Raw genomic sequence first — 122,472 nt, forward strand, 5'->3', positions numbered from 1 at the left:
CAAACGACACCAGGGGACAAACACTTGAAGATTTTATCCTAGCGAATGACATATGCCTTTTAAACACTGGTGCTACAACCTACTGCTCTCCAAGCACAGGAGCTATGAGCTGTCTGGATCTAGCACTGTGCTCTCCGTCTCTCTATAGTGATTTCCAATGGAATATTATAGATAATCCTTATGGTAGTGACCATATGCCTGCAATCATAAAACCAACCTCCAAGCTACCTACCCTACCTTCTAGACCACCCCGTTGGAAACTTCACCTTGCAAATTGGCCTCTCTTCCCCGAAAAAGCTAGTCTAGATAAACTGACCTTAGATGACCTAAGCATAGACGAAGCGAATGAGAGGATTACTACCTGCATAGTTGCTGCGGCGGAGGAGGCTATTCCCCAATCTTCTGGATTCTTAAGGAAAAAACTAAAACCCTGGTGGACGAACGAATGCACAGAAGCCAAAAAATTTCAAAACAAAGCGTGGGGCATCTTCCGAAGGTACCCAACCCAAGATAATCTGTTATCATTCAAAAAAGCGAAAGCAAAGGCGAGGCATATCCGTAGGCAAGCAGAACGAAATTCATGGAAAAATTATATCTCATCGATTAACAGTTCAATAACATCCAAGAGAATGTGGGACCAGGTTCACAAGTTCAGGGGCGACTATGCTCCCTACACGATCCCCGTACTCTCAACTCCAGGCACGCAAACAAGTCTCCAGGAACAAGCAGACATATTAGGCCAGCACTTCTACACCATATCTAGCTCGGCAAACTATTCCATAACATTTCTCAAACACAAACAGTCCGCAGAAAAACAAAAGCTTCCGACAACCGGAAGTTCAGATAGACCGTTCAATGCCCCTTTAACACTGCATGAAATAGAGTAATCTCTTCGGGTAAGAAAACAGCACCGGGTCCTGACAAAATACATTACGCTATGCTGGCCCATTTGTCCCAGAAAGCGGTGGAGGCCTTGTTGCGTTTTTTAACACGATTTGGGAAACAGGTAAAATGCCTTCAGAGTGGAAAAAGGCTGTTATTGTTCCCTTCCTGAAGGCGGGAAAGTCACCAAACACACCTCACAGCTACAGACCTATAGCACTAACAAGTTGCCTCGCTAAATCATACGAAAGCATAATAAATATAAGACTAACATACTTTCTCGAAACAGATAACTTGCTAGATACTCACCAGTGTGGCTACAAGAAAGGGTGCTCAACAACTGACCATCTTGTTCGCCTTGAACATACCATACGTGAGGCATTCCTTTACAAACAGCACTGTCTAGCGGTGTTTTTCGACTTAGAAAAGGCATACGACACCACATGGAGGTATGGCATTTTACAAGATCTAGCAACACTAGGAATACGCGGCAGAATGCTCAACTGTCTGGCTGATTTTCGGACAAACCGAACATTTCAAGTCCGTCTGGGGGCAACACTGTCCCGCGTCTTCGTCCAAGAAAATGGCGTCCCACAGGGTTGCGTATTAAGCACCACTCTTTTCGTGGTGAAGATGAATTCGATAAATGCAGTTATTCCGTCCAACATTATGTACTCTTTATACGTAGACGACCTTCAAATTGCATGCCGTGCCTCGGGTATGTCTACATGCGAAAGACAAACCCAGATAACAATAAACAAGTTGACGCAATGGGCCGATAAAAATGGATTTCGTTTTTCTACACAAAAAACTGTGGCAGTCGTGTTTTCACAAAAAAGGGGGTTACACCCGGACCCAGTTCTCAAGTTAAATCAAAGCCCATTACCGGTCAAACACGAACAAAAGTTCTTAGGAATAATTTTCGACAGTAAACTAAACTTCATTGCCCACATTAACAGCATCAAAACTAAGGCAAACAAAGCGCTTAACATCCTGAAGGTCCTATCACGTAAACATTGGGGCGCCGACCGAACGTGCCTGTTACGTATTTACCGCTCTGTCGTGCGCAGCATTCTTGACTACGGTTGCATAGTTTACGGGTCAGCAAGGCAGTCGTACATCAAACGTCTTGATCCCACACACAACCACGGACTGCGCTTAGCAACTGGCGCGTACAGGACCTCCCCAATAGAAAGCCTGTATGCCGAGAGTAACGAACCCTGTTTGGAGCACCGAAGAGCTTTGCTCACAATTTCATACGTGCTTAGAATCACAGCTCTACCTAATCATATATGCCACACTCTTGTTACCTACACCACAAACAGAATACACTATGCCAATAAACCCCACAGTGTGAGACCACTTATCCTTCGATTTGAAGATATGTGCCAAAACTACAATGTTCCGAGCGAAGCTCTCAAGGTCGCCGAAACACCGAATAGACTGCCCCCGTGGTATGATTTCGCACATTTTTGTGATTTTACTCTGACATGCCACAAGAAAAAAGAAACACCGCTTGAACACATAAGGCAAGATTTTTCACAATTACAAGAAAAATACAATGACTATACCGAGTTCTACACTGACGGTTCCAAGACAAAGCAACATGTTGGAAGCGCAGTCGTATCGGAACACTGGGAACACTGTCTTAGGTTACCACAGTTTGCTTCGGTTTTCACAGCCGAAGTATATGCCCTGCTCATGGCCTTAGAAAAAATAGTTACAGTAGAGTATAAAAAAGCAGTTGTCTACACAGATTCCCTCAGTTTACTTAATTCCCTCCATAGAAAATCAGAGTGCGAACCCTTTCTCGGCTACATCTTGAAAACGCTCGGCAAAAGTGAAAAACATGGTCAAGTAATTCGTCTCTGCTGGATTCCAAGCCACATGGGAATCCCGGGAAATGAAAAGGCGGACAAATGCGCAGCAATGGCTGGCCGTGAAAAAATTACAGAGATAAATCTTCCATTCAAGGACTGTGTCCGGGTGGTCCGTGCTGCGATCACCTCAAAGTGGCAACAGGATTGGGGCTGTCAAGAAAATAACAAGCTACAAATAGTAAAGCCCATACTGCAGGAGTGGAAGACATCATACCACCAGGAACGGTTCATGGAAGTCATTCTATGTCGCGTTCGCATCGGACACACACATCTCACGCATAACTTTTTATTGAAAAATGAAGAACAAGCGGTCTGTGACCAATGCCAAGAATTGCTAACTGTGAATCACATTTTAATAACATGTCCGGCGTTGGAGGAAAAAAGACAGAAATATTTTTATGAACTTTACAAAACACTAACACCACTTCATCCCTCCCTGATCCTAGCTGAAAATGCACTTGTATCTCTAGACAATGTTTTTAAGTTTTTAGATGAAACAGGTTTCTTAAACAAATTTTAACTAATGATCTTTGTTGCTTGAAGCACTTTCATCAAATTATATATTTTCATCCTGTGCATGGCGCATCATAGCCTTAGTTGCTTTTTCGCCATAAAACCTTACCTAACTAACTAACTAACTAACTTTTGCGAAGATAGCAAACTTCGCACAGTGCCAAAAACGCTGCCGGGCATATAAGCGTACACATCCAGTGCGGAGAAACCTCGTGAAAGTGAAACTATATCCGAAAGTGATCGCGCCAGCACCGCTGTCAAGGCATTCACGCCGGAGAGCGGGCATTTCTCGCTCGCGCTCGCGCGCTGATGACGATTGTACACACAGATATCGTTGTTTGCTTACCTAAAATACGATCACTGCAGGTTTCGTCGTACATCTGAAGCTTGCAGCGCGCAGAAATCGAACGCAAGCACAGCACTTCACAGTGCAACGAAGCGAGTGCACGTTATCGGAGCCGCCCGCGAAACTTCAGTCCTGGCCGTGACGTCATCCAAACTTCCTGCCAGGCGGCGCCACTCCTAATTCTCGGGAGTGACTCCTAACTCTCGTACACATAAACGAAGGAAAGAATTACTCAAACAACCACCAATATAATATGAAAATAAAGGGGAAGCGGAATGCAGCAATAATGAAACACAGAGCACTGTGGGGCTACAATAAGTATGAGGTGGTGCGTAGAATCTGGAAAGGAGTAATGGTGCCAGCGCTAACATTTGCAAATGCCATTATATGCTTAAAATCGTATATATTGGCGGGTTTGGAAGTTAACCAAAGATCAGTAGGCCGGTTGGCTTTGGGAGCCCACGGTAATACCACAAATGAGGCAGTGCAGAGTGACATGGGTTGGGCCTCTTTTGAAGTCAGAGAAGCACAGAGCAAAATTAGTTTTGAAGAAAGGCTCAGGAACATGGATGAAAATAAATGGACGGCTAAAGTGCACAAGTATCTCTACATGAAAAGCGTGGACACAGAATGGAGGAAGAGGTCAAGGAAGTTGGCAACCAAGTACAGGATAATCGAAACTGCAAATAGACAACCAGGAGTCATCAGAAAGAAAGTGAGAGAAATAGAGACCGTGAATTGATTGCAAAGAATGGAAACAAAAAGGACAATAGAGATTTACAAGAATGAGAAGAAAGAAATTATAAGGGAAAATTTGTACGATAACACTAAGGGCAGTGCCTTGCTATTTGAGGCTCGAGCCGGTTGCCTAAGGACGAAAACATATCGGAACAAATATTCGGAACTAGATGAGACATGTGCATGCTGCAGTAAAGATCCAGAAACCACTCAGCACATCCTGATGGAATGCGACGGGATCCACCCAGCGAGAACCGTAGGTAACGTGCAACTCCCAGAAGCGCTTGGTTTCAAAGTGGAAGGAAACATAAACAGATCAGCCGTAGAGATCAGCAAGAGACGATTGGAGTACTGGTGGAAAAAAAGCAGGGAAAAGATGGATACGACCTGATCTCTTAAAATCATAGGCAGCGGCACAAGGTAAATTTTTGAAAAAGAAAAATAATAATGAGAGGTATACAAAAATGCTAGATAAAGAACATGTATAGTATACCTGATTAAATCAAGCAGGCTAGGTGACTATTTGTCGCCGCCCCGTTTCAAAGGGGATGCCAATAAATCATCATCGGGGCCAATGCAGACAAAATGAACAAACTCGTCGCCCTCGCTTATACGCTTTGCACCGAAGTGCTGAGAGGCTTCGGGCGCGTAGAGTTCAACGCGCCTGCTGCGAGCCAGGCGTCCGCAGCTGATCACGCTGCGGGTATTGCTACAGCAACGGAGGGAAGCGACGTCACATCTGCTGGCCCAGCTGGAAAGCGGCCGAAGACGTATCAATCACTGGGCGATGTTTTGTGGAAGATACACAAGGATAGAGAGGAGCCTAGGGTGCAAAGGCACCAGGTAAAGTCGGCCCCTAGAGAATTCATGCAAAATATATTCTGAAAATCTAGGAACATAAAATAGTTTGCTGTTTTCTTGCACTTTTGAACGCATGTGGCAACTACACGAACAGGCCCTTCGCCATAAACACTTCTTTTTAAAACATCACTAGCTTCCCGTCATTGCATCGCATACACCTTCAATGGAAAGAGCGTGCCAAGGCGTGTACCGTTTCGCCTCGCCTAGCTGCCTCAGAAGTCGGGAGGTTCCGGTCTCATCGCGTCGTGTTTTGGCTGTGAAGCGCGTTGTCGCTTGCCGGCTCCTGACCATCATGGAAATCGGACTCCCCGTTTATGATGCACACATTATGAAGCACACATTTTGCAATTATGAATTTCGTAGCCCTTTCCGTGGTGTGAAATTCAAGCTACACTAACTACCTTTGAAAGCTACATTCCAAAATTCCGAAAGCATTCTCTACATGCAGACGATTGCGGTTCAACTTTAGCATAAATCTTCTTTCTTCAGTGCTCATGTGTCCGTGGTCGAGGAAAGGCGTCAAGAGGAACTCGAGAAGTGGGCACGCGGCGTCCCTAACCAAATAAAATCGCCGCGCTTCGCAAACCGCGGGCAAGTTGTCGCTTAAGAAAGAGGTATCAAACATGTTTGCGTCATGACACTTTCCAGTTTAACCGCGGAATATATCCATGAACATTCTACTAGCGTTACATGTGCACTGGAGAGTGTATGCCGCCTGGCCACAGGTGACGAAGAAAGACGATTTACCCTTATTTGCAGGACACCTTGTCCTGATGTGGTTTCCGTCAATTGCTCCCAGATCGTTAGGGAATCCCGCTATCTGAAAGAAAAAGATACGCATAAACACTGTATGATAGGATAACTTGCTGAGTTAATGGAGGGATTAGCGCTAGTCGCAGCCGATTCTCCTTTTGATATATTTCAGTCGGTTATTGTTAAAAAGCTTTCGCGAACAGAGTATGTCAACAGCTCCGCACATGCTGACTGCATGCAATTTATAGCATGCCGTCGCGACCGCCATGCTCTTGAATTATCTCCGAGAGATATTCAGTATAGAAAAAATGTGCTGGTTGATGCTCTTCTAATGCGCTGTGTACAAGACTATATTAACCACGAGAGAACACGCCAGACATACAAAGACGACGTAGCGCTATTGTCATTTGTTCGCACGCTCTGCCGTCCTTGTCATGATGTGTACGTCCTGTAGTGGTTATTAGTTTTACTCAGTTGTATTCACCGCATTAGAAGATACGCCAGGCAGTGCAGATTCTACTAATATCAGTGTGAACCACCGTGCCTCACTCCAAGCGTGCACGTACGCATACCCACTCAAATTGTAGAACCTATGTGAAGGCAACCTGCACGTCCAAATTCGGCGCAGGTGAGCAACTTTGTGCTCGATCCGCTGACTGAACCAGTGATTTACGAATGCACCTTTAAAGCGTGAGTCGTCGGAAAATATGATGACTTATTCGAGAGGAACGCTGTCCATCGAAGGGTCCGTGTATCGGTGCGGCATGCATTCCAACATAACGTGGATATTTGGAAGTGTTTCCTGAGACCACGCTATTCGCTTCCTGCATGATCTGGGTGTTATCATTGCGACATCGCTTACGGTCCCCCATTACGCTAAAGCTAGGTGGAAATAGCCGTCGTTTTATCTGAACGACCCGTCATTATCTTTCGCACGTTTTTTTACAAGGCCTCAATTATCGTTTGTTTGTGCAGGCGAGGAGTGCGCAGTGTGCAATCTGCAGGACTACTTCAAGCACTGCTCTCACTGAACACGTCGTTTTAACGTCGTGATGAGAGCGAGCGCCAAGACGAACAACTGACCGGCCTTCCATTCCGAGGAGCGACAGCAAGACAGCTGTTTATACGGCGGAGGTTCGACCCAGTGACGGAATGTTTTCCAAGTACGAGTTTAACCGCTAAGGTGCCTGCTTGACGATTCGTATGTCCTCGTAATCGGTTGGGGACACAACGGCCAGTTTGGCCGATGTGAGGAGGACCTTTAATAGGAATGGTGAAATTGTACAGCTGCTGTAAAGTGTGAAGCAAGAGAACAGAAGCGTCGAGCTGTAGGACAAGGTCGTTGTTGCCTTTATCGTCGGTAACTTAATGTGAGAAAATGCACGAGCACAGTGTGGCCTGAAACGATTTTCACGTCACAATTTTTGTTGTTCGGGTCTGATTCTGTGCAGTTGACCTGATCATCTGAAGAAAGTCGACGGCCGGATCAACGAACCATGACTGACGCTAAGAAGCCGGCGACGGACAAGTAAGATCTCGCTGAAAAGCTGAGCCGTGTGCTTGTTAAAAAGAGACGTACAGCTTTCATACACGTGAAGCACGGAAGAAGTTTCTTACTGTGTTCAGTAAATGGTTAACGTGAACCGGTTTCTACCGTTATGCCAGTGACGCCCTCAGGCGATCTGCTGTGAAGAAAAAAAAGCAATATAAGAAGAATACAAAAAGAAATAGCTCGATTTAAAGAGCCGATATAGATAATATTGTTAGCACTTGTTCGTTGCGAGTTCTATCTTCTGTCTATGTGAGTTCGCCCATTGCGTTTAAAACAATGTGAAATGGAAATATGTAGCCTTGTGTGTTTGTCATGATTGTGTGAATTATTATGGAATTAAATCGTGTGTGGTAAAAAAAGGGATGTAATGCAGTACAGCAGAATCATGTCAGTCCTAACGAAAAGGAAATATTGAAGTGCAGTCAGTAAGTAGTCCTAGCTGTCTGCAAGTTCAGCACTTCCCTCGCCCGCGCACTAAGAGAGCTTTGTGAGAAACTAATGAAAAAATAACGTGATAAATAGCTGTCAAGAAGCATCGGCTCAGCATTTATCCCTTATTAATCACTATACTACGGCGGTGATAATTTTTAAGTAAGTCGTATATATTTTTAAAATCGCCTGTGACAGATAGCATAATTGTTTTCCTTGAGCTAGATTATTCGAAGAAGCGGACATCACTAGCACCAGAAATCGAAACACGCATTCAACTAATTTAAAAAGTTCACTAATTAACTTTGCGCCGTTCTGAAGCCATGCAGCCTAACCAACTCGCCCAATTGTCAGTGCTACTTAACTTCATAGTGTTTTACTATACAGCACACATTGCAATTTACGAATTGTAGCCGGCGAGTTGGAAGACGTATCCACTTGAATCTCCAGGATGACACCAGTTTCGAGATACTATTTCCCAAATTGTGGGACGAAACATCCGGGCGTTCCGAGTTACTTTTGTGCTTCAATGCATAAAAAAAGCGTTTAGCAAGTAAGTAGAACAGCGCATTTTTACGGCGAGTTTGATGGCACATATCTCCAAACTGGTGTTAAAGATATGGCTGTGCAGGCGGTATGTCATATGAGTTTGATGGCACATTCTCCAAACTGGTGTCATTCGGAAAATTCCTTCCAAGTGGATATGGCCTTGCAAATTCACAGGGCACAATTCGTAAATACATGTGCCATAAAGTAATTAATTAAGAAGGTAATCAGTGGATATTTGCTAATTAGTTGCATATATGTTTCAATTTCTCGTGCAAGTAGTATCCGCCTCGCTAAATAATCCAGTTCAACGACTAGAATTATGTTAACTGCAACAGGCGATGCTTAAGAACTCCGCAAAGCTTAAAAAATTATCACTCCGTGGCTCACGCTTAGTTTTCAAAGGAAACCCGCAATCACATCATAAACAAGGAAAATCCGGCAGTGTGGTGTTGGTTAAACATACCAGAGTTTGCGCTAGAATAACTAATGGACAGCCTGAAGCGAGTACAAACTCACAGGACACCGAGCGCGAACTATTAACTTTTTTTCTGTTTCAGAAAACGAGTATGTAGTGTACCTCGCATACGCAAGGATGCCTTCCTAAGCCTACCGAAACCACCGATTGCCACCAATTACTCGAATATTTAGAGCTTTGGACGGTGCGCTGACACATGTGCCTTGAGGGGCCACCTAAATGTTATAATCTTGGATAACTTCTATTTTTGTTTGGCTGCTTGACTTGTGTATCATGGTCGTCCTATCAAAAATTGGATCACAGCGCACCTGGTGCAGTGCGAACCAATTTTTGATAGGATGGCGATAACACAGGTGCGGTACTATGTGCAAGTGCTGGGACATCTTGCCGCGCCCGGCGCTTGCCACAGTTGTATCGGTGTTCGCGCAGTCTCTCATTTATGAACGTTCCCGTTTGGCCCACGTAAGCAGCACCACATGTCAACGGGTTCTCGTAAACCACGTTAATTGCAAATTTAACCACATATTTTGTGGCGTGTTTTCTACTGCATGTGTCAACATTCTTCTTGCTATTGCCACGTTTGCTTTTTTTTCTTTAAATTTTGCGGTGCCGAGAAGACTACTCGGACGCTATATATCCCGGCAACCTTTTCAGCCGGTGTGACACCGTACACATGCAAGACATGGTTACAAAAAAAGGCTTGCCTCTTCTGTCTTCGACCTGTCCGTGTGTACTTGCTCCGGTCTGTCCATTCGTTATTCTTGCGCATAAACTGTAGTACATCATAAGCAATGATAGAAATGGAGGTACCTTCAGCTCTTTTTTAGCTTCTTGCACTAACAAGAAAACAAACTTTTCATTGGTGCCCTGTATGCGACTAGCCTCCACTATGTGTGATTTTGAACAATGTCTTGCTCAGTGGACGGTGTTCAGTGGACCTCCATTTGCCTATTGGGTATGTCTGTTTCTACTTCTAGCTGCTTTCGTGGGTCGATGAAGGACATAGTGCAATTTAAAAATATAAAAAAAATGTTGGGAGATGCTTTAACGTCTATTTCAACGTCAAGTTATTCGTGGAGCCGCGCTGTAGCGACAGAGTTCGATCGACATGAAATAACAGTTGAATCGTCATTCCAAACATTTGAAGCCAATGCCTTTCATGGCGAGTTACCCCCACTTTTCACTCTGTTTCGAGCCTGAAGCCTCCTTCGTGGGCCGCCCCGAACATAGTGTAGTCTAAGTATGTGACAACGCTGATGATGATGGTAATGACGAACCATATAATTTATTCCCAAAGCAGCAGTAATTATGATTATGGCTATGATGATCACGGTAATCGTGACAACTGTGAGATTATGATCAGGATGATGATGATAACTGGTGACAAACGCTCAGAAGGACAGTCTTTCATCGACTTCAACTAGACGCTGAATCGCCTTTCAACTTTTTTTCCCCACTATATATTCAGAAGACACAGGAACATGAAAGGCTTGAGAACTGTGCACCGAACGCCGCTTCACATTGCTGTGGTACACTCGATCAGCAACAGCGCTATATATATTTACAGACAAGTTTGTCGTACAAGGACTTCTTACATTACCGAGCAGAATACTCAGTCCCACCATTAAGCGCCACACGCCGCTACGTTCCAGTTGATAGTTATGTGTTGCTCGTTCATGTTCTGGCCACGCCACTCAGTCAACATTCACTTCTTTTACTCTCGCAGTCATGGGAAGTCAACGAACAAGTTCAATTTTTCCACGGACAGGGAATCAATCGTGATTCTTAGGAGAAACAGCGCGTTGCTCCGCAGTTTATGAAAGTTCACTATTGGCATCTTCGGCTGGCTGTTTCGGAGCGCTCTAGACCGCTCTCGCGAGCGGCTTTGTCTTCGGCTGGTTGAAAGAGGGTGCGCGCCTTGCGTTCAGCTGGTTTTTTTCGATCGCTCTCCTCCATCTTGTAGCGCTATGAGGCGCTCCGCGCCCTGTCGTCGGAGCAGTCGTCGAGATGAGAGCGTTTCCAGCAACGTCATCACAGCACAGCGTCGCCGCTCTTGGCGACGGTCACAGCATGCTGGCGTCTCAACGAACGGTCGTCCCACCGGCGCGTCCGCCGGTTTAGCTTTGGATAGGCGAAACATCGGACGTTAGCAGTAGTCTCGGGGTTTCGCATCTGCCATTTCTTCCTCCGCGAGCGAGTCACACGTTCGGCTTGCGCGCTTGTCCTGTACCTGTGAGTTCGGGGAACGCCGGATCTGTACGACTCTGCTTCGGGGGATGGATGCGACCAGTCGAAAATACCGTATGGCTATGTGTTTCGAACGATGCACGAGAGTAACTTGTCGTGTTTGTGCATGGAATAAACGTTCTTAAATAAGCCGCATGCCTTAGTATCTTCGTGCCCCCCCCCCAGTCCAGCTCCCGTAGACTCGTAAAAATGTGCACCGTTAGGGGCGTATCTTTATCTCACAACAATAATCTCCATGTGCCTTGCTTGCGTTTCCTTTCTTGAAAACGGTGCGCTCGCTGTCTTCCTGTCGAGAATGCAATGTCACGCTGATAACGCGCATGCTGTTCGTTACCTTGGGGTACCCGGCTCGCAGCGGTAAAGAAGGGAAATGCGGGCAACGTAGATGACAATTATTATTGTTGTGGGACAAGACAAGCCCGAAAGGCTGCAACCTTTATTAAGAGTTCACTATAAAAGACGTTTACACCCTTTCGGGCGTATATTGTCTCCAAAAGAATCATCGTCATCGGTCTTGCTTGCGTTTCCTTTCGTTAAAACTAGGCGCTCGCTACTTTCCGGCCAAGAATGCTATGTCACGCTGGTAACGGGCATACCGTTCGTGGCCTGGAAATACGGGGGACGCGAAGCATTAAAGACAGGAAACTCACGCAAAATAAATTACGATGATTGTTTGGTGACGAATTAAGCACGAAAGAGTAAGAAGTTTTTTTACAGTGCAGTACATTTATGTGTAGCGCGGGGCCGTGCCGGTCATGCGCTTTCACTAATGTCCACATAGGTTCGAAATAAGCTGTTGAGAGCACGCGCCGCCACGGACAAGAAACGATCCATTAGAAATGTAGGCGGCCTATTACAAGTTCATTTAGCGCAATTGAATATCAGTAATTTAATAGCGATGGGTGTATGATTGTATGGAGAGAAAGCGGGTGTAGGCATTTTTTCCGAGGCGCTATCTTGGTCTTATTCATTTCGACCGCCTCATTTTACACCAATTGAATGCACTAGAATCATTAATCCCTACAACTTTACCACGACTGGAGCAGGTGATATGGGTACCAGGTCACCGTCGTTTGTTTTTAACTGAAATGGCCCGCACACTTCCGGGTACATAGACTGACCAGTCTTGTCTATTCTGCCGACTTCTGCATCATCAAAACTGCGCAAAACTGAAACCAAGTGGTATTTCTGTTGGCAATGACTATTCAAACGAAACACGGAATAAGCGCAGGCTGCTCTGGAAAGTCTGTGTTGAAAGAAAAAGAGAAAGGCTCGCGCGTACGCCTGAACCACGACAGCCTTACTGTAGATAACAATGTCTACGTATGGGGTTATTCCAAGAATAGCCGTGTCCGGATACGGCAATTCCCGATAACCAAATCGACGCAATCAAAGACCATTGAACCGATAACGTCTTCCAGGAAACAGAAAGATTTATTTTTAATATATTTATTTACGAATACCTTACACGGCCTTTAAGAAGGCAATGAGTAAGGGCGCAACTATAGTCTTCTTCTTCTTTCTGGGGTTTTACGTGCCAAAACCAGTTCTGATTATGAGGCACGCCGTAGTGGAGGGCTCCGGATTAATTTTGACCACCTGGGGTTCTTTAGCGTGCACTACAACGCAAGCACACGGGCGTTTTCGCATTTCGCCTCCATCGAAATGCGGCCGCCGGGGCCGGGATTCGATCCCGCGACCTCGTGCTCAGCAGCGCAACGCCTTAGCTGACTGAGCCACCCCGGCGGGTGCGCAACTATAGTTACAATAATCTAAAGCAACTATTATTCAACAAAAAAAAAAGCCGCAATGTAATAAAAGTATTTTTCGCATAACGCAATAACACGCAACATCAATGAAGTCAATAGAAAAAGTACAACTGGAATGAAAATTAAATCAAATAAGGCAGAATTCATCCACGATGACTAGCAAAGTATGCGGATAGCGACACGCTTTCACAGCCGCTTAGCTGTGAAAATCTTCCGCAGCACGTGAAACGAGGGGCAATGCGCACGTTGAGATCTCGCGTGGTCTACTTTCTACGGCCGCCTCCACAGGCGGTAAAGCCCTCGGCTATAGCAGCGACATCTCTGGGCACTCGGACGCGCGCCGGATTACTTTTCTTTAGGAGGGCCGAAGCAAGAGCTGCCAGCGCGCGAATCTCCGAGGCCATGAGTTCACATACTTAACGCGATAAAAAAAATTAAATCCAGGGGTTTTAAGACGTCATTATGAGTTGGAACACAGTAAAGGCTTGGGCTAGTCGGTACATACTCGGCAGGGGAACAGCGCTAAAAGACGAAACACAAGAAGGGGAATAGAAAAGGGGAACAAGAAGGGGAGCGCCGGTGTTGGTTCCCCTTCTTGTCTTTCGTCTTTCAGCGCTGTTCCCCTGTCCAGTATGATTATGAGTTCCGCCGTTAATGGGGGACTCAGGATTAAGTTTTACCACCTGGGGTTCTTTGACGTGTGGACACACAATGCACGGCACAACGCGATAACACCGGTAGAATGCACCAATTGTGCTGTCTTCTTGTACTCTCTTTTTGAAAACGTCTTTATTTCTGTGTTTAATATGTTTCTTTTCTTTGAAAACGGTAAGCTGCCGTTTAGCGGCCTGCTGCGGCACCAATTCCTTTTGATTTCTCGCAAACCTACTTTTCAGCCAAGCTTTAGCTGCCAATTGATTCACCTCTCTTATACTATTCACGCCAAGCGCAGGCCCATACAGGGGCTCAGTGGCAGGAAAGCGTGCGCAGCGGGTACCGTGGCCGTGCTCGCGACGGGCGCAGTCTTCCTCCTGGTCGGACGCTACGTGGTGCCGTCGAACTGGCAAAGTGGCTACACAACGGCGAGCGCCGCCGCACCAGCTCTCAGCGGCTCCGCGGACGCGGGCAGCGAGCAGCGGACGTCGCCGCCTGCGACAAACGCTTCCGCCGCATGTGTGAACAGTTGCCGCGGAAGCGACGGCATTGTCGGACTTGAGAGCGCCCATCGAGAGGTCGACACCGATCTGCTTGTTGAGGCCATCGCGGACCAGGCGTTTGATGAACACGTGCTGTAAGCCAGCAGATTATATATTATATATCACTAGAATCATCTATCCTAGAAAGATTGCGCATCTTGTGTGTGTGTTTTTTTCGTTCTTGTTTTTTGAAAAAAAAATGTCAGTATTGTAAAGTGTACCGAAAATGCCGCTGACGTATGAAAATACAGTCCTCGCAAATTTTGCTAAGGAATTTTTTTTTTCAGATTAGTAGTCAAACAGTTCAATGTTCATGGCCCGTGAGATCGCAGCAAACATTTTCATGAAAAAAATGCATTATTTCTACTATTCACTTTCAGTACGTATCTTGTGAGAAAAGTTTCATTTTAATCGTAACTAACTTAAGGCGCATACCTTTATCATATTTATTAATACTGCACTCGCCTTAATCCAAGCAGCAAAGAGCATACACAAAATGTATTCAATATCGTGTAATGGAAAGAGCACGAACACTGACAGAGCAGGGCACCGTAGAGCAGGGGTAAACATCCTAACCTTTTCATAAACATATCCGCATTTCCATTGTTAACAACGTTCTTCGTTAATTCCTTGCGTTCATAGAATTTAGCAAAAAGAGCACATGTTGCGATTGCGGAATTTGGCGGGGAACTTGCACAGCGCGTGAACTTTAAATATGTTTATAAGCTAGCACCAGTTGTTATAAGCTAGCACCAATAGTGGTGGCGTGGAGTAGAGGTAGAACACCCGACCTCAAATCTGAAGGTCGTAAGTTCGAATCCTGCTCCATTCCACTACATTTTCAGGCTTGGAGTGGTGCCTGACACCGGCAAAAAAAATACATATTGCCGAGAGCTAGTGGGGCTATACTAGTTCAGGTGCAACCAAACTAGGCAGGCCCACTAAGCTTCATCAAAAGTCACTCCCTCACCAGAACAGGAATTGGCCTCCCTGGTGCAGTATTCGGCCACTACCTCCCTGATGACTCCGACAATTAACCCGTGGCCCTCAGTCCCCAGTGGCTGCGGAGCACCTGACCAAGGCGGCGGTCAGACCTGCGACGTGGCAGAGCGTGCTAAGAATCTCTGGGTCCGGACAGGCCGCCAATGAAAATTGAACCTGGCAACGTTCAACACGCGCACCCTCTCGCGTGAGGCTAGCTTAGCAGGACTATTTGAAGAATTATCAGGCATTGCCTTGGATATTATTGGCCTTAGTGAGGTTAGAAGAACTGGTGAAGCTTACACAGTGCTGACTAACGGCCACGTCCTCTGCTACAGAGGTCTTCCAGATAAGAGAGAATCCGGGGTAGGATTTCTAGTACATAACATAGCGGGCAACATTGATGAATTTTACAGCATTAGTGAGAGGGTAGCAGTCGTCATAATAAAGCTGAATAGGAGGTACAAAATGAAGGTAGTACAAGCCTACGCCCCAACTTCCACTCACGATGATGAAGAGATAGAACAGTTTTATGAAGATGGCGAATTAGCAATGAGAAAGGTGCAAACTCAGTATACTGTAGTCATGGGCGACTTCAATGCAAAAGTGGGCAGAAAGCAGGTTGGCGAGCAAGCAATTCGAAACTACGGCATCGATTCTAGGAATGCAAGAGGAGAGATGTTGGTCGAATTCGCGGAAAGGAATAGGCTCCGAGTAATGAATACATTCTTCAGGAAGCGCACCAACAGGAAGTGGACCTGGAAAAGCCCTAATGGAGAAACAAGGAATGAAATAGATTTCATACTCTGTGCTGATCCAAGCATAGTGCAGAATGTAGAAGTGTTGGGTACCTTGTAAAGTGCAGTGACCATAGGTTAGTGAGGTCTAGGATTTCTCTCAATTTGAAGAGAGAAAGAGTGAAATTAGTCAAGAGGAAACAGGCCAACCTAGACGCAGTAAGGGTGAAAGCAGACCAATTCAGGCTGGTGCTCGCAAACAATTATGCAGCTTTAGAACAGGAAGATGAAGATAACATAGAGCTAATGAATGAAACCTTAACTAGGCTGATCTCAGAAGCAGCAATTGAAGTGGGAGGTAAGGCACCAAAGCAACCTGTAGGGAAGCTCTCCCAAGAAACAAAGGACCTAATAAAGAAACGACAAAACATGAAAGTGTCCAACTCAAGAGATCAGATAGAATTCGCTGAACTGTCAAAACTGATCAACAAGAAGAAAGTAAGGGATATTCGAAATTATAACGTGGGAAAGATTGAGAAAGCCGTAAAATACGGACGCAGCATTAAATCAGTAAGAAGAAAGCTTGGCATAGGACAAGGCAAGATGTATGCACTGAACGATAAGCATGGTAATATCATCAGCAATTTCGATGACATAGTAAAAGCAGCGGAAGAATTCTATACTGACCTGTACAGTGCCCAAAACAGCCAAGCTACTTTCATTCGAAATAGGGATGAACCGGATACAGAGGCTCCTTCTATAACTAGCGATGAAGTTAGAAGGGCCTTGAAAGACATGACCAGGGGAAAAGCGCCTGGAGAAGATGGAATAACAGTAGATTTAATCAAAGATGGAGGAGATATCATGCTTGAAATGCTTGCGGCCCTTTATACGCAATGCCTCACAACTTCATGTGTACCAGAGAGCTGGAAGAACGCCAACATTATACTAATCCATAAGAAGGGAGACGTTAAAGAACTGAAGAATTATAGACCCATTAGCTTGCTTTCAGTATTGTATAAAATATTCACCAAGATAATTTCCAATAGAATCAGGACAACACTTGACTTCAGTCAACCAAGAGAACAGGCTGGCTTCAGGAAGGGATATTCTACGAGGGACCATATCCATGCCATCAATCAGGTAATCGAGAAATCTGCGGAGTACAATCAACCTCTCTATATGGCTTTCATAGATTATGAAAAGGCATTCGATTCAGTAGAGATACCAGCAGTCATAGAGGCATTGCGTAATCAAGGAGTAGAGGAGGCATACGTGAATATCTTAGCAAATATCTACAAGGATTCCACAGCTACCTTGGTTCTCCACAAGAAAAGTAGAAAGATACATATCAAGAAAGGGGTCAGGCAAGGAGACACAATCTCTCCAATGCAATTCACTGCATGCTTAGAAGAAGTATGCAAGCTCTTAGACTGGGAAGGATTAGGAGTGAGGATCGACGGCGAATATCTCAGCAACCTTCGGTTTGCAGATGACATTGTCCTATTGAGCAACAATGGAGAGGAATTACAACAAATGATTGAGGACCTCCATCGAGAAAGTGCAAGAATTGGGTTGAAGATCAATATGCAGAAGACAAACATAATGTTCAATAGCCTGGCAAGGGAACAAGAATTCAGGATCGCCAGTCAGCATCTAGAGTCTGTAAAGGAATACGTTTATCTAGGTCAATTACTCACAGGGGACCCTGATCATGAGAAAGAAATTTACAGAAGAATAAAATTGGGTTGGAGTGCATACGGCAGGCATTGCCAAATCCTGACTGGGAGCTTACCACTGACGTTGAAAAGAAGAGTGTACAATCATTGCATTCTACCGGTGCTAACATATGGGGCAGAAACTTGGAGGTTAACAAAGAAGCTCGAGAACAAGTTAAGGACCGCACAAAGAGCGATGGAACGAAAAATCTTAGGAGTAACGTTAACAGACAGGAAGAGAGCGGTGTGGATGAGAGAACAAACGGGGGTAGACGATATTCTAGTTGACATTAAGCGGAAGAAATGGAGCTGGGCAGGCCATGTAATGCGTAGGATGGATAACCGGTGGACCATTAGGGTTACAGAATGGATACCAAGAGAAGGGAAGCGCAGTCGAGGACGGCAGAAAGTCAGGTAGGATGATGAGGTTAGGAAATTCGCAGGCGCAAGTTGGAATACGCTAGCGCAAGACAGGGGCAATTGGAGATCGCAGGGAGAGGCCTTCGTCCTGCAGTGGACATAAATATAGGATGATGATGATGATGATGACCAGTTTTGAGACAAGCACGCTCAAACTTTCGGCACCTATGCCGCGAACGGTCAGTGGCTATGGCTTTCTGCTGCTGAGCGCGATGTTGCGGGTTCTATTCCCGCGGCCGCATTTCGATGGGGGCGAAATGCAAAAGCGCTCGTGTACTTCTTTTAAGGCCTACGTTAAAGAACCTTAGGTGGTCAAAATTGCTCCTGAGCCCTCCACAACGAAGTGTCCAGTAGCGAATGTGTGTTGCTCTGCGATGTTAAATCATATGAATAAATGAACTTGCGGCAGTAGGCACTGTTGTTTCATTTACACACTTCGTAATCCGCCTTTTAAATAGCGCAGATCCACTTTGACTGGAACATCATTGAATTTTGTCGCACATTTTGGGAACGGATACGTCGCGACGAATACTAGCCTTAGAAATGAATATGACTTGGGTATTCGTCGGCTCCAACTTGGTAAATGAAATCATGTGTCCCAAAGTGATTAACCTGAAAGTTGATAAGTGGAATTATATTTTTTAGTAAAATAGCCGTTGGGATTTCTCGTGGAAGCGCGTTCATTCGAGAAATCCTGCTCAATAAGTATAATTATGCTAAATAACACGGGATGGTTATAAACTTTCTGTTCAAGTAAAAAAGTTCCTTATATCCAAGGTCGTGGCACAGGAAGAAATGCGGATATATGTAGTCTGAGGGGACCTAAGGAAATTTTTGCATTTTTCTTTTCCATCAATTATGGATCTTTAATTGCGCATGCAGGTTTCTTGCCAAGGAGCCTCACGTGGCTGGCAGTCCACGAGAAGAGCAGGTACTGGCGCAATACGTTGCCGAACGGCTCACCGAATACGGATTCGACGAAGTTCAGCTCCAGCCTTACCACGTGCTGCTCTCCTACCCCAACGCCTCGGACCCAAACAGCGTGCGTGCATGATTTATTCAAATAAGATTGCGCGCAAGGGTTCGTTGCCTGCATTTCATTTTAAATGAAATACGTCTCGCCGCAATGATTGTGGGTTTCGTAGACGCAGTTGAGGGTGTTTTAGCAACGCGTTTTTTTTTTACTAGTACATTGCGACATTTTCCCTAAGAACGTCATCGAATTACGATGCAAGCACTGTACCACTGGCACAAATAATCATGAAAGTGTTTCCGTTTTCTGTAGTAAAGGATTCCATGCCACACTCCACCAGCGAAATAGTGAAACGACGTGGATTTATGCAAATTGAAAACTTGACTTATTGGCCTTTCGGAGAGGACGAAAAGCAGATGTGCTCGACGAATTCTGGTCCTGTGGGGACGAATGAAGCTTTACCTGTGAAAATCTGTCCATTTTGTTCATTTGTCAAAATGGGAACTTGCGCATATCATAATGAATCAGCAACGTAGTCACTGATTAACTTTAGGTTCCTATTCCATTGGTATTCATAACTGGCCGACGATGTTGGTAACTGCGTATCAGTGGTGACATTCTTGTTATGGAAGCACGAGGATGGAAGCACGTGCGCATGGACAATTACTGTTCTCAGCTGCGTCAACTTGTATTTGCCTGCCTACATGAAGTTCGTTAGCCCATGTGCTTGCGGATGGGTTTGCAAAAGCATGTGAATTTGTTCACATGCTTTTAGTTCTGCCTCTTTGTACCGTCAGTGCCGGCGAAGAATTGCCGAGAATCGCAGGCAACTTGTCGCATGCGCCTAATCCGGTTGCGATTTCTCTTCTGGGCAGTTAGATTTCATAGGGTCTATAACGCAGTTTATTCGACCTGGCTTATTCTGCTAGGTCGATAGTACTAGCTACCTTAGAGACAGTGTCGACTCGTTCTTAAAAGCAATAATCGTTTCAATCGACCGCGCAGTTGGGCAGCACAAGGACGAGCGCGTTCATTGCATATATTACGGAACCGGATAGAAAGACCTATATTCCCGCAGCTAACACGATCTACAGGCAGAACGCTTTTATAACTGGGTGCTTGGGACGTACAGCACATTTCGTTACAACTGAGAATTATTTGTAAAGATCGCGCACCATACCTGTCACAATAGAGCAGGCTAGACACGTTCATCAAGTGAAAACATTTATTTAGCATGCATTCAAGCGGGACGTTAGTGAAATAAGTCGCCATTTTATTATGCACACATCGTCTGTAGGTATACGTGCGAATCTAAACGCCCGGATTGCACCGAGCTTCACAGCATGCTTCGCGGCGCAACGCGGGAGCGACGCCAGGTAAAAATACAGATCCTGAAATGCAGCTATCGCCTTCCTTCCGGTCAAAATTCTTTGTTTGCACACAGGCTGTTTATGTTGAATCGTTGCTTCCGTTGCGTTCGTTGACATTTGCGTTCTTTTCGCCCTAGAAGGCTTTGAATACGTAGTCGGTCGTCGGTTACGATAACACCAGCACGTCGTGATAACTGCGACGTATTCGTGAGCCGCCGCGTCATCTACTGTTGTGTTACGCCCAGGCCACACGTACGCTTGCGGACGCGCGCGAGCTCGCGTCTACGCGCCTTGCGCCTGCCGCGCCTAGCGAGGAATGGCCGGTTTGCATCCACGAATACGCGCGACTACAGTGGCTAGAATGGAGAAGTGTGTTGAACGCGCCGGCTCGTGCGTGGCGCCTTGGGTGGAAACTGCCAGATGGCGCTCTCACACGCTTACACTTCGGCCACGACGGTGGCTAGCAGCCGCAGCACAAGGACGCTGCGTGGAATGCGATCATCCACGCGTGCAACCCAGCATACAATAAAAAAAAAACTTCGTAATATATTTTCTCGCTCGTGCATAGCGGCAAATGGCGATAGCGTAGCTAAGCTAGCTCTTTCGGAATTGAAAGGCGCCAAGGTAAGAATCCGATTGAGCGCGCGTCGATCGTAGAATGTAGCTTGCCTTAGCTGATTTACTCCCGCTGACACCTTATCGAACGCAAATCAAGAAAATTCCTAGTGGTAACTCGGAAGCAAACATTTTGATTTGACAAACTCTTCACGCAAAGAACTCATTTTTGAAGATTGGCTCAAAACCCGTTTAAAACAAACCATTCTTAGTCATCGATGATGCTTTGCTACGCGATGCACCTGAGCCGGTACTTTTTTTTTTCACGAGAAAAAAAATATTTGAATTATTCACAAACAATTCAAAGAGAACGTTGTCAGCCTTAGGTTATCCTCTGCTAAGTGACGCGCCTGAGCTTCAGGTGCTTCTTCGATCTGCACGAAGGCACTCAACAAAGAGTGAACTTCCCGTGAAAAGAAGTGCAAACGGGTGACCAAAAGATTATACTCCGCTGTGCTGAGTACGGTGAACGCCACTACCAACGCCACCTAGGTGGCGTTGGTAGTGCTTCTTGATGCCAGCGTCCCTTCGAATGCTGGCATCGAGGCGTCGTAGTGCTGAGACAACCGAAGCGTTCACTGTCGGTGCGCGTTAGTGTCATAATGCAGTACTTCTCTTTTCTGCTCGTAGGCGGCGGCACCGCCCCGAGCAAGAGCGCGGGTACACGGAGGAGTGTTAGATATATAAGGCGCGTCTGTGTAGCTCTCTGCAAATGCGTTTGTGGCGCAATGGGTTAAACGCTCGGCGATCTATGGTCGCGGACCGAGAGGTCGTGGGTTCGATTTCGAAATTTTGTATGTTTGTGGAACTTTTTCTTCTGGTTTCTTTCTTTGTATTATGTTCTATGACGTATTTCCGTGACGGAAATACGTCGGTGAAGTCTTGGTGGACCCCGGCATAAAACACTTTCGTGTTAAAAGAATTTTATAACCTGGTTGGCAAGGCTGGGGCCATGCGGTGCACAGCCAAGTATGACGTCGATTTTGTGCAGGCAGCACACAAGCTCTTCCAAGCTGCTACTGTGCAGCAGCTCGTTGTAACTGAACCACGTCGAAAAAAAGTCGTTTCAAGTACGTTTATACAAATGCGAAGAGCTTCTCCGAAGGGTAAATGAGGCCCCCATTGTCGCAGAACTTGGCGAACATCGCCACCTGTTCGTTTGCTTCGTCGGCAGAAAGAAGGAGCTCGTCAAAGCATTCCTCGCGCACAGACTTCAGGGTTGTTTTGCGTGCAACATATCCTGTCATGTAGAAGACTAGCCGCGAGTCGCTCATCTTTTCAGGGTCAACATGGTCGGAGAGCAATGCGGATTCAAAAAGACAGACTGGTGGGCTAGTTGGTATGGCATGGTTTACATAGCGCAGAAGAACGCGGACGGCGAAAGAAACAGACGGGACACAGCGCTGAGTGTTCGTCGCGTTAGCCGTATGTGTCAGTTGAACTTTCTGGTTTGATTTGTTTGTGTGTCTTCCGTGTCCCTTCCTTTTGTGCGGTGCTATATTGTTACAACGCTGGGAACAAGGTGGAAGGAGATGGGCACGAGCTGGTGTCGGAAGACAACAACGTTAGGGACTTGCCTGCGCTGCCTGTCTCTTGTAATATCAGCTGCAAATAGATTTCACTGTTACTTTCATCCTTGTGTCACATTTTGGTGGAGGTGCTGTCGTGCCATAAATACTCATATGTTAGTTAGCGCTTTGTTCCGTCGGTTTCTTTGGCCGTCTTTGTGCTTCTGCGCTTGTGTAAATAAAGCATTGTCGACTTCTTTATCCTGTGAGAAGCTTCTTCAACCTTCGCAATATCCAGTAGTGCGTCCACTTTATTGTTTCCGTCCTCACTGCTGAAGAGAAATGTCAGATCGCCCCCATCACAGTTGCCACTGCCCCAGCTTTGACCAAATCGTAGAAACTAAGGCATTTCAAGGTGAGCTAAAATTGGGACGCAGTACGATAGTAGCATGCAGGCAGGAAACAATGTTTTCGCGCCATGAGTACACGTATATATTTGCTGCAGAACAAAAAGAAACGAGCGTAACTTCCCACAGGTCAGGGCGGGCGGCGTCACTGAAGCAGCAGTCGGCGCGACTCGCATCGGGCGACGTTGATGATGATGATGATTTAATGGCATCCCCTTTGAAACGGGGCGGCGACAAATAGTCACCTAGCCTGCTTCATTTAATCAGGTATACTATGCATGTACTTTATCTAGAATTTTTGTATACCTCTAATTAATCTTTTTCTTTTTTCGATATTTACCTTGTACCGCTACTTATGATTTTAAGAGATCAGGTCGTATACATCTTTTCCCTGCTTTTTTCCCACCAGTACTCTAATCGTCTCTTGCCTATCTCTGCGGCTGATCTGTTGATGTTTCCTACCACTTTTAACGCTCTGGAAGTTGTACGTTATCTACGGTTCTCGCTGGGTGAATCCCGTCGCATTCCATTAGGATGTGCTGAGTGGTCTCTGGATCTTTACTGCAACACACACATGCCTCATCTAGTTCCGAATATTTGATCCGGTATGTTTTGGTCCTTAGGCAACCGGCTCCAGCCTCAAATAGCAAGGCACTGCCCTTTGTGTTATCGTACAGATTTTCCCTTCCAATTTCTTCTCATTCTTGTAAATCTCCATGGTCCTTTTTGTTTCCATTCTATGCATCCAATTCACTGTCTCTATTTCTCTCACTTTCTTTCTGGTTACTCCGGGCAGTCTATTTACAGTTTCGATTATCCAGTACTTGGTTGCCAACTTCCTTGACCTCTTCCTCCATTCTGTGTCCACGCTTTTCATGAACAGATACTTGTGCACTTTAGCCGCCCATTTATTTTCATCCATGTTCTTCAGCCTTTATTCAAAACTAATTTTGCTCTGTGCTTTTCTGACTTCAAAAAAGGCCCAATCCATGTCACCCTGCACTGCCTCATTTGTGGTTTTATCGTGGGCTCCCAAAGCCAGCCGGCCTACTGATCTTTGGTTGACTTCCAACCCCGACAAGATATCCGATTTTAAGCATAGAATGGCATTTGCGAACGTTAGCGCTGGCACCATTACCCCTTTGCGTGCAAATGACAGCGCGAGCCCCCTCCCGGCTCCCTGCCGGCGGCTTCAATGCCCGTAAGCGCTGCCTGCCGCTCGTCACAATTCCCCATTCTGGCCACTACTATAGGGCGACAGCGCCCGCTCACTGACCTCACTCGTTGACGCCTTGGCAGACGCCACTTCGTCCTTTGTTATTGACAGTGTTTCAAAATGCTTTGATATCTATAAACGTTAATTGTTATATTTTTAGAGCTGTTAGATCACCACAAAAAGTGAAGAAGCAGCACTTTCTTGTGAAGAAGCAGCACTTTCTTGCATGGTATAAATCTGTTTCACTTTAGACCACACCTGTCTACGCAGGACTCATTTTATTTACTGATAAAGAGTCATGACTGGTTCGATCAACTCAAGGCAGTCCAGAAGGCCCACGTTGCGGCGGTGAGGCTTGGCCTTCCCGTCCCGACTTGGGAGCGGCCCGCGGTCCTCCCTCCATGAAAACGAGGGGCGACTACTTCAGGACGTCAATAAAGTTTACTACCTACCTACCTACTGGGAGTTCAATGTACCGCGCCGTCGCTGCGTAGCCAGGCGCGTTCACACCGAAGGCGGGGCGGCCAAAGGGGTGCGCGGAAAGCGACGAAAACCTACTCGCCGAGCGGGCATAGCGGGCGGAAAACGAGGCGGCGAGCCCGATCGCTCTCGGACCGATTTTTTCCGCCCCGCCGGAACTTTCCACTTTCCCGCAGCCAATGAGGGCTCGAGGAGAAAAGCCGGCTCAAAATGGCGTCCACCGAGCCAGCTGGATTTTGCGCTGCACTTTTCATCGACACAATCAGATGTTACCCGATGCTGTATGACAAGACACACGACAGATACAAGGACATTGAATAAAAAATCAGAAATGGAAGAAAATAGCGGAAGATGTGGGCGTAAATGGTAAGTTCACAGGGCAGCTCGTCCTTCTTACATGCTTTTTTTCTGTGTCGTTGCATGAATACGTTTTATCTCTGTGGTTAAGAGATCGTTCAGTGCATGCGTAGCCGTCAGCGCAACCTTCGACTTTTGGCTTAAACCGGTACACGCAGGCTTCCATCCTTGTATGACGCAATACGGCGACGATCTGTATATAGATGGGTCGTTACATTCCTCGTTGGCGTAACCTATTCTCCGCGCGCGGGCGTGGTACGTCGGACAGACTTTCTCGCTCCTGCGGCACTCGGGCTGTATCAGCCATGCCAGATTATACCTTTCACGCGCCCATACGGCGCTCTACCTTCAAAATGACATCACTGATTTTCGCTGGGGAGCAGTAGGGGCCGTAGTAGAGACCGGCCTGCTCTTTTGGAGCTGTATCTTCGCTCGTGCCAGTCTTTTCGTTGCGTGTAACCGTGCGCCTCGAAAGCACGTTAAAACTTACGGAAATTTCAACCGTCGACACGGATGTAAACTGCGCGAGTATTTGTACGCGAGCACTTGTGGACATTTGTACACACACATTATCGGTGTTTACACGCTTGCGAAAATGAGCTGCAGCCCGGAAGCAGCGTCCTAAAATAAACAATCTAGCGGCACACATGCACAGGCGAGTGTGCAAACGCAGATGTGCAAAAACGAACACGTTGCTGCAGCATAAATACGGCGTAACTGTTTGTTATTCCTGAAAATTTGTTGGATTAGGTCAAGGACAGATTAGGCGAAGATTACACCCCGGTGCAGGAGCGTAGCCATGACTCCATTTCGGAAAGAGGCGGCGAGGGAGGGGGCGGGGTTTCAACGGCCCCCATATGTGTTTGCACGCAATACATACACCTATAATGTTTGTAAAAAATTTTGGAGGAGGCGTTCACCCCCCCCCCCCCCTGCCAATACTGCGATAGACGGGTAGAAATGCTGCTGGAAACGCAATAGGGAAGTATTTGTCTTCGTGAGCACAGACGCTATTCAGCTCTGCATTGTAGCAATTTCTTTATTCTACGCAGCTGCAACATGCCAGAAGAAATTCAAGAATCTCAAGGATCATTTTAGAAAAGTGAAACAAGATATCAAACAGAAGACCAGAAGTGGGGCTGGCACGAATGATATCCCCACAATTAGGTGGAAACACTTTGAAGCTATGGTTCCAATTATGGAGAAAGTGTACCAGGAGCCTATCCATGTAAGTGCTGTAATCTCTGATTCCTCAGTAACACCGACATTGTGTAGTCTGTGTTCTGCACTTTAAAGCATAGCATTACTTCCTGAAAGACTTAGTTTGTGTCAAACTCTACCTTTACAGCCTTTGGAGCAACCTGGAATTCCAGGTGTCTCAACGGCAAGTTCTATGCACTTGATTCCAGTAAGAAATAAACTCGTTTTTATAACTTCGGTATTAATTGTTATCACAATGATTTTATATATTGTCATGATTATTTGACTTTTGTGCTATTCTTAACAATCCTTGCAAAATGAGGCTACATGTGATCTCATTTATGTATGAAAGCATCACTGCTGATGCATACAGTAGTTTGTAGAAGCCAGCTGTTTTCTCCTGCAATATAAGCATTAAACCCACATAAATAATAAGTGAAGAAGCCCATAGAATTTAGAACATTTATTGAACGTAAGCATGGAAAATGGGTTTGTTTGCACTTGATGTAGAATGGAAGTGCCAGCAGACGGAGGCAACATTAGCCAAGATGAAGAACTGCAGCTCTTATCCGATGAAACGCTGGGGCAAGAGTGTCTGGAGGAAGGTGGCAGCAGCTCGACCGACAGAAGTGTTCATCCTGTGAAAAGTGGTCATCCGCCTGCAAGTGACACCTTCAAAACGTTAAGATTTTACAACTTACTTCAGCCTGCAATATTGAAACAAAAATAATCACATTTACAGATGTCTGTTAGATCCATAATGCACAAACTATGACATTTATTCACACAGTTTCGCAGAGGAAGATGTACAAGGTAGAGATGTGGAGGAGCAAAATGCAAGGCAAGGAAGTTGCAGCATATGCAGTGTGCAAATAGTGAGAGGTACAGTATGTTTATCATTTTCAAACCTTCAATTTCAGCTGTGCGCCAAGACCACGCAAGTCATGGCGAGCATCAAAGAACCAGAAGGCGTAAGTTCTGAAACATTTTGGTCTGGGGCACGTAAAGAAAAAAAATCCGCCAGATCCCACGCTGTGTGTGAGTCGATGTATATGCGAAGCAGTGTGCGGGGGGGGGGGGGGGGGCTTGCGAAGTTAACAAAACGACCATTAGAGCACAAAGACGTAGGCGAATGATGAATAGATAGGTACTCTCAAAGTGGCAAATGTTTGCCAAGAAATGCTTTGCATTTAACAACTCTGTATCATGTATCCACTTTCAGGCCATCTGAGGACACTGCTGCCAGCATGGTCATAGCATCTGAATGCCTCAGCCATCTGAAAGCATCACGCGAACAGAGAGAGAGCAGCAAAAAGACATGCTGTATCATTTCGAATTTACTATAGTTGGCATGATGCGCACTTTATCACTTGACGAGCAACTCGACACAATGCATGCTGTGCAGAATTAGTGCATAGCAAAATCAAAGAATCAAGAGGGAAAACAAATGAAACTCATTAGTATGTAGTTTATCCACACATCGTTTTCATTTCTCTATTTCATGCTATAATAATTTTCATGTCACATAGTGGTTCATCGAATAAAGCATGAACTTACTCGCACGGCTATTACCATATGCAGTCTTTCACATGGCTCTCCTGCCATGGCACCCTGCCATTTGTGGTTAATTATCTTGACAGTTTGTCGCGAATGGCATAAGCAACGCTATAAAAAAGGACTTTCATTAGAACACAACATTTAGGCAAACATAACGTCCTTAAATATATTTTGTTTCATCAACTTTTCTGAAATATAACATAATACAACAAGAAAAAAATATGCGTAGATTCAACACACGTAATCTTAGTCATACTATTTAAGTGCATCGCAAATCCTTCACTTTGTTCTACGTGAACTGCATAACCTTAGTCCGATGTGATCTGTAACCTCATGGAATGTTTATTCACCACACAGGTTCTTCAGACATAATTATTACATTATATGTATGAGCAGCGCCGTAACGTGCAGGGTTCGTGCACTCCTCAACCTAGGTCAAAATGCGAACAGGAGTTGAAGCGAATGTATAATGTGAGACATTCGACGAGATATCTTCAGGGAAGAGTTGTGAGGAGAGGAGTACGCGGGGAAATGTGTGGCATATGAAAACACATCAGGGTTTTTACCGTCTGTGTGACAGTAGCACATACCTATAGTGGCACAAGAATAGGGAGGCTACAACGTTATGTGTAGTGTTTATGCACTACACGTAACGTATGCCTACGATACCGCAGATACCTACGAGGCAGCACCGTATGTATTTTAAGTCGTGATATACTGTTTAATTACATGGAACAGAGGTGTGCTTCATTGCACTATACTGACGGTCAACATGCCAAGTAAACAAATACCAGAGCTAGTACATGTATATGTGTGTGTGTCAGTGCAAACATATATGCAACAATACTGACAGACAGACACACAGACCAACATGCCATTGTGGCAGCCTAGGCAATGGAAAGTTTGCTTTAAACATGTGTACTGCAACTTAGGTGTGTGTGTATAAACAGTAGTTTCATAGCTATGCCAACATTACCTGACCAGCACCGTGCAAGGTGACTAGAGCGCCACTGTCTGTACCATCAGCCCTCCAGCTCCCATCAGTCAGGTTGCCTTGCCAGTCCTCAGTATCGGTGGTACTCGGATGACAGTACATGGCCTTTGAGTCGGGTGATTCCTTCAAAAGGGAGTTGTGGAGCACTACGCATGCGGACACTATCCTCCTGATGTTATCTTCCTTTGCCTTGAAAGGCCGGCGAAGGATACGCCATCTCTGTGCCAGTATGCCGAAGGCATTTTCAACAACTCTGCAAGCCCTGCTTAACCTTAATTAAATATTCTTTTCTGCTGCAACTCCTCAAATTGTGTGGTTTCGCTGCTGTCTGCACTGCACGGTTGCACTGATGCTATAGACGAGCTTCCTGAGAGAAGAGGGTGAAGACCTGTAGAAACACAGGTGTTTTATAATAGAGCACTCATCGAGATGCAAGATTTCAGCGATACAATGACCTGACATATTTAGTGAAAGGGCCACTAAATGCCGATATATTGTGGGAGTTTCTTAGTGCTAGCAAGGTTATATATATCAACTAAATAAGTACATGCTAGCTACATGTCTAAAAGAAAACATTTGAGGATCTGCACTGCAAATTTGAATATTGCAAGGCAACAAACCGTTACAGTTACGCAAACTAATGCGAGTCATGGCTATACAATGTGGAAGCATTGTGTTGACGATATCACGACTCACTTTTTTGGGAATACGGCCTCATGTACGTCTTGATGATGATGTGTGGTGTTTTATGGCGCAAGGGCCAGTTATGGCCAAAGAGCGCCATGCCAGTGTTTGTGAATGTGCCGTCGAGCAATGAATTCTGAGAAGTAGATGAAACATGGCTGTAAAGGGGCCTAAAATTATCGCTGTAAAGTGCGTAAAATATATATGTACTAAAATCATGGCAATGACTAATGATGTGTACTATGAAATGAGGAATGCATTGAGAAAGAAGAATAATATATTTAAAATATTTAAGATACAGTAATTGGCAAGAAGCACTACTACCTAAACAGAGCCCTTGAACCACAAGGGCCTGGAGGCATGTGCTATCAAAAATTATCACAGCGACATCCTCTGGAGAGAGGATGTGCTACGAACTTATTGGGCTAATAACATGTAGCACAACATCATTCAAAAAATCGAGGACTGCTTTGGCATTAAAAAGCGGTTGTTCACCAATAAATAGCATGGGATGTAGAGGGATATTGTAGCGGTATGCTACCGGAAAATGTTTCCTTCTCTCGGCTTCGGCTTCCCGACACTCCACGAGGACATGGAGGACGGTCAGCCTCTCACAACATCTACCACAGGTTGGTGGTTCATCACCAATAAGCAAAAAATTGTGGGTGCCATATGTATGTCCTATTCTTAGACGACAGAACAGGACATCAGTTCGTCATGTTTTAGTTATGGGGGGCCAGTAACCTAGCTGTGGCTTAATCAAATGAAGCTTATTACTTGTTTGTGTGTCCCACAAGCGTTGCCAGTGGCTTCGCAGTTTCTTTCGCAAGAAAGGTTTCAAATCTGTTGCAGAAACAGCAGCTGTAGAGTTAATAGCGGTTGATGTCACTGATGTGGCCATTTGGTCTGCAAGAACATTGCCCTCGATGCCTCTATGCCCAGGCACCCAGCATATAGTGACATGCTGGTTAGTTGCGTAAGCTCTACAAAGAACAGAATAGAGCTCATTGAGTACAGGATTTCTTAGTTTGCAGAATGACATCAAGGCTTTCACGACACTTTGAGAGTCTGTATATATGATAGTCTTTTGAAGTTTTGATTTCTTTATATGCTTTACAGCTGATAAAAGTGCATAGGACTCAGCCGTAAAGATACTTGTTTCCGGGTGGAGTACACCGGATTCCGAGAAGGATGGGCCGACGGCTGCATAAGAAACCCCGGCGTGTGACTTAGAAGCGTCTGTGTAATACTCTGTGCACGAGTACTTGGACTGAAGTTCTAGGAAATGCATTTTAATGTGTGCCTCTGATGCGTGTTTCGTGACTTCTATAAATGATGTGTCACAATCTATGAGCTGCCACTGCCACGGAGGTAACAGTTTCACTGGGGCCATAGGACGATGATCAAGCAGCGGAACACCCATTTCCTCACTAAGATTCCTCACACGCAAAGAGAACGGCTTTCTCGCTGCAGGTCGATTGTGGAATAGTGTGGCAGCGGTCACATCGTTTATTGTTGAGTAAGACGGATGTTCAATATTTCCTTGCACTTTCAGAAAATATGTAAAACTGCTGTATGACCGCTGCAGATGAAGTGACCACTGATTCGACTCTACGTAGAGGCTTTGGATTGGACTTGTCCTGAAAGCACCAGTCGCGAGGCGGATACCTAAGTGGTGAACAGGGTCTAGTATTTTTAATGCACTTGGCGTTGCAGAATTATAAATTATTGACCCGTAATCAAGGCGTGAGAGGACAAGACTTTTATACAGGTTAAGCAGACACTTTCGGTCACTACCCCAAGTCGTACGTGACAGAAGCTTTAAAAGGTTCATTGTCTTCAGGCATTTGGCCTTAAGATACTTAATATGAGGAATAAATGTAAGCTTGGAATCCAAAATAATGCCTAGAAACTTATGCTCGCTGCTGACAGAGAGTGCATCTCCTTTGATTTGTATACTGGGGACAGGCATTATGCCTCTCTTGTTTGTAAAGAGTACGCAAGTGCTCTTCTGAGCGTTTACTTTAAAACCGTTCTCATCTGCCCATTTGGACAATTTGTTTATTACAAGCTGCACTTGTCGTTCGCAGATGGCAATATTGCATGACTGGAAGGCAATTTGCACATCGTCGACATAAACGGAGTAAAACATTGACCGTGGAATGACTGTGTGCAGGGAATTCATTTTTACAATAAATAGTGTGCAACTAAGCACGCCTCCCTGTGGCACACCGGTCTCTTGGGTGAATGACTTAGACAAAGCGTTGCCCACTCTTACGCGGAATGTGCGGTTAGACAGGTAACTTTCGATTGTGTTTAGCATGTTGCCACGGACACCCATCGCAGAGAGATCTCGGAGAATGCCGTAGCGCCATGTCGTGTCGTAAGCTTTTTCTAGGTCGAGGAACACTGAAAGACAGAACTGCTTATGTATAAAAGCGTCTCTAATATAAGACTCAATGCGAACAAGGTGGTCTGTTGTGGACACACCTTCCCTGAAACCACATTGGAAGGGGTCTAGTAATTTGTTATTTTCAAGGAAACAGATTAAGCGCCTGTTGATCATTTTTTCAAATAGTTTGCACAGACAGCTTGTGAGCGCTATTGGCCTGTAGCTGCTGGCTAGGGACGGGTCTTTGCCTTGTTTAAGCACGGGAATGACTATAGCTTCCTTCCACGAGGACGGGATATATCCATGCGCCCACATGACATTGAAAAGATACAGGAGTGTTTTCAGCGCTTCAGGATTCAGGTGCTTAATCATTTCATATATGACACGATCACCGCCTGGCGCAGAGTTATTGCAGCAAGCGAGGGATGCTTTCAGTTCAGTTAAAGTAAATGAATAATTGTAGACCTCACTCGATGAACCTTTACGTTTTAGGGGCTGTCGCTCTTCGCGTTCTTTGACTCTCAAAAATGCTTGTGTGTAGTGGGACGCACTGGAGATATATTCAAAGTGTTCGCCCAGACAACCAGCCTGATCTTCCAGGCTCTCTCCTTGAGTATTTACTAAGGGGAGTGGGTGTACCTCCCGGCCTTTTAATTTATTTACTCGATTCCACACTTTCGTCTCATCCGTGTAAGAATTTATACTGGAGATGTACTTCTCCCAACTCTTCCTTTTAGCACGTCGACGTGTTCTTCTAGCCTGGGACTTTATTTGTTTGAAATTAATCAAGTTTTCGGCGGTTGGAGAGTCGCGAAGTCGTCCCCAAGCTTTGTTTTGATTTTTCCGTGCTTCCTTGCATTCTTCGTTCCACCACGGGATACGACGTTTATTAGCCAGTCCGTTAGTTTGACGGATGCATGTTGTGGCAGTCTCAATTATAAAGCCCGTTATATATGCTACAGCATCATCTATATTTAAAAAGGCAATATCATCCCTGCTTAAATAAGTTTGTTCGTGGAAACGTTCCCAGTTAGCCGAGTCAACCTTCCATCGGGGAATGTGTGGGGAACATAGATCTTGTTTTGTCAGTTTTAACATGATTGGGAAGTGGTCGCTCCCAAAAGGGTTCTTCAGAACGGACCACTCCAGGTACGGAATCAGTGTACTCGACACGATACTTAAATCTATGGAGGAGTATGTGTTGTGCGCCATGCTGTAGTAAGTTGGCTCTTTCTTATTAAGTAAACATGCTCCTGAAGAAAAGAGAAAGTTTTCAATTAGGCGTCCTCTCGCATCGCAACGAGAGTCTCCCCACAATGTGTTATGTGCATTTAAATCTCCGACAACTATGTATGGTGCCGGAAGTTCATCTATGTAGTTCTGAAATTCAGTTTTATTAAGTTGATAATTGGGAGGGATGTATATAGAGCTAACTGTGACTAGCCTGTCAAACAATACCCCTCGGACAGCAACTGCCTCTAGGGGCGTACGAAGTTTCAGTTCTCGACAGGCAACACCTCTGTCAACTACGATAGCAACACCGCCGGATGACACGGAGGTGTCATCGCGGTCTTTGCGAAAGATGGCGTATTGCCAGAGAAAGTTGCATTGTGTAGGTTTAAGGTGTGTCTCCTGAACACACAGCACCTTCGGATTAAACTTGTGAAGGATTTCTTTGACGTCATCGAGGTTGTGTAGGAGTCCTCTGACGTTCCACTGTATAATTTGTGTATTCATGTTGAAAGTGTTTTTTGTGCTGTGTGTAAAGGAGACTAACTTAAGCTACAGAGCCCTTGTCGGGCCCTGTGATGCGGGCTTTTTCTTTTTTGGAGCGATCGCGAGATTCTCGCGGCTCCTTAGGCGCTGACGGCGCCGTCTGGCCAGTTGTTGTGTCCATCGCCTCTTGCGAGGCGCTGGACACGCGCTCTTGCGAGCGGTTGGTTTGACGGGAAGGCCTCGCCTCGAGGGACGAGGCCCTGGAGGCCACCAGCCCGGAGGTGGATGGCCCCTTCTTGAGAGTTGGCGGAGCAGCGCTAGCTGCTGCCGCCGAGGGGGCGGATGGCGTCACTGGCGGCTCACTGTGTGTGGGCCGGACAGCCGCCGGAAGCCGTTGCGACGCTGCCCCCTGACGCGTCACATCGGCAAAGGTTTTCTTGGGCAGGTAGGATACCCGCCTGCGTGCCTCCTTGAACGTTAGATTTTCCTTTACTTTAATTATTACAATTTCCTTTTCTTTTTTCCAGGTGGGGCACGACCGCGAGTATGCGGCGTGCTCCCCATCACAGTTCACACAATGTAGCGAGTTTTCACAAGAGTCAGATGAGTGTTCATGAGCACTGCATTTCGCACACGTTTGGCGGCCTCGACAGTTCTGAGAGCTGTGGCCGAATCGCTGGCATTTAAAGCATCTGAGAGGATTTGGAACGTATGCCCTGACACGAAGTTTGATGTATCCGGCCTCGATGGACTCGGGCAGGATACTTGAGCCGAAAGTGAGCACCAGGTGCTTAGTCTTGATTTCTTTGCCGTCGCGCCTCATCTTAATTCTTTTAACGTTTATCACATTCTGCTCACTGAAGCCCTCCAAGAGTTCAGCCTCGGTTAGCTCCATTAAATCGTCATCTGAAACAACGCCGCGAGTGGTGTTCATAGTACGGTGTGGGGTCAGTGTTATTGGGATGTCCCCAAATGACACTAATTTCGGTAGCTTTTCGTATTGTATCTGATCGCGGAGCTCCAGAAGCAGATCACCGCTTGCCATTTTCGATGCTTTGTAGCCTCGGCCAAGAACTTCAGTCAGAGACTTCGAGACAAGGAAGGGTGAGATCATTTTTACTGTCTTTTCAGGTTTATCGGAGTGGATGACGTGAAATCGTGGAAAGTTTTGTGTTTTGTTGCCAAAAAATTGAAATACATCTTCGGTGCGCCCTCGTTTCTGAGGGCGATCAGGGAGTTTAGGGAAGGCACTGTCCATGAGTATAGCTGGGATTTTCGGCAGCCATGCCAACCACCCACCAAGGAGCCCAACGCGGGGACGTGACAGGAGTTCATGTAATGGGAATCCTGCCAACGCCAGTTGTACATCACTGCTATAACCAAATACAGCATAGCCAAGACTGGCTAGCCACACAAGGTTAACCCTTGCCGCCCAGAAATTTGGAAGTGAGGAGAAGATAATAGAAGACAGGAAAGAAGAGACAGTGAAAGAGAAAGAAAAAGTGGTGAGAGGGGGACAGGAAAAGGCGACTGCCGATTTCCTCCAGGTGGGTCAGTCTGGAGGTGCCGTCTATGTGAAGCAGAGGCCAAAGAGGTGTGTTGCCTCAGCCGGGGGGCCTTAAAGGTCCGAACACCCGGCATCGGCTCAACCCCCAGGATCCCCCTTTCCCCAGACACGGCTAAGCCGCGCACGGCTACACGCGGGAGGGTCCAACCCCCATGTGCTCGGGTACGTGGTGTCGCAACTCACCAAACGCCTGCTCACGCAGACGCCCCTGCGGGGCATGTACGTCTTCAAAGGGAAGGCTTTATCAACTACGAAAAAATAAGGAATGTCGCCCATCCTTCCAAGACTTGCACACGCAGGAAGGCCAAGAGTGCTGTCAAAATTTTTCATTTGTAGATTGCTCCTGCTGAAGATTCCACCATCTGATTCGCTTCCATGGTGGCCGATTTCAACATACAGGAAGCTAGAATGGAAACAAGTATGCAGGAATATAGCATTGATATGTGTGATGGAAAACAACAACTCGCTGTTTCCGTTGGGCCCAGGATCCTTTATTGATGACACATCAGACGGGAGCTTTTTACACGAAACACAAACTTTATACCGACACGCTAATACGATAAAGACGAATAACATACAGACGATTTACACGTACGTGGACTGGAGTTCGGAAATCGTTTGTCCTTCTATATAAAGATGTGCCTAGCACTCTGCGTCCCCAGTCGGCCATGTGCGTCGTCGTTGCGGTGCTCGTGACGGTGGTCGTTGTGGATGATGATGATGATGATTTATTGGCATCCCCTTTGAAACGGGGCGGCGACAAATAGCCACCTAGCCTGCTTGATTTAATCAGGTATACTATACATGTTCGTTATCTAGCATTTTTGTATACCTCTCGTTATTATTTTTCTTTTTCAAAAATTTACCTTGTCGGCTACGTCGCTGCTGTCGCGCCACACCTTGTCGCGACGTGGAAGCAGGAGAAAAACAGCAGGCCGGTAGAACACCAGGCCACTGCTGTAGCTGGCCAGTAACGCCTGGCCTGTAACGCCTCGGCCGCTATAACGTTGGGCTCGGTCAGCAGACAGGCAGCTAAGGCGCCCCCGAGCAGGAAGCCGCGTTGAAAATCTGCTTGCTTTCTGCCGCTGTGCGCTTTCCCGCTTGGCAGGTGTGAATGCGCGAGAGGAGCTGTTCACCGAGATCGCGCCGCGTTTCGACGCGTACGAGTCGTGCCGCACCGTCTGCGCATGCGTGGGCGCGCGGACGCGAGCTTGCGCGCGTCCGCAAGCGTACGTGTGGTCTGGGCTTTAATACAAGCAGCGTATGAGTTGAGCGTTAAGCGACTCCTGAAGCAGTACAGCAAGTATGTAACACTTGCTGACATCGGCACGCTTGCCAAGAGCGTCAGTAGCGCCGCCGTGAGATCTAAAGTCCCTATATATGAAAATTACCGCCATCCTTTGATCAACGCCGCTTCGCGCTCTCCTGTATCTCCGATTGGACGATGATAGCTCGCGCTTTGACTTCTTTATATTTTTTTTCCGCCTCAGAGCCATGTTGAAAGTCACTCTGCGCAGCCGCAGTCTCTGGCGGCACGGGGCGCGCGCGGCCTGAAAGCTTCAACGAGGACTTTCTAGGGCCGCCACCATCGACTTGCTTTCGCAAGCAAAAAATCAAGAAGAAAGCAAGCGCTTTAGGAGAGGAGACGGTGGAGGAAAGAGTAGATGGCGGTACTTTTACTATATAGGGAGTTTAGTGAGATCTAGCGCAGAGCGCAGCCAAGTGGCGTCTGCGGAGCGAGAGAACGTGGCGTTCGTTGTAAAGCAACTAATGCACCATCGGGGCGCCTAAATGCCTTCGTTGTACAGGCATATTTGTTGTAGTGATTTTCGTTGTAGAGGCGTTCTCAGTACACATGAAAGATAGGAATTCGGCCAGGATGTAGTTCATCCTTCGCTCCACAGGCCATTTCATTGTAGAGGCTCTAGGTACTTAACGCGATCACATCAATCAGGGTATACAATATTAAACTTGAGGTCGATTTGGGAATGATAAAGGTTAAATGAATGATAAAGTAACGTACCTCTCCTAGTCCCGAAATGGGCATGGCCGCTGATAGGCAGTTGTGGTGTTTCTGCTTGATCTAATAGTTGCCTGAAAGGTTTCGTGTTTATGTATATGTGGGCATCCATACAAATACGCCTATCTGGCATCTATTTCTTGTTTAGGGACGGAAAAGGAAAGAAACGCAGCTATTTGACGACACTTTGTTTTATCGCGCAGGTGCAGCTCCTGAACGGCACAACAGGCGAAGTTCTTCTCGACGCCGCTGCCCAAGAAAAGTCAGTTGAGGGCGTCGACACAGATATCGGGCCTGCATTTCACGCGTACTCACCGCCAGGAGATGTTCTGGTACGCATTTCCCTCGTGCTAGAATACAGAAGAGTGGGGAAGTGCGCTGCCAGAGCAGTGGTTGCATATTTTACGACCGTTATCCTGGGCGAGTTGGGATTGTGCATCTACTGTTGACACTCGGCGTAATGCAAACACTGCAGCATCAGGAGAGAAGGGGCATCGAGACTAAACACCGTGCCTTAGTTCTTGGTGTAACGCCTCTCTGATGAACGTGTCTCTCTGATGAATCGCTGTACATAGCAAAGCGCACTTCAATCTTTAGCATCCGGAAAGTACAGATTAGCAATTGTAGGAGACATACTAAAAGATATTGCAGGGGAAATCTATAATGTTCTGCTGGGTTCAAAGCCATGTCGGCATAAGCGGAAATTAAAAAGCAGATAAGTGTGCAGCTATGGCAAGAAATAATCCCATCGAACACTTAGACATGCCGTCAACCGACTGCATGGCGGAATTTAGGCGAGCACTGAATAAACAAAGGTAATTAAGGTGGTACCAAAATATAAATACCAATCTCCATGTTATAAAACCAACGCTTGGCGAATTGAAATCTTGCAGACACCAAGAACGCTTCATTAAAGTAGTTCTGTGCCAACTTCGAATTGGACATACACGTGACCCACAACTTCCTTCTACATAAAGAACAACCAACTTGTGAGAACTGTGAACAAATTTTAACTGTAAATCAATTTCTGATCTCTTGTCCGAAACTAAAACGGGAACGGAAACAGATTTTTCATTCCTTGTACGAACTTATACGAGCTGCAGAAAATACTATAAACCTTTAAGACCCTTTTGCGTTAATACTCCCCGCGAATGATTTAAACATTTTTAACGACCTCTGAACCTGGTGGAAACCGACACCTTGTGTTTTGTGCAAGAGAGCCTTAGTAGCTTTTGTGCCAAAAAAGCCGACACACACACACACACACACACACACACACACACACACACACACACACACACACCACCACACCACACCACACACACACACAGAGGACGAGCAGATTCTTTGACGTTTTTTTTTTTTACGTTTTGCTTGAGAACCCTCAAGTTAAGCGAAGAGTAAACGTGCCACTGGCTGTCAATAAATTTAATATTCAACTAGCGGTCGTTCAACAGCTTTGCTGTAAATGTGCAAAAATATAGGTTTGACCACCGTTGTGTTGCAGGGCTGCCTCGTGTATGTTAATAGAGCTACGCACGAGGACTTGGACGAGGTGGAAGCACTCAACGTCAGCGTCACCGGATGCCTATGCCTCGCTAGGTAATGCGTGTTATGTTTGTGATTTCGCAAAACTCTTTAAGTGTGCAGCGGCTCTCAGTCACAGCAAGCGCGCGGTGCCTCCCATCATCATTTGCAGTGCAAGCAGCTCGCGTATCAGCTGTGCCTAGCGGTACTGATGCCCACACCTTGAAACGCGCTACGCATTAGATTCCGTGTAGTCTCATGTGTCCTTAGTGCGATCCGCTGACCTTCATATAATTTTTAATTCTTCGTGGTGGGAGTTTTAGAGGTCACAATGTCCTACGAACCCCCGCCCCCCCAAACGGAAAGGAATGAGTGTCACTGCTGAAAATGCCCCGCAAATAAGGCAGAGAACGAAGTTGAAGCCGACCTTGCATGTACGTTTTTCAAGGCCGGACAGGTAACATTTATTAACAGTAGTGACCTCGACTAGGGCAGCACTTATGGGCAGAGTCCGTGGAGCCATGTTTACCAGCTTACGGTATAGCATCCGTAGATATATGTGCAGGGCAGCGGTTCGGAAGGTGTGGTCCGCATGCGAACCTCAAAGGGTACTCATAGTTCGAAGGCGTCCGAGGGGACGCTTATATAGGGACAGGCTCATGACACATTTCATCAGTGACAGCAGCTAGTGCGAGGCCGCGGCAAGCGTTTTGCGCAGAACGATTTGTGCTCATAAACGTTATCCAACGAAAGCGTGAAGCAGTGCCTATGTCATCCAGACGCCAGCACCCTCGATTCCGACAGTCGATGTCACTCTCGTGCGTTGCATTTCGAGGATCTCGAACCGGGCAACTTGGAACTTCTAGACACTTATAGCAACGTGCGGAAGAAGAAGAAATAAACTTGGTTGAAAGAGCCGGCAGTTTGGTTTTGGTGGCGGCTCGAAGTCCTTGGACTCGGGTGGCATCTTCGGCTTGCCAGACGGCCCAGAGGTGGTCTTCAGGCTCCGAACTTTTCAGGGCCGCGACGCCGACTTAGAGGGTCCCCGGCGGCCCCCGCAGCCGGGGCGACAGCGGGAAGGAGCGAGCTTGAGGCTTCCTGTAATCTGGTATCGCCTGCCGTTATGGGCGTGTCGCAAACGGCGGCGGTTTCGGTACCGCTGTTGACAACACATAAAGAAAAGCACAGCCAGGCGCCTTCCCGTCCATCTCTTTCTGTGTTGTTTTGTGCGCGCTGCTACCATAAATAGTGCTTCTACTTACATGTACCTCGTAGTGATGAAGAGCGGTCGAAAAATGGATGTCGCTGTAGCCTATATTTCATCACGTGGTCTCTATCTGCCTATGAACGTTTGACCTGCTTTGCTTGGCTGTAATCGTTTTCAGGATGTTAAGTGACGGGAAACGCACAACTTTCAACTCGGAATAAAAACATCGTGCTTACGGGTGCCCAAAAACGACGAAATCAAATGGTGAAACATATGGCTTTTTTTTAATTTTCGGTGGTAGAAAAAGGTATCTAAATCGTTCGTTCGGAAATGAAGGAATCCAGAAGCGAGAAACTTTAGACAAGCAGTCTTGTAGCGCTAGTTGGACCTCAATGACAATGGCTTTAACGCGGAAGTCTAGAAAAAAATTAATGCTAGCTTCTCAGAACTTGCTTCAAAATTATGTATACTATATATTGATACGTGTACTTGTTTATCTTTCACCGGTTAACAAATGTTAAACGTTATCGCTGGGCGCAGGACGCGCCTGCATGTATCAGAAATTTCTCGAACGTTATCGATGCTTCTATCCGTTGTCTGTTGTCACCGACGCTTATGTAATCTGAATGCATGAGCAACGCTAATTGTCGATTACTTTCTGGAAGACCCGCAGACACCAGGGATTACTCTGGAACCTTCGATGACTCATGTAGAAAAGCCGACGCGTTTCGCCGCTGATCAGATTTCGAAGATCGTCGACTGTGTTCGCTGCTATCGTTGTGCTTCGTGTGCAGCTTGCTTTTGTGGCCACAGGTTCGCCCAATAAAAAGTCCGTTTCGTCATTCACAGTTTTGCGACTGTTTTCTTCGCCGTCACTACTACGTGACAATACATGCTTGGAAGAGCTGCGTGCAAGCATATTTAGTGCGCGTTTCTCGAAAGTAATTTTTGAACGCTTTCCTGAAATTTAAAGCTGTCATTACACGCGAAAGCTTTAGCGCAGCCCCACTAACGCAGTGAAAAACGAGAAATGACGGTTCTGTAGTATGCTTGCTTCACTCCTTGATGTTTTCTTGAAGGTGCACCTTACGAAGTATCGCCAAGGAACGTTCGATATATGGTTGAATCGCGGACCCTCTTGTAACTGTTTGTATGTTCTCTGCGGTGCTTTCCGCACACGGTCAGTGCTAATTCTTTGTTCTCGTACGTAATTACATATTGACAGTGTTCTTAAAGCATCGCTATGGACGAGGACGAGTACAAAAACGCACAAACGACTTTTCGTCTTGTTCCATAGCGCTGTTTTAAGAACGCTTTCAAGATGAAGCAACTCACCCAAATCAAGGTATTCGTGACATTTCATTTATGGATGCACGGGAGAATTCGCGTCTATATATTTAGAATGCGGGGTGATAAACGCTGTTACCATTCGTGCTTCTGTATAGAATGCACGAGCTCTGCGTTGCTGTACAAAGCAGCCCTATAGCGTTACAGCGTTTGTTCAGCTCCGAGGTACCGCGCTCAAGGTTGTGGTATCCATATCAACGCAGTTCCTCTCCGCCCAGCATTGTCTCGGAATTGCGTCAGCTAAGCTCGCATGTCACCTATTTCATTTTTAAAAAGCTTTCTTGCTTCCTCCACAACGCACAGGGAGACGTTTTACAGTGAATTGTGGACGTGGAAACCTATAGGTTGATCCGTGACGCCTGTGTCTTTTTTTCTAGACATGGAGCGACCACGCTGGCCTCTAAAGCGTACACGTGCGCTCGTAAAGGAGGTGTCGGCCTGCTCGTGTTCCCCGATTCCGGACCGTCCGATGCGACAGGCTCTACATCGACCCAACATCTGTTCCCATCCGGTCCTGAGATGCCTGAATCCGTGCTTCGCAGGGACACCATGATGAAAGTCGGCGACCCACTCACCCCTGGCGTTCCTGCGATACGTGAGCTGTGCCCCTTCAGTCCTTTTGCGCATTTTTGTGTGCATAAATGTTGTACGCGTACATGCGGGAAGCATGTCCCTTTGAGGGTTTGGCTGTTCTGAAGACATGTTAGCTTGTTTTTGAAAATTAATCTATTTGTATTTTTTAAAATAGATATTGGTTATCCGGCTGTCACAAGCACGCGGTTTCCTTGGGTCCTCTGTAAGGTTACAAAATAAATTATCGTAATAGTGAGCGACTTTAAGCAAATCTTCAGTACTCAATACTAAATAAACCGTAGTAAAACATTTTAATTAGAGAATAACAAAGCACAGATGTGCCCATTACCACGTTAAGTGAACAAGATGAAGGGCGGAGACCACTCCATGATATCCTTCATCAATACTTCTTTTTGGGCGAGTTGGTACATCTTGAAACTTTGGGCAACAGCGCAAACAGACGACCACAAGAAGGGACACACGTACACACAAGCGCTGTGTGTACGTGTACGCTGTGTGCGCTTGTGTGTACGTGTCTCCCTTCTTGTGGTCGTCTGTTTGCGCTGTTGCCCAAAGTTTCACTCCATGATATACCGGTAACTTTCGTTCACATTGGAAAAAACCAGATCTTAGAGGAATACTGTTTCTCTCGCAATTATTGTGCTGTTTTACAGCGTAAGCTGTTATGGGTTCATTCCGATAGCCGTTTCGGTTCGTCATGGTGTTCGCCGCCGCCGCCGTTGGGGACCGTAGCCGCTATCGCCTGAAATGCGAAAAAAGTACCCGCTTCCCGCCGGGATCGAACCCGCGAGCCAGATACTCTACCACTGAGCCACGCAAGCGCTTGCTATCGGGCAACGGAAAACTGCCCTATAAAACTAGTTGACTTTTGTACCATCTGCCTCATTTCAAGACATGTCTGGCACCCATCATGCAGCGTCAGCCGAGAGGATGGATCCTGCGTTCGCTGGCTTACCACCGATACCCAGCCAACCAATCAGCTATCGGGACGCCCAACTGCTTCTGAGGTTCGTCGCGCCGATATCTGCCAAGATAAGTTATCTTAGCAATGAGTGAAATACGGGCAGCGCGCAGCGATATTAAGATGGGGAAGCAGGGGTATTCTGTAAGTGTCCACCTAGTGGACATGCGCATTTCCTCTGCTGCTGAGGTTTTGACTGGCTGGGCTGGGGTACGCGTTAGGAGACAGGCGCCCCCAGCTAATCAGCACTTCAGCAGCAGACTAAATGGACATGTCCACTATAAGGTGGACACTTACAGAATAGCACCCTAGTACTTCACCGATCACTTGCCAGTCTGGCTCAAGAAAATGACATCGTACTAGAGAAGAGTCGCATCGCACAACGCGAATTACAATGCCATGGGAAGAAGAGGCTAAGCGCAATAGAAGTACTGTTAAATACAGAAGTTGGGCCAGCAAGAACGTCAACGCGCACAAATGTGTGCAAATAAGCGTGTAACTAGATATGCGTTGTAGCAGAGCGAGGTTCGTATTTGGTGCTCCACGTCGATGGAATATATAGTGCCATTATTTGTGGAAGTGCGTACCTTGCTGGCTGACAGATGGCTTGTTTCTTCATCCGGCCTATGGGGAAGTTCTGTAGACCGATATATCTAGCGGCCTAGCGAAAGAGCGCGTGCACGAGCAATCACGCTTTCGCTGTACTGTGTTTCACGTGATCAATAACATATGATTTATTTTCGAAAGCGTGGGTTTGGTTTGTGCAAGGCACATTAAAACGCAAGCCGCCATTTCGCTATAAAAGAAGCCAAAAACTTTCGTAGACCGTTAAGGTTCAGGATTGTTTTTACGCCTCACTGGACAGAGGTCTGTGCACACTGGCATAATCTGCTGATGGCAAATGTCAGTGCAGTGGTCCACTTAAATGTATGTATCTGAGATAGGCATCGCTCGCTAGATTGGTTTATGACTGCCAGGAGCGAGAACTGGGGTGCGATCTTGTACGCGTTCCAAAATGGAACGGAGGCGGTCCGTTCATTCGAGCCGCACACGATTGGTCAATTTGAACCGTGAGCCGCACACGATTGGTCAATTTGAACCGTGACGATCAAATTGACCAATCGTGTGCGGCTCGATGGAACGGACCGCCTGCGTTCCATTTTGGAACGCGTACAAGATCGCACCCCTGGATTACCAATTTTATGACGAAGAAGTGATGAGGCGCCTGTTATATCTTTTAAAGAAAATTGCCCATAACAGAACACGCGCTTAAAGTATAGAGCCAAGAATAGCCGATGTACAACACTTCAGCCTGACTCACTCTTCGACAAAGGCTGGGCGAAATGTCAGGAACTTAACGACTCTCTTAAGCATCAGCGTGTTAGCAAGGGTGCGTTAAGGCTGGAAAATAACATTACTTATTTTTGTCTACGCCTCGTCGCTTACGATACCTTTAATAAAACAGTGTTCGTCAACTGGGCAGCAGATAACTAACGCCAGAGACACAGGTGAATGTGTGCAGGGTACTGTCAACCTGAGGGGGAAAAGTTTTGCCAAGGGAGAGTCGTCGAGCACGAGTGTTGTATGCCCTATGCCCAGCCAGTAGACAAGTCGTCGCAAACAGGACAATTTTTCACAAATACAGCGTATGTTCCAAACAGTGCTCTTTCTTGAAAGGTTGTGGTCTCCTCGGGCCATAAATATCAAGTAACGAAGCATTACTTACGCGCGGAGTAATTTTATTTCTGCACAGCGTTTCATCTCAGCGTGTCGATCATGACTTCCTCGCCGGCAAGGGGAAGTCATCCATGAGGTGAAATCGCCCCTTTCGATTCTTAGTGACAGCATGACAACGTGATCTCCTTAGGGCACGTACGAAAGGGATAAAAAAAATCAGGGCCCTTGTTTTAACTTCATTCCTCGTCCCGTTATCTCTCCCGATTTGGTTTCAAGCGATCATTTTTTCGCACCACTTAATCGCTCTTAGCAGACTGTTCTTCAACGATGATTGGTGGACTGAAAGGAGCAATGCATTTCTGCGTTCAGTACCAGCGGCAGAACGTTTCTTATGTTGTATGCGAACAACAGCAACGTTTTTTTTTTAACGCGGGAAGGAGTATTGTTGAACGTACAATATTTAAATGCGTTTCTACTTCAGTCTCTATAATATGAAATACAGATAAAATTCTGCGCCAGGCGCTGCTTTAATGTCACATAACTGGATTGGAAATGCTGCTGCGCAGAAACTCGCAGTCGACGCATAGAGTCGCTTCTGCACGTAAAGCGAGCTCTTCGCATTAAGCGACGTTGGCGAAATTGAAATTCGGAGCAGCAGAAGTGCGACAATGCGTTACAGGGGAGCAGAATCCCGGCAAAAGCGACACCAGCCACCACATTTCTATTGCCGAATGAAATAAAGAGGTGTGCAGTACGTATATACACTTATATGTAGCTCTGCATGCAGTGACAAGTTTAGAGTGGGTTGTGAATTGAGATGCGCATCCCTTCAGAGAAGTGCAACACTATCGTGCACAACACGAACAAAGGTGAGGTAGAACGATACGGCAGAGTGCGAAGACTGCCCGAGTTAGATTGTTCGCCAAATAACTATTGATTGAGTCTTCTTGTGGCTTCCCCTTGGTCATGTGGGTCGAGCGAGTCAGCCTGACCCCACCTTACCATCGCAGTCCTATTGGGCTGGCTAGATCTGTCGTAACCCCGTCTGGGTCGCTTCGTTCCAAATGACGGCACTATATCAACAGAAACTGTTAAGCAATGCTTAGCTGTACTTATGTGCTCTCGTACCTAGCCCTACCATCTTGTTTCTATGCTTGCGTACTAACTCTGCCTTCACTGTTCTGTTGTGTAGATCACTCGAAGGTCCCGAAGCTCCAAAGCACTTCCGTTTAACGGAAAATGTCACCTACAGGCTGGGAGACGCATCTCCTGACAGGTGCGAGGAAACTCTCCGAATTAGCTATAACATTCACTGAGGTTATTATCATGCTTTCTTGTGGTGCGCAGGCTGGTGCGGCTGCGAGTGAACAATATGTTCACACTCGCGCGGATAAATAACGTCATCGCAACACTGCGTGGCTCAATCGAACCAGGTGAGACAACAGCATAAATGAAATGTGTGCAATTGTTAATAAAGCACACTTTCCTTTAGATTTATGAAATTATACGTATGACATTTGTGACTGTTCATCTTTATCATTTTAGTTCTGCACCTTGAAACGATTAAAAAGAATTCGCTACCATCAGATTAGTTCGTTCGTTTAGTTCGCGTTGTAGCGAGAGCCAGCGCCAATGTTGTGGAGATGAGTTTGCACAAGGCTCACCCTATAGGAGCGACGGTCAGGAAAGAGCACGATGCTCCTCTACTCCGCAATGCACATAGGCGCTACGGCAGGGTTCGTCGACTCTCCGACACAGCGCAGAGAAGGCTCCAGAGTCAGTTCGCCAACAGACAACGGTTTATTCACCCAAGATACAGCACAGTGCGACAGTCACGGCACTTAGCGGCAAAGGATCACCGGAAGACCGATCGAGTACGCGCGCCCGCTGCGCTAGGGCTAACCAGTGTTGTGCCATGCTACGTGCCTATGATCGAGGCGACGGGAGCTCTCACGTCTGCGCGACCAATCAAGAATTCAACGCGCGGGGAGACTTCAAAAAGCACCCATCTTTGCCGCGGCGGAGCAATAGACGCGTGTCATTTCAAGCGGCACCAAGTCTTCCCCCCCCGTGGAAAGAAGAATACGGCGCGGGCGACGTCAGCAACCGCCCGTCTGGGTCCTGTCGACGAGGAGTTGCCAGGGGGACCGCGACGACTGACCACTCGCCCCTCAGGGTCATGTCGACGAGTCGCCGCCAATGGGATTTAAGGAGGAACCGGCCCATTGTTAAGCCAGAGAGTCGCCACCGGCCGCCCCGTCGGTCTGGTGCGCTCTTACCAGCTCTTACTGCTTTTACTAGCTATCACCCGCTAAGGGCAGCTATTACCAGCTATTACCTGCTATTCCTGCTATATCCGCAAATATTTGTACATATTGTATAAAGCTTTCGTCTCCTCTTCGCCTGCTTCAAGACTCCGTCTCTCGTCCCCCGACCCCGAGTCGCAACACCGGGTAGCGGTCCACCAAGCGCCAGAACGAGGAGTCGCGAGAGCGAAGGTCCCACGTAACCAACTTGTTGCGAGCCTGTGAGCATCTGCCACGGCGACGAAGCGCTCAGCGGAAGAGAGCTCGCGTGGAGAGGGGGGAGAGGGCGTCCGGGGGCCGCCACTCGGGTGGCCAATCAGGGGGCGTCCCGGCGCGGCGGCGTCCCGGCGACGCGTTATCGCGCGGCAAATCAAACCCGGGAGGGAGAAACACGGTTTGTGCGGGAAAATAGGTCCGGCGCGTTAGCCGTGTCTGCCATGTTGCCGTTACGGCGACGGTTCCTGGAGATCGAGCTAAGCACACCGCGCGAGCTGGGGTCAATTTGCTCGCTGCCGCTGGTGCGCTTTCTCACTGCAGCGTTTTGGCGAGTTTCCGCTGTCATCGAGCGAGATGTGCTCATGTTTACCCGCACGCGCGTGACACCGTGCTTGTTTTAGTTAGGAAACGATATTTACAACTTTACACGGCCGATAAAACTACTATCCCTACTTCGTATTTCATAATTCGTCTACCAATTTGTTATCGCAATCGATGCATAGCCTTTCAGGCGAAACTCCGACTTTTTTTCTTAATGCATTAGCATTAGGAGTGTCAAAATATGAAAGAGAGTATGTGTGTGCAATGTAGGCATCCGGTCAAATGGTAAAGGTAGAGAGAGGATGGGAAAGCTTAAAAAAGCGTAGTGCGTGCTACGGTGTGCTACAGACCACCGCCAGTTGCACGTCGCTCTTCGAAGAGGCAGGGCGTGCGTCCAGTGAGCTCCCCCTGAGCAACATTTTGCAATGTCCCGAACGCGGTTTAAATAATGGATCCGGTACCTGAAAGAGGTGCGACGCTGTGCTAACGCATTTCTCTCGCATTCATCGCCAAATCTCCACTGAATTATTATGGTCGTTTTTCTTTTCTCATTACAGACCGGTATGTGGTAGTGGGCGCCCAGCGGGATTCATTTGGCTTCGGCGCGCTGCAACCGGCGCCCAACACGGCGTCGCTGCTCGCCCTGGGACATGCGCTGGGTAGCCTCAAAAAACGGAATGTGAGGCCCCGGCGTAGCGTGCTGCTGTGCAGCTGGGCGGCGGGCGAGTACGGACAAGTGGGCTCCACCGAGTGGGTCGAGGCAAGTGCGCACCTGCCCCATGTATAGACCATTTAAGCGTGAGTGTTGTGATCGTGCAGTCCGCTTGCCTAGACGCACACACATCTCTTTAGTTGCCATTAAACACATTTCTCGCTCCAAGCATATGCACTAGTCAGAAAAATGCACTGGTAACACAGTACTGTAGCCTACATGCCTGCAGTAATGCGCTGTCATGCTTTTCCTGACTGGCAGTCCGAAAAGAATTTCACCTCACTGATTGAGGCAGTCATTCACAAATGTGTGAATAATTAGCAAGATAACGGACTGGTTGCAACCTTACGATGAATGGAACACTTACTTCTCGATTAAACTGCGGTTTCCTTAAGCGGCTTTTCCCGGTAGCAAGACGTATGCTGCACTTACAAGTGCGTGTGGCCACATAATATTGCTGCCGTAGGAATTTTAGAGCGCAGCTCTTAGGCGCCCGTTCTTGCGGCGACCGTCAGCGTAACCGAGCGAACGAGCACAACAGCGAAGGATGAAGCAGTAACGAGGAACGCAGCGGGGAATGAAAGGCGGCGATAGCGAAGAGCACGCGAGGAGGAGGGTGTGGCGAAAGCGTGAGAAGCGTAGTGCCGCTCGAGAGTGTTCTCCGACGATCGCAGCGAGATGGCGCCAGTGTACCTCGCGTCGTCTGTTCACTTCATCTTTCTTCGGTCACTGCTTTTCGCTAACAAATGTTAAACGTCATCCCTCGATGCACGACGCGCCTGCATGTATGAGACGTTTCACGAATGTTATCGATATTTTTATCCGTTGGCTGCTGTCACCAAAGCCTTTTTGTAATCTGACTGTATGTGCGAGGCGAATTGTGTAGTAGTTTCTGAAAGCCCGGCGTTCACCAGCGATTTCACTGGGACATTCGACGAGTCATGTATAAAATCCGACGCGCTTGACCTGCAGGTTAGATCTCCGACGATCGCCGACTCTCCTCGCCGCTATCGTTGCGCTTGAGTGTTAATTGTATTGCTGGGCACAAGTTCGCCCAATAAAGAGTTAAATTTGTAAATAACTGTTTCGACACTATGTCGTTCTTCACTGACACTACCACGTGACCATATAATCATAATACAAAATAGTGTCAGCCAGTTCTTTCTGAACAATGAGCGACGAAACCGATGGAAGTGCGTCTGCCGCAGCTGCTAATCGACCTACCGGAGCAGAGGCTGAGCGCCGCCGCCGAGAGGACCCTATCGTTCAGAATGAAATTCTTTGCCACAATATATCGCCAAATCAAAACACCTAAACAGTTGTGCTCAGCATTCGCATTAGGGAGTCTCGTAATTGTCGGTGATTTTTTTCTTCGCGGTTTCCCGCGTTTCAGGAGACGTTGCTGTCTCTACATGTCCGGCAAGCGCTTTTACTATAATCTGAATCCGTATTCGATAGTTTTTCAAAGGGACACTAAAGGCAAATATTATTTCAACGTGGAATGGTAAAATACGATCACAGAAACCTCGAAACGGTGTATTCGTGCCAAGAAAATACTTATTTTATGAGAAAATTGCGTATGAAGCGTCCGCGTACCTCTAGCGCCATTCGAATCGCCCGCCCTCCCGAACGAGGAGTGGTGCCGTCATGGTCTCATAGTGACGTTGTCCCGCCGGTGAGTAAAACGCCCCCCGCAGACGGCGCTTCGGCTTTTTTGCGGAAAACGCAGACGGGCGGTCAGAAACAGAGCCAAGACAGAGCCAACGGCAGTGCGAAAGCGGAAGGAAAAGCTTGCGCCGAATTGTAAACATGATGATCGTCGACGCTCGTCGCAATGGACCTTGGTGACAACACTGACAACAACACATTGGCTCGCGATGCTAGGCTCGATTTCAGCGATTTAAGCTCCGTTGAGCATGACATGCTGTTGGGGGCTCACGCTGCCGTCGTCGTTGCGTACTACGACGGCGGCCTCGACACCGGCTTTTCCGAGCGCGAGAGCAGCGAGGCCAATGCGACGTCGGGCGACGAAGCTGGTCACCGTCTGGACGTGCCGTCGCGCGGACCGTTGGGGCATCCCGCGGCATCACGTGGACCGTGGCATTCTCTGCTGCTTCCAATTTCAAGTGCGAGTTTAGCGAGCGAGTAATACCAGCGCAGCACTACGCGATAACGGACGGAACTACTGAAACTCGAAAGCGCGCGGCGCAGAGTCGAGCGAAAACGAAACCTTTACACCACCCATGTCGTTATCAAGGATAACGCCACGAAGTAATTTTATTGCGATAGCAATTATATGGACACTTCAGCCGGATTTCTGCCGTCGGCGTCGCCGTCGCCGTGAGGTTCCGTATAGATAAAATTTTCGCCGCGCGCCGTATGCCCGAGCGGAAGCGTGCGGGGACGCGCGCTATCACGGAGAGCGAATGCACTCAATCTCCCACGCGCAAGCAAGGAAGCGGGAAGCCAGCACCGGAGGGAGCGGTGGGGGGGGGGGGGGGGGGGCGCACTTCTACTCTGCCAAAAACCGCGCTCGTCGCTCGCCCGCACCGTCTCTTATCTCCACATGGCTCTGACTTTATGCGCCGTGCATTCGCCGCTCAGTTTCCGTTGAAGCGATAGACCGCACGTACCTTCGCCCGCTGCGGCGTATGCGCTTGCTGCCAGCGTTTTGACAGTCGTTGTCTGCAGTCATTCAGTGTGATCTATTCATGTTTGTTTGTGCGCGCTCACACCACGCTTGTTCATTCAGTTAGTAATAGTCGCGCCACATTTTCCAACGCACGCTACACATGCAATGCTGCCCGGATCGGCAGTGCAGCGCTACAGGTTTCTCCCTTCGCACGCGCTGCCCACGGGAAGCACTTCTCATCAACATCACCGTTTAACACGCGCCTTCTCGTGGTCATCGAGTCTCTCTTCATGTCGGTCTACTTACGCCGCAGCACACCTGCTTACTTAATCAGCTCATGTTTACTACAAGTCATATTGCTACCAAAGCCGCTCACCTTACTTCGTATGACATTGCTGTGTTGCTATCGCATTCATTGCTTCGCCCTTAGGGCGAAACTGTGACATTTTTTCTTAAGCATCTAATAGAAATAGGCAAGTAGCATTTTCTTCCGTATTATAATCCAACGAAATTGTTTTTAATCCGAGTGGTTGAGTACTAGTGACAATTTTTTTGAGTGCCTTCGTCATCGGGTAAGTACCTGAATGTCCCTGGGGAGTCTCTTATCGTGTCCTGCATTTACCTCAACTTCTCGATTACTAAAGCCCTGTTAGCGACTATGTTCGCTCTTAGACGTTCTAGAGCATTACTCTATCACTTTAACTTGACTTTTAAGCGAACCTTTATAGGCTCACAAGTGTCGGCGGCGGTGGTGGTGGTGGTGGTGACGGCGGCGGTGTCACGCTGAAAAGTGGGCCGATCCTGGCGGTAGTGAAGAAAAGGTCCAAGCTCAATGGCGCATACCAGGGACAAAAAGAGAGAGAAAGACAAAGAGAGAGTGAGAAAGAGAGAGAAATAAATAAGGAGAGAGGGAAAGAGAGAGAGAGAAATAGAGAAAGTCACCACGAAAGTCAGGGAAAGAGAGAGAGAAAGAAAGAAATAGAGAGAGAGAAGGAAAGATAGAGAGAGAGAAATGGAAAGAGAAAGAAAGTCACCACGAAGGTCAGAGAAAGAAAGAGAGAATGGAAGGTAGAGAGAAAGAGCAAGAAAGGGAGAGCGAGAGAACGAGAGAAAGAAAGAGAGAGAGAAAGAAAATCACCACGAAGATCAGATACACACGCGACAAGCTTCGCTGACCCCCATTTTCTCGACAGGGGAAGGGCTGTTTATTTGCCTTTAATGTCCCTTTAAAGCCAAGCTTTATATGGCTTGCCGAAACTAAAAAGCGTCTGTTAGTCGCCTGTGCACAGAAAACTATCAGCATTGGCTCGAGCGTCGTCTTCTTCCGCAGCTGGCTCGTTGGCGTAACTCGGGTTGCGCTCGTGCTGGGCACGCGCTCATGCCACTGCTCCCGCGTTCGTCGTCATCTTCCACAGCTGGCTGTGTTGCTGCTCATTCCAGCGTAGAATTTCACTTCTCTTCTGTCATCGTAATGGGGAGGCCGCGCTTACGGGGGGGGGGGGGGGGGGGGGCATGAGCCTTTCGTTGTCGTACGTAACGGACAAATTTAATTTTGAAGCAATTTCGAAGAATGGCAAGGCGCAATGGCGGGCGACTGCTGCTAACCACGCCGCCGAGCAAACTCGAGACATCGAACGCGAGCAACGACGGCGCACTGCGGGCATACCGTCAGTGACGTCGTTCTCTCCGTCGCAGCCGAACGTTTCTGTAACCTCATTAAGAAACACAAAGACGTAACCAATAATTGCGAAATTCTTCAACGAACCGTCGGGATTAACCCAGTGATAAACATCGGGGCCGCACGTTTCAGCTTCGCTGGTTAACTATCAGTACGGAGTGCTTGGCGGTGATTTTTTTTTGTGGAGGGGGGGGGGGGGGGCGGCATAGGGTCATTTTCTCATCGACCACTTGTGTCTCATTTTCTCATCTCGCGCGCCACTTGTGTGAGCGACGGTGTCGGCGCTGAGATAGAAAATTGTGGACGTCTGCTCAAAACAGTCCTCTGGCTTGCTTCGGTAATTTACGGCACAACAGGCAGGTATTTCAATAGGAGAAGAAAATATGCCTCATTACTATGCAGGCGAAATGCCGCTGCAAAGTCGTGAAGCGCCAACTTCCGGGGCTGGCTTCTGTCGAGGGCGTTCCATGCGCTATCCAACCCCCTTTATAGAGATCAGTGGACGTGACCAATGTGCCTTGAAGTGCGCGAGTTTGACAAGTGCGTCTCCTTTGAAACACCATTAAGACAATTGTAGATAAGCGGACAGTAGCCTGTTTTTCTTTTTTTTTTACACAGGTTTGTGTTTTGTGTCGGTGTGTACACGGATATGCAGTGGAACACCATGGAATGAGTGAGAACGTCTGGGTCTGTTTCAAACGCCTGCGAGTTAAAATATAACGGAGTGTTCTCGTCGCTAGGCGACTGCGCGAAGACGAGCTTTCTGATTTCATAAGCTGGTGCAAAGGCGGCTCGCTGTGAAAAAGATCGCGGACATCGGGAGTCATTAAGGAGTAATTTGCGCATATTTGGACGCAATCGGGTATTCAGTGCCGCCTAATTGATACTCGGACAAGACAGAATCCGTTGTTTGCCGATGAACGAGTGCTGATAACTACTGATGAATAAGTACTGATAAATACTAACGTGTTGATTGCAAGTTTCACATGCTGTACGGCATTAACGGCTTTATCTATCGTGGGTAACTGAGCAAATCAATCTGGTTTATTCAGTAAGTTTGCCTGTTTTATCCTGATTGATTTTTTTATTTGATGTTTGTGCGAGTGCGTTAATTGCGTAACACCTTGCTGTTTTTCATTCTGCAGCAACACCTGTTCGAGCTTCATTCACGAGCAGTCGCCTATATAGATATCAGCGAGTGTGCATCCGGTAAGTATTAGTGAAATTACAACAATCCTTCGCACATTGCGCGTTGTTTTCTTGAGTTTTGAAGCACTATAGCGAAATCCAAGTCGCGGTAGTGCCAGATATGCGGTTCTTGTTATGCGGCGTCCAGTGCATAAAAGTGCGTTTGACAGTGGAGTCGTAGCTCAGTCGCCAAACTTGATGCGAATTAAACATATATGGCCAATGCTTCCCCGAAAGGTTTGTGAGTTTTCTATCGGCGCCCACGTAAACCAAACGTTGAAATTTACCTAAATCTAGCATATATGTGCGAGAGGACATCTGTTGGTGGAGGTAGCATTCATACCACATTTAGAACATTTGGTTCCTTGGTCACCGAAAATAGCCCGATGCGTTCAGTACACTGGTGGTGCGCAAAATATCATGGAGTGTTTTGGTGTAGCGTTACCAGTAGCGCCATTACAGCTCCGCACTTGGCGGTTTTGCCAAGCCTAGCTAATCCGCTGGTGCCACTAGTGGGCAGGGCACGGATCTGCTAATGCGGGTCAAGCTTGCAAGTAGCTTGAGCGTTAACATAGGGCGCATTAGGGCGCCACTTGCCGCCACAGATGGTGATGACACGACCTACAACATTTGCCGTTTCGTTAAAGCATTGGCAGGGAATGTCGAAAAGCTTTGATACACAACCCTGTCCCCTCCGCTGTCTCAATCATCGCAATTTTCCCACTTTTCCTGACCGCGGCTGCTGCTGTCTTCTAGCTGAATAACTCAAACTGAAAAGCAATTGAATTACGTGCCCGATTGTGGCTCGGTCTCCCAGCTCAGCAGCTCGATGCTCTAACCATTAAACTACGATCTCACGTATACTTCTATCGTGCCAATGCCAAGTCGCGACGAAAGTTGTGCAAATCCAACGCAGATCTTGGAATATATGTGAAGCGGTGAATCCAATGCTATAAATTTGCATATTTAATTGGGCCGTGTGTTTTTCCCAAGGGCCAATGAAATGGGCAAATTTATAGCATTGGACTCACGCGTCACACGAAAGCTTCGTTTCAAATATATTCCAAGATCTGCGTTGGATTTGCACAACTTTCGTTTAACTGATAAAATGCAGGAGTGTGCTGGTCTGGTTTTGGTTGGTACGTCATCAGGACGGGAACAAACAACGTTAGGACGAGACGCAGTGAGTACGACAGACGAGGCGCTGAACTAACAACCAAAAGGCGTTTAACTGGTTGTTAGTTCAGCGTCTTGTCTGCCGTACTCACTTCGTCCCTACTAGCGCTGTTTGTTCCCGTCCTAATGATAAAATGCGTTCAAAGGAACCTTATAGAAATGAGGTCACGTTATAGCCGTCAATTAAGATTGAGTGTCTTGGAGGTAGCATCATAGACTTTTGTCGAATTTCGTAGCGTGCATTGACGTCCAGCGAACGTGCCAGTGGATGAACATATTCCCTCTGCCACATGTGAACAGTTAAGCCGGACGTTGCTTCACTGGCCACGGAACGCGGGAAGAAAGGGGCTAAAAGGACGACGTGCGGCTGACTGGTATGAGTCAGACTGGGCTAGAAAATATAAACTTTTTGCGTAACGGCAGAAGAGCGATCGAATCATATGCGCGGCTCCCGCATGCAAATCACAGAGCGCGCTTTCAGAAGCACGTTGTTGCCCACCGAACGGCCACATCGCCGCCCTCTACAAAGTTAGTTTTGTTTAAGGCGGTTGTGGTAAATTTTAATTCTTTGCGGCTTACGATCCGTTTTGTCGAAGTGTTCTGCAAGCACGACTGGACATAAGACTGTAGGGGTCGCCGTCCTGGAAGCGGATCATAATACGGATCATTTAACGATTAGTTGCAAAATGAGGCAAGTTTTCTTTCAAGACAGGCTTTCACTTACCTCCGAGATGCCATTTCGCGATGTTGCCAGGGAAACCAACGTTCCGAAGAACAAGAAATTCAGGTCATATTAAGACTGAAACCATTCACACCGCAAAACGACAAGAACACACAGAAAATATACACGGACAAGCGCTTACTATCAACAGACAACTTTATTGAAAGCACACGTATAAATAAGCGACGATGCACGTGACAAGAACCGAAAAATTGACAAAGTGAAGACACAATTGGCACGAAATGACCATAACAATAATAAAGTTTGAAGCATATTAAGACTGTTTCTCGCAGGTGGGCGATTGGTTCCGAAGGCGTGCCCCTCACTGGAGAACCTTGCTGTAGAAGCAGCCTCACGGGTGAATAACCGCTCACATGACAGTTAGCAGGTCCTGCACTGTGCCCGATGCCCTGCTGTTGCGTTGACGGGCAGTCTGGTGGTGCACCCTTTCCAGGTGCGGGACCCTGCAGACGCCGATAAGACCATGTACGACGTGTGGCGAGAACAACGGAGCAAGAGCTTCAGAAACAAGGCCAATTTATCTGTTCGGTTAGTATAACGAACTATGGTCTTCACAACCTCTGCGAAGAAATTAACAAGTGCAATGGGAATGAAGAGAGGAATATTATAAACAGGACTGATAATCGCGCGCGCAGAGTTTGCACCAAGCTTTTGTTATTGCATGGCTTATGAAGTCTCATTTAGGTTGCCACACTATTTCTCGATAGCGTCATATATCATATATTTTGATGTCGTTTTTTCTAGACAATTGAGGGCTGATAAAATAGTCATATCGCATTCCAAGAGAACCAATAATTTGAATGTAGAGAACTTTGAGCACTTTCACCACACAAAGGAGCAAGACCTGGCAAATAGAAATTAACTTCGATAAGACGGTATCTATGACCTTTTCGAACAAAAAGTAACCCCTGAAATTCGCCCACAGCCAGCGCCACCTAGGTTTGGAGTGGTGGCGCTGGCTAACACTCCCAGGTTTACTTCTAGTTGTAAAACACAAATACCCAAGAAAGTGGATGAGAAAACGGTTCCGCGGTAGCTCAATGGTGAGAGCATCGCACGCGTAATGCGAAGACGTGGGTTCGTTCCCCACCTGCGGACAGTTGTTTTTTCATCCATTTTGATTTCCATTAATTTATCATTTCTTTAATTCAATTAGTAAAGTACAAATAATTTCCCCTATGTTGTCCTTGGTGTTAATGTTTGTTGGCTTCTTATGATATGATATATGTATATATATATATATATATATATATATATATATATATATTCAGCATGCGCTTTGGGGGAACCCTGAAAGACACAAGGCAGAAGGAAACAGCTGATTTGTAGTTACCACTACTTTAAAACGCAGCTAATCAAATAATGTCAAACTGGTGAGTTTGAAATTATTTACTTTTATTTTCATGGTTTCTCTTGACATCACGAAATTGTGACATTATTGTATATCACTTTACGATAAACACGCAACCAACGCTTCTAGCGTTGTTTGAAACAATAATTTTGTGCTACAGCGTCAACACAGCTAGCTTTCGCGCACCTGTTGCTGGCCACAAACAACGCCAGGTCTACGTTCTGATCACACCGTGCATCCGATACAGCAGCGAAACCAACATATGTAAAATCAGACGCGCAGGCAGGAATTCGTCAAACTTAACGATTTAAAAATGCGATTCAGATAGCGCTTTTGCAATCTTTTCTGCAGGTGTTCTCACCGCGATATAAGCCTTAATTGGCACCGTTCCCGGCGCATATATATCACGCACGTGGCGTGTAATTTCGCTTAACAATAAACATCACTGATAGCAGGTGACTGTTCCAATACGATATCGCTAATGCTTGTGTTCTGCCACGGAAACACCGCACGGTGACCTTAATGTACAGCAAGCGCAAGACGGGAAGTTTATACACTATTCCGCAAGCCGAGCGCGTTCGCTTATTCGGTACTATGATCTGCCACTTACTCTTGCCGATGTGCCTTAATTGAAGTTCTTTCTCTGTAGGTTCGCTATCCAGCATTGTCGGGCGAGCTTGTTTTTCTCTCCTTGAGGAAATCGGTGCATGGAAAACGGCCTCGGGCAGTCTTGATGCAGCTGTGGCGCGTGTATTTCACACACTGACGTGTTCCACAGCTTAATGTCGCCATCACAGTTTTTGCATCCGACCCACTGATCTGTACTATAGGGGGCTGGATGGCGCTTCAAGCGCGCGCAGCTGAAGCTACCGGAAGTGAGAGGCCTTGTCCCGGAAGTCGGCCACTTGCGGCTTCGCATCGCTTTGCAGCTCGCTTGCGCTCGACGTCTTTTCTTTTTCTGACTGAAAATGCCTGCTTGTTGTGCCGTGAATTGCACAAGCAGGCCGGAGAAGTCTTCTGGAAAGACGTTTCACGCGTAAGTATTTTTCAAATCAGTGTAATTTGCATTGTGCGCTGCGTAAAACCAAGGCTGTACCGCTGACATTTTGGCGTGCAGCCACACACTGCGGACCACAAGCACTACAATTTGGGTCATTTTATGCATAGGTTCCCGTGGTCTCGGAGCGATTTGTGCAGTCGATGGGTTGCAAACTTAAAGCGAGACAAGTGGAGGCCATCACCGGGAAGCAGACTTTGCAGCGACCACTTCACGGAGTCGTGCTTCGACCGGACGCAAGCACGAACGCGGCTACGACCTGATGCTGTCCCTACGATATTCAATTTTCCCACACATCTGCAAAAGGTAAGGACGTGATGTTCTGATATGTTCCTATTGACGCTAATAGAGTAATTAATAGTCTGTGTTTATGTTGGGTGGTTTATTTCCCGTTCACATTCAGCAAAGCCCAAAGTATTCATTGGCATGACATCGCCGAGCTTACAACTAATTATTCAACTGCGCGAAGTGTAAACGAGAGTCGCAATAGGAAAATGTTTGTTTTCTGTATAGAGCAGAGTGTTACATATCATGTGGTTTGAGTGTGCCTTGGACCTGCCTGTGAAGTGCACTAAATAAATAAATGCACATATGAGATGACTCGGGCTCCTTTCGGCACGCCGAACTGTTGTAGATATTCAGCGCATAGGAATTTTTTACTTAACCCTCCGCGGCACTTCGTGCAGCAGGTGAGCACTGTGGTAATCCTCAATATTAAATGTGCCTATTGCAGAAACCTGCAACGAGGAAGCCACCAAAACGGAGAGATCTGGATCAGGGTGGAGCTCCAATTGAAGATGTGACGAACAGTGTAAACTCGCCACAGGAAGCTTCGCCACAGAAAGCTTCCGCTAATGTAAGTATTTTGAAAGCCATGCGTACAGAGCAGTATACTTTAGCCACAATCGAGGCTAAACTGTATTGGCATGCTTTTATTGAAAAATAGTTGCTGTGATTTGGAAGGGGATGGTGCTGGCTAATGTGTGTATCGACATGTTGTTGCATTGTGTATCCTTTTTCTATCCCGCACCACAAAAAACAAGGACGGTTATCCGCCAATAGATCTGTGCTAAATTCTTTAAAGTACCTCATGTGAGACACCGACTGAGCCACAACTTAGTTGTTCGATATATTAGTATACTATTGTTATTCACTGTTTTGACTCGTGCTATGTTGCTCCTTCTCCATTTATTAACTGAATACTGCCGTTATTCAGTGAGCGAGCATTCACTTCCTGGCAGAGTTGTGTTTGCTGCTTTTAAATGCAGGAGCCTTTACATCAAAACTTTAGTAGTGTTGGTTGAAACATTTGTTAACTGGTCGATGTACCATGTCATTTGCTTTCAGGTTGCTGAACACAGCTATGCTGTCATGGAGACAGCACGCACGCTGAAGAGGAAACTAGACTGTTGTTCAGCATCAGCAGCCACTGTGAGAAAAAGGCTGAAACTCAGCCAGCAACGAGAGCGTCGTCTCAAAGTTAAAGTGCAAACATTCAGCGAGATTATCAACGACCTCAGGAAAAAACAGCTTGTTTCTGAGGATGCTTCAGCTATGCTGGAAAAGTGCTTTTCAGGTGTTCCCGTAGAGGTCATGAAGCGTCTGCTCAAGAAAACGCCAACTGGACCCAGTGAGTCTGAGAAGTTGAGCAGAGAGAAGTATTCCCCAATATTGCGTATGTTTGCTCTGACACTACAATTCTACTCAAGCAAAGCCTACAACTATGTTAGAGAAACTTTTGGTTGCTCGTTGCCTCATCCATCAACATTAACAAAGTGGTACAGTGCCCTAAATGGGGAGCCTGGTTTTACAGGTGAAGCTATGAATGCTATTGAAGCAAAGGCAAAGAAGCTAGGCAACAAGGCAAGGAGCTTCTTTGCAATCTCGTTGTTGACGAGATGGCCATAAGGAAGCACGTTGAATGGGACGGCAAAAATTTCAGGGGATATGTCGACATAGGGACGAACATGGATGACGACAGCAACAATGTCGCAACAGAAGCCATTGTCTTCATGGTCGTATCCCTCGACTCCCATTGGAAAATTCCTTGCGGCTATTTTTTAATCAATAAGCTTTCTGGAAAAGAACGAGCAAACCTTGTGAAGCTTTGTTTAAGCAAGCTGCATGATGCAGGAGTGCGTGTGGCATCACTAACATGTGATGGACTGCGAAGCAATTTCACGATGTTTGCAGAATTGGGTGCATCATTTGAAAATGATTGTGTGAGAAAGCCGTCATTTCCTCACCCAACTACCCAGGAGAATGTGTATTGCTTACTGGATGCCTGCCACATGATGAAATTGGTAAGAAATAGCCTGGCCTCACTTGAGTGCCTGAAAGATGCATCTGGCTCACTAATAGCATGGAATTACATTCGCCTGTTGCATGAGCTGCAAGAGAAGGAAGGTCTTCATGCTGCTACAAAGCTTCGTGCGGCTCATATCGACTGGCAAAAACAACAAATGAAGGTGAACCTCGCTGCCCAAACGTTAAGCTCGAGCGTTGCTGATGCGATTGATTTCTGCCGGGAAGACCTTCGGCTTCCTCAGTTCAGAGGATCGGAAGCGACGGTGAAATTTATTAGATTGTTTGATCGGTTGTTTGACAGTCTTAACTCTCGCAACCCTATTGCTAAGGGGTTCAAGGCACCACTCCGCCCTGGGAGTAAAGGCATATGGATTGCTTTTTTTTTGAGAAGGCAAAACACTACATCAGTGGCCTTACTGACGTCCTGGGAAAACCTATTTGTGAGACAAATAGGAAAACCGCTTTCCTCGGATTCCTGGTGGCCATTGAGAGTACCATGGGCCTGGCACGTTCACTCCTCCTTGGAGAAGCTCCTCTCTTGCGCTATCTACTTACATACAAGCTCTCTCAAGACCATATTGAACTCTTCTTTAGTGCTGTGCGTTCCAAAGGAGGATTCAACAACAACCCCACAGCATCACAGTTTGTGGCAGCTTATAAGCGCCTGGTTGTGCATAATCAAGTGAAGGGTGGTCGAGGGAATTGCGCATGGCTTGATGACACTCGAATTTTATATATAAGCAGTCATATCGGTGCTCCAGATGAACTTGATGTCACAACAGCAAAAACAAATGGCACCAATGATTCCCTGGAAATTGTCGACTTTTTGGAAGAAAGTGAGCTGGAATGTCTTCCACTTCTATCTATTTATGTGGCCAATATTGCTGGCTATATTGCTGGCTTTGTGTGTCGAATGGTGCAGCGAAGAATAACTTGCTCTGCATGCCAGCTGGCAACAGTTTCAGAAACGTGCTCAATAGCACTTTTGAACAGAAAAAACAATGGTGGTCTCATAAAGCCGTCGTCCTCCACTTCTTACATCTGTCAGCTCACAGAGAAGGTAATTCGACAAGAAGAAAAGCTACTTGGGGGAAAGCTCCCTAAAAATGGACACATTGCTGAAGTCCTTACAGTGAAAGTAATGAGGCATCTTTCAGGACAGCTTGAGAAACTATATCCAGAACTCCGCGAACACATGCTCGAGTCAGCAGCAGACTCAAACCACTTTGTGCGCCTTGTCAAGTGCGTTATTGGGTGCTATGTAAAGGTACGGATGCACCACATGGCAAGGAAAGCGACTGAGAAACTATCTGGTCCCAATATTCGAAAACGGCTGACCAAGCTCATTCTTTTTAACAACCAATAGTCATCAGCATTGCTAAAGTGTGTGCACAAAGGTGCCAGCAGTTTTTTCTGTATAATAAACAAGATGTTTTGTGCATTAGCCTATATCCTTTGTAAGATTTCTTTGCACTGTTAATGAAGTTACCGCATGATGTGAAATAAATCCATGAATTTTCTTCCAACTTTTTGTTATTCACCACTCCGTGTTTGCTAAATATTTGTGTGTTAAAGGAAGGACGTCAGTGAAGAGTTATAACACCATCCACTGTAAACTGGCTATACCAGTAACGAGCATACATAAACTACGTCAGAAAACAGCAAAGCGGAATTAAGAGCACATATCCAATTTAGAAAATGTTTTCTTGTCTGCGCGTAAGCAGCCAAGCATTTTCGATCGCGTTCAAGCCCGATCGGGAATAAATTTCTCGAATGTGGTTGGCAGTTTTGGGCAAGCCCAATCGCGATCGATCCTGAGATGTTTCTACTGCAATCGAAAGTGCCTAATGCGATGCCATGTTTCACGTTTTTCAATGCAACTGCTCTCGAGAACTGGAATCCCGCGGCGATCGCGTCGCTATTGTAAATGATGGACACTCGAACGCTGGTGATCAAGATTGTTGTTTTAAGTAAATAAAGTTACGAGAATACACGTCCACACTGTCAAAAAGGCGTGTTCCTGACAGACAGAAAAACAGTAATCTATATTGCGCAGAAAAGAACGGGAAAAAGCCATTCTAACGCCGCTTTAACCCCTTATAACGCGCACTGGTAAAGGCAGCAGACACCTCCTTCCGGGACAAGCCGCCGGGCCTCTCCTTACTTCCGGTGACTTCACTTGCGCCCGCCGCGGTGAGCGGCGATGCGGCATCCAGCGAACTATAGTGGAGATCAGTGATCCGACCACAGCACACGTTTTCCCTCTTAATCGCCACATGGAGCAGAATATTGTTCGACGTTTCACAAACTGCGCTTGTTAAACGCCGCTGGCTACGCTTTCGCGACTGAGCAATGGTAGTCAGGTAGTTTCGTTTGCGCGCCCAAGGCCAGAGATGTCCAACACGCGCGGCGCTCCGGTGGCGCCATCTGATTTCAGTTGCTCAAACCGGCTGCTGCAAATCGTCTATAAAGAATATAGAAGGAGGTACACCCGTGAGAAAAAAAGTGTACTTACCAGTGCTTGGGCATAAGCTGATTTTCTCCTCTACCTGTGAATTTACCTTGAAATTGAATACTGCAGTCCAAACTTGGCATTCTTACCTACAAAGTTTTTTTCGGCGACCCAGCGGTCTGTTACGTTTCCGCACGGGTGCACCTGCGCCATATTATTAGAGCCAGGGTGCGAGATAAAATGAGACTAGGAACACAGAGGCAACGAACGATGCTCTTTTACGCCTATGTATCTTTCATATGTTGTTCTTATTGTACTTCACTTCACGCAAACACGCAAAATTTTGTTTTTCTTACTAAAACGTGCAAACGGTCAAACATTTAGACGCGTGCCTTTCTGAAGCTCACAGCGAATCACTTTGCTTTCTCATATGTTTTCGCACGTTCCCGTATAATTTGGATATGTTTCATTAGCTTGCTGACAGGTTTGTTGTAACTTCGCTAGCCGCTTTTTCTTTACTATTTTCTTTAATTCCAGCCAACTAGAACCGTTGGTACGCAGTAATGTTTACCTTCTATGTAAAAATCAATACGTTCTAAAGTGAGAGGATCTGCTGACCCTTCGCTTCTCTTTTTTTTTTTCATATGCAGACCCGAAGTAATGGATGCCATGTCAGACAACGTACCTTTCAGCCTTTACGCTGGTGTACCTTCCATAAGTTTTCTTCTGAAGCCTGAAAAGGTAAGTTCTCAGAATGTCTCCTTTGTACTGTAGGAGTACGCCTATAAGGTTAGATAGCAGAAAAGGCTCACCGCCACTTTAAGGCACCAAGAGTAGCCATTTAAGGGTATGGTCTCTGTTAATAGCAAACATTGCGAACTTGTTCATCTGACGCACTCTTGCAGAACGTCGATGTACCTGCATGTGCCCTTATTGCACGATATCATCATCATCATCAGCCTATATTTATGTCCACTGCAGGACGAAGGCCTCTCCCTGCGATCTCCAATTACCCCTGTCTTGCGCTAGCGTATTCCAACTTGCGCCTGCGAATTTCCTAACCTCATCATCCCACCTGACTTTCTGCCGTCCTCGACTGCGCTTCCCTTCTCTTGGTATCCATTCTGTAACCCTAATGGTCCACCGGTTATCCATCCTACGCATTACATGGCCTGCCCAGCTCCATTTCTTCCGCTTAATGTCAACTAGAATATCGTCTACCCCAGTTTGTTTTTTGATCCACACCGCTCTCTTCCTGTCTTTTAACGTTACTCCTAAGATTTTTCGTTCCATTGCTCTTTGTGCGGTCCTTAACTTGTTCTCGAGCTTCTTTGTTAACCTCCAAGTTTCTGCCCCGTATGTTAGCACCGGTAGAATGCAATGATTGTACACTTTTCTTTTCAACGACAGTGGTAAGCTCCCAGTCAGGATTTGGCAATGCCTGCCGTATGCACTCCAACCTAATTTTATTCTTCTGTAAATTTCTTTCTCATAACCAGGGTCCCCTGTGAGTGATTGACCTAGATAAACATATTCCTTTACAGATTCTAGAGGCTGACTGGCGATCCTGAATTCTTGTTCCCTTGCCAGGCTATTGAACATTATCTTTGTCTTCTGCATATTCATCTTCAACCCAATTCTTGCACTTTCTCGATGAAGGTCCTGAATCATTTGTTGTAACTCTCCCTTGTTGCTCAATAGGACACCCCGCAGGGGCGTCTGCGTAAGCAGGCGTTTGGTGTGTTGCGACACCACGGACCCGAGCACATGGGGGTCGGACCCTCCCGCGCCTAACCGTGCGTGGTTTAGCCGTGTCCGGGGAAAAGGGGATCCTGGGGGTTGAGCCGATGCCGGGTGTTTGGACCTTTATGGCCCCTCGGCGGAGGCAACACACCCCTTTGGCCTCTGCTTCACGTAGACGGCACCCCCGGGCTGACCCACCCGGGGGAAATCGGTAGTTGCCTTTTCCTATCCCCCTCTCCGATCTTCGTCTTTCTCTCTCACTTGTAGTCTTTCCTGTATCCTCCTCTCTTCCTCTTATTTCCGACTTCGCAGGCAGCAAGGGTTAACCTGGTGTATTCTATCCAACCTAGGATATTTATATTAGGTTATAGTAGCTACGTACAGCTAGCGTCTGCGTTTCCTTCTGGTCTCGTAGCGTCCCCTTGTTGGGCTCGGTGGTGGGCGGCTGGCGTAGCTGCCGAAATCAAATAATTTTTATGGCTAAAACGTCATTCCCCCCACTTTCTGATCGTCCTCTTTTTAAAAGAGGGCGCACCGATGAAACCTTGAAGTTATTTGTCCAGCAGAAAGAAACTTTTCCTCGTTTTCATGTTGTGCATTGTCCAAATCCTGAAAAAACCGTGAGAACACTATCTCCTTTCATTGTTGCTAAATGTCTAACTGACACAATAGGGCCTGGATACAAAGTTACTAAGATGGTGAGTGGCGACCTCCTACTCGAGGTTCGTGACATCCAACAACATGGCAAACTGTCGAACCTTGTGGCATTCGGTGATGTTCCCGTCACGGTGACTCCACATCGCTCCATGAATACAGTCCGAGGAGTCGTATCAGATGATGATCTTCTAAATTTGACCGAAGAAGAACTCCTCGAGGGATGGAAGGACCAGAACGTTATCAAAGTCCAAAGAATAAAGATCAAGCGTGAAAACAAAGAAATCCCTACCAAGCACCTCATTCTAACCTTTGCATCGAGTACACTGCCAGATTCCCTCGAAACAGGGTACACAAAGACACGGATCCGAGCTTACATCCCTAACCCACGACGATGTTTCAAGTGCCAAAGATTCGGCCATGGCTCGCAAAGCTGCCGAGGCCGACTGACCTGTGCAAAATGCGGTGAATACGAACACAACTCTGACAACTGTAGTGCCACGCTCCACTGTTCAAACTGCGACGGTGGACACGCAGCCTACTCTCGTTCGTGCCCCACGTGGAAAAAAGAAAAAGATATCCTGACACTTAAAGTAAGAGAAAACATCTCATTTCAAGAAGCGCGGAAACGTGTTTCCTTCCTGCATGACGCAGGGTATGCTGGTGCAGCGCGAAAGGGGGCAACGCTGCAGCAGACTCCGGCACCGGCCCGGCACACAAAAAGTGTGGCCACGGCTGTGCCACCAGCCCCCCAGGCGACAGCAGCCAGCGCCGCTGCGCCGTTTCAGAAGGAGGGCCCATCAACCTCTGGGTTGGTGGCGTCCAAGGCCCTGCTTTTAGAGGCAAGGCCTACCCCAAAACTACCCCGCTCGAATGAGCGGAAGTCCAGCTGCTCCCAGGAGTCGATGGACACAACTCCAAGTCAGACGGCGCAGCTAGCGCCTCGGGAGCGGCGCGATTCTCGCGAACGCTCCAAGACAAACAAACCACGGATTACGGGGCCTGGGAAGGCTTCGTAAGCCAACTTGAATCCTCTTGACACACAGCACAGTAACATAAACAATATGGATACACAAATATTACACTGGAATGTGAGAGGTCTTTTGCACAACCTTGATGACATTAAAGAACTACTACACAAATACAATCCAAAGGTGCTGTGTGTTCAGGAGACACACCTAAAACCAACACAATGTAACTTCCTTAGGAAATATGCCATGTTTCGAAAAGATCGAGATGACGCACTCGCCTCATCGGGTGGCGTGGCCATTATAGTGAACAAAGATGTTGCTTGTCAGCAGTTACCGCTCCGAACACCTCTTGAGGCAGTCGCAGTCCGAGCTGTACTTTTTCAGAAGTTGGTCACTATAAGCTCCCTTTACATCCCTCCGAATTATCAACTTTCCAGATCAGAGTTTTTAAGCTTCATCGCTGAACTTCCCCAACCATATATCGTTGTTGGAGACCTAAATGCCCATAGCAGCCTGTGGGGTGACTCTCGCTGTGACGCGAGAGGGCGCCTAATTGAAAACTTTCTTTTCTCCACAGATGCGTGCTTGCTAAATAAAAAAGAGCCCACATTTTACAGCGTGGCACACAATACATACTCATCTATAGATTTAAGCATATCATCAAGTACACTCATGCCGTATCTGGAGTGGAACGTCATCAAAAACCCCTATGGGAGTGACCACTTCCCGATCTTTTTAACATTAACAAAAAGGGAGGAAAACCATCCTCATGTTCCCCAGTGGAAAATTGACTCTGCCGATTGGAAGCAATACACAGAGCTCACCCGCCTAGCATGGGATGACATTCGTACATTCACAATTGACGACGCAGTGGCATATTTTACAGCATTTATTGTGAATATAGCGTCCATGTGTATCCCAGAAACACAACAAAAGCATTCCAAACGACGAGTTCCCTGGTGGAACGATGACTGTAGGGAAGCACGAAGAAAACAAAATAAGGCTTGGGGCCGCCTTCGTGACTGTCCAACTGCAGAAAACCTTATAAACTTCAAGAAAACAAAGAGTGAGGGTAGAAGAACGCGCCGCCTTGCCAAAAAGGAAAGCTGGCAAAAATACATATCAGGCATAAACTCTTACACAGACGGAAAAAAAGCCTGGAACCGAGTTAACAAATTAGACGGCCGGCAAACTCATCCTCTGCCATTAGTAAACAGTCAGGGTAACACTCTCGAAGACCAGGCTGACTTTCTAGGTGCCCATTTCGAGTACATTTCTAGCTCGGCCCATTACACAGATACATTTCTACGATACCAGCGGCAAGCAGAGCGATTGCCCCTGGATCGGAAAATAGCAAATAATGAACCTTACAACCGCCCATTTACCATGGCGGAATTTCAGGCGTCACTGAGTTGCTGTAATAAGACAGCGCCAGGAAGAGACAGAATAGCTTATGACATGATCAAACACTTACACCCTGAAACTCACAAAACACTTCTGTCGCTTTTTAACTCCATATTCTGTGGTGGGTATATCCCGGCTGCCTGGAAAGAGGCAATAATTATCCCTATTCTCAAAGAGGGCAAGGACCCGACTTCGGCTAGCAGTTACAGGCCTATAGCCCTAACAAGTTGCCTGTGCAAACTTTTTGAGAAAATGACTAACCGGCGCCTGATCCATTTTCTTGAAAGTAACAAATTACTAGATTCCCTTACAGTGCGGTTTCAGGGAAGGTAGATCCACAACAGACCACCTTGTCCGCATCGAGACAAATATTCGGGATGCCTTCGTGCATAAACAGTTTTTCTTGTCGGTTTTCTTAGACATGGAGAAAGCATATGACACCACATGGCGTTTTGGTATCCTTCGTGATTTGGCAGGAATGGGCGTCCGAGGCAACTTGCTGAACGTGATTCAAAGTTATCTGTCGAACCGCACATTCCGTGTTCGAGTTGGTAACGTCTTATCTCGTCAATTTACCCAAGAGACTGGTGTACCACAAGGAGGTGTGCTGAGTTGCACTCTATTTGTTGTAAAAATGAATTCTCTCCACAGTGTCATACCACGCACAATGTTTTATTCTGTGTACGTGGATGATGTGCAAATCGGTTACAAATCTTGTAATCTTGCTATCTGCGAGCGACAGGTGCAGCTTGGCCTCAACAAGATTTCCAAGTGGGCGGACCAGAATGGATTTAGACTAAACCCACAAAAAAGCACGTGCGTCCTCTTTTCGAACAAAAGAGGTATGCAACCAGACCCCGTTATTGACCTTAATGGAGAACGGCTATCTGTGAGTCATGAATATAAATTTCTAGGCCTCATCTTAGACTCTAAGTTAACTTTTGTCCCGCACCTGAAGTACCTGAAAACAAAATGCCTGAAGGCTATGAATCTGCTGAAGCTCTTGTCACGCACATCATGGGGAAGCGACAGGAGATGCCTCCTTAGCTTATACAAAAGCCTTGTACGCTCACGCCTTGACTACGGAGCCATAGTTTATAACTCTGCAACACCTAGTGCTTTAAAGATGTTAGACCCCGTTCACCATCTGGGTATTCGGCTTGCTACAGGCGCCTTCAGGACTAGCCCTGTAGAAAGCCTGTATGTGGAGTCGGATGAATGGTCCCTGCATCTCCAAAGAGCGTATTTAAGTCTAACTTACTCCCTGGAGGTAAAGGCAGATGTAGAACACCCATGTCATTCCACTATAAGCGACATATCGGCTGCCAGGTTGTATCAAAACCGACCGTCCGTGAGGACTCCTTTCTGCCTGCGCCTAGAAGCCTTGGCTGAAGAAACAGGCATACTACTTAAAGAGAATGTCTTAACTGCTCCCAGTCGACTTCCACCACCTTGGGAATGGCAGACTATTGAGTGCGATGTCTCTTTCATAGAAATCTCCAAGCACGCACCTGAGACTCATATACGTTCACACTTCCTCGAGCTTCAGGCGAAGTACTCGTGTGCAGAATTTTACACAGACGCTTCCAAATCTCCTGCTGGTGTTGCTTACGCAGCTCTGGGACCGTCTTTTTACACATCTGGTGCACTAAATCCGCATACAAGTATTTTTACAGCGGAAGCATACGCTATCCTGTCGGCAATTAAACACATAAAGCTAATGAATGTTAGCAAAGCAATTGTGTTCACAGACTCATGAGCGTCGTTAAAGCTATAATGAGTCTACGAAAACACAAGAATCCAGTTTTTAATGAACTCTACAGCTGGTTATGGTCAGCTTACATGGGCAACCAAGTGGTCATAGTGTGCTGGGTACCTGGCCATAGAGGCATAAAAGGCAATGTAGCTGCAGACGAAAGTGCCTCGTCAGTAGTTTTCAAACATACAGATAAAAACATAGCTATCCCTTACTCAGACCTGAAGCCTTTCTTGCGCCATCAGTTGCGGAGATTTTGGCAAAGGCAGTGGGACAGCGAAGTTTCAAACAAGCTACATATGATCAAACCCAGAATAGGGAAATGGATGACAGAGAAAACGGCAAGACACAAAGAAGTGCTTCTCTGCAGGTTAAGAATAGGTCATACCTATGGCACACACTCTTACCTCCTTTCTGGAAGTGATCCTCCAAAATGTGATAGGTGTGGAGACATTCTTACAGTTCTCCATGTTCTTGTAGAGTGCCCTGAAATAGAAGCCCAGCGTAAAAAGTACTTTTATCTCGCCTATCGTCAGCAAATCCCTCTTCACCCAGCATTCTTTCTTAACCATGAGCCGCTTTTTGATTTTAGTACAGTCTTAAAATTTTTAGCAGACGTAAACACTTTACAAATCATCTGGCCAGGGTATCTGTAGCGCAACCTCGTTTTGCAGGTTGCAGCTGCAGTAGAAAAAGTGTTTACAGCACGTGCCTCACAGCCCTTGTTTTCAAGGAACCTCCTGAGGCACTAGTGCTATTGTATACGTTTTAGTACATCATTAATTCGTAACGGAATTGTTATAGTCATAACTCTAATCATTAGTCATTGTCATTATTTTAATACCAATATATTTTACGCAATTTACAGCGTCTTTCTTTTAGGCCCTTTTACAGCCACGTTACATCCACCATTCAACTCATAGACCACTCTATTTATAGTGCAAAGAAAAACTATCACCATTTGTCATGGCGCTCTTTGGCCATATCTGGCCCTTGCGCCAATAAAAACCACATATTATTATTGCTCAATAGGACAATGTCATCTGCAAACCGAAGGTTGCTGAGATATTCGCCATCGATCCTCACTCCTAATCATTCCCATTCTAAGAGCTTGAATACTTCTTCTAAGCATGCAGTGAATAGCATTGGAGAGATTGTGTCTCCTTGCCTGACGCCTTTCTTGATAGGTATCTTGATAGGTATCTATTGCACGATACGGAATGCGCTTATTTTACACAATATAAAAACTTACCACAGCCATTCGCGCATCTTTAAATAATTCCGAAGATTACAGTATCGAAATCACTTCTACTAGACCAATTGGTCTTGTTCTTGCAGCATCCTGTCTTTCACGAATATGATATTTTGTTTTCTGGAGAAGCTGTTTTTCGGTACTTATTAATATTTTGGGGAGGAACGAGACGTAAACACCAAAGTTATGACTGAAGTCTGCAACTATCCGGCATCCTGATAAAGCAGATGCTTATTTTGAACTATTGACACAGGCCAAGCTATTAGCTTCCATATTTACCTATGTACGGAAGTAAAGAGCAATGGGAATGTCGGTACTTTTATCGGCTCCAAGAATTCGTTGCGCAGCCTCTCTTGAGAAGCCGCTGTTGCGATGGTAGCGTTTGGTACAGCGCACGCATCCAGGCACTTACTCTCGAAGGGACCTGAAGAGGCAGTAGTGCTACTGATAGTCACATATTATAGAATATCACCTCTTCGAAGCATATCTTTTATTTTCGTCCAACATAACAGTGTACGCCTCATACATCACTGTCATAATTTTATTTAAACGTATATTTTACAGCGAATGCTTTTAGGCTACTTTACAGCCACGTTACATATAGCACTTGACATTGACCGCTACATTGAATACGTCATACCATTGTCTGGTGCTCTTTGGCCTTCCGTGGCCCTTGCGCCATAAAACCCCACTAATCATCACGTCATCTTTTGTCCTTGTGCCTTTTAGCGCTACTAGTTACAAGTTATAGCTACTAGTTATAACTAGTTACAACTAACTTAACCATAGTTATCTTATTTAGGCCCAGTGCAGGACTATGGCCTCCACCACCCATCTCCAGCTACCCCTGCCCTTGCGTCAGGCGATGCCGCTCTACACTTGCAAACTTCCTAATCCCATCGCTTGGTGTAATCATCTGCCTGCCCTCAAATGCTGCTCTCTTTCCTTTACACAAATCCTGTTACTGAAATACCCTCGTTTTGTCTGCTCTACACCATACATTTTCTGCCCAACTCATATTCCCATAAAGGGCCCTTACACCACTCTGACCTCGAACATTTCTATGGTGGCAGCTGTGTGCAATACTGTACGGCCACAAAAAAAAAAAAAAAAACATGTTTCCAAGTGATGCCATAGTGGCACATTTACACTCGTTTTATGATCGACTACCCGGCCGCCGCTGTTTCTCACTCCCCTTCGCTTCTCTCGTATTCGGCTTGTCCTGCCCTAGCAAACTGGCGGAGACATCAGTGCCGAACGGCCCCAACTATATTATCAGCAAGCTGCATTTTCTTGCAATCCCTGCTGCATTCTTCCTGTCAAAGCATTTCCTTTCTGTTCCGTCGCTCAATAGATTATTTTGCAGTTCATTTGTTACCGTCCACATTTCGCCCCAATTATGTTAGTGCTGACTGATTACACTGGTTCTATTGCTTTTTTTGTTCTCGAACATAGTGAGCGTCGTCCGCCTACTATCATGTAAACATTATTTTGTACTTGTTTCTCTTGCGCAGAGCCAGGACAGCGGGGAAGTATCGTATCCTGCTCACCACACGGCTTACGACACTCTCCACCTCTACAACAACTGGACCGATTCTCGCCTAGCACCTCTGTGCACCCGGCTTCATGGTGCAGCGCTCTGGCTTGCTGCTGATGCACCTCTCATACCAGTCAATTTCTCAGCGTTTGCACTACGCCTGGAAGAGTCCTTGGAAGAGCTCCGAAAGTCGCCCTCGGCGCTGGAACTGGAGCTGAATGGCGTGTCTCTGGGTGGGTAAAAAAACAAAAAAGAGTATTCAAAATTGTTGCGGTAGTGGTTAAACAAGCTGATGTAGTCAAACCTTCTTTTTTTCGTACATTTCTACCTAGTACTGGCTTCTGGCACTCGCGAAGGTCTGAAAACTGCAGTGAAGTTTACAATGTCCCATACATAATGTCTACTTCCCAACGATAGTCCTTGCAATACTTGTTTTCGAAAAGTTTGATAATAACGCAGATAAAGATGGACATAAAGCTTTCCGTTGTTACGTTAGGCCAGGTATTTTATCTCCACGGCGCTAAACCACGAGTAGCTCTTCTTTTTAAGTTTCTAACGCAGAGTAACGTCTGAAGTATTGTCCAATCTCCGAAGCAATCTGCAAAGACCGACAAAACGGTGTCCGCCTCGGCTGCGGGAGGCTGTGGGTTCGATTCTCACCGCCGCCGGGCACACACTGGTTCAAAAGGGTACAAGCGTACCCCGGCCTGGCGTTCGGCTACCTTCAGGGGTGATACGCTTGGGAAAGGAGCCTGCGCCCTGAATTCCCGTCGAAACCAACGTGAGCACGGTGTCCCAGGCATCAGTGAAATGCGCTTCTGGTTTCCAAGCACCACATATTTCCTGGCAGGGAGTTGCTAACTTCACATATCACAGTTTGGCTTTTTTTTTTCTTGGTCTGGGTGCTGAGCATTCGCTTCTCCATCTTTACTTACTTACCCATCTTGCCGTTCCGAAGCTCAATAACAAAATGATTGTTTTCTCGATGGAACAAAATGCGTCAGCTAGAATAAAAATTTCTTGTTTCTTTTGATGTTTCGCCTGATTGGCCTGAAATGCAGTCACAGTGCGTCACAGTGGCCTGCTTTAGCTCTCGTCGTATACCACAATGCATCAGTTCGGTCTCCCCAGCGGCCCACCGTTGGAGCATAGAGTTCCGGCAGCATGCACACCGAGTATCGCGTTTCAATAGCTTAGCCCTGCACATCGTGCCTCGCGTCGCATTTCTCGAATCTGCTTGTGTGCAAGCAGGTTTGCCACAATGTAAAATGTCCAATCCGCAGACGCTTTGCGCTTGGCTATTGAGCACTTCCGGAGGGCCGCTGACCAGTGGACCGCGCACCTGACCCAGCTGAACAAAACAAGGTGAGGGCCAACTATTGTTTACTCCCAGCCTTGTGGTACTAAAAAAAGAATACGTAAAGCTTTTCACGGCTAACTGCAGAAGCATATGATCTACAATAGACGTCGGGTTCGAGTTACAGGCCTTGCACGTTAAAGAACCCCAGGTGTTCAAAATTAATCAGGAGTCCTCCACTACGGCGTGCCTCATAATCAGAACTGGTTTTGGCAAGTAAAATTCCAGAAAGAAGATGAGTTCCAGGCCTAAAGTTAAAGCTATGTGACTAAGGGTGTTCGAATAGCGAAATTTAAAATTTGAGTCGAGCATAAATATTTGAGAAAGAAATACAGCTTTTGAATATTTGAGTCGAGCATAAATATTCGAGAAAAAAATACAGCTTTTGAATATAGAATTGAATAGCAGTATTTTTTAATTTCACGCAGAATGGATAGCAGAGGTTCAGAAGAACCATTTTTTAAAATAATTTTTTAAAAGAAATAATCAATTACGTTATTTGATACATGTAACGCCGTTCACAATTAGACATCCGATCAACTAAAGAGCTTGCTAATGAGAAACAAAAAGGTGACATGTGGTGCAATTAAACAAGGACATTAAGAAAGCGACGTAAATACGCGTCACCAGATTCACGTAAAGTGTTGTCTTTGTTTTCGCCGAGCGGTGACATTGTAAAAGTTGATTGTCCGTGACATTAGGTCACCGGAAAAAAAGATAAAGTATGCGTGTCAATATGTTTACAGGGCCAGTGACCTCCGTGTCATCAACGACAAAATGTCGTTGGCGGAGCACACTATGTTGAAGCCAACGGGGCTGCCTGGCCGTCCTCTGACTCGGCACGTGCTGTGGGCGCCGTCGGAGTTTGATCCGCGTCAAGTCACCGGATTTCCGGTGTTTGCCGACCTCCTGTTCTACATCTCCCAATTGCCTGCGGAGACGCGCGAGCACGGTTGGAAGAACGTGCGCTTCTACATGGCAGACGTTCTTGTGGCTCTCAAGGCATCTGCTGCGGTTCTTCGAGTATCGTCGCCGTGACACGGCCCTTCACCGCATAGAGTTAGTATACTAGCTCTATGTTTCACCGTCCTTTCATCTCTGGGAAAAAAGAAAGAAACGGTTGTTGCTGTGCTAATAAAGTCAGAATGTTTCGGAAATAGGTGGCTGTTTCAATGAACGATGAACTGAAAGCAAACAACCCGAATCATTAATGAATGTGTGTTGTTTAGTGGCGCAAGGGCCAGATATGGCCAAAGAGCACCATGCCAGTACTTGTGAGTTTGCAGTGAAGCGATGAATTCCGAGAAGCAGATGAGGCGTGGCTGTAAAGGGGCCCAAAAATAGTCGCTGTAAAGTGCGTAAATATACGTAAAATTAGGCAATGACTAATGATGTGTACTATGAAAATAAAGAATACAATCACAGAGAATAACACTATATTTAAAATATTTAAGATGCAGTAATTGGCAAGAAGCACTACTGCCTAGACACAGCCTCTGACACAGCCCTTGAACCACAAAAGCCTGGAGGCATGTGCTACAAAAAACTACTATCACAGCGGCATCCTCCGGGAAGAGGATGCGCTATTACTATTACTACAGGCATATTACTATTGCGTTTCGCATTCGCGTGCAATATCATGGCAGCTCGATAAAAAGTTTGTGACTTACTTGACTCGGTGCACTGCAGTTATCCATGCTTGTCTCTGTCCTTTTCGTACCACCTGTCCGGAAATCTGTAGAACTTCACGAGCGGCTTTCGACTTCTCGTGTTTTAGATGCTGGTGTGGCAATCAACAACACAGCAGTATTGCGTGCCACCTTTCCTGGTTGATGAGGTCGCGCTCGTCATTGTGAAAACAACGCGCACGAGCGCTCGCGTCGTACAAAACACGGGCGCGCCCTGGCACAGCGACGACCTTCGACACTTCCATCCGTCCGCTAGGGGAGCATTCGGCGCTGGTACTGCGCGGACAATAAAGTCCCTATATAAGAAAAGTACCGCCATCCTTTGATCAACGCCGCTTCGCTCTCTCCTGTATCTTCGATTGGACGATGCTAGCGCGCACTTTGACTTCTTTATATTTAGTTTTTGTAGCGTTAGCTACACTGGCCTAGCCAAGCCCGTTTCGCGCGGCACATCAAGAGCCGTGCTGCGCATGCGCAAGGATCAGTGATGTCACACGGCTTGCGCACCGGAGCCACCGGAGCCGGCACCTCTCGCGCACTCCGCCGCCGCCGCGCGCGACTCACCGCCGCCGGTCTGCGCATTCCAGAGAAGTGACGTCGTAGCCGTGGTAGACGCACTGGCGCCGGCGAGCGCTCGCTGTGCAGTCGCCGTCTGACACTGCGCTGGAGCCGCTGCGCTTCTGACTGGCGTTTGCCAGTGTGGTATAGCCATGGAGAAGGACAGCGCAAATGCTGCTCAACAGCGCAGAAGAACAGAGAAGCTTGACTCATCGGATCCCGAAGTAGTTGCCTGGCAATTAGCGGTTGAGCGTAGGAGGAATGAACAGAAGAAGGCTATATACATGTGCCACATAATACGTATACCGCGTGTGTGTCATTGGAGCAGCAGTAAGCATGACAATCAAGCTAATCCTTGACAATCTAGACAACCAGGAAAGCTAAGAATAATCAGCTGAACCTTTGCTAACGCTACGTATATCCTGGCATAGCCGAGCCAGAGTCCTTCCATGCTTTTCTGGTCACGAAACTGCCGCCTCAGTTTCATATAGAGCCAGCGCCCGCCGCTAGAGGCGCAACCGTCCATGGGAGGGCATGCGAACGCCGCTACCGCTGTGGTTGTGTGTGGGGCAGCCTCGGTATTCTAGCTTTCTCAACTTCCACAACCGTCGGTTTACTTTCACGTAACTATTTTTAACATTACACATGCTTAAATAACTGCCTGATTGCGTCTTCTGCCATCTTATGAGCGCCCGGAACGAAAAAAAAGCCGCTCATAACATGGAGCTTGCGGCGGTCTCGGGGAAAAAAAATAAAAAAATAAAAAAATAAAAAACACAACATTCTGGGATTTTGAGTCAGAACCGCGATACGATTATGAGGCACGCCGTAGTGGGGGACTCAGGATTAATTTCCCCACCTGGGATCCTTTAAAATGCACCTCAATTTAAATAAACGGGTGTTGTGCATTTCGCCCCCGTCGAAGTGCGTCCGCTGTGCACGGCCGGGACGGTCTCGGTCCATATTTCTTCGTCATCGCCGTTCGCCTCAACACTTCGGTAGGCTCCGCTGTTTAATATTTGCCTGAAATTAGACACCGCGCATTCGCACAAAGCGCCAGTGGGCCCACTTAACACCAGATGCAAACATATGGGCTGTTGCACCCCCGCTCACCCGTAAGTAAGCGCCAACTCTCGGTTGCGCATAGCGCCAGATTGTTCACCGAGCACAGCTGTTCACTTTCTGTTAAACTGTGGACAGTATCTTATCCGGAGATCAAAAGTATGCAATTGTTATTGCAAAAGGCTGCTTCTGTAGAATACTTAATGACAATGAAAGGGAAATTGAGCTGCTCCGTGCGCCTCAGATTTCTCTGCAAAACGATGCCATTTCTGAATGAGATTTAGGTAGGATAAATGCAAGACAAAATTCACTACTAAATGTCTTCGGTGCGGCTTTTAGCAACGGATTAAGGCGAACGTGAAGTGTTAGGACCTGCACAGTTGAAACTAGCTGTATTGTAATTAGGCAATTGCCTTAGCAAGCAGTCTTTTAGAAGCGTCAGTAAGCCCAGCACTTATTCAAGCTGCTCGTGGTTTCGACGCAGAAACGATGAGACTAGGTATATTGGTTCTTAATGCGCAACTATTTACAGGATGTTAAAATGTTGTAATCATCGGTCCTGATATTCTTATCATCGTCGAAAAAAGAAATAAAACGTGTTGGTGCAAAAACATACAAGTATGATCATTTATTTATCATGTAAAATAAGTGGAGCGAAATACAAACAGCACAAAGAGGTGTCCGGTCATGAATGTTCCACCATTCACAATGCAAGAAGTTGTTAAAAGCACTGATATAATAAGCATAAAGAAAAAAACATCAAACGTGAGAGATATGTATTAAGGGGCAGGAAAAAAACACCAGCAAACGAATGGCAATAAATGCACAATGCATAAGATTGTTTCTATAAACAAGAAAGTGTAAAGCATAGGCATTTCATAACACATGGCAAAACAACTCTCAAACGAACACAAGTAGCCACATCACAAATACAGCAATTTAAAAAAAATGGCTGGTTAGAGATACCACCATTCCACTTCTTCAGTTGTTACTTAAACATGCACACACAACTTGCTCAACAAATCAAATTGCAAATATAGGTTTGGGCTTCGTGAGGTACGCTGGAAGGCCTTCAAAAATCCTTGGAACGGCGTTAGTCTTCAGCGTCGGCTGCTCACGCTCAAGGGACACGGCGTCGCCGTGGATGTTGAAATTGTACGCAGTGACGATGTCGGAGGCGTCGAAATGTTTCGCGCACACACGTGTATACTTCGATTCGAAGTTAAAACCGCCACCTTCTTGCCGCTGTATGGCCCGCTTCCATTTCTCGCGTTGCTCCTTGTCAATAGGCAAACGGAACGACGACACCTTTTTGGTCGTGCCCTTGTAGCCGGAACGGCCACCCGGCACGCAACACGTGTTCGGCATCGTTGTCCCACCCCGCCACTTCAACTAAACAGTCCAGCACTCGAAAAATAGCGCAGCACATGCACAGAACGCACCCGATCACTCAGCTCGCCTCGCACTGCGCAAGCGTTTCGGTACGCGAACGATGCCCTCCGACGCGCAGTGGCGCCGCGTCGCGGCAGCTTTGGGCAGCGTATGAACCTCTCCCATAGCGTGACGGCGGAGTTTCGTGACCAGAAAAACATGGAAGGACTCTGGCCGAGCTAAGCCACTGCAATTTTTTTTTTCCGGCTCAGAGCCATGTTGAAATTCACTCTGCGCAGCCGCAGTCTCCGGCGGCGGCGGCGGCGGCGCGCGCCCGGCCTGAAAGCTTCAGCGTGGACTTTTTAGGACTGCCACCGTCGACTTGCTTTCGCAAGCAAAAAATAAAGAAAAAAGCAAGCGCTTTAGGAGAGGAGACGGCGGAGGAAAGAGTAGATGGCGGTACTTTTACTATTTAGGGACTTTAGCGGGCAAACTTTAGGTTGTCTCGTCTATGGAAGGCTCCGGGGGAGGGGAGGGGGGGGGGGGGGGCGTTCCGCGACCAGCCGCCGGCGCGGCTGTATCTTGAAAGCTATCTGCGGCTGGAGCTGAGTCCACCCTCCCCCTGTTGTCGCGGCCAAGATCGCGTTGATGCGAGCGCCGCCACGAAGCTCAATTCGCTCGCTGCTGCTGGTGCGCCGGCTCGCTCCAGCGTTTCGACAGCTAGTTTCCGCGGTCATCGAGTGAGATGCGTGCAGTTTGCTAGTGCGCGCGTTACACCATGCTTTTTAATGAACGAAAAAAACTACTATCCTTACTTTGTATACTAGTTGTCCACTAATTTGCTATCGCAATCGATGCTTCGCCTTTCGGGTGAAACTGCGACTTTTTTGTTAGATCTCATCGCGATCGTAAAGAGCGGAAAATTGACGCCTGATTTAGATAGTTTGAAGCCGGGCTCGAGTAGGGGAAGCAAAGCGCAAATCGTTTCTGGTCATATGGTGATGAATGGAAGGTGCGTATCGCAAGTACCAAACCAGCCGGTGACTGAAAAAGTCGTAATCAGAACCTGCTATCCCGTACCGCATCAGCAGTTAAGCGATAGCAAAGCAAAGCCCTGTGTTGCCGAGTCGCGTACTGCGTGTGATGGTGCAGAGGTTACGCTGGTGCCATTTTACGCGAACGTAGTCGATGGGCCGGCGCTTGTTCCCTCACCTTTCCGCGCCTTCTCGCTAACTTGGCAGCAGCGGGGCAGCTGGGGAGCACGCTCGCTAAAAGTTATCCTCCTATTCATGCAGCCAAGCAGCTGTTCGGCTATCAACACCAGCGGAGCGGAAACTATCTACCGGCCATTGTGACGTCAGGTGCCTACGTCGGTGCAGGGATCGTCGCAAGGCTACTTAAGCAGGGTGCATCGCTGTGACAGACCACTTGGCAGCAGCGGGGCAGCTGGGGAGCACGCTCGCTAAAAGTTATCCTCCTATTCATGCAGCCAAGCAGCTGTTCGGCTATCAACACCAGCGGAGCGGAAACTATAGCATCTACCGGCCATTGTGGCGTCAGGTGCCTACGTCGGTGCAGGGATCGTCGCAAGGCTACTTAAGCAGGGTGCATCGCTGTGACAGACCACTTGGCAGCAGCGGGGCAGCTGGGGAGCACGCTCGCTAAAAGTTATCCTCCTATTCATGCAGGTTGGACTTTGTTCACATATTTCAGCCCGTTTCTTTCTGTGTTTTATCCTTGCTGCCTTTGCTGTTGCCAATATCTGTGCATGTTGTGTCTGATCTATGTTCTTTTTCAACTGCACTGATTGAAGTAGAATGGCTCCTGGTCTAGATGAACTCCGGGAAGAATTTAAGAAAGAACTGAAGGAATTAAAAGGGAAAATCGAAAGAGACCTAAGAAAGGAACTCAATGAGACGAGAAAGGAACTCGGAGACATGAAGAAAAGTATTTCTTTCTATGATAAAATGTATGAGGAAATGAAGGATGTGAATGAACGACTCCTAAAAGAAAATGGTGCGCTAATGAACGCAAACGCAGCTCTAGAAAACGAATGCAAATCTATGAAAAAGATGTTGGAAGATCAGGAGCAGAGAATCACAGGAAGTGAGCAGTATTCCAGAAAGTGTAATGTGGAGATTAAAGGAATCCTGCAAGCAGATCGTGAAGATCTAGTAAAGACTGTTTGTCAAGTTGGCGTTCTCGTGAATGAACCACTCATTCCTGATGAAATTGAAGTGTGCCATAGGGTCAAGGGTCGCAACAATTCTGACCCTACCAACATAATTGTTCAGTTGAAAAGCCGTGCCAAACGTGACAGCTTTCTCAAGAAAGCCAAGAAAATGCGCCTATCAATGTCAGACCTCGGCCACACATCTTCCTCTTCCATATATATTAATGAGCATCTTTGTCCAGCACTAAAGAGACTCCTGGGCATGACCATTCAAAGAAAGAAGGCACAAAAGTGGAAGTTCGTGTGGACGAGGGATGGCAAAATATTCGCAAGGAAAGATGAGCAATCTAATGTGATCAACATTCGAAGTGAGCGCGACATTGATAAGATTGTGTGACCTGACGCGCATTTTAGCCTGTACTTTTTTTCCTCTTTCTTTCAATAATGGCGATACTGCCTGAAGATGTAGACAACATATTTAGTTTTCATGACGTCAAGGGATTGACGTGCTTCCATCTAAACACACAATCAGCTAGAAATAAAGAAGATAACCTTTGCGCTCTGTTCAATAGCTTTAACTTTTCCTTTGATGTACTCATGTTAACAGAGACGTGGTACTCTTCGCATAGCGACGTCATCAAACGTGCAAATTACAATGTTTTTATGTCAACAGAACAACCAGACGTGGTGGTGGTGTTTTAATCTACGTAAAAGATAATATTGAATGTCAACTGCTTGATGCAATGACATGTATGACAGATGATATCGAATGCCTTGTTTTAGTGTGCCAAAAACTTATCTTAGCAGTAGTTTATCGCCCACCGGGTGGAAATATGAATAACTTCTTTCTGTCAATGGAATCTTTGTTTAATTATGTAAACCAAAAGCAGCATATGCTTGTTCTAGGCGGCGATTTCAATATAAACATGTTACAGTCCTCAATTATGACACACAACTTTAATACACTTCTTCACTCACATGGATTTACTAATGTTATTTACGACGCCACACGCACCACAGAGTCGACGAATACCTTGATTGACCTTTTTATAACCAACCAGCCAACGGACGCACTTATATCCGGAGTTATTTCTTCCCATATCAGTGATCACCTTCCAATATTTTTATTCATTAGGCCTCACAAATGCGGCGTTAATTATTGTTCATCCATTAGAACCGTACAGAATATTAATCCACACAGTTTAGACAACTTTCGCAAAAGAATAATTTTGATAAATTGGGATGCTGTAACTCGAGCGAAGACATCAGATGAGGCGTATGAAATTTTTATTCGTAAATTTGCAGAAGCTTATGCCGAATCATTTCCTCTGAAAGAGATAAAAAACGCGCGTAATTCGCGTAAGCCATGGATGACTAGAGAGTGCATGAAGATGGTAAGAAAAAAAGACAAACTTTTCCAAAGGTTTTTAACATCGCACAGCCCAGATGATTGGGCTATATTTAAACAGCATCGAAATAAAACCAACGCCTACCTGCGAAAAACAAAACGCGCACATTTTTGTGGTGCTTTTCAGCAGTATGAAAAAACCAAGCCCGATGTTATGTGGAAAAAGGTAAACGAACTGCTGGGTCGCTCACATTCCACAGAAACTATTAAAGAATTAATGCTAAACAATGTACCCGTCAAGGGTTCAGAATTGAGTGAGTCATTTAATGATTTTTTTACGAGTTTAGTGGTTAGTACGCATCACCCAGAGGCAGCAAACGAAATAAATAAAAACGATAGCAGTATACATCTCAGTCCTACAGATGATAATGAAATCTTTGGTATATTTCACTCCCTTAAAAATAGTGCAGCTTGTGACATAGATGGGATACAGATAAGACCAGTTAAATATGTAATAGACATTATTTTACCACATCTTTGCAATATTTATACCTTAGTGCTCAGTACCGGCGTCTTTCCAAAGAAAATGCAGATATCAAAAGTGATTGTGATATTTAAAGGAGGTGACAAAAATAACTTTTCTAATTACCGACCCATTTCCATATTGCCCATTTTTTCTAAAGGCCTAGAAAAAATAATTTTGACAAGATTAACGAAGTTCACTAATAAATTCAATATACTTAATGACGCTCAGTTTGGCTTTCGCAGTGGCCGTTCCACAGAACTTGCACTTCTAACTCAGAAAGACTTCATTCTCAGAGCATTCGAGGAAAAGCAATCAGTCATAGGCATTTACATAGACTTCTCGAAGGCGTTCGATCGACTGAATCATCAAACACTGCTAATAAAACTACAGTTGTACGGTGTTCGCGGTTTACCATTAGATCTCATAGCATACCTCCGGAATCGCATGCAACGTGTAGAAATCAATGGATACTCATCGTCATGTAAACCCGTAAATACAGGGGTTCCACAAGGGAGTATTTTAGGTCCCTTATTGTTTAATCTCTATATAAATGACATCACAAATATTAATAAAACACCTAAATATGTCTTATATGCAGATGATACGACACTATTATTTCGTTCACAGAATTTACATAATACAACTAGTGACATAAACGATGTTCTCAAAGGTCTTAGCACGTGGTGCAATTTGAATTCTTTACAAATAAATGTTAACAAAACAAAAGCTATCGTATTTTCACTACCCCAAATAAATTTCTCACTAACAGACCCTCTAGTTCTGGATAATTCCATCATAGAGATTGTTGACGCTGTCAAAACTCTTGGGAGTTTACTTTCATAAACATTTGTTGTGGGATACACATATCAACCATCTCGTCGGCCGCCTTTCCAAAACCGTAGGGGTCTTCGCAAAATCACAATTTTTACTTCCGAGTAGTGTCAAACTACAGCTGTATCATGCATTATTTTCCTCTCAAATGAGCTACTCTTTTCTTGTTTGGGGCACCACGTCACTAACAAACATAAATAGATTACACGTACTGCAAAAGAAAGCCATCCGTCACATAGCTGGAGAACACTACAGAGCACACACAGGACCGCTATTTACACGGTTTTGCGTGGTTCCTGCTCACAACTTCTACGCATACAATTTAGCCCTCAGATACAAACAATGCCTTAAATTTTCTGATGGAACATTACATACATTAGCTGAACTTAAGGAAAAAACTCACCCTTACCCTTTCCGTAATACTGAAAAGTGGATTATTCCACACACTCGATTAAATATGAGTGAGCAGATGCTTTGTTACAGACTGCCAAAACTCCTAAACTACTTGATTGAACATCAAATATTCATTGAATCTACCAGTAAGAAAACACTAAGAAATTTTTTTGTATCCATTAAGTAGTGCACATCTATGAAAAATATGCGTTTCTTCTCTTTCAATTTTATATGTTTCTATAGTGTAATGAAATTCTGTACTAATGTAATGAAACTAGTGTAAAGAAGAATATTTAATGTTTCTCTTGTTTCAGAAATGTAACATGTGGTGTTTCGTGTTTTTTCTTTTGTGTGTATGCATACTAAGTGATTTTTATATACATATAAAAACAAAGGGACACGGAATGCTTTGTTAGCGTAATAATGCATAATGAGTGTTTTTTTGTGTGTGTGTGTGTGTGTTCCACATCAACTGCTTTGCTATATGCCTTGTAAAGGGGGCCTGAATCCCCGTCAAGTGAACAGAGTTTCACTTTTTGTTCAGGCCTCCTCCATTTTTTTTTTGTGTATCTCAAGAAAAATGGAATAAACTTTAATTGAAAAAAAATTGAATCTATAACCTGTTTCAGAGATAAGGTGCCTCTAACGTCACCGTCATTGGAGACAGCGAATTCGCAGCTCTTAAAGGCTGATTCACACTAGGCCGACACGGCACCTATTTTGGTCTGCCGACTGTTGGCGATAGTAGTTCACAGGACGGAAAGCGCTGTGGCCAACGGTTTAAAGGGAGGAAAACGCTGTCGCCAACAGTCGGCAGACCAAAATCGGTGTCGTGTCGGCCTAGTTTGAATCAGCATTTAGAGACACTCGACCCAGGCCTCGGAAACTCCCCTGGTTTTTTGTCCGCACGGGTTGCAGCGCCATCCATGAAATGGATGCGAAACCAAAATCGTTTTTCCTTTTTTTTTTGTCGACCCTCTCTCAACTTTGTTTGTTTCTCTCTCGCCTTCAACCATCAGCGGCGCTGCCCGCGCGGCCGGAAACTCCCTATACCTTCCATGGGACGCTCGGTCCCATGCCGATACGAAAGTCACTTGATAATTTGAAGGCACCGACATTCTTAGCAGCTACCACGCCGAAGACACTCGCACGCCCTCCTCTACCGCCTCTCGAATCGGCGCTTTTCTGAGTGTCACGGTTACCGGTGCACGAGACATGAATTAGGACAAAGACACACAAAACACATTTGTGATATATCACACCGATAAGTTCACGTCAAACCTATACACAACCGCAAGAATCCTTACACTGAGTTTGATGTATCCTTCTTAAAACGTCCTAATAAATCACGTGCGATGTGGCGCTTACATGTCTGCTTTGATGTGCTTCTTGCGCATGGACCGGTGGAATGCTGGTATATCTGATGATGGTTGTCTCCACAGAATCGGACTGGCTTGTCGAGCGATGTCGTCGGTGAGGGCGAGGTTATCCCCGTAGCATAGGACGGGGCCGTTGTCCTCGGACCAAGCCTTTGCTGGCGACCACGGTGCACAGCCCTGGGACGTGGAGGATCAAGCCCGACTGGTGCAGGGCCACTGGTGTCCTCCTCCTACTCAACTCTTCGATATCGACGCCATTGGTTCACCGCCTTGTTGTTGTCTTCGCCCAGTCTCCTAACGGACTTCTTCCTCCTTTTTCTTCTAGCGGGTTTCTCCCATTTCCCACCTCGCTCCTTCCAGGCCACGTCAGCTTAGTCCTTATTCTCTCTCTTTTTCTTCTTCTACTTCCACTCGTGACACTGAGCGATGATTGGCCCCTCGGGCCGTCGCCAGGGAAACGCGCCGCGGAATGACGCTTTGTTGTTGTTGTTGTTCTTGGGTTTAATGGCACATAAGCAGCTGAGGCTATCATGCGCCAAACACAGGATATAATTGTTCCGAAAAGTTGCGTCACCTCAGCGAGTCCTTGTCTGGGCAAGGACCGCTAGGGTCCCAACAATTTAAAGAAAGACCTCGACCTTCTTCTCGGGGATGAGAAGGTGGGTGAGGTGTAGCAGAATGTGTAGCGAAGCACGCGGTGAGAATTCAGTTTTTCGAGAATACCTGCTTCCTTTAAAAAGTTAAAAACAACAACAAAGTGGGGTGAAAAGGAATTTGTGTTCCTTGTAAAATGGAGTAAAATATTTTTTTCTCAGTGTTTCAAGTTTTCTGCATGAAAATAAGACGTGATTCACTGTTAGTTCGTCAGCACATGTTTCACATTGGGGCTTGTCTTGCTTTGTTGGTATGAAGTTGTGTGTGAGGTGTGTATGTCCTATGCGAAGGCGGCATAGAATCACTTCTTTGAACCGTTCCTTGTGTGCACAAGATCGCCATTCGCCTAACACGGGCTTTACCAAGTGTAGTTTGTTATTTAGTTCATTGTTCCAAGCAGACTGCCATTTTCCCCTTAGTTTACAGTGTATGAACTTCATGCAGTCTTTAGGAGGTATATTTATTTTCTTGATTTGTTTGTATTGACCTTGTGCTGCGCATACATCTGCTCACTCATTGCCGCTAATTCCGACGTGGCTCGGAACCCAGCATAACTTAAGGTTCTGTCCTTGTGTGGTGGCTTTTATTACATTGTGTATAATGTCCCCCAGTAGCGGTGTGACTGCATTTCTGGAGTGAAGAGCTTTGAGTATACTTAGGGAGTCTGTGTATATAATACTATTTGTGATGTTTTCCTTTAAAATTTTTCTACGGCTATGAAAATGGCGTAACATTCAGCAGTGAAGATAGATGTACACTGCGGAAGTCTAACGGTTTCTTCCCAGTTCCCTTGGACTACTGCACTTCCAACATGGCCAGTCGTTTTCGAGCCATCAGTATAAAAGCTTGTGAAATTGCTGTATTTTTCCTCTAGTGCGAGGAATTCCTGAATAATCTGCTGGGGTGGAGTCTGTGCTTTACGGAATTGTGTTAGGGTGAGATCGCAAGCTGTGGGGAAGTTGAACCACGGGGGTAGTGAATCATGTCTGCGGGCAATGTCAGGTAATGTGTCGGCTATGCCCAGATTCTGACAGATCTATTCAAATCGCAAGAGCAGTGGTCTAGTAGTTTGTGGTTTGATGTTGAATATTCGTCTGGAAGGGCATTTTGTTACAAGTGTTTTCGTAGAGATCGTACCTTCAGAATATATGCACAGGTCAGAGTGGCTCTTCTGCTTTCTAGAGATGGTTCATTTGTTTCAACATAAAGGCTGGCTATAGGAGATGTTCTGTATACACCGCATGAGAGGCGCAAGCCTGAGTTGTGCACTGTATCTAATTTCTTTAAGTATGACGGTCTTGCTGAACCGTACACTATACAGCCATAATCTGAATGAATGTGTGTGGTTTAGTGGCGCAAGGGCCAGGTATGGCCAAAGAGCGCCATGCCAGTCTTTGTTAGTTCGCAGTGAAGTGATGAATTCTGAGAAGTAGATGTGACGGGGCTGTAAAGGGGCCTAAAAATAATCGCTGTAAAGTGCGTAAAATATACATGTACTAAAATCATGGCAATGACTAATGAGGTGTACTATGCAATGAAGAATGCATTGAGAAAGAATGACACGATATTTAAAATATTTAAGATGCAGTGATTATTAAGAAGCACTACTGCCTAGACAGAGCCCTTGAACCACAAGGGCCTGGAGGCATGTGCTATAAGAAACTATCACAGCGGCATCCTCTGGAGAGAGGATGCGCTACGAACTAGTTGGGCTAATAACATGCAGGACCACATCGTTCAAAAAATCGACGACTGCTTTGGCATTAAAAATCGGTTCTTCGCCAAGAAACATAATGGGGTGAAGCGGGACATGATATCGGTACGCTTGTGAAAAATATTTCTTCCTTTCTGTTTCGGCTTCCCGGCACTCCACGAGGACATGGAGGACAGTCAGCCTCTCACCACATCTACCACAGGTTGGTGGTTCACTACCAGTAAGCAAAAAATTGTGGGTGCCATATGTATGTCCTATTCTGAGACGACAGAATAGGACATCAGTTCGTCGTGTTTTCGTTACAGGGGGCCAGAAACCTAACTGCGGTTTAATCAAGTGAAGCTTATTATTTGTGTCAGCGTCCCACAAGAGCTGCCAATGGCCTCGCAGTTTTCTTCGCAAAAAAGGCTTCAGATCTGTGGAAGGAATAGCGGCGGCAGGATCAATAGCTTGCGATGTAGTTGATGTGGCTAACTGGTCTGCTAGAACATTGCCCTCGATGCTAAAAATGTTGATGATGTTTAAATAAATAAACCGGGTTTATCGGACCACGCGGCAGGCATCTAGTAAAGGAGGCATTGGTCTTGTTCTCCAGAAAGAGAGGTCTGCAACCTGATCCCAACATCGAGATGCAGGGTGAGGGTCTACCTGTAAGGATGGAACACAAATTCCTGGGCGTAATTCTAGACGCGAATAACATTTATCCCACATCTAAAGTATTTAAGAAACAAGTGCATGAAAACGATGATGATTATTGTGGTTTATTGGCGTAAGGGCCAGGTGTGGCCAAAGAGCGCCAAGACGATGATAATGGCTGGTTAGTGGTATATTAATAGTCAATTATATGAACATTAGATGTGGCATGGCTTTAAAGGGGTCTAAAACAGTTGCTGTAAAGTGTGTAAAATCTATACGAAATAAGATTATGGCAATGACTAGTGATGACAGACATGAACAATGCATCGCGAAAGAATGATACTGACACGTATACATGTTTATCTTTCACCGGTGGCCGCTTTCCACCGGCTAACAAATGTTAAACGTTATTGCTCGGCGCAGGACGCGCCTGTATCGGAAGTTTCTAGAACGTTATCGATGCTTCTTTCTGTTGCCTGTTTTCACCGACGCTTATGTTATCTGATTGTATGACCGACGCGAATTGTCTAGAACTTTCTGGAAGACCCGCCGGCATCAGGGATTAATCTGGAACCTTCGATGACTCAGGTATAAAAGCCGACGCGTTTCGCCGCTGAGGAGATTTTCGACGATCGCCGACTGTGTTCGCCGCTATCGTTGTGCTTTGAGTGTAGCTTGCTTTTGTGGGCACAGGTTCGCCCAGTAAACAACCAGTTTTGTCATACACAGTTTTACGACTGTTTACTTCAGCGTCACTACTACGTGACAATACGACTTACAAAATATTACAGATGCAAGAATGCAATCCTCTGAAGAGAGGATGCGCTGCGAACGTATTGGGCTAATAACATGTAGCACATGTATCGAGCGTAATGCACACAGTGGTCACCACAAGAAGAAGCGTTTATTGAAGACACGGGAACGCATATATAGCCGCGCTTGCGCACAGCGTTGCTCTCCTTGTTCGCCCAGTGTTGCTGCCTTGGCTGGCCGTTGCATCCTCCTTTCTCTGAAGGATGAAAACACTCAAAACACAGATAGGACTGAAAGCATTGAAAGCACTGAAACCACTGAAAGCACTCAACATCGATGCGTAGCAGTCGATACTCCTAGGCTGTTTCAGTCTGCTGGAACCCGTGCGTGTAGGCCAGGCGGTCTGGGGGTCTTCGCAGTCTGGTAGATCGTCGCAGTGAATCTGCAATGTTGGGCACGCCTGGTGTGCCTGCTGGTGGTCGGTCCTCTGTGTTCTTGCCTCTGCTGTGTGACAGCGCTCGGAGATGAATCAGGGGCGTCGTCGCAGTCGTCCGCCTGGTAATGGATGGTTCGATAGAATGCTTCTGGTGTTTTGCGAAGGTGCTGTCTATTTCGACGGAAAATCCGGCCATCCTCAGTCAGAACGGTGTACGATCTCGGGGCCACGAGATCTTGAACTTGCGCTTTGATATCCCATCTACCATTTCGGAGGATTCGGACGACGTCTCCCTTCTGTAGCGGAGCTGGTGGTCTTCCTGCGGTCCTTGCCTGAACATGTTTTTGAACGAGACATGAGGATGACGCTGAAAATTTTGGAAGTAGCGTTCTTAGACTTCGTCCCATTAGCAGTTCCGATGGTGAACGGCCATCTTCGAGAGGACACACCCTGTAGTTGAGAAGGCCCAAATAGAAGTCCTCTTTCTTGGTCTCAGTCTTGCCCAGAAGCCGCTTGACCACTTGCACGCCCTTCTCGGCGAGCCCATTGGACCTGGGAAAACGTGGACTTGAAATCGTATGTACAAAGTCATAACGAGCCGCAATATCTTTAAACTCTTTTGACGCAAACTGCGGGCCGCCATCACTGCAAACTTCTAGTGGTATTCCATGCCTTGCAAAGATCTGACGTAGTTTATGAATGACAGTTGTTGCAGAGGTCTCCTTCAGGTGCTCGACTTCTGGAAAATTAAAGTAGGCGTCATAGACAACGAAAAAATGCTTTCCGGCGTGTTGAAAAAGATCTGTACCAACTTTGGCCCATGGCATGTCTGGAACGGTACGCTGGCACAGGGGCTCCTCAGGCTGTCGATAAGCAAACTTCTTGCAAACGTCACACCTGTCAATGAACTGGGCAATATCTGTTGACATTCCTGGCCAATACATCAACTTGCGAGCCCTCGATTTGCATTTTCCTAAGCCGAGATGCCCTTGGTGCACTCGTCGCAGCATCTCTGTTCGCACGTTTGCAGGCACGACTACTTTGGTTCCCTTGAGGAGTACTCCGTTGACTACAGAAAGTTCTTGTGTGAAGGACTTTAGCTCACCTTCTATAGGCATTGATGACTGCATGCAGCCTGGAGATGACGTCTTGCGCAGTTGCATAACTGGCAGTTGCTACCTGCAGACAAGATAGGGTGGCTGGTCCGACGACGGCAGTCAGGGCGCGCCCACGGCATGAACTTCAACGTCCGCTGTGCCTTTTTCTGGTTGTTCCCGTAATGGGATTCGTGACAATGTGTCAGCAACAACCAATTTTCTGTCTGGAACATACTGCAACTCAAACTCGTACTTCAGCAGTCGAAGAAATAGTCGTTGCAGACGCGGTGGCATGTCGCCTATTTCCTTCTTTGAAATTGCCAATAATGGGTTGTGGTCGGTTTCGATAACGATATTACTTCCTATGACATAATCATTGAACTTTTCACAGCCGAATGTTATGCCCAGGGCCTCTTTTTCTATTTGGGCGTACCTTCGCTCGGTTTCTGTGAGTGCCCGCGACGCGTAGCCTACCGGGCGCCAGTCTCCTCCATGTTGTTGGAAAAGCACTGCTCCGAGTGCAAATGCTGACGCATCCGTCGACAGCTTTGTGGGAAGCTCGGGATTAAAGATAGCCAGGACGGGCGCTTCCGTCAGCATCATTTTGAGCTGCGCCCACTCACGCTCGTGAACATGCGTCCATTCGAAAACTGTGTCCTTTCTAATCAGGCTGCGCAAGTCCTCAGTATGGGCTGACAACAGTGGCAAGTACTTCCCGAAATAGTTCACGGTACCAAGCAAGCGTTGAACGTCTTTCTTGGTCGTTGGCGGAGGGTGGTTTAAAACGCACTTTATCAGGTCGGGATTGGGCTCAATACCTTTGGAACTAATCTTATCACCCAAGAAGCTGATTTCAGTGCGTCCAAAAATGCACTTTTCTGCATTCAAAGTTAGGCCCTCTGCCTGTGCCCTTTCCAGCGCTTTTAACAGGCGTTCATCATGTTCCTTTTGCGTAGAACCCCACACTAGCACATCGTCAATGTACACACGTGTTCCCGGGAGGTCGTCAAATATCTGGCTCATTGTACGCTGGAAAACTTCGGGTGCAGATGCAATACCGAACGGCACCGATACCGGCCAAATGGCGAACTGAATGTGCAGATTTCTGACGTCTTTTTGTCGAGAGGAATTTGATGAAAACCACTGTTGGCATCGAGTCTGCTGAAATACTTTGCATGCGCTAGATAGATCCCCGTCGATTTCTTCCCGGCATGGCAACTGAAAGTGCTCTCTCTTCACCGCCCTATTAATTGCCCGCGGGTCCATGCATACTTTAAGTCCCCATTTTTCTTCCTCACGATAACCAGGGGACTTACCCAGTCTGATGGTTCTTCCACCTTCTCGATGATGTTCGCAGCATTCATCCGGTCGAGTTCTTAAGTGGCTTCTTGAGGGCGTAAGGTACACGCCGGGTTGGCTGTACCACAGGGACAGCGTCCTCTCGAAGCACCATTTTGTACTCGCGCCGCGTCCTGCCAATGCCAGTGAATAACCTCGGGAATGCCTGCTTTAGGCTTCCATATGCCTCGCTGCTGTCCACCGCGTTCACTCTGTTGACCAGACCAAGTTTCTCACTTGCCCCGAGGCCCAGAATGGCTTGCTTCTTCTTTACTATGAAGAACTCAAGTAGCACACGCCGTTTGTCTAACCCGGAACATGCAAAAAAATTGCAGCTTTCTGCTCCTTACTGCGTGGCTTCGTGGGCTCCGTTGCTATCAGGTACAGCTCGATGCGTTGCTTGAATGTCTGCCAGGACGCCGCTGCGTTGTCGCCCACTTGCAGTGGCTCAGGCGGGCGTAGGTCGGTCATGGTCCCGTGAGCGAGCTACACTTCTGACACCATGTATCGAGCGTAATGCGCACAGTGGTCACCACAAGAAGAAGCGTTTATTGAAGACACGGGAACGCATATATAGCCGCGCTTGCGCACAGCGTTGCTCTCCTTGTTCGCCCAGTGTTGCTGCCTTGGCTGGCCGTTGCAGCACATCATTCAAGAATGCGAGTACTGGTTTGGTGTTAAAAAGCGGTTCTTTATCAAGAAACATAGCGGGATGTAGAGGGACACAATAGCGATATGCTAGAGGAAAATGTGTCTTTCTTTCTCTTTCGGCTTCCCGACACTCCAGAAGGACGTGGAGGACGGTAAGCCTCTCGTCACATCTACCAGAGGTTGGAGGATCATTACCATTCAATAGAAAATTGTGGGTGCCGTACGTGTGTCCTATTCTGAGACGACAGAATAGGATATCAGCTCGCCGGGTTTTCGTTACGGAAGGCCAGTAACCTAACTGTGGCTTAATCAAATGAAGCTTATTACTTGTCTCTGCGTCCCACAAGCGTTGTGAGTGGCTTCGCAGTTTCTTTCGCAAGAAAGGTTTCAAATCTGTTGCAGGAAAAGCAGCTGTATAGGGTTAATAGCGGGTGATGTAGCTGCGCATAATAGCAGTGTAGTTACTTGCCGCCTCAATGATGGAGTGAATGAAGGAGTATGAATTTATACTGACACACCCAGCCGGCAATCCTTCTGAGACAGTTTAGCCTAGATTATTTCCTGGTATTGTATGCTTTAGTTTGTGTGCCAGGTCACCATACTAGGTTTTTTGTGCATCATGTATGTGGTTAAGTGTAACTACAGAGGCGTTTAGCTGGTCAGCACAATGTATTGCTTCATTTTAGTTCACATTTTATTGTCTCCATCTAGACTGCACACGTCTTGCATCTTTGTGAACATATTCTAACTGTACTCACTGCAGTGGCTCAGTGCCTCATGCAGTGAATGTTGTGTTGCTGGGTCGGCTCCCTAAATTAATTTAGGTGAAGGTGAAATGCAAGAACATCGAAGTACTAGAATCATACGCATGAGATCTAAATGAAGGTGTGCCATTTTAATACAGACCATCCAATGCTGCATCCCTACAGGTCAAGCGCTGCTGTGGGACAGTAAACACTACAACTTATTGTTATTTTAGAGTGCCACAATGGAATTAGCTTGTGTTATTGCTGAACATTTTCTAACAGGCCATTTCTTTTTGTTTCAGAAGTCAGTTGCTGGCCCCAAGCACACAAATGGCAGGGTATGTAAATACCTGAAGCACTATGGATAAGTGTGTTAGGGCAAAGCATCGTCGAGAGCTCAGGCTCATAAAAAAGCAGGTGTTGAGTGTTCTCGGGAAGTGACACAACATGTGCAGATGGCAACAAGGGCAGCTAAACCATGTCAACATCAAAATATTCTACAAAACGATTCATGTGAACTCAGCCTCCAAAGTGAACAGGATGCATTAGAGAGTGCCTTGGCAGGAAGCAGCATAGGTGAAAGTTCATGTCAATATTTAACAGCCTTGCATGAAGATGGAGATTCGAAGTCGGATTCTGATGAATCAAACAAGCTCATCTTGCATCCACTGCCGTCTTCAGTGCAAGTCCATCCAGAGGGCATTAGCACTCAGTTGAAAGGTTGGACTATATCACGCATCACATTAGGAGAAGAGCAGTTGGCGCACTGCTCCATATTTTGAAGCCACATTTCGCACATCTCCCAAAAAGCCACAAGGGTTTGCTCTCCACCCCTAAAACTGTACCAATTATAAACATAGGCAGTGGAGAATATGTTCACTTCGGTCGTCACAGTGGCATTGAGCAGACAATGAATGCATGGCCTGCCTTAAAAGAGGGCAGTCAGGACCTCTTTCAGTAAACATTGACGGCCTGCCTCTATACAAAAGTAGCCGCAAGCAGACCTGGCCAATCCTTGTTCAGTTCCATCATCCATCTATAAAGCAGTTGTACTCGGTATTTGTTGTAGAAATCTACTGTGGCACTTCAAAGCCAGACAGTCTTTCTGACTACTTGGAAGAAGTTCCTTGAAGAGTTGGAAACACCAATTTCAGATGGTTTTTTTTACAAAGAAAAGCATCACAATATTGCACTGAGAGCAATACTTTGTGATGCTCCCGCAAAAGCCTATGTTAAGGCTACAAAGTTGTATTCTGGCTATTTCCGAAGCGACAAATGTTGCGACAAGGGAGTTTACCTTGGGCGTATGACATTTCAAAGCATTGACAGGCCATTGCGTTCAGATGAATCTTTTGCAAATCAAGCACAGAAAGAGCACCACAAAGGTGTGTCTCCATTTGTCAATGTTGGCATTCCTATGGTCTCAGCTTTTCCTCTCGACTATATGCATTTAGTTTGCCTGGGAGTCGTCAGGAAGTTAATTTCATACTGGTTGAAAGGGCCGTTGTCTGTGCGGATTACCTATGGCTTAGTTGTGCAAGCATCCGCATATCTGCACATGTTCAAACGGCACATAGCCAGGGATTTTGCTCGAAAGATGCGACCCCTCGAAACTTGAGATGTGGAAAGTCACTGAATTAAGGCATTTTCTCCTATACTCTGGTCATGTAGCCTTGACGAAGGTTTTGCTAAAGCACGTGTACGAACACTTCCTGCTCCTGCATGTTGCAATAGCTATTCTTTGCTCTCCATCAATGAATCATTTTCTTGACCTTGCTGATCAGTTGCTTTGCAAGTTTGTTTTGCAATGCAAGTCCATCTATGGAAAGGAGTCTGTAGTGTATAATGTCCACAGCCTTGCTCACTTGTGTAATGATGCCCGCCGGTTTGGGTGTCTTGACTCATTCAGTTGTTTCCCATTTGAGAATTACTTGAAGGACCTGAAGTTCCTTGTAAGGTTGGGGAACAAGCCTTTGCAACAGCTTTGCAACCGAATCATTGAACAGCAACAGTCTGCAATAAGTAACATCGGCTCAAATGCTGAAGTTGCTAAGTCTGATGTCCTAGCTACATCCAGCCACTCATGTGGTCCTATCCTTTCATATTTTGGCTGGAATCAGTACCGTAAAGCAGCCTGGAGAAACACCATCATCAGCACAAGCATGCCTGACAATTGTCTATTGCTCACTGGAAGCAGAATTGTTCTGGTTTCAAATTTTCTTGTCTGAATCTAGCATACTTATCATTTCCAAGCTGTGCAAAATTGAAGGAGATTTTTACACGCATCCCTGCAGATCATCATTGTTGTCTGTATTTGTAGTGTCAACTCGGGGTGACTGCCTTAGCACATTTCTGTTTGGCGACATTATTTGCAAGGGACAGCTTCTGCCATACAAGGGAAAGCATGTATTCTGCCCTCTGTTTCATCTTCTTTGAGAAGGCTTAGCTTGTTTTACTGCAACCGTCAAGCAACGTTAACTTTTCAAGTGAATCTGTGTTACGTGAACCTTGCACAATGGATCAAGAAGGGTCAGGTCTTGAACTATCTTTATTGGCCGTACAGTAGCCGTTCAGCTGAGCCAACTCGCTCTGTCGCCACTGTGCCAGGCATCCCTCCATGTGCTGGTGCTGTCTCTTCTAGTGGTGCGGGAACTTCCACCATTCAACTGTTGTGGTAGCTGGATCCATGGGCCGCACGGCATGTATATTGTTGATTCACGCTTTGGCGATATTCTACAACCTGAAAAATACAGGACTGCATTATTGCTGGTCATCTGGCTGCCATCCCTCACACTGTCCGAGTTGTAGTGAAAGCCGTCCTTGCAGCACCTGTGCTTGAAACTGCTCTCGTTAATGTCTAGAAACGGCTTGTCAGTCCGTAGACGTTCTCTGATATAACAGTGACCTGTTCGACTGCTACTTGATGTTGTGTCATCTTCTGTGACTCTGTGTCAGCAGTCGCTCGCCTGCCGCAGCCACACGCCATTGAACTGTTTGTGGAGGTGCCTTGGTGAGTTTCCGGCCCTGTTATTCACAATTCAATGTCAGACATATTTTTAAAAATATTTTGGCAACGGTACAATATAGACAGTATATTTCGCAAACGAAGGTGTCTTTCTTTTAGGCGGAAGCAAGGTGAGAATTATGATGCCTGCGACCACATACCTTTGTAATGGGAGATCAACGGGCAATGCCGGATTGGGCCATAAAATAATTAGAAAAATAAAGCTGAACATTTTCTAATTCGCCTCAGCCGGTACATCTGCTGTCGCCTTCACACTTTTCACAAAACGCGGCCACCACGGCTCTTGATCGGACCACCATGGTCAATTCACGTGGTCGCAAGTGTGAGGCTGTTATGTGCTTCCAAATCAATTAGCAGCGACATTATGGTCGAGTGATTCAAAATGTGAAGTCACAGACTGTTTACTTCCATGCTGGAATAATTATGAGAACGCAACTGTGCAGGCTTTTGAAGTTTGCTTGCGGCGATGTGTGCTGAGATATGCCGCGAGTGTATTCCCGTATTTAACACTGTAATCTCGTCAGAACTCTATTATGCACAGGCATAAAAAATGTCGCATTTTCATCCGAAAAGCGAAGCATCAATTGCGATAGTAAATTTATAGAGAGCTATACGGAGTAAGGATAGTAGTTTTATCAGCTGTATAAACTTGGACATGCAGCAGCACCAGCAACGCGCAGAACTGTTGTCGACGCCGTCGGCCGTCTGCCCGCGTTCGCACCGAACGCACGCGGCGTTGGCGACTATTGCCGGTGCTTCTGGGGGCAGCTTGGAGGGGTGGCACGCCGATATGGCAGCCTAGGCAAATCTAGGGGAATCGTGTGAGGCGAAACCGGACGACGACTTTTCGAACGCGTACAAGATAGCGGCCCAGATCCAGAAGACTGGTCAGTGTCCTGAGTGGCTATACTTAAATCAGGACGAAACTTCATGTATTCTAGTGCAACACTACCAAGCGCCAATGAAGTGATTTGCCTGAATTGTCAGTGTGACACGTATACTGTTCCAGGTTTCACATAGTCGAATTTGTGGACGAGGGCAGCACTTATGTGGTTCCCACAAGCTGGGTACAAGGAACAAAGGAAAACGCGACATGGTTCTGGCCTCCTACGACCAAGAGCGAAGTTGACCGCATGATTATCGGGATGTCTGAAGTGGAGGAGACCTGGCTGCAATACAAGTCCAGAATTCTTGCCACTAAAAGTAAGCATCTTGTACCGCTGTTATGCAAGATGTTGTTACTGAAGGGAAAAACAGCACAGAGTTAATGGGCGCCTCATCAGCAGGTCTGGCCATTTCAAACTGACAAGAACGTACAGTGCATACAGTGCGCGCTAACGATCGCGCCTGCAAAGTATTGCACTGCTACGAACCGTGAAAAGAGCTAAAATTTCAAACCAAACAGCCTGTGCCTTTTTCCTCGCGGTCGCCACGATAACAACTAGATCCAAGTGCGCGTTCTGCGGTGCGCCTACGTAGTTCACCGTGCTGTGACACATGTCACTCACAACGGCACGTGACTTTGCGACTTATTCAAGGCAACAGCAGTTATCGTTTGATCTGTTGATTCAATAGACGAATTAAAGTTTAGAGAAACATTAAAAACTTCAAACCGAATGTGTCTTTCTTATACTTCGTACCGTAGCAAAAGAGATGTACTTCCGTTTTGTCAGCTTGTTCCTATGGCGTGCAGTCGCGCGTGAGAGAGCAAAACTATCCAATTTTCTACCGTGTTCCAGCGTGCGATCATGCTCTGTGATCCGCTTGCATCTGCCGCAGTGTTCGTGTAGCATTGACCACCAGTCAGGCGCTCCCGAGCACAGCGCGCAAAATCGTGCGCTCCGCGAAACGAGACAAACGCAACAGCTCGCGCGCGACACCGACAGCGGGAGTTCAGCGCGCAGCAAGAAAGCGAGGGAAAAAAATTACTCCATCTCCCGCTAAAGGGAACCCTGTGTGGATGCGAAGCAGCGGGGAGATGGTCAGCTTGAGCGGGAGATGGTTTCGCGGCAGTGGCCCGAGCGCTCATCGCGTAGCTGCACAGGAGAGAGAATGAGGCGCGCGCGCTCCGTCATTTTCATACCGCGGAACTACCGTGGCGCCCCCAGCGGAGTATGCAGCTGTCGCACCACCTGTCGTGCGCAAGAGAGGAGGACGCACATGCGCTGTGGGGGTGCGGGACGCGGTACAACAGACAGAGCTGCCGGCAAGAAATGCTTCGCATTTAAAAGATAAAAGGCACGGCCCGTGACATATGCGCGATCTCCAGATCTGGTATGGTTGACCGAACGGAAGGAATTTTTCACTTGCGGAGACTAGACAGGGCCACATGGAGAGTTGTGTATCCCCTTAAGTCACGAATTATGATCGACTGTCAATAAATTAATAAAATTTACATAATTTTATGCACGGCGCTACATAATCAATTAAGAGCAAGAGTGAATTAAGAGTTGGTAGAGTGAATCTTTCTGCATTTTATGATGAATCACCACGATTATAGAGTGATTAAGTTTAATTATTGTGCACTCTGCAATGATACATTTCTTCATAAATATAAGTGAATGGCTAGTGTGAAATAGCTGCACAAGTTAATTATTGGTTGCAAGCTTTACTAGAAAGAATAAAAAATTATTTCGCGACTACTACAAAAACGTCCCACGTCACACCCTCCCATCAAACACTGTAGTGCCTTCCCCAAAGGGATCTTCGGTAGCGATAGATTTCTCCGAAGTAAAATAAAGGTACCTGAGGTTAGTAGAACATTTAATTTACCCTGAGATTAATTTTTGCGGTTTATTCCTTGCCACAACTGCACAGAAATGGCGAAAATAAGTTGCGTACACAAATGCGTACACTGTGACTGAAAGGGCTATGTCGGTGGTGATGCTTGCATCCTGAAGTCGGGTTCACGGCACTGAAATATATCTGTGCTGCCTATTAATGAACCAATTTGAAAAATTCTTGCAGTAGACCGCTCCCTGGATGCCACGCAACACCTTCCAGTCAAAATTTGCTATGTGGCATGCCCTCACTATGCCAGATAGCAAGTTGTATACCCTGCGCTTGTCAGTTCAAAATGGCCAGACCTGATGAGGGGCCCTTTAAGGACAGATGACGTGCTGGCGCAAGTCTGTGCAGAATGATGCAAAGGGAAGACCCAGTTTTGTAAAGGAAGACCCAGTTTGAAAGAAACGAGCTGTAACGAGCGGTGACATGGGCTGGTCAGTAAAAGAAAAAAAGAAATTACATGGCGATGAGACAGATACAAGTCTCTTTTAGTTATAACATTTATCAGTCTGTCTGGTTAACACGTCCTGAAATTATTTTTTTGTAAATTGTGACTTGTTTGAACACTTACATTGCTTTATTGTGTGGTTTGTGTCACTGCTTCTTCTATGCCTTTCATTTGTCTCATCTCTGGGCTACTCCCTGTGCAAACATACCAACTTGTCCAAGTCAGCACTCTTCCACTGTATTGTTTGTTAAAAGCTTTACCAGAGCAACAAAAGGAGAATGTCAATGGGCAACATTACTGTTCTTTATCTTCCCTTGCCTTATCAGCATTTTATCTTTCTGTTATCACCCTGAGCCAACCAGCAGATATTAGCACTTTCATATAGTGTTACATATCTGCTACATTGTCTCCGAATGAATTCACTGCAGTTGTGTGATGCGCTTTAATTTCTCACGGAGACTTTATGCCTTCTGTTGAATTTCCCGAAAAACCCGGGAGGCAACAGCCGGGAGCTACCGTCAAGGGACTTCGCTGGTGGCTACCGACTGGAACCACTGCCACGAACCACGGAGGTATACGGATCAGCGGACCGCCATGGATAAGCTCAAGTTGAAGCGAGCCACAAGAAGGGCCCAAAACACCAGGATCATTCAAGAGGCAAATGTGGTGCTAGAAAACAATGCCGCGACATTGCGACAAATTGACTGTATTTACGAGCGGCTCAAGAACAATAACGATGAATTGAAGAAGATTAATGATGAGTTAGAAAGCCACATAAGTGACGAGGCATTCGAGGCGGATTACGCAACCGTAATTGAGTATGAGGACAACGCGACCCGCATCTTAGCTGAGCTCCAGAGCAAACGCCGCCAGCAGTCTGAAACCAATTCATTGTCATCGCCAGTCGATGTTCGCGACACGCCTGGTGGCCACAGGGCATTCTGAAAGGCCAGGAGTCAAGTTGCCGAAGCTGGTAATTAATGCTTTCGACGGTGACCTGTGCAAGTGGAGCGCGTTCTGGGAGCAATTCGACCAGATCATCAACCAGAACGGAACTCTTACAGCTACCGACAAATTCAACTACCTAAGGCTATTTTTGAAAGGAGACGCGGCGACAGCTATAGCGGGGCTGCCTACCACCGAATCGTGTTACGTTGACGCTTTGGACATGCTGAAAAGACGTTTCGGCGACAAGAAGCAATTGGAGCAGGAGTATTTCTCAAGGCTTCGAAGGCTCACTCCTGTACGTTCTTCTAATGAAGTAACGAAACTTCGCAAGTTGTACGACCAGGTGCTCATTAACACGCGGGGACTAGAGGCGCTTGGCGTGAGCAAGTCGTCTTTCTCGTTGATGCTATGCGACATTCTGCTCAGGGCACTGCCACGTGACATTGTCGTAGCGTATCACAGATCTTGCGCTACAAAAGCTGCAAGTTCCGCCAATGACAACGTTGAGCAAGCCACGGAGCTAGAGCGACTGCTGCAGTTCGTCTCTATTGAACTGGAAAGCCTAGAAAAGAGTGACTTTGGGGAGCAAAAAGTATATGACGAGGCGACTCATCCTAGAGACAATAAGAACCGCCGGTTTGACAGTGCGATCCCAACGTCATCAGTGCTTCATAACCAAGCTTCAAAACACCTCCGGATACGGGCTGCATTTTCTGCAAGTCAACGCAGCATTTGACGGAGTCTTGCCGTCCAGACCTATCGCTGTCAGAGAAGAAGAAACTAATGGTGCATCGAAAGCACCGCATGTCGGCAGCGAGAAAAGGCCACCGTGCAAGTGATTGCAGACGGAGAATTGCGTGCTCCGGCTGCAGAGGTCGTTATGCGTCTAGTATTTGCGACCCAGGTAAACTAAACGGAAAAGCCCATGAAGGCGTGAAAGGCAGCAGTACGACTGTATGCGCAGCTACAACTAAGAGCAACGAAAGAAGTGACACTTTGACGTGCGTGCTCCTACAGACTTTTCGCGCATGGGCAGTGACAGATTATTCATGCCGTTACATCAGAGGCGTGTTCGATGGAGGAAGTGAACGTACGTTCGTAACAGAAGCTCTTGCAAGGCGGTTAAAGTTGAGGTGTCTTGGCTTTGATACCATAGCAATAAACACTTTCGCCAGTGTGAGCAGTTGCACACCGAAAAGATTTCGCATCGTTGAGCTTCACCTCCGAAGTCAGCATTCCGACGTCGAAGTTGCATTGAGAGCCATCGAGATACCCCACATTTGCCAAGACATATCAGCCAACACGATGACTTCTTCGTTCGTCACATCATTAAAAAACCGGGCACGATATCGCCGATGAACTGATCCACCCGTCCATTGAAAGAGAAAACGGAGTAAGTGTACTAATTGGCTCAGACCAGATGTGGGCGGTGATGACAGGTGAACTCTCCAGACCGGAAAACGAGGAAACACTCATCGCTATGAACTCAAAGCTCGGATGGATCTTTCAAGGGAGCACCGAGCACTTGTCGTCAAAGCCAGTCAACTCACGGGTCATGGTATGCGTGTTGAAGATGCATGTAGCTGTTGATGACGAGCTAATCCGTTCATTTTGGGAGCTGGAGAGTATCGGTATATCCGATAATGCCAACCAGGCAATTGAGATAAGCTCAACTAGGCAGCACTTCGAGAAAACGATACAGCTACGAGATGGCAGATACGAAGTGTCATTGCCTTGGAAAACCGGATTTGAGCTAAGGGATAACAAGGAAGTCGCCATTACCAGACTAAAGAAACTTTTGACTCGCTTGTCCAGCAAGGAGAGTCTTCTACAGACTTACGACGCTACGATTCGTGATTATCTGCTAGCCGGTCATGCAGAAGTTGTAAAAGACCCACCTCGAAATCCAGCGAGGGTTTATTACATGCCATATAAAGAAGTTATCTGTGAACAAGCACTTACAACAAAGGTGCGAGTCGTCTTCGACGCGTCGTCAAGAGCACGGGGATGCAAGTCACTTAACAAGTGCTTGGAAAAGGGCGACAACTTATACCAGGATCTCGTCAAAATACTAATACGCTTTACGACGCATCCCATCGCCATAACGGCAGATATCGAGAAGGCTTTCCTTCAGATTTCGATTAAAGAAGAAAACAGAGATGCCTTTAGATTTCTGTGGTTTGAAGAAGGCGATGTCGCTGAGTTTCTGAATAAAGACGCACAAGAATGGAGGATGACCAGAGTACCTTTTGGAGCAACATGCAGCCCGTTTCTGCTGACAGCAACTACTCTTCACCACGTGCGAAGAGCACCACAAAGTATGTCTTCGACCGCCAAGAGCTTGGGTGGGTCGTTTTACGTCGACGATTTGGTGACAGGTGCTGATACGGAGGACGAAGCTGCCCAGTTTTGTAGAGAGGCGCAACAGCTCATGCTCTCGGCAGGAATGAATCTTCGTAAATGGACGACAAACTCTAGTGAGCTTATGAGCACGTTGGAAAACGAGCACCGCTCAACCAGCCAAAAGATGGTTGTACTTCGTGAAGCCTCCGTTAAAGTACTAGGCATCGCGTGGAGTCCCCAGAGCGATGAATTCAGCTTCTCCATGGCTAATCTTCTAGATTTTTTTAACGCAAAGTCCGACACGAAAAGGTTCGTCTTACAAGCAGCATCAAGAGTATACGATCCGATGGGATACGTCGCGCCGTATACGGTGTCCGTACGAATATTGTTTCAAAAGATCTGGACCCGTGGAATTGACTGGGACGAGTGTCTGCCCGAAGACTTAAGAAGAGAATGGCAAGGATGGGTGAGCCAATTGTCAAAGTTACAATCAATTAGGGTACTGCGTTACACCGGCAGCGGCAAAGAGAAACTGCCCCGCGTGCTAGAAGTGCACGTTTTTTGCGATGCAAGTCCGTTCGCATACGGCGCAGTGGCCTACGTTGTGTCTGATCGCGCAAGACGACCCCAGTTACTCATCGCAAAATCACACGTTGCTCCAATCAAGACGGTAACATTGCCTCGTCTAGAACTTCTGGGCGCATTGATTGGTGCAAGGTTGATGAGCTTCATATCAAGCGCGCTTACGGACTTCCAGCTACGCTACACTATGTGGACGGATTCGACAAGACGGCCTCGTGACGACAAGGGCCATCCAAAGACTGTTTCTGCTTGAACTACAGGCATGACCGCACTTCGGGGCCGGGAATATGTTGAATTTCCCGCGTTATTCCTACAAGAAAGAAGAGGACGAGCATCGGGCCAAGGAGCGCGTGAGCGCGTTCGAAGACTAGCCTGCCATCTTGGACGTTCTGGGCTCAGGTGGACGCTAATAAACGCCTGTCTGAGTCTCGAGTTTTTGTCGGCTGTTCCGTGTGCCACGTACTCTAACACATTCTTTTCCGATATATGACAGCTTTTGTATGCTCTATTAATTTGAAGAGGAACAGTGGAAACAATTGTCAGCGATCTTACATGGCTTTATGAAAGCACTCGCCGTGAAGGTAAAAGCAAGTCAGCTATGGAAGAACTTGAGCTCTGCAAAATTGTGTTAGCCACAACCATATCAAGCAAACAGATAATAAAGCCAAGGAAAGCGTAGTGAAATTAATCTGTCTTCTTCATCAGAGTGTAGAAATAATAAGGTAAAGGAAAATGAAAGTGGACAAAAAAATACCAACTTGCGGCCAGTGATAAGTTGTTTTTTCGAGCACTTTAATTTCTCCTAAACTTAACATTGCTGCACTTCAATAAAAAACAAACAAATCATTTCCCCTATGCTTTCCTTGGCTTTAATATCTATTGACCTTATGCTGTTGCGACCAACAAAAAAATACGGCTATTCAGTTCGCCTTCTCGAAAATGTCATTTGTGACTCCACTTGATAGCGAGGGTGTAATTTAAAAGGTATTCAAATCCTACATCTTTTTGAAGTTTAAGCTAATGGTGAAGGTCACTTTATATTGGATAACATGCCACTTTAGCATAACATTGCCGCAACAAGCATTACATTTGATTTAACACGCCAGTATAGAAAAAGAATGGTACTTAACTGGGTAACTATTACAAAACAGGCACATACAAGCGAGCCAAAGAATTCCTGCCCTATGCCTTGGTGCAATCGAACCTGGACACCGAAGATTCAGAGGCCGCAAAGAAAGCACGCCGCAAAAGTTATTTTAGAAAGTGATAGCGAAGATTCGAGTAGTGTCCAGAGCTCCTTCAGACAAGGTAGGTTTATTTTTTTACCTTTATTTCTTTATTGTCCAGCTTGAACGAATTGCAATAATTTATCCCCTAAAATTACATTAAAGTGAACATTACATCACTTCGGTATAAACATATGAGTTGTGTTACCACATTAGTCATCACATTGTACTTTAAACATTTCCAATTTGCTCAAGTGTGGGATTGCATTGCAGTGGTGATGTGCCAAGCACATTGAAGTGGCGACGATGTGCCAAAGTCGAGTCGACACATAATGCATAATAGCATTTTTATCAAAAACTTGTTCTTGTAAATGTGCATTCACTTTGTTAGCTATATCGTTGGAAGAAAAGGGTAGTGCAGAGAAATTAACTGGTGTTTAGCAGCTGCTGAAAAACTGTGCATGGAGTAATGAAGACTTACGAGTTAACATGTTACAAAGGAAAACACGAATTGCTAGATCGAAGGCACTGCAGACTTTGTGCTTGTCTTCATGCTTTTGCGATAGTTATTGCAAAATGAATTTCCGCGAGCTTGCCCGATTGTAGATGTTGTTGAATTTGTCATTCATATGTATTTATTCATCACTGCATCCAAAAATTCGTACATCAAATATTTCTTTTGTTTGTAAAATTTGTTTTTCAGCTTTTAGAAAAGCATTGCAAACAGTTACAAACATCTGATTTTTCACATAACTTCATTACGGTAATTACACCAGAAGGGCTGCAGTTTATTTATATACATTATGCAGATGCTATGGGATCAGTTCTATTTGAAAACGATGGACATGTGGAGACCCAAAGCACACTTTCCCGGACAAGAACCCAGTACAACCACACACCAGGTAATTTCACACAAAGTGGGCTTTTCAGTGAACTCTGGTATGCTGGAGATGCTTGTTGGCAAATGTTGAAAGGGCTATGTTGCAGGGATAAAATCGTGCAGATCCCACATACTGTGTGAATCAACGTCATGCGAAGCATTTGCGCTCGGCTGTCTATTCAGCATTTAGCAGTGCACTTCACAGTTACTACATGGGCGAATGCGTTCGTGTAGAGTGAGCAATTGTGTGTGTTTATGCGAGCCTGCGTGTGACAACAGAAGACGACATCAATGTTGTACACAATGGGGTCCGACGTGGCATAAATATGTCATGTCCAAGCGTACATGTCACGGCATACATGTTGTGACATGTATTTATTACATCGATGCCACTCATGGGATGTCATTCTCATGCATGCATGTCAAACATAGCCCGATATAATCCCTTTAAACGACCACGATGGCATAAGAGATCAAATCATTATAGTTATGTCATTAATGTCATGAATATCATGACATTCGAGTCATGAATATGGTGACATTCAAGGCATGTCATGCATGCCTTGAATGTCACGTACCGCAAGTCTTGCGTATCGTGTTTAAATCGAGTTACAGTTGATTGAGTTAATGAAACAACCACAACGACTTAGGAGGCTAGACAGAGACGGACGGACGGACGCACACACTACACAGACAGGCAGATTCAAAGTGCCTAAAGTAGTCAAATAATGCTTAATCGGCGAAATGTCGTAATTCATTTTATAAGTTTCTTTCCTCTTTTGCAGGCATACGGAGGCAAGCAATGCGACCAGCTTCACATTTGGGCTTCAATGACATGCACCACAGGTCTGTGTGCGAAGCAGAGACTAGCACCCAGCAAGACTGAACACCACAGTAAACAGGCCATTGTGCGACGCAAGGCAGAGCCATGTGAAAACAGTCATTCACATCACTTTGGTATGACTTCTCCCTCAATTCGCACAAATAGTGTACATGTGAAGCATCCTGTGCTGTGCATTTCAGTAGCAGCTGTCTCAGATGAATGAAAATGAGGGGTTAAATATAATTTTTAGAAGGCTTTACAGCTGAAGTAGACATCAGAGTTCGTACAAAATTGCCAATCAATCGATTCATTAGCAAAATTTCACATATGAGCATTTTTAATTGGTGTATATGTAAATTATCATGCAATGACAGGTTCACTGCTGAATTAAAACCCCAAGGTGTAATTCTCAGCCTTCATTACAGAGCTAAAATTGCCCATCGAAACATTCTGTACGAGTTCCTTTTCAATCACCTACCCACAAACACATTGCTGTACATCACAAATTCAGAAACAAGACTACCACATCATAAATGCTTGCAAACGTTACATAATTACTAGTTACACACTGACTGTTCCAAGTTATCATTCTTTCCACTAGCACCAATACTGGAAGTTCCACACTGGAACCTTTGCAACATCAGCTAAGAACAAGCAGCACTCATCCATAGCGAGATTTTAAATTATCTTTACTAGTTCAATTTTGTAGTTTTCATTATATTAGTACATGCATGTTGTGTTTATGCTGTACTGGTATTGTTTTCTACAGTTGTGATATTACGTGTGTACAGTTCCTGTTAACACTCCTGTTACGCTGTGTATTATTATTGTATATTGTTTGCATGGCATACTTGAACTCCTAGAAGTCATTTATTATTTTCTGATGATGCCCTTTCTGTTATAATCCCTCATGAGATTGACACTACGGAAAAATAAATGATGATGATTATTGTTGTTTATTGGCGCAAGGGCCAGGTGTGGCCAAAGAGCGCCAGGACGATGGTAATGGCTTGTTAGTGGTATATGAATAGTCAATTATATGAAGGTTAGATGTGGCATGGCTGTATAGGGGCCTAAAAGCAGTCGCTGTAAAGTGCGTAAAATCTATACGTAATAAGATTATGGCAATGACTAATGATGTGTACTATAGACATGAACAATACATTGCGAAAGAATGATATGACTTCCAAAATATTGTAGATGCAAGAATTAGCCAGAAGCACAAGTGCCTAAACAGAGCCCTTGAGACACAAGGGCCTGGAGGCATGTGCTATAAAAAACAATCACAGCAACATCCTCTGGAGAGAGGATGCGCTACGAACTTGTTGGGCTAATAACATGTAGCACGACATCATTCAGGAATGCGAGGACTGCTTTGGTGTTAAAGAGCGGTTCTTTACCGAGGAACATAGCGGGATGTAGAGGGACATAATAGCGATATGCTAGAGGAAAGTGTTTCTTTCCTTTCTCTTTCGGCTTCCCGACACTCCAGGAGGACGTGGAGGACGGTGAGCCTCTCGCCACATCTACCACAGGTTGGAGGGTCGTTACCACTCAATAGAAAATTGTGGGTGCCGTACGTGTGTCCTATTCTTAGACGACAGAATAGGATATCAGTTCGCCGGGTTTTTGTTACGGAAGGCCAGTAACCTAATTGTGGCTTAATCAAATGAAGCTTATTACTTGTTTCTGCATCCCACAAGCGTTGCCAGTGGCTTCGCAGTTTCCTTCGCAAGAAAGGTTTTAAATCTGTTGCAGGAACAGCAGCTGTAGGGTTGATAGCGGGTGATGTGACTGATGTGGCCATTTGGTCGGCAAGAACATTGCCCTCGATGCCTCTATGCCCTGGCACCCAGCATATAATGACATGCTGGTTAGTTGCGTATGCTCTACAAAGAACAGAATAGAGCTCAATGAGAACAGGGTTTTTCTGTTTACAGGGTGACTTCAAGGCTTTTACGACGCTTTGGGAGTCTGTAAATATAATAGTTTTGATGATGATGTATGGTGTTTAATGGCGCAAGGGCCAGATATGGCCAAAGAGCGCCAGGCCAATGTTCATGAGTTGACAATGGAGCAATGAATTGCGAAAGGTAGATGTGTCGTGGCTGTAAAAGGGCCTAAAAACAATCGCTGTAAAATGCGTAAAATGTATATGTAATAAAATTATGGCAATGGCTAATGAGGTGCACTATGATCACGAAAGAACAAATTGCAAGATAATGACGATAGGCGAAAATATATCACAGACAGATGTTTTTAAAAAGCACTACTGCCTTGACAGACCCTTTGAAAACGTAAGGGCCTGGAGGCGCGTGCTATGTAAAACTACTGTCGCGGCGACATCTCTCTGAAGAGAGGACGCGCTACGAAACTATTGGGCAAATAACATGCAGTACAACATCGCTCAGAAATGCCAGAACAGCTTTAGTGCTAAACAGAGGTTCGTCGCCAAGGAACATAGCAGGGTGGAGAGGGAGACGGTACTGGTACGCTAAAGGGAAGTGTCTTTTTCTCTCTCTTTCGGCTTCCCTGCACTCCACGAGCACGTGTAGCACAGTAAGCCTCTCTCCACATCTACCACAGGTTGGCGGGTCATTTCCAGTTAATAGAAAATTGTGGGTGCATTTGTATGTCCTATTCTCAGACGAGAGAATAGGACATTAGTTCTTCGTATTTTCGTAACATGATGCCACGGGCCAATCTGTGGCTTAACTAAGTGGAGCTTATTGTTCGTTTCGGCATCCCACAAGCGCTGCCAGTGGCTTCGAAGTTTCTTTCTCAAGTAGGGCTTGAGATCTGTGGCAGCGATAGAAGCGGTAGGGTTAAGGGCTCGCGATGTAGTTGATGTGGCCATTTGATCAGCCAGAACATTGCCCTCAATGCCTCTATGGCCAGGCACCCAGCATATAATAATATGCTGGTTAGACAGGTATGCCTTGCACAGAGCAGAATACAGTTCAATAAGTATAGGGTTTTTGTGTCTATGTAGAGTCATGACGGCTTTTACGACGCTTAGGGAGTCTGTAAATATTATTGATCTTTTGAGTTTTGATTCGCCTATACTCTTCACAGCCGATAAAAGTGCATAGGCCTCAGCCGTAAAAATGCTTGTTTCCGGGTGCAGTACATCGGACTCGGAGAACGATGGGCCGACTACTGCATAAGATACCCCTGCATGTGACTTGGAAGCGTCGGTGTAAAACTGAGTGCAGGACGAGTACTTGAACTGGATTTCCAGAAAATGCATCCGGATATGTGCCTCTGGAGCATCTTTTGTGACCTCTACAAACGAAGTATCACACTCTATGAGTTGCCACTGCCACGGTGGCATTGGCTTTGCTGGGGCCATCAGAGTATTTTCAAGTAGTGGGATGTCCATTTCTTCACTAATTTTTCTTACACGTAGTGAAAAGGGTTCTCTTGCTGTCGGCCGGTTATTAAAGAGTGTGGAACTGGTCATATTATTTACGGTTGAGAAGGACGGATGTTCCGGGTTTGAATTTACTTTCAGGAAATAGGTGAGGCTTAAGGATGAACGTTGCATATCAAGCGACCACATGTCCGCCTCTACATACAGGCTTGCCACCGGACTTGTCCTGAAGGCACCAGTGGCTAGGCGGATGCCTAGATGGTGTACGGGATCCAGCATCCTTAGGGCGCTTGGCGTAGCGGAATGGTACACTATGGCGCCGTAATCTAATCTTGTAAGTATGAGGCTCTTGTACAAATTTAAAAGACACTGTGTGTCACTACCCCAAGCGGTGCGTGACAACACTTTTAGAATATTCATTGTTTTCATACACTTGTTTCTTAGATACCGTATGTGTGCCACAAATGTAAGCTTCGTATCTAGAATCATACCTAAAAATTTATGTTCTGTTTTTACGTGCACGCGTTCTCCCTGCAACTCAATGTCAGGGTCGGGGTGCAGACCCCTCTTTCTGGAGAACAGGACGCAGGTAGTCTTTTGTGGGTTAAGGCTAAATCCATTCTCGTCTGCCCACTTAGACACCTTGTTCAGACCAAGCTGAATCTGCCGCTCACAGACTGCGAGGTTGCACGAGGCGAAACCTATCTGCACATCATCGACGTATGCAGAATAAAACATGTTTCTTGGGATATACAAACGCAAAGAACTCATTTTTACGATAAAGAGAGTGCAACTTAGCACCCCACCCTGTGGCACTCCAGTTTCCTGCACAAAAGGTCTTGATACAGCATTTCCCACACGAACACGGAAAGTGCGATTAGATAAATAACTTTCTATGACATTTAACATGTTACCACGTATACCAACGTGCGAGAGGTCTCTAAGTATTCCAAACCGCCACGTGGTATCGTAGGCTTTTTCTATATCAAGGAATACAGAGAGAAAGAACTGTTTATGGACGAAAGCTTCACGAATTTGCGTCTCAATACGTATCAAATGGTCGGCGGTGGATCGACCTTCTCGAAACCCGCATTGGTACGGGTCAAGCAATTTGTTTGATTCAAGAAAATGTATCAGTCGGCGGTTAATCATTTTTTCGAATAGTTTGCACAGGCAGCTTGTTAGTGCTATAGGGCGGTAACTCGAAGCAGACGATGGGTCCTTGCCCTCCTTCAGTATAGGAATGACAATGGCCTCTTTCCAGGCAGAGGGGATCTTGCCGGAGGTCCATATAGCATTGTATAGGGAGAGGAGAGTTTTCTTTGTTTCATGAGGAAGGTGCTTCAGCATTTGATAAGCTATGCGGTCAGAGCCTGGCGCAGACTTGTTGCAGCAACTAAGTGATGCATACAGCTCAGCAATGCAGAATGGCTGGTTGTATGCCTCGTTTCCGGTACCTTTTCTTTCTAGTTTCTGTTTTTCTATTGTAGCCTTGTGCCTTTTAAATGTTTGTGAATAATGGGATGAGCTGGCCACATGTTCAAAATGTGCTCCCAGACAGTTAGCTTGGTCTTCCAGACTGTGGCCTTGTGTGTTTACCAACGGGATTGAAAAAGTTTGTAGCCCTTTTATCTTGTTAACTTTTCTCCAGACTCTGCCCTCTTCTGTATATGAGTTGATACCTGATAAAAACTTCTCCCAACTCTCTCTCCTGGCCTGTCGGCGCGTTCTCCTGCCCTCCGATTTTATTTTCTTAAAATTGACAAGATTCTCCGCAGTTGGGGAATCGCGTAGCAACCCCCACGCTTTGTTTTGTTTCCTACGAGCGTTCCGACATTCCTCGTTCCACCATGGGACACGGCGTTTGCAGGTCGCACCACTCATTTCTGGTATACATTCAGAAGCAGCATTGATTATGAAAGATGCAAGATACTCAACGGCAGCATCAATTCCCAGCAAAGATATGTCAGGCCACGAGATACCACTTGTAAGACTCTTGAATTTCTCCCAATCTGCCGTATCCAAGTTCCACCGGGGAGCTTGTGGTGGAGGTTCGTTTTGTAGTGGTGATCTCAGCAGTATGGGGAAGTGGTCACTCCCGTAAGGATTTTTTATCACTTCCCATTTGAGTTCAGGAAATATAGACGGGGAAGCTACACTGAGATCAATGGAAGAAAAAGTTTTGTTTGCGAGATTGTAGTAGGTGGGTTCCTTTTTATTCAGGAGACACGCACCAGAGGAGAAAAGAAATTGTTCGATTAGGCGTCCTCGCGCATCGATACGCGTGTCGCCCCACAAGCTGCTGTGTGCATTCAAATCGCCAAGAACGAGGTAAGGTTCTGGTAATTCATCTATAAATGACTGAAACTCATGCTTGTGTAAAGGATAATGTGGGGGTATGTAGAGCGAGCAAATGGTGACGAGTTTACCCAGAAGTACAGCGCGAACGGCTACCGCCTCAAGTGCCGTTTTGAGTGGAAGTGGCTGACAGGCTACACTTCTGTCGAGTATGATGGCCACACCACCAGATGATGTGGCAGAATCCTCGCGATCTCTTCGGAAAACAATATTCTGACGTAGGAAGTTGGTGTTTCTGGAGTTTAGGTGCGTTTCTTGAACACACAGCACCTTTGGATTAAATTTATTGATAAGTTCTTGGATGTCGTCTAGGTTGTGGATTAGTCCTCTAACATTCCACTGCATTATTGTGTTCATGTTGGATGAAAATAAAAGGCGCTGTGTGTCTGAAAAGGGAGGAGAGTGACTTTACTTTACAAGGCCTTTGTCAGGCCCTGTAATTGGTGTTTTGTCTTTTCTGGAGCGGTCAAGAGAACCTCGCCGCTCCTTCGACGCTACCTGCGCCGTTTGGCTTGGACTGGTGTCCATAGCCTCTTGCGAGGCACTGGACACCCGCTCCAAAGAGCGATGTGTGCGTCGCGTAGACTTCGTCTCGAGCGACGAAGTCTTCGTCCCCACCGTACCGGAGGTCGACAGGACCCCTGTGGCCTCTGCAGTGGCCTGGCTGCTGCCGGAGCTTGTAGAGGCCACTGGTGTGGACACTTTGAGAGATGGCAGGGCAGCGTTGGCTGCTCCCACCTTAGGGGCGGGTGGCGTTAGCCTCGGCACGCTAGGCGTGGTCCGGGCTACCGCCAGAAGCCGTTGTGGTGCCGCCCCCCGTTGCACCACTTCGGCGAAGGATGTTTTCAGTGACAATAATGATGAGATCCGTTGTCGAGCTTCACGGAATGTTATATTCTCCTTAACTTTTACTGTAATTATTTCCTTTTCTTTCTTCCAGGCTGGACAAGCTCTGGAGTATGCAGGGTGACTGCCGTCGCAGTTCGCACAATGTAGCTCATCATTATTGCAGTCGTCAGCAGAGTGAGCGGTTGTGCCGCACTTTGCGCAAATAAGCTGCCCTCTGCAGCTCTGGGATGCGTGACCTAAATCTCTGACATTTGAAGCATCGTCGTGGGTTGGGGATATAAGGTCGAACATGAAGTTTTACATAGCCGGTTTCGAGAGTCTCAGGTAAAGTAGTTGAGTTGAAAGTGAGTATTAAGTGCTTCGTTGGGATTTCGATGTCATTCCGCCTGATTTTGATGCGCTGCACGTGGATTACGCCTTGGTCCTTCCATCCATCCAGGAGTTCTTCTTCATTCAATGTCATTAAGTCTTCATCTGATACCACGCCTTTCACTGTGTTCATAGTTCGATGTGCGCTCACAGAAACAGGTATGTTACCAAAAGCTACGAGGTGTGCGAGTTTGTTGTGTTGTTCCTTGTCTTTGAGTTCGAGGAGCAAATCTCCACTTGACATCTTTGTTACCTTATAACCAGCTCCAATGGTTTCTTTTAGGCACTTGGCCACAAGAAATGGGGAAATTGCTCTAGCTTTCGTAGATGACTGCTCACAGTGAAGGACGTGGAATTTGGGGAAAGTTTCTTTGTTTTTGGGCCAGAATAGCGAGGTTGCGTCGGTGCGTACCCTTTTCGAGGCACGATCGGTAGAAAAGGGGTTTGAGGATCCCATGGAAATAAGTGATTTATTCGGCAACGGCGTCTGCCACCCACCACGGAGCCCAACAAGGGGACGTGGCAGAACATATAAACAAGTCTGCACAGCGCCAGCAGTATGCCGTTACTATAACCCAATATGGTATACCCAAGGTAGGACAGCCACACCAGGTTAACCCTTGCCGCCAGGAAAAGTGGAAGTGAATAGAAAAGATGAGAAGACAGGAAAGATGAAAAGCGGGAGAAAAAGACGAAGATTGGAGAGGAAGACAGGAAAAGGCGACTGCCGATTTCCCCCGGGTGGGTCAGTCCGGGGGTGCCGTCTATGTGAAGCAGAGGCCGAAGAGGTGTGTTGCCTCCGCCGGGGGGCCATAAAGGTCCGAACACCCAGCATCGGCTCAGCCCCCAGGATCCCCCTTTCCGCAGACACGGCTAAGCCGCGCACGGCTACACGCGGGAGGGTCTAACCCTCATGTGCTCGGGTCCGTGGTGTCGCAACACACCAAACGCCTGCTTACGCAGGCGCCCCTGCGGGGAGGATGCGTGAGATAAAATTTTCAGTAAGTTCATTGTTTTTAGACATTTCATCTTGAGATATTTTATATGCGGAATGAAAGTAAGTTTAGAATCAAGTATGATGCCTAGGAACTTGTGCTCTTTGTTCACAGGTATTTGTTGTCCATACATTTTGATTGTGGGATCTGGAACAAGCCCTTTCTTCCTGGTGAAAAGAACACAAGAGCTTTTGTGGGGGTTCACTTTGAATCCGTTTTCGTCTGCCCACTTGGACACCTTGTTCAAGCCCTGCTGTACCTGTCTCTCGCACACTGCGAGGTTACATGACTTGAAGCCTATTTGTATGTCGTCTACGTAGACGGAATAAAAAACAGCCGGTGGTAATGAGGCTCGGAGTGTGTTCATCTTAACGATGAAGAGTGTGCAGCTGAGCACTCCTCCTTGGGGTACACCAGTTTCTTGTATAAATGGACGTGACAGTGCATTGCCGATTCTGACACGGAAGGTACGCTTAGACAAATAGCTTTCTATTATGCTTAGCATATTGCCATGGATGCCCATTCGCGACAAGTCTCTCAGGATTCCGTAACGCCATGTTGTGTCGTACGCCTTCTCCATATCGAGGAATACCGATAAGAAAAACTGTTTATGTACAAATGCGTCTCGAATATTTCCTTCAATGCGCACAAGGTGATCAGTTGTGGATCGCCCTTCTCTAAAGCCACACTGATAGGGATCAAGCATTTTGTTCAGTTCAAGGAAATGTATGAGTCGTCGGTTAACCATTTTTTCAAATAGCTTACATACACAACTTGTGAGATGATGATTGTTGGAGTTTAGTGGCGCAAGGGCCAGGTATGGCCAAAGAGCGCCATGACAGTATTAGTTCGCGCCAAGACGATGGTAATGGCTTGTTAGTGGTAGATGAATAGGGAATTATATGATCATTAGATGTGGCATGGCTGTAAAGAGGCCTAAAATCAGTCGCTGTAAAGTGCGTAAAATCTATAAGTAATAAAATTATGGCAATGACTGATTATGTGTACTATGGACATGAACAATGCATTGCGAAGGAATGATAAGACTTACAAAATATTAAAGATACAAGAATTGACCAGTAGCACAAGTGCCTAAACAGAGCCCTTGAAACACAAGGACCTGGAGGCATGTGCTATAAAAACTATCACGGCAACACCCTCTGGAGAGAGGATGCGCTATGAACTTATTGGGCTAATAACATGTAGCACAACATCCTTCAAGAATGCAAGGACTGCGTTGGTCTTAAAAAGTGGTTCTTTGCCAAGAAACATAGCGGGATGCAGAGGGACACAATAACGATATGCGAGAGGAAAATGTTTCTTTCTTTCTCTTTCGGCTTCCCGACACTCCAGGAGGACGTGGAGGACGGTGAGCCTGTTGCCACATCTACCGCATGTTGGAGGATCATTTCCATTCAATAGAAAATTGTGAGTACCATATGTGTGTCCTATTCTGAGACGACAGAATAGGACATCAGTTCGTCTTGTTTTAGTTGTACAGGGCCAGAACCCTAACTGTGGCTTAATCAAGTGGAGCTTATTATTTGTTTCAGCGTCCCACAGGCGCTGCCAGTGGCCTCGCAATTTCCTTCGCAAAAAAGGCTTCAGATCTGTGGAGGGAATAGCAGCGGCAGGATTATTAGCTTGCGATGTAGTTGATGTGGCCAACTGGTCTGCTAGCACATTGCCCTCAATGCCTCTGTGGCCAGGCACCCAGCATATTATTACACGTCTATGAGATTGGTAAATGTTACACAAGAGTGAGTAGAGCTCAATAAAAACAGGATTTTTATGCTTTTGTAAAGATGTTAGCGCTTTTACAAGACTCAACGAGTCTGTGAATATTATTGCCTTTTGTAATTTCAATTTCTCTATATATTTCACCGCAGACAGTACTGCGTAGGCTTCTGCGGTGAAGATGCTTGTTAGGGGGTTCAATACGTCAGATTTAGAAAAGGAGGGGCCAACAGCGGCGTAAGATACGCCAGCATGGGACTTGGATGCGTCGGTATAGAATTCCGAGCACGAGTACTTCGATTGAAGTTCGCGGAAATGCATTGCAATTTCGAGCTCGGGAGCGTGCTTTGTGACCTCTACAAAGGATAGATCACATTCTATCACCTGCCACTCCCAGGGCGGTGAAAGCTTAGCTGGAGGCATTAGGCGATGTTCTAGAAGTGGGATATCCATCTCTTCGCTAAGTTCTCTTACACGCAATGAGAAAGGCCGCCTCATAGAGGGTCGATTATAGAAAAGCGTTGCACACTTCAAATCATTAAGGGTTGTAGAACAAGGATGTTCACGATCGGAGTGTACTTTGAGAAAATAGGTGAAGCTGATGTATGTTCTCTGTAAATGGAGTGACCACTCATTGGATTCTGCATATAAACTTTCGACGGGGCTTGTTCTGAATGCGCCAGTGGCCAGGCGGATACCTAGATGGTGGACAGGGTCTAGCATTTTTAGTGCGCTCGGGGCGGCAGAGTGATATACTACGGCACCATAGTCCAATCGTGACCGAATGAGGCTCTTGTGAAGGTTCATTAAACACTTCCTGTCGGTGCCCCAGGATGTGTGAGATAAAATTTTCAGTAAGTTCATTGTTTTTAGGCATTTCGCCTTTAGATGTTTTATGTGGTTAATGAAAGTAAGCTTAGAGTCAAGTATGATGCCTAAAAATTTGTGTTCTTTGTTCATAGGTATTTGTTGTCCATACATTTCGATAGTAGGATCTGCAACGAGACCGCTCTTCCTAGTGAAAAGAACACAAGAACTTTTGTGGGGGTTTACTTTGAACCCGTTTTCCTCTGCCCACTTAGACACTTTGTTGAGCCCCTGCTGTACCTGCCTCTCGCACACTGTGAGGTTACAGGACTTGAAGCCTATCTGTACGTCGTCCACGTAGATGGAATAAAATATAGCTGGTGGTAAAGAAGCACGAAGCGTGTTCATTTTAACGATAAAGAGTGTGCAACTGAGCACGCCTCCTTGGGGTACACCAGTTTCCTGCACAAAAGGTCGTGATAAAACATTGCCAACTCGAACACGGAATGTGCGATTCAGCAGATAACTCTCAATCACATTTAACATATTACCACGTATACCAAAGTGGGAGAGGTCTCTCAGTATGCCAAACCGCCATGTGGTGTCGTAGGCCTTTTCTATGTCTAAAAATACAGACAAGAAGAACTGTTTGTGAACAAAAGCTTCGCGTATCTGCGCCTCAATACGTATCAAGTGGTCAGTGGTGGATCGACGCTCGCGAAAACCACACTGGTATGGATCAAGCAGTCTGTTTGATTCTAGGAAATGTAATAGGCGACGGTTTATCATTTTTTCGAAGACTTTGCAGAGACAGCTTGTTAGCGCTATGGGCCGATAACTCGATACAGAGGATGGATCCTTCCCCTGCTTCAGGATAGGGATCACTATGGCCTCTTTCCAGGCAGAGGGGATCTCGCCGGAGGTCCATATAGAGTTATACAGACAGACAAGGGTTTTCTTCGTTTCAGAGGGTAGGTTCTTCAACATTTCATATAATATGCGGTCAGAGCCTGGGGCAGATTGGTTACAACAGGCGAGTGATGCATGAAGCTCTGCCAAAGAGAAAGGTAAGTTATATGGCTCGTTCCCGGTGCTCTTTCGGTCTAGTTTTTGTTTTTCTATTGCTGCTTTGTATTTTGTGAATTCTGGAGAATAGTGCGATGAACTCGACACATGTTCAAAATGTGCACCCAGGTGGTTTGCTTGGTCTTCCAAGCTGTCGCCCTGTGTATTTACCAAAGGGAGTGAATATGTTTGTCGTCCTCTCACCTTGTTAACCCTGTTCCATACTTTGGCCTCATCTGTATACGAGTGTATACCTGATAAAAACTTCTGCCAACTCTCTCTTCTGGCCTGTCGGCGCGTTCTCCTTCCTTGTGACTTCATATTCTTAAAGTTGATAAGATTCTCCGCAGTAGGTGAATCACGTAGCAACCCCCACGCTTTGTTCTGTTTCCTACGAGCGTTTCTGCATTCGTCGTTCCACCATGGGACACGGCGTTTGCATGCCACACCACTTATTTCGGATATGCATTTAGAAGCGGCATCAATTATGAAGGCAGTGAAATACTCTACAGCAGCATCAATTCCTAACGAAGACATGTCAGCCCAGGAGATATTGCTAGTAAGAGTTCGAAATTTCTCCCAATCTGCTGTATCAACCTTCCATCGAGGGGCTTGTGGTGGAGACTTATTTTCTGTGGTTGTTCTCAGTAGTATGGGGAAGTGATCGCTCCCGTAAGGATTTTTGGTAACTTCCCATTCAAGTTCAGGAAATAGACACGGGGAAGCTATGCTAAGGTCAATAGAAGAAAAGGTTCTGTTTGCAATACAGTAAAATGTAGGTTCCTTCTTATTCAGGAGGCACGCACCAGACGAGAAAAGAAATTCTTCAACAAGACGACCTCGCGCATCGATACGAGAGTCGCCCCACAGACTGCTGTGCGCATTGAAATCGCCAAGAACAAGATAAGGTTCTGGCAATTCGTCTATAAAGGACTGAAATTCATGTTTGTGTAAGTGGTAATGTGGGGGTATGTAAAGCGAGCAAATGGTGATAAGTTTGTTTAGAAGAACAAGTCGAACTGCCACTGCTTCAAGGGGCGTTTGTAGCTGCAAATGTTGACATGCTATGCTTTTGTGTATTATGATGGCAACACCGCCTGATGATGCGAGAGCATCATCGCGATCTTTACGAAACGTAACATACTGTCGGAGAAAGTTTGTATGTTTTGATTTTAAGTGTGTTTCCTGTACACACAGCACTTTTGGATTGTGTTGGTAAAGGAGTTCTTGGACATCGTCGAGGTTCCTAAGAAGGCCTCTGACGTTCCACTGCATAATTTGCGTGTCCATAGTGAAGGTAAGTTGGTGCTGTGTGTACGAAGAAGAACGTGTTTTAGCCTACAGAGCCGTTTGCGGCCCTGTAATTTTGGTTCTGTCTTTTCTAGAGCGGTCCAAAGAATTTGGCCGCTCTTTAGGTGCTGACTGCACCACCTTGCTTGGAGTAGTGTCCATAGCCTCTTCCGAAGCGCTGGACACTCGCTCTAACGAGCGATGTGTACGTCGTGTAGCCTTTGCCTCGAGGGACGAAGGCTGTGGCCTCACCAGCCCGGAGGCCGATGGGTCCTCCTTAGCCTCTGAGCTGCGATGGCTGCTGCCAGCGCTAGTGGAGGCCTCTGGTGTGGCCGATTTCGAGAAGGGCAGGGCAGCCTTAGCTGCTCCCACCATGGGGGCGGGTGGCAGTCGCTTCAGTACGCTGCGCGTACCTTGGGCGACCGCCGGGGTCCGTCGTGATGCTGCCCCCTGTTGCACCACTTCGGCAAAAGAAGTTTTCATGGAAAATGAAGGCGAGAGACGCTGTCGTGCTTCCCGGAAAGTGATATTCTCTTTGACTTTGATCGTAATTATCTCTTTTTCTTTCTTCCAGGCTGCGCAAGATCTGGAATATGCAGGGTGGCTGCCATCGCAGTTTGCGCAATGGGCCTCAGCAGTACATTGATCAGCAGAGTGATCTTTTGCAGCGCATTTCGCACAAGTTTGTTGTCCTCGGCAGCGTTGAGAGGCATGGCCAAACCTCTGACACTTGTAGCAACGTCGTGGATTTGGAATGTAAGGTCTTACACGCAGTTTAAGGTAGCCTGTTTCTATTGCATCTGGGAGTGTGCTAGAGCCAAAAGTAAGTACTATGTGTTTGGTTGGTAGTTCTTTGTTGTCGCGCCTGATTTTTATGCGTTGTACATTTATTACGTTCTCTTCTTTCCATCCATTCAGGAGTTCTTCGTCAGTCAAATCCATGAGGTCGCTGTCTGAAACCACACCCTTGACGGTGTTCATTGTTCGGTGTGCACTGACAGATATGGTTTTTTTCGCCAAATGCCACCAGGTTTGTGAGTTTCTCGTACTGCATTTTGTCTTTTACCTCAATCAGAAGGTCACCACTTGCCATCTTGGTGGCTTTGTAGCCACTTCCAATGACCTCCGTGAGACATTTTGACACTAAGAAGGGTGAAATGTTTGTCGCTTTTTTGTCGGCGTTTTCACAGTGAATCACGTGGAAACGTGGAAAAATTTCGGTGGCCTTTGTGAAGAAGTTGAATGATTCATCGGTGCGCCCTCTTTTTATGAGAGGGCGATCAGGGAGTTTGGGGTATAAGGAAGCCATACAAATTAGTGACTTCGGCAGCGGTGCCAGCCGCCCACCACGGAGCCCAACAAGGGGACGCGACAGGGTTGTTATGTACAAGACCTGCCAACGCCAGCTGTACACAACCACTATAACCAAATATGATATAACCAAGGTTGGCTATCTCACACAAGGTTAACCCTAGCTGCCTGGAAAATGAGAATATAAGAAGTAAGAAGGAGACAGGAAAGGTTGAAAGTGAGCGAAAAAGACGAAGATTGAAGAGGAGGATAGGAAAAGGCAACTGCCGATTTCCCCCGGGTGGGTCAGTCCGGGGGTGCCGTCTATGTGAAGCCGAGGCCAAAGGGGTGTGTTGCCTCTGACGGGGGGCCATAAAGGTCCGAACACCCGGCATCGGCTCAACCCCCAGGATCCCCCTTTCCCCAGACACGGCTCAGCCGCGCACGGCTACACGCGGGAGGGTCCAACCCTCATGTGCTCGGGTCCGTGGTGGCGCAACTCACCAAACGCCTGCTTGTGCAGACGCCCCTGCGGGAACAACTTGTGAGAGCTATGGGACGGTAACTTGCCGCCGAGGTAGGGTCTTTACCTTGCTTCAATACAGGGACCACAATTGCTTCTTTCCATGCGGACGGAAGATGTCCGGCAGCCCAAATAGTGTTGAAAAGTGCGAGTAGTGTCAGTTGTGTATCAGGGTGTACGTTCTTAATCATGTCATACATGACTCTGTCGGGTCCCGGTGCAGAGCTCTTACATGCGATCAAGGCAGCTCTCAACTCGGCAATACTGAAAGGAAGGTTATATGGTTCGTTCTGTCGACATTTGCGTACGAATGGCTTACATTCTTCTCTCTGTTTATATTTAATAAAGGGGTGTGAATAATGGATTGAGCTTGAAACACGCTCAAAGTGCTCCCCAAGACAGTCTGCCTGGTCTTGCAAGGTATTGCCTTGGTCATTCACCAGAGGCAACGGATGGATTTGTTGCCCCTTTAGCTTCCTTACGCCGTTCCACACTTTTGCCTCCTGTGTGTATGAATTTATACCCGATAGAAACCTCACCCAGCATTCTCTCTTTGCCTGACGTCGTGTCCGCCTTCCCTGCGATTTAATGAGTTTAAATTGAATAAGATTTTCTGCATTTGGCGATCTACGCAATATGCCCCATGCCTTATTCTGTCTCTTTCGCGCCTCTCTGCAGTCTTTGTTCCACCAGGAAACACGTCTTTTAAGTGAACCACCGTTAGTTTGTGGGATAAACTTTTCAGCAGCATTAATAATAAAAGCGGTAAAATATGCAACGGCATCGTCGATACTAAAATTGTTTATAAAATCTCGTGGTAAAAAAGTTGATTCTTTAAAATGCTCCCAGTCAGCCGATGCTAATTTCCATCGAGGAATATTGGGAGGGTTATCGTGCTGCGTTATTAAGTTTAAAATTACAGGGAAGTGGTCACTTCCAAAAGGATTGTTAATGACATTCCATTCAAGGTCAGGCATAAGAGATGCAGATCCAATTGCTAGATCTATTGATGAGTACGAATCGTGTTGGGCGTTATAGTAGGTCGGCTTATTCTTATTAAAAAGGCAGGAACCAGAGGTCAGAAGGAAATTTTCAATGAGTCGACCTCTCGCGTCGCATCGCGAGTCTCCCCACAACGTGTTGCGAGCATTAAAATCTCCCACGAGAATGTAAGGTTCGGGAAGCTGGTCAATGAGGTTATGAAATTCAGTTTTTCCGAGAATATAATTTGGGGGTATGTATATAGAACATACTGTGACCAATTTATTGAAAAGAATTGCCTGAATTGACACTGCCTCAAGGGCCGTCTGAAGGGGTACATGTTGACAAGCTACGGACTTGTCTACAACTATTGCTACACCACCGGACGACGCAAGAGCGTCGTCTCGGTCTTTCCTGAAAATGGCGTATTGCCGGAGAAAGTTGGATTGTGTAGATTTAAGGTGTGTCTCTTGAACACACAGCACCTTAGGATTAAACCTGTGTAGGATTTCTTTAACGTCATCGAGGTTGTGTAGGAGTCCTCTGACGTTCCAATGTATTATTTGTGTATTCATGTTGAAAGTGTTTTTTGTGCTGTGTGTTTAAGAGACTAACTTAACTTACAGAGCCCTTGTCGGGCCCTGTGATGCGGGCTTTTTCTTTTTTGGAGCGATCGCGAGATTCTCGCGGCTCCTTAGGCGCAATTGGCGCCGTCTGGCTGGTTGTTGTGTCCATAGCCTCTTGCGAGGCGCTGGACACGCGCTCTTGCGAGCGGTTGGTTTGACGAGAAGGCCTCGCCTCGAGGGACGAGGCCCTGGAGGCCATGAGCGCGGAGGTCGATGGCCCCTTCTTGTGAGTTGGCGGAGCAGCGCGAGCTGCAGCCGCCGAGGGGGCGGACGGCGTCACTGCCGGCTCACTGTGTGTGGGCCGGACAGCCGCCGGAAGCCGTTGCGACGCTGCCCCCTGACGCGCCACTTCGGCAAAAGTGTTCTTTGGCAGGTATGACACCCGCCTTCGTGCCTCTTGAACGATATATTTTCTTTGACTTTGATTGTGACAATTTCTTTTTCTTTTTTCCACGACGGGCAGGACCGCGAGTAGGCGGCATGCTCGCCGTCGCAGTTGACACATTGCAGTTTGTTTTCGCAGGATTCGGATGCATGTTCGTGGGCACATTTCGCACAGGTGAGGC

General features: G+C 46.4%; 1 protein-coding gene across 2 annotated transcripts; it reads left to right on the forward strand.

Annotated features, from left to right (window-relative positions):
- The first annotated feature begins 7,007 nt into the window (after positions 1-7,007).
- On the forward strand, positions 7,008-74,377 carry LOC119445595 (aminopeptidase NAALADL1). Of its 2 annotated transcripts, XM_037709861.2 has the most exons (18): positions 7,008-7,136; positions 7,425-7,501; positions 13,947-14,285; positions 18,929-19,088; positions 37,306-37,434; positions 38,610-38,704; positions 41,561-41,778; positions 42,694-42,784; positions 45,608-45,691; positions 45,763-45,848; positions 47,816-48,018; positions 53,426-53,489; positions 55,659-55,723; positions 55,820-55,914; positions 63,204-63,294; positions 71,848-72,103; positions 73,154-73,235; positions 73,974-74,377. In XM_037709861.2, exons 2-18 carry the CDS (start codon positions 7,470-7,472, stop codon positions 74,263-74,265), a joined length of 2,382 nt encoding a protein of 793 aa, XP_037565789.1. In that variant the 5' UTR covers positions 7,008-7,136; positions 7,425-7,469; the 3' UTR covers positions 74,266-74,377. The 2 variants fall into 2 exon arrangements, with proteins under 2 accessions (XP_037565789.1, XP_049519398.1); XM_049663441.1 differs by having other exon boundaries at positions 7,017-7,501.
- The last annotated feature ends 48,095 nt before the right edge of the window (positions 74,378-122,472 follow it).

Source organism: Dermacentor silvarum, chromosome 3 (assembly GCF_013339745.2).
Source record: "Dermacentor silvarum isolate Dsil-2018 chromosome 3, BIME_Dsil_1.4, whole genome shotgun sequence".
NCBI lineage: Eukaryota > Metazoa > Arthropoda > Arachnida > Ixodida > Ixodidae > Dermacentor > Dermacentor silvarum.

What these genes read in the sequence shown, in the direction of transcription:
- LOC119445595 (XM_037709861.2), top strand. Translation starts at nt 7,470, where the DNA reads ATGACTGACGCTAAGAAGCCGGCGACGGACAA. An exon ending in CTGTAGAAGCAGCCTCACGG is followed by an intron (nt 55,724 to 55,819) that starts GTGAATAACCGC and finishes CACCCTTTCCAG; the next exon opens with GTGCGGGACCCTGCAGACGC. An exon ending in ACCCAGCTGAACAAAACAAG is followed by an intron (nt 73,236 to 73,973) that starts GTGAGGGCCAAC and finishes ATATGTTTACAG; the next exon opens with GGCCAGTGACCTCCGTGTCA.